The following is a 144,179-nucleotide window of genomic DNA, read 5'->3' as shown; positions in this document are numbered from 1 at the left end:
TTTAACATACCATGCTGCATTAGAAGGAATTAACAGCCCAAACTCAATAATCAGGAGATTTGTCATGAGTCAGTCCTCCTTCTATCCTCATCACCTTCTTTCTCTCAGACAGAGTTCAGAATCCTGTTCTGGAATTGCTCCATCTCATTCGCCGGCTCTGGACCTGAAGAGCTGCCTCCAACGTTAGGCATTTAGAAATATTTGTCAAATTAAAGAATACATAATTAGAAAGGAATGAATATCTCCCAGCTTGTTAATCTTGCAAGTCCCAAGCTAGGAATGGATGGCAAATGTCACAAACAGTAATTCGATACACTTACTAAAGAGATTGGAACTAGAACAAGGCAGGCTTACAGTACAAGAAGAAGCATCGCGGACTGCACAGTCTTGGGGGAACAATTTCAGGAAAATTAATCTTGAAACAACAACTTTCTGGGAGCCTCTGAAATATATATATTCATGAATTTTCTGGCTGACCTATCACATGTAATTTTCCCATTGTTCACAACATAAGCGGTGTCTGTCTATTCAGGACAGCAGCAACTCCACACCAGATATTGTCCACAAAGCCAATCTAGATAGTTGAGCCAAAGGCACATGGTTACTGGGGAGTGGGAGACGAAGTTTAGGGCATTGTATTTTGTAGGTGGTGCTTGGCTGTCCTGTAACTGCACCCTTCCACCTTGCTTTGGCCAAGTCAACACAGCTTGGGTGTGGTTGCTCGTAAATATTCCCAAAGAGCAATGACGATTCTTTTGGATTCCTGAACACGCCATCTCCCTGTGGGAGAGCTCTGGGGTGTGTGGCCAGGACTCTCAATGAAGTTTTAATCAAAGCACTGCTTCCTCCCCGTTGTTGCTTTTGGAATGGCCTTGTTCTCTGAGTCCGAGTTTTGACAACAGCACCTCGCTAAATTTTTCCATAGCAGCTCTTGGATTTTTGCCCCATCTCCTCCCATCTGCACACCCCCATTTCCTCTCTTCTCTGTTTTGGCTCTGTGTGGTTCTTCTCGGTAACGTGGCTGAAGTGTAATGAACCCCAAATACCTAAGCAACAAATGAGTCACCACACTCAACAGCAGAGTTCTGAAGATCAGCGGGTGTGTTGGGAGCTAAATAGCAGAAGAGGTGGCTGCCCAGAGAGAGAGGGAGACGGAGAAAAACAGAAACAAAATGAACAATTTGGCTGAGGTGGCTGACAGCAGCTGAGTGGGTGGAGGGGGCAGGGAACTCGGTTGGCTTGCAAAGGTGAGATCGGCACCGTGGCTTGTCACACCCTGGCTGACTCAAGCTAAGTGCAGCCCCCTCTGGACCTGTTAACACTGGACTGTCTAGTAAAACCTGGCTGGACAAGTCAGCTGACCGCTGTCCTCTCTGGTTTACAAGTTCTGAGTCCTAGGGCTTGCAACTCTTTGTCCAGGTTGCTGCAAGTCTGCTTAATCAGGGACCCAGTGATATTGCTCCAGGGCCATTCCCTTTCTGGTCATACGTTATCTGGGTGACAAGAGTCAAGACATAATTTAAATTGCTTCTTTGTACTTTTCTGTTTGTTGGGGTTTTTTTAGAATGCATCATTTTCCCAAAATCTTATCTTGAAGCATAATAGTAGAGCTGGATGGCCAGCTCAAGGCCAAGGCTCCAGGCTGCACTGGGCGTGAACACTATGGGCAGCTAAGGCTGTGACTCTGCTGAGAGATCCGGGGACATTGCCCCATCAGGATCAGCTTGGCTTAGAATCCACAGGGCATGTGTCCTGGAAGCTTAGGACATGACTCTTACTTTTTCTACTTTTCTAAGTAAAAACGGGAATGGAGTAGACTGAGCCCTTGGAACATGTCTAGTGGTCTGATTTCATGGGGATCTGCCTGGCCAGCCCACAGTCCTTCCCAAAGACTTTTAAACTGTCACAAGGAGCCAGAAGGAAAAGGGACAAGGGCTAGGATGCAACTAGGACTGTTAATGTGTCATGGCTGCCAGGAGAATCTTTTGAAGAAAAAGTATATATAAAATGTTTCTTGAGATAGGCTGTCTCAGATCATGAGGATGACAGGGTTTGCTCACAAGCTGTTTGGAAGTTTGGGGACTACCTTAGAAAGAGAGGAAAACAACGTAAGCTGCTTTGGGTTTTTAAGTCTGCAGCCACTTTCCGCCCCACTTGACCCTGCACTGGGGGCTGGACTCAGCCTTTGGTTTTGTCTCCCGCAGACCCCGCCCCCACCCCACCCTGCAGAAGAGCACAAGCAGATGCCATGACTTGGGAAAAGCAAAGATTGATCTTGAGAGGAAGTAGAGGACTTAACGCTAACCAGGCTGGACAGCTAGAAAGAGAATTACAGCCCCTGCGAAGAAAGACCAGAACCCAAGGCCTGATCAAGGCAAACTTTCTGATCCCTATTAAGTTCCTGAAAAGGGCTGCCTCTGCTCAGTTCAACTCATCCTCAGCTGTGCCAACAGGTGAGTTACTGAAAATCTTCTTTGGAAATGATTTGTGAAAATCATCTCAGGGAAGTCCATATTCTTAGCCTCAGAAGTCTTCATTTCAAAATGAACAATATCATTTTCTTAAGATGACATAAGCAAGTAAGCTTGTTATAAAAATAAAAGTAGAAACAAACAAGCCAGCCATAGTTCCCACTCTCAGAATGTTAACTTTTTAGTGTGTTTCCTTCCAGTCCTTTCATAGGCATTGGTCTATTCTTTCACACAGTTGTTCTCATTCTGTATATAGAATTTTGTACACTACTCTTTGCTAAACATATCTTTTTCTGGTATCACATGGAAAATCTGTAACCATAATTATTAATGGTTGACATATAATCCATAGATTATGTTTTGGACATTATTGTGCTTCCAGTTTTTTAAAACTATGCCTGTATTTAATTAATGTACAAAATTTGGAGATTTTCACATTAGCGCCATCACTTAGCCATGTGGTAAATCATAATAATATCCCAGTTGGTAACCCGAGGGCTTTGGAAGGAATCTATAGGACAGCTAATCAGAGGGAGCTGCCAGTCAGTCTTCTTCAGGGATCTAGCCCCTCTTCAGCTGTAAGACTCATGGATTTCTGGTACAGGAGTCCTGAAGGACACAGAAATTGCTTAAGGCAATGTCACTGGCATCTAGCTGTGTATTTCCTGCCACATGTGGCCCACATTTCCATCTCCAGCCCCACATTTTCAAGCATCCTGAAGACAACAGATAATATTTTCAGTGAGTGAAAAGAACAGTAAAATGAAGGACAGAGGCTACACTCAGTGTGACAAGGCTGAGGCTCTCCTTTGAAAACATTTATAAAGCATCTTCTTCTTCTTCTGATTTCCTAGTGGAGCATTTTGATTTCTTGTGGGCTTCCCTGGTTGGGTCTCTTGCTGGAGAGAGATGTTTTGAGCTGCAGAACTAGGGCAGCGGAAGCAGAAAGAGCTGGCACTAGTCAGGACAGGTAGAGTCAGCTACGGGTATAATTTATCATTTACCAAATAGCTCATAGTTGTATGATTGTCTTTAAACATTGCATGAAAATGCTGTTTTCTTTCAAAGGCAAGTCCTGCATCATATAGAACACCATTCCTGAGCATAATGGAGGAGAATGTGCTTCATGCCAGGTACTTTTTAGTGATTATTTCATTTAAGAAACTCAACAATCCAGAGTCAAGTGCTCTTTTCCTAATTTCGTATATGAGGTCATTAGACCATAGAAAAGAAAAATAAGTCACCTAAGGGGACATGGCTAATAAATGTTTGAGTCAGGATTAGAACCCAGGGCTGATTTCAAAGCCTGTGGTCTTTGCCCTACGTCATGCTGCCTCCCTTGTTTAGCCTGGCTTATCTATTTTTTAAAACTATATTTATTTATTTTTTTATTTTTGGCTGCGTTGGGTCTTCGTTGCTGTGTGCAGGCTTTCTCCAGTTGTGGCGAGCGGGGGCCACTCTTCGTTGCATGCGTTTCTCATTGCGGTGGCTTCTCTTGTTGCGGAGCACGGGCTCTAGGCACGCGGGCTTCAGTAGTTGTGGCTCGCGGGCTCAGCAGTTGTGGCACGTGGGCTGTAGAGCACAGGCTCAGCAGTTGTGGCACATGGGCGTAGTTGCTCCCAGCATGTGGGATCCTCCCAGACCAAGGCTCGAACCCGTGTCCCCTGCCTTGGCAGGCAGGTTCTTAACCACTGGGCCACCAGGGAAGCCCAGCCTTGCTTATCTATTGGTAAACATGCTTGTAATTAAAAATGAGCTAATACTTATTGATTAAAGATGGGGCTTTCTCTGAGATCCAGAAGTCATTCACAGCATTCTCTTGAGAGACCCTAAGACTAGGGGTCCAACAGTGTATAAGGAGCTCTTTCATGGGGTGGTCTTAGAGACCCCATGGAGGTTCTGACAACAGAAGGCCACAGGGAGCTTCCACCTCCCATTTTCTCCAAGGCCAGTCCTTGGGACATATTACGGAATAGAAACTATTGATTTACTGTGCTCTTTAATACCTGTGTAATAGAATGACTTTATCATAAGAAAAGTGTCTGTGTTCCCACTAGACTTGAATTTTGTGAAGTAGGGGACTATACTTATTTTCTTCATTGCTATATTCCCACCCTTAATGCAGTGTTTAGTCAATAATAGATGCTCAATAAAATTTGTTGAATGAATGAATGAAAATAATATCTAATCAAGTGTGGGCCAAAGGTGTAGGCTGGAGTTAAGGATGGCTCATGATCAACTCCCCGGATATAGATGTGTTTCTCAGGATGTGTAGTCTAAACTGAGGTGGCCCAAATCAGGATTGGTCAGGAAGCCTGGGCAATCTGTTTCCATTTTTTAATATCCTTAATAAACTCTTGGTCACAAGCATGAGGCCATTTGACATGGGAAATGAAGTGTTTCCTTTTCTCCCCTGCCCTTCCATCGTGGACTGAAGATAAACTTTTTTTCCTTGTCTCCTTGATTCCTCAATCAAGTTGGATTTATGCTAGGCTTACAAAGAGAATCCCCCCCACAGAGAGTGCTTACAGCATCAGGCTTGTTCCCCAAAGGGAAAAGTCAGGGGGAAAGTGTACATTAAGCCCACTTAATTAAGTGTGCATTAATATCAAGCAATTAATATTGTGTTCAAGAAACAAAAAGCAAGAGCATTACAAGTGGTTTTTGTCATAATCCTGTATCTCCCAAATGTGTAAACTCCAGGAAAGTCCAGATCCCCAGTAGGAACCCATCTGCTATATTTCTAGTCTGATACTCTTCTGTTTATATTTGCTCATTTCTCTCACAGAGCGCCAGGAGAGAAAAAGTGATATTTAAAAAATTCATCTGCTAGTATTTATGCAAACACAATCCTCTCCAAGTGTGGGTTGAGCAATATGAGGAAAGCAGATGCAAATGCCTCCAGCCGACCTCAGTGAAACTGTAATAAAGAGAAGGGAGAAATACGTATATCTACCTTATAAGATCTGAAAAGCAGAAGAAAGAAACTGTCCTCTGACCAGCTGCATTTGACAGGGAGAAGTTCTGGGTCTTGAGCTCCAGATTTGGAGGCTTATTTTCGTCTGTCAGTGAATCTGTTGGGCTTCTCCTGTGTACTAGCCAGTTAGGGAATTATAAAAGCTTAAGATTCCTGGTTAAGGATACAGCAGTAAACAATTATAAAAGAGCATGTTACTGACCTAAGGAGAAAAGGGAAGAAACATTGGTTGAGCCTCAACTATCCACTTAACTTTTTGCTGAGTGTTTCACGCACAGTATTTCAGTATTTAATTCTGACAGCTCTCCTATGATACTGTCATCCTCGTCCTTCAGACCCAGCCTCACAGTAGCCGTATAACTTGTGCAACATCACATAAGTTAGGCTGTCTATTTCAAAAATCCATGCTTTCCCCCCTATATCATACACAAGGAGCTTCTAAGGCTTAAAATCCAATGTTATATGTGTTCGGAATCTAAATAGCTAACATCAGGGAGTTCCCTGGCAGTCTAGTGGTTAGGACTCGGTGCTTTCGCTGCTGGGCCTGGGTTCAATCCCTGGTCGGGGAACTAAGATCCCACAAATCGAGTGTCGTGGCAAAATAATAAAAAAATAAAATAAACAAATAGCTAACATTGGTTGAGTGTTTATGAGATAGGCCAAAGTTTAAGTTCTTTATATATGTTAACAGATTTAAACTTTGTAATCACTCTAGGAGGTGGATACTACCCTTATCCCATTTTAAGGATGGAGAAATTGAGTTTACGTATAAATGAAGTTGTCCAAATCACAAGGAAAGAGCAGAGCCCAGTCTGGATCCCGAAGCCATGCTTCTAAGCACTGCACCACACTGCCTCTCCTCTGAGGAGCGCTTTTAAACGCATTCCAGAATCCCGCCTCCCCTTCAGCCACCCCAAGCCTACGTCGATTTAACGGGGACAATATTCAGTAAACACAGTACAGTAAGTCCTCCGTATCTGCAGGTTCCACATTCAGGCATACAACCAACCGTGGATGGAAAATATTCAGGAAGAACCAAACAAACAGAAAGTTCCAAAAAGCAGAAACAAGTTTGCAGCCCTGGCAACTGTTTACATAGCATTTACATTGTACTAGGTATTAAGAAATCTAGAGATGATTTAAAGTATACAGGAGGAGGTGCATAGGTTTTACGCAAATATGACACCATTTTATATATGGGACTTGAGCATCCCTGGAGTTTGGTATCCGTAGGGGGTCCTGGAACCAATCCCCTGTTGTTATTGAGGAAAGACTGTATTTCAATTCCTCTCAAAATCTCTCTTCTTGCAGCCCACATCTCAGGGTCCTAGCCTGGAGGTGTAATGCCTCAGGCAGGTCAGGACAGTCACTTGCAACAAGCTTGGAAAAACGAATTGGATATGTACTCTTTAGAAGCTCAAGAACCAAGCAGTTTAGAGTTTCCCCCTTAGTATAAAGAAAATACTCTTCTACTTGCGATAAAGGTTAGCGGGCCTCCCCGTGCAGCCTGATGCTAGAAGGAGACGGAGTGGATGGCCGCACGCCAGGCCCGGGTCCCCCTGTCCCCTCCTCTCCCACCTCTCCAGGTCTCTGCCTGAAGAGAATGAAATAAATTAAAAGAACATCCAGGGCAGGAGAGCTGTTTCCCTTTCCTGTAAATGCCTTTGTTAAGGCACCATGTTTAAGAAGGCATAGCAATGTGGGGAGGGAGTCAGGGGCCTGGTCTCAGAAGCATGAGTAGTACCATTTACAGAGAAGCAAGCAGAAGAGAAGAATCTGAAAGACAGAGCCTTAACCCAAAGACACAGAGTTAAGCCTAAAGAAAGTGTTTCAATAATTGAATGACGAAATTTTAAAACTTATGGAACTGAAGTTCGTTTTTTCCCTCTTCCTACCCAGCAAGTGGAGGCTCACAGGGATAGCAGAGTGACTTAGAGAAAAAAGAAACTGTGTTTTCTTTACACATCTGAGTGGAGTGAGTAATTTTACAATCCTGGTTTACACGGGAAAGGGGAGGCAGGTATGAGTTTCAGTAGTCAGAATCAGAGCTGAGGCCGCTGCAGTCCCCCTCACTCCCTCTCCACAGCAGCAGGGGTGGGATCCCCAAGACCTTTCTTTGAAGACCTGTTCTCTCCCCAGTGAGGTCCACGTGCCTATATTTAGACAACATGAGGACATGTTCATGAGCCTCACCCACAATGTTCAGTGCGGGTAAACTGCCGATCTCTCTCTGCTGAGGCCCACGATGACGGTGGGATCCTTCATGTCCAAGGAGTGGGATGTCGGCCACTTTTTACTGCCTGTGGGTGTCCAGGACAATGACCACACCAGAGGGTGGTAACCCACAGCTGAGAAAGAAGATCCTCGTCTGCAGTCGCCCCTCACTCCCATCACATCGGGAAGATGCTGAAGACCAGCTGAGGAGAAGAAAAATAGGAGCCAAGCTCTGCAATGAAAGGTGAGGAGCTGAACTCAGCAGGCTTCTCCAGCAGGTTAACATGAATGTGGGTAGAGGGACCTAGAACTTCATGTGGCAGAAGGTTCCTTTTCCTCTAGAAACAGAAAATAAGAAAAGACTCTTTGCCAAGTACAGAACCGACCCTTATCTATGTACAATCTTCCCTGATGACAAGCAGCAAAAAGTGTACTTGATAGGTGCCCAGGTTTGGAAGTTCAAATCCCAGCTGTGCCACTGCTTTCCTGTGTAACCTTGGGCACGTTACTTAACCTCTCTGTGCCTTTCATCTGTCAAATGGAGAAAATAATAATACCTTCCTCAAAGGATTGTTGGAGGATTAAATAACATATATAAAGCCTAAAGAACAGTTCCCAGTACATAATAAGCCCTCAATAAATTTGGCTATAATTACTTTTATGACAAGGGTAAGAGCAGTATGATTTTGGAGATCTTTCTAGTTTAAGGTATCCTTAAATTTACTGACAAATGATTAAGGGTAAACTCTAACTGAATTTTTCAACAAAGTCATAGAGTCTCTCCCTCCACAGGTCAATCACCTTTTGCAAGGAACTGTACCCCACACCCTGGAAAGAAAGATATTCATTCAGTGAATCAGCCTTCAGCCAAATAGGATTTTGAAACAAAACTGACATCCTGACACTTCCTATCATTAAGGATGTTCTGATAACCATGTTATATAAGAAGACAGTACCCAACTACTGTCCTTTTCCTCCCATAGGCTGAGTTCAGGATCAAATCAGCCTTCATTCAAACTGGGCACTTCAGGGCTTCCCTGGTGGCGCAGTGGTTGAGAGTCCGCCTGCCGATGCAGGGGACACGGGTTCGTGCCCCGGTTCGGGAAGATACCACATGCTGAGGAGCGGCTAGGCCCATGAGCCATGGCCACTGAGCCTGCGTGTCCGGAGCCTGGGCTCCGCAACGGGAGAGGCCACAACAGTGAGAGGCCCGCGTACCACAAAAAAAAACAAAAACAAAAAAAAATGGGCACTTCAGCATTAAAACAATACTCATGGAAAGAATGTGGAGTTAGGAAGTCCTGGGTTTTCCATTTTGGCCTCCTAGCTTCCTAACTGTGAGAGCCTAAGAGAGTCGTTTCTAAAAATGAAGATAATACCTATAGCGTAGGGTCTTGTGAGGGAGGATTAAATTAAATTAAAGTGACCAGTATAAAGAAGGCACTCAAATGTCAGTTCCTGCTTCCTCTTTCCTCCTTTCTTGCTGAGATACAGAGTTGGGCTATTCTGTGGGAAGGGGGCATTCATCAAATGATGTGTCAGTTTATTGTTCTCCCACTTTTTTGAGGCAAGGGATCACGAAGATGGGAAGAAACAATCACCCATCAAGAAAAGATTGGTCTAATCTTTTCTACCCAGGGGAAATTGCCCATTTTTCTCCTCTAGCACTTTAGAACAATGATCAAAGTCCAGCTGATACTGAACGATCTAGCTACTCTAAGACTGCCTCGGTCAACCAAGGAGTAAGTGTCCTGTTGATCACTATTGAAGGTGGAAACAAATAAGGCCTCAAGCAAATCCATCCCAATATGGCCCCTTTCCAGAGTTTACAGGATGTATGCAACACCCAAGGGGGCAGGACAAGTGGCCACAGCATTGAGATGCTTCATTATAAATAGAGGAGGTAGTACAAGTCCTGCCAGCTTCTTATCGGAGTTCTAAGGACAAAGCTGAGTGTCCAGTCCAATCCCCTCCAGTTATACCAATTCATAGTCACAGAGCCCTTCTCTTCCCTGCTAACATCCATTCAAGCACCCAACCATCAAACTCACCAAGGCCTCGCTGTAATTCCCCACCCACTCTGTTTTCTTCAACTGCCAGAGAACTTTTCTAAGCTGAAGCAGAGGCCAAGAATCTGGGGCCCCTTGGACAGGAGTCATCTTAGCTGCTGACACACACAAGTGTTGACATTGGAAAGTACCACTGCTGAATCAAAAAGCCACTTCCTAGAGATGGCGGAAGTCCTCAAGGCTTGGTTCCTGGAACACCACTGATGTGGTCCAGAAACTTGAAGCCTTCCATGCCTCAGTTTTCCAGCATGTGGGAAGGGTAATGACAACAAAGGAAAATTGCTACCTACTGCCCAAGTTGTCATCACTATAAGTTTGAATGACTCAACAGACTTCAGAATGCTGTGAAAAGTAATTAGTATTTACTGTGTTTTCTGAGATGAAAGGTGCCAGAATTAGGCAGAGCTGAGTCAAGCAGTAGGGTGTCAGCTGGGATGCAGTGAAGCTTTGACAGCATGTTCCCTTGGCTTGTAGACTGAACTTTAATTTTTGCCGTGGTAGAAATTTTTCGGTAAGAATAATTTTATTTTTTCCTTTGTAAAATACTTTTACATTTCTCCTTCCAAGTCTGAGGCATGAAGAGTTGTGTTGGAGGGGCTTCCCTGGTGGCGCAGTGGTTGAGAGTCCGCCTGCCGATGCAGGGGACGTGGGTTCGTGCCCCTGTCCGGGAGGATCCCACGTGCCGTGGAGCGGCTGGGCCCGTGAGCCATGGCCGCTGAGCCTGCGCGTCCGGAGCCTGTTGCTCCGCAACGGGAGAGGCCACAACAGTTAGAAGCCCGCGTACAGCAAAAAAAAAAAAAAAAAAAAAAAAAGAGCTGTGTTGGAATACAAAACCACTCCTCCCAGTTGAACTGCTCAGGACTGCAATTTAAAAAATAGTTGAACATCTTTTAGATTCTTCTTCATACCATGCCATGCAAAGGGGCTAGTATCTAGCTTTTTGGTTTTTTCTTTTTTCTCTTTCCAACAAAACAAGTAAAATTTCTAAGATTGAGAGTCTATGAGATCCTGTTCAGCTTCTGCCCTGACAGCTGTCTTTGCCTCCCCCTACATTTTCTGATGAGCTTCATTTCAGACTCATTTTGGAAATGTAGACATTTATTTGCTCCTAGGCCACTTACTCTTTGCCTCTCTGTTCAAATGTCAAGGGCACAAAAGGAAAAGATTGCAATGATCATGTGCAACTTGCCATCCCAAACCTCTGATGTAAGAGATGCAAAGCAGGCTAGAGTGGGCCTTGGCTTCTCTGACAGAAGAGCAGCCAGAAGAGGAGGAAGTGGGAAGAGGCCCCGGGGCTGCGGTGGAGACTCTATCAGCAAAGTCAGCACCTACAGGCTGACAGAGGTAGCAAACAGGTCTGTGCCTGGTGCCCCACCATGCAACTGCCCTATCGGGCCACATCAGGGGCTGTCGAGCCGAGTTTCTGCACACCGTCTGCACTCCTACATTGCTGTCGGTAACACAGGCACCCTGTGGAGTCGACAGTTCCTTGTGGAGCTGAACCCTCTGCCTCATTCTCATCTCCTACATGTGCCCCCTTCACCACCACGCTTTGATCCAAATTCTTCTCAGGGTCCCTATTACATGCTGGTTCTACTTGAAATCAATCCCTGGTGGCCAGGATGTCCACAGTTTAGCTTATAGTCTTCAAAACAAAAGTGAAAAAAATAATCATCACTAAAATAAATAAAAACGAATCTCCACTTTCTGACAATTTTGATTTTTTGATTTGTTTACCATGTGACAATTTCTACCTACTTCCCATCTTGCATCATCATTTGCCTTTTTTGGTGCCCTTTTCCTTCTTCCTCCCTTTGGGCCAACCCATTGACAACCATCCCACAAAATGGCTGGACGGTGAATTGCCTGTCTTACAAATTCATCCTCAAAACAATTGCTCAGTTAAAATACTCTTGGGTCCTCCATCAGAAAAGATCAGCAATGTTCTTTGAAACGTCTAAGCCCGTCTCATGTCTGAACATACCCCAGGGCCATGTTTCTCTCCATTTCTATGACTCATCAACCTCTCTGACTCTCCGGTTTCCATACTATTAGATTGCTTTGGGGTTAGTCGTGAGGTGAAGACTTACTGCAAAATTCAAGTTGGTAGTCATAATACTACGCTGAGCCTCAGACAGAAGATTGACATGGTTTCTGACCTGCCAGGAATAAGCAACCCCAGGACTGAAGTGATTTTCAAGATTCAGGATTTGCCGAGTGGTCCTAATTGCTAACAGCCAACAGAGGGAGGGGATGTCCAAACCCAGCCAGCCTACCCTGTGAGCTGTTGGGCACAGTCATTCCACTAAGAATGGTGGTTTGCCCATCTTTGTGTTTTGCCATTATTTTGGCAGGATGCAAACCCCCAAGGGCTAATTTACCCCACTGACCGCCACTTAACAGTTAAAAAACACAAAACAAAAAAACAAACAACAAAACTTAGCTTTGTTTATCGAGAAGAAAACCAAAGCTTTGGCGAGAAGACAGGGATAATGTCTTTGGATCCCCAGGGCCTAATGGTCTCAAAAGATATTTACTGAGGTCATTTGATTCCTGTGAGGGTTAATCATACATAATTTTCCAATCATTCCAGTCTTGAAACTACCCTTGGAAGGTAAATCTTTGTCTTAGAGTACAATCAGGTAATGGATTGTGGCCAGACTAATTTCTTAATTTTTATAAAACGTGGTAAAGAGGAGAGGAGCTGCAGCCTGAGCCTCCCAAATGCTTAGAATTAATTGATTGGTCATTGATGATCTGTTAAAGATGTTTCTCTCTAAAACTTGGTCGGGGGAAGAAGGAGGGTCCAACGTGGTCACCAAGGTGGCCAGAAATCCAAATGCTGTGACAGGCAAAATTCTTGGCATAAGAGAAAAGAAAATTGGGCAATAGGATTAGACTGTGTGTTTCTGAGGTCACGTGAGCAGTCTCCTGGGCCACGGCTTTTGCTTGCTCACAAGGCAGTTTGCTCAAGCAGTGCAGCTGCGGGCAGCAGGGCTTTGGATACAAAGCCCCGGTGAGAGAAAATCAAAATAATCCCCATTAAGTTCCTATTATCTTAAAACTTAGAAACCCTAATGAGAGGCTTCCAGAGTGAGCAGTGCAGCAGGAGGGCACGTCTGATGCATGCTGTCTTCTGTGAGGATGTCACTGTCGCCGTGGGCAAGCTGAGTGCCCACGTGCATCAGAGCAGTTTCCCTGGAAGCAGCCAAGACTGATGGGGCACCCCAGGACTCAGAAGCCACAAGGAAGAGACAGAGAAGCAGCCCGGAAGTGACACTGGTGTCCTGAAGGAGACCCTGGGCCTGAGGGGTGACTATCTTTAACCCCGCATTTTGTTAGTTGCTCCTCAGAAACTCTGAGCAGATTTCACTTTCAAGGACCCAGACTCTTTTAAGTGTGGTGCTGCCTAAAGGCAGGTCAAATGCCTCGTGCAGGACTCCCTCACCTCTACAATTCTCAAACTGTGTTCTCATTACACTTCAGGTAAAGGAATCTCTTATGGGAAGAAGGAGAATGCTTATTCCCCCAGCAATGAGCAATTGTGGAAGCACTCCTCTCTAGACCCGGCAGATGGATTTCAGTGTTTTCTGTCCAAACACTGCGTCCCCTCACCAGGTCTGCATTACATCTTGGCACTGCGCGGCCCACTAGTACCACATCATCTCTTGACACTGAGCCAAGAGTGTGCCCAGCAGCGCTTAGCACCATACAGGGAGTCTATGGGGGCCCTCCAAGCTCCCTCCACCGCACTCCTACTGGAGCAGGGGAGGAGATTATCAGGCAGCGAGTCACAGTGTTGTTAGGTATTGTTATTATTACCCTGATGTGTAATAAATCTGCATGGTGCAATAAATTAAGGCAAGGATCTGTTCTCACTTTACACACTGCCAATAGTTTTATTGTAACAGCTTGAAGATATGCGTTTTCCTTTTTAGGCAGAGCAGAGGAAGCTGTGAAATTTGAAGAGAGAACAAAAGGATACTTGAATGTAGTTTGCAAGACAGGTATTGGACAAAAGGCAGCTCATCAGGACAGGGAGCATCTAACATTTCTGTGTTTAATGGTGTTGGGGAACTTTGACGCCTCACAATGCTGCAATAATTCATTTGAATTCATTTTCCTATCGGTAGATCTGCATTCTGCAAAGCTGATCTCTCTAACGAGACTTACAGCGCTTTCTTTCAGTGATAAACCTGAGCTGATTGTAAGATCACACAAATTGGTTCTGGAACTCATTAAAGTCAGCAAATGAGCATTAGTGAGATAGTTGCATAGGCTGAAATTGTGATAATCTGTCCATTTCGGCAATTATGGCTCAAAGGGTGAAGAGAGGGGAGGTGAGAAACCCTACGGCTCCCAGCAGGAAGATTATGATGCATTTCAGGTGCCTGTCCAGTGATGCACATGCCCTGGCTTTTCTTCCTTTACACCATGCACCTCGGTTCTGCAAGAGACAAGGGAAGGGCTTGAGAAATCCTTCCCCTCTATCCTTTGCCAAGTTCAAAGCCCAGGCCGAGGCCTTTAATCATGTCCCCAGCATGTCTTACCCTTAATGAATCTTTTTTTGTCAAGAGTGCTCCTCTTTGGTAGGAAATCTATTTCTATTCTTTGTTTTAGAATCTAGCCTTTACTTTTGAAATTCAAATTGTTAGTCATTCAAGATTTCTTAACCCTCTGGTTCCAGGGCCTTCCATTTATCTTTTTCTTCTGTTTCCCTAGGCTCATAGGCTACTTTCCCCTAAACTAGGCATACTGGGCGCTCTGCTTTCTGTGCCATTGGATCCCCTGAATGTTTATTAAGCTCTTGAGTACATAGTTGATACTTAGTATATAAATGGTAATTAACTGATTTTCAAAAGAGTCATATATGGCTCATTCTACAACTACCAGCTCTGTTTCCCTAGTTTACCATCATCTCTGTGTTACCCTGCACAACTATGCATTCCCCATGACCTTCCAGCCCAAAACAACTGACGCCCTTGGTAATCCCCTTGGCAAAACCCTAAACCTCACCCCTTCAGTCCTCCTTAGAAAATACTACACTCCTTTGCTCGAATCTCATTTATTAGCAGCAAGCACTAAGACAGGAAATTTCATTCTATGAGTTTGAGTAATCTCATGAATTCTATTTTTTTCTCCTATGTTTTCCCCCTAATACAGTCTACCTCTGGTTAATCTGTAACAAGTCTAATCAGTATAAACTCTGGAAAAGCTGAGGTCATAATTTCTGAATCTGGTTTGAATTTGGGATTTGCTCCCTCAACTCAAAATTAATATTTTAAATGTACTAGAAGTGTTTTCCACTTTCTGGCCTCAAAGTTATGTTTTTTACACACACAGTTTAGGATCTGGCTCAACTAATTATGAAAATGGAAAGGAAATTTCCAACTCCTTTTCTGGCCTCTCTTCTATCTCACCACTGCCTGCCACCAACATACACACACACATACACACACACACACAGACATACAAGTCACTGGAGATGGGAAAGATGGAGTCCTTTCTTGAATTCCCCTTAGGTTGTATCACTGTTTGGAAATGATTGGTTCTCATCCAGAAGCAGACAGGGACAGAGTAAGGAGTTACTGTTTTAGCTTAGCCATATAAAGTAGCACGTACCCCAGGCTTTAATCTTTCTGTGAGGCTGCTCTGGGATATGGTCTTCTTTCTAGTGAATAAGCAGATTCATGTTAACAAATATTTACCAAGTACTTATTTTGTTCCCAGTACTGTATTGTTCATTATACTAGCTCATTTAACTTAATTCTTGCCCTTTAATGATATTTTCATTTCATAAATGAGGAAGCAAATGTTTAAAAATATAAGGTGGCTTTTGCTGAATGGTAGAACCAGAATTTTGGATTCCAGATCTACTGTTCTTCACATTTCACCATGTTTTCTCTTGTCTGATTTTTTAACTTTGTGCTAATAAAATCCTATGTGTAAGAAGTGGAACTCTCTGTATAAGGTAGTTGCTCTTAAGTAACATACAGAGCATGGACATGTATGTTACTTAAGAGTACGTACCATTCTGATGAAACCCCATTCTAGAGCTGGCATTGGCTTCTGGGTAAATACCCATCTAGTAAATACTCAAGTAATACTTTATAAAGATTTACATAAATTTCTCACTGGAAATTTGGAGCTTAGGACATCTCCAAGATTGGGTCCAAGCGTTATGCATCAAGGGAAGGAACAGAAACCCTGATGATACTGTAAGATGCTGGTTGTGTGTTCCTTTATGCCATAGATAATGGGTCTAAAAGTTGTATTAATTTGTTGTAAACAAAATTGAAAGTAGGATGAAAATAGGGGGAAAAAAATCTCTGCCTAAATTTTTTTTTTAAAAAAGGCACTTGAGGACTTCCCTGGTGGAGCAGTGGTTAGGAATCCCCCTGCCAATGCAGGGGACGTGGGTTCGAGCCCTGGTCCGGGAAAATCCCACATGCCACAGAGCAAAAAAGCCTGTGCGCCACAACTACTGAGCCCGCAAGCCACAACTACTGAAGCCTGCACACCTAGAGCCTATGCTCCACAACAAGAGAAGCCACCACAATGAGACGCCCGTGCACCGCAACGAAGAGTAGCTCCGCTAGCCGCAACTAGAGAAAGCAACAAAGACCCAGCACAGCTATAAATAAATAAATAAATATTTTAAAAGGTACTTGAAATCATAATGCCAGGTTTTTGAAGATGTTTGGTTATCAAATAACCATTTACCTTTCCTATACAGACAACTAGTATTTTTTCAGCATTCACTATATGTTAGTTACCATTATAAATTTTATGTATTATTCAATCTTCACAACAACTCTATGAGGTAAATGCTGTCCTCATTTTACATATACAGAAACTGAGGCTCCAACAGGTTAACTAATATGTCTAAGGTCCCACAGTGGCAGGGTCAGAATTTGAAGTCACACTGTGTGACTCCAGAGCCTACATGTTTAATCACACTTAGGGTTGCCAGATAAAATACAGGATGCCAAGTTAAGTCTGAATTTCAGATAAACGAACCCCAAGTATTGTGTGGAACATATTTATACTAAAAATATATTCATTGTTTATCTGAAATTCAGATTTAACTGGACATCTTGTATTTTTATTTGCTAAACCTAGCAACCCTAACCACATTATTTTGCCTTCTAAAAATGCATACATATGTCTGTATCTACACGGGTTGCTTAATTTGTGGTTTACATATGCTTGAGTTTTGTTACAGAATAGGAAATGATGTTAACTCATATCCACAAAGTTAGAGCAAGCCCTCTTGGATTCCTTTACCCTCCATTTATTGAAGGCTGGTCTGGTCTGGGGCCAGTCTTATCCTTGATACGGCAGTTAAGTGCAAGCTTTTCTCTTTTGATAAGAGAAGACTTTGCTTACTGTTGGCACATTCTGGCCTCCTGCCTATATTGAGCTCTCTCTTCAGTGGCCAGAAGTTTTCTGCCTGGTACTCATCCTTATCCAACTTCCTTGCTGCAGAAATCTTTGATTCTTTCTTGGAGTTTCAGAGCTGCATGGTTGAGTAGCTGCTTCCTCCCAAATGACAATGTTCACAGAAAGAAATGGAAAAGAATGAGCTGGCTTAGCAGAAAGGGACCTTGCATATAAAGTCTGCTGTATAAAACATATAAATAGGCAATCCACACACCACCAAACAAACACTCACGTTTATCAGTGTGTGTACTCTCCACTCTAATGTATATCATGCAGGGACTTCCCTGGTGGTCCAGTGGTTAAGACTCCAGGCTTCCACTGCAGGGGGCACAGGTTTGATCCCTGGTCAGGGAACTAAGATCCCACATGCTGTGCAGCCAAAAAAAAAGTTCTCCTTGGAAATAGAAACTGTTTTTAATGGCCACTTAGAAGACAAATATATTGTCCCTAGATCACACAATGCATTAAAAAAAAATAAAGGACTTTTGAATTAGCTTATCTTTATTATCTTTCAATAATGTGGATAATTGAAAAGTGACCATCCATTTACAGGCTTGGATGATTACAGAGTTACCTCTATAGTCAAGATTTTTTTAAATCTTTTAAACAGCATGGATTTTTATGAACTTAAAATAAAATAATAATGATAGATAATATTTATGATAACATAAAACCAACATTTTGCCAGTATGTGCCAGGTTCTAAAAACAGTATTTTTTCTTTTTGCAGTACTCGGGCCTCTACTGTTGTGCCTCTCCCGTTGGCGGAGCACAGGCTCCGGACGCGCAGGCTCAGCGGCCATGGCTCACGGGCCCAGCCGCTCTGCGGCATGTGGGATCTTCCCGGACCGGGGCACGAACCCGTGTCCCCTGCATCGGCAGGCGGACTCTCAACCACTGTGCCACCAGGGAAGCCCTGAAAACAGTATTTTATATGCCTGATTGCTAAAATTTTTACCCAAACCCTATGATATTTTGTACTTTTAGTAGTACGATATCACAAAAAAGAACACTGAGGCTGAAAGGGGTTAAGTAGTTTGCCCAAGGTGGCACAGTTGGTAAGTGGCTAAACCTGCATTTAAACCTATATAGGACTTCCCTGGTGACGCAGTGGTTAAGAATCCACCTGCCAGCGCAGGAGACATGGGTTCGAACCCTGGTCCGGGAAGATCCCACATGCCGCGGAGCAACTAAGCCCGTGTGCCACAACTACTGAGCATGCACTCTAGGTCCCGCGAGCCACAACTACTGAGCCCACGTGCCACAACTACTGAAGCCCGCATGCCTAGAGCCCGTGCTCCGCAACAAGAGAAGCCAACGCAATGAGAAGACCGTGCACTGCAACAAAGAGTAGCCCCCACTCGCCGCAACTAGAGAATGCCCGCGCACAGCAACAGACCCAACACAGCCAGAAAAATAAAAAGTAAAAAAGTAAGTTAGGCATTAAAAACTAATAATAATAAAAAATTTTAAAATAAACCTACATAGTCTCACTCCAAAGACCATATGCTTAATTACTGAGCAATAATGCCTCCACAGCATAAGATCGGTATATACAGCTTCTGTGGTGAAAAAGAAGTTTTTAAAAAATTTCCAATCTGTTGCTGACCCTTTCACTCCAAAGGCATGAAGTGCTTTCCTTCTGAAAAAGTAAGGAATATCCAGGCGGAAAAGAAGGTGGGTGGCAAATAGCCAAAGTGGTTAGTATTAATTTAGATGATTAAATTCCTAGAAACGCAACCTACCAAGACTGAATCATGAAGAAACAGAAAATCTGAACAGACCAATTACCAGTAATGAAATCAAATCAGTAATCAAAAGCCTCCAACAAACAAAAGTCCAGGACCAGATGGCTTCACTGGTGAATTCTACCAAACATTCGAAGCAGAACCAATCCTTCAACAAAATAAAAAGGGAACCCATTGAATGGAAGAAAATATTTGCAAATTATATATCTGGTAAGGGGTTAGTATCTAAAATATATAAAGAACTCAAACAACTTAATAGCAAAAAACCAACAACCTGAATAAAAAATGGGCGGAAGATCTGAATAGACATTTTCCCAAAGATATACAGATGGCCAACACAAACATGAAAAGGTGTTCAACAACAGTAATTAAGCAAATCAAAACTACAATGAGCTATCACCTCACACCTGTTAGAATAGCTATTAAAGACAACAAATAACAAGTGTTGTGGAGAAAAGGGAACCCTCGTGCACAGTTGGTAGGGTTATAAATTGGTGAAGCCACTATGGAAAATGGTATGGAGGTTCCTCAAAAAATTAAAAATAGAACTACCATATGATCCAGCAATTCCACTTCTTGATATTTATCTGAAGAAAATGAAAAACTAACTTGAAAAGATTTAGGCACCCCCATGTTTGTTGCAGCATTATTTACAATAGCCAAGACATGGAAGCATCCTAAGTGTCCACCGATGGATGAATCAATAAAGAAAATCTGGTGTATGTCTATAAAATGGAACATTATTCAGCTATAAAAAGGAAATCTTGCCATTTGTGACATGTGGATGGACCTTGAGGGCATTATGCTATGTGAGATATGTGAGGGAAAGGCAAATACTGTATGATCTCTCTTATAGTTGGAATCTAAAAAAACAAACAAGCTCATAGATATCTAGAACAGATTGGTGATTGCCAGATGTGGGAGATGGAGGGGGTGAGAGAAATGGGTGAAGGGGGTCAAAAGGTTAAAAAGAATTAGATGTTGTCTGACTACTATACAGCTTATACCTCATGTGACTCACTACACAAGCTGGGCAACACCTGCACTGGTCTATACCCTGCTCAAGTAGACAGGTCTACTGACCACTCACTTGTATGTCACAGCAATATAAGTAGCCACAAAAGATTCTAAATTCTTACTGTCATTTTCTGTACTTATCTTAAGGTCAACTGGGGCTATAGTCTGAATGTTTGTGTCCACCCCCGCATTCATATGTTGAAATCCTAACTCCCGAAGATGACGGTATTAGGAGGTGGGCACCTGGGAGGTACTTATGTCATGAGGATAGAGCCCTCATGAATGGGATTAGTGCCCTTATAAAACACATGCCAGAGAGATCCCTAGCCCCTCTCACCAGGTGAGGACACAGCAAGAAGGTGCTGCTATGAATCAGAAAGAAGGCCCTAACCAGAACATGAGCATGCTGGCATTGTGATCTCAGTTTCAGCCTCCAGAACTGTGAGAAATATATTTCTGTTGTTTATAAGCTACCCAGTCTGTGATATTTTGTTACAGCAGCCCCAACGAACTACAACAATTGGTATGAAACAATTCTATGGACCAGAACCAGTCTGTGGACCACACTTTGAACAGCACTAATATAGAAAAGATCAGCTTAGCACATAACTAAAATATAAAAATATGCTAATGATTTAGATGGTTGGCTATACTCTCTCTCCCTCCCTCACCCACTGCCCCCCCTCACTCTCTCTCAACAACACACACGCACGCACACACAGTCACACACACACACACACACACACACACACACACACACACTCCTGAAATATTTATTGAGAACATACTGTATGCCTGGTAATTTTCTAGGCTCTGGGAATACAGCAATGAACAAAACAGATCAAGTGCCTGTCCTCAGGGGACTTATGTTCTAATCCAACCAATGTTTTGACACCAAAAGTTCTGGGTTCCAGCTCAAGATCTTGCCAGTTAACAGCTCTGTGCTTCTGTACAATTCATGTAATCCCCCTGAACAAGTTTTCCCTAGTGCAAAATAAGCCTGATACCTACCTTAATGACATTGTTGGTAGGATTAAATTAGGTACTGTGGAAACATTTTGAAAACTTTAAAGTTATATACCAATGTCAGGTCAGTTTTACCACGTGTCCTTCTTGAAGCCAAGGACCATATCTTTCCTGTCTTTGTATCCCGGGCAACAAGCATAACTGCTTGGCAAGTAACAAGCATCGGTTAAGGTTTGCTGAATAAATAGATGTTAAGGTCCTATACATCTGAGTTATGTTTTTTGTGTAAAATGTTATAACTGCTCTTCAAATCCTTAAAACCATGCACCAACAGGAAAAGTATATTTGGCACTGCAGAGCATGGCACATGTAATTCTATTCTTGGGTTACAGGTTTCTAAGAGTCCGAGGCCTAAAAATATATATTCTGAACACTTATTAGATGGAAACCTCTTTTTATGGATTTGTATCACCATCTGAACGCTTCTTAAAGGTCTTTTCCATAAATTGACCCTAGGAGTAGCTATGCTGGTCCTGCCAGTTCTAAGCATGCCCTTGCTCTCTAGGGTTATGAGCTAGAACTGAGTTGTAAAAGTACCCTGCAAAAGTTGGGAAGCATTTGGAAGAAACTCTCAGCAAATGGTGACATGAAAAGAAATATAGTCAGGTTGCTTCTTTTCAAAAATTGGAATCTCATATTAGTTTTGTTTTTGTTTTTAATTTTAAGGTCAGCTTATTAAGTTCAATGATGAAAGCTATCAGAAGAATATTTTCCTGAAAATGATTTTTTCTTAGAAAAAGAGAAAGGAAAATTACCACCCTCTCAGCATAGCCACAGATGCTGTGGCAGTCAGACCTCTCTGTGGATGGGGGCAGCCCATCAGTTGGTCAAGTCACCCTCGGGGTCAGCAGGATTGCAGTCTGGATCATCCTCACTCTCCTCCAGATCCTGGAACAAAGAATCATCTACCTCCACATTGTTTCTAGCATCCTCCAAGAACTGGATATCAGATGTGTCAAAATTATGCTCTGTTTCAAATGGCTGTTTCCCACTTTACTTTTTCCTGCTTGTTCTTCCTCTTTCATTCATTTCTTTTTAATTTCCAAGAATTCTGCATCAAACTTGGCCTTCCAACTTAAGAAATTCTCAAGTGTAACAGGAGTACTTCTTGGCTTCTTCTGCTTCTTTTTCTTTTTGTTTCTCCCAGGGTATACAGACATTCTCTTTCAGGGTTAGAGATATTACTCTTGGAGGCAGAGAGAGGCACAAATGCTCTTGTAGAACTCAATGCAGTGGCTAGTTGAGGAGTACCTCATACATATAAGGTGCAAGACTGACACTGAAGGGGCACTAACACAATTAGAGTGATCTGCAAGGAGGAATATTTTGTAACGGAAATGCCATGAATACATAAAATACATAACAAGGCAACATATAAGTGCCACAGGTAATGTAAAAACAGAAACTGTAGGGAATTCCCTGGCGGTCCAGTGGTTAAGACTCGGTGCTTTCACTGCTGGGGTCCAGGTTCAATCCCTGGTCAGGGAACTAGGATCTCCACAAGCCGTGCAGCGCAGCCAAAAAAAACCAAACCAAAACAAGCAAAAAACCCCACAGAAACTGTATTTCAGAGGAGATGAAAAATCAGAAAAGTTTCCAGGGGGGATTCCCTGTCGGTCCAGTGGTTAAGACTCCACGCTTCCACTGCAGGGGACGCAGGTGTGACCCCTGGTCCGGGAACCAAGATCCCACATGCCACATGCGGCACCCACCCCCATCCTGCCAAAAAAGAAAAGTTTCCAGATATAAACTGCTATGCAAGACAGGCCTTCGAGAATTTCAACAAATTTGGGGCCTAGAGGCAATTGTCTCTGTTCCAAGCAAAGACAATTTAGGCAAACGCGTTGACTGCTTTGTAAAAAGTTGGTAGAAATTATGGCAAGCAGTTCAATTTTGCTTGAGAACCAACTCTATATTATGTAAAGGGGCAGTGCAGGGTAAGGCTGGAAAAGGGGAATGGAGACATATAACTGGACAAATGCCAGATTAAGCAGTTTTACCTAATTTGACAGGGAAAATAATTTTTAAAATAGGGTTGGAGCTGTGATCTGGTCACTGCTTTAGGGAGATGGCTCTAGAAAGAACACAAAATGTATTGAAGGGAAAGCAACTAAGCAGGAGACCAAATAGGAAACTACAACAAAAGTCTAGAGAAGAGGTAATCAGTACCTGACCTAGGGCAGTGGCAATGGTGATAGAGAGGAGGGGGCAGATGGAAGAGACATTGGGTAGGAAAGGTCTATACGTGTCTGTCCAATATGGTAGCCCCCAGACACATGTGGCTATTTAAATCTAATTTAAATACCCTAAAGTTAAATAAAATTTAAAATCTAGTTCTTCAATCAATGCTTGATAGCCACATGTGACTATTGTATTAAATATACAGCTAAAGAACATTACCATCACAGCAGAATGTTCTGTTGGACGGTGCTGATCGATATACTTTGAGGACCAATTGGGTACAGGAATGGGGAAGATGGATTAAAGGTGGCTGAGCTTTGGTGGATGAGTAACTGAGAAAGACAGTGCCAAGAGCAGGAAAGGGGAAGTGAGGAAGAAAGATGTCGTTTAGTTTCTGTCAAACACCAGGCAGGACAAAGCATCTACACAAATGCTCAGGTGAGTAGAGCAGGGCATGAGTGGGCTCTCCCAAGCCTTGTCAAGCCACATGATTCCCCGTCCTCCAACTTCCCCTTCCCTGCAGTATTGAGTTGGCTTATCCCCTATTGGGCTCAGTTTCTCCCCAGCTAGGGCGGCTCCCTCAACCTCCCCCAGATCAGCGGCTCACAAGAACTGTGACAAGGCAGGAGCCCGAGAGCCTACTGTTTCCTCCGCTCCGAGGCGCCTGCCTGGATCCTCATTTCTCACAGATACCTTCGCTTCCTCTCTCCCAACTGCCTCACTCAGCCTTCCCTATGCTCAATCCTTGGAAAGTCCCCTTGATCCCACTTATTTGACTGCTTCCTCTTGAACTCTTCTCTCCTACAAGAACCACGACACCATTGACCACACCGCTTTTTTACTTGCCCTCTCTTCCCTCTCAGCTTAGATTCTAAGGTTTATCACTATAACCACTCCCTGGCTTGTACCCCTCCCCCCTCTAATGACTTTCATCAGCAAAACCCAGCCCTGGCCAAATCCACCTCTCCTTCAACCCCGCAAGCAAAGGAATGTGGCTGGATAAAAACCACACAGCCTTGCTGAGTGGTCTCACTTTAGATACAGGACCACTGACTCAAGAGGGCCCTCAGCCTTGTCCATACTACACTTCTCCAGTAACTCTTCCACTCTGAGGGAATTCCTTCTCACCTTCTTCTATCTCCTTAAATAGCCAACAGCCCCACCCCACTCACAGCTTTATATTGCTTAGAATAAAAGAAAGCTCACAGCCCTAATCTACCTCATCAAACCCACTGAGGCAACCGCACAACAAAGAATATTCGGTGCAAACTGGGAAAAGGTGCACACAGACTGTGTGTGCGCGCGCACATGTGTGTGTGTGTGTGTGTGTGTGTGTGTGTGTGTGTGATGTGGAGGATTTGCTAAAAGGCACCACCTCTGCAGTTGGAGCAATTAGAAAAGGTGCCCCTTCCTGCAGGTTGATTTGGCCTCAAACTTGGTTGGCAGAACAGGGGCTGGATTTCAGCTCCCACCTGCCTCCTGCACGTCAGTGGCCTGAACAGGCTACCAAATGTACTACCTGACCTACCTGCATTTGCACCCACGGACTTTGCCTCCTCTCCAAAAAGAGTGTGTGAACATACTGTCCTTGCTCCTATCCAAGGCCAACTCCTCCACTTCTACACTAGGTCTCATTGTTTCTCACCTACTGGAGGACAAGCTTTCTCCAGCTGTCTCCTCTTCTGCGTCATCACCTTCACCTCTCTAAAGGTTCATTCCAGAATACCAACATAAGGAAACATCCCCCATCTTTAAAATACCTTCCCTTAATCCCAAGTACTCCTCTCTCTCCCTCGTTCTTTACAGCAAAGCTCCTCAAGAGCTGTTTAGACTTGCTATAAACACTTTCTCTTCCTCACCTCCCATCTCTTGTTCACACTACTCAGACTTTCTGCCCAATGACTCTGTTGAAACTGCTTTCGTCAAGGACATCAGCGACCTTCATCAGGTCAAATGCAGTGTTCAAACTCTCCGTCCTCATCTTACTTATTTCAACGGTATTTGATAAGACTGATCACTCCCACCTTCCTGAAACAATTCTCGTATCTTCCAACACTCCACCCGCTCCTGGTGTTCCTCCTACCTGGTAGCTCCTTCTCCTCTTCTACAGACTTTCCAAAGGTTGAAGTTTATCTTCCTCCTCCCCTCTAGCTACTCTCCCTCCTAAGTGATTTTACGTAGACCTAAGGCTTTAAAAAGCATCTATGTGCCGATGACTCCCAAATTCATATGTTCAGACTCATATATCCATCCAACTGTTTTGCATCTCTACTTGGATGTAGAACAAGCACCTTATGCAACATGTGCAAAACAGAATTCCTGATTTCCCCCACCTCAGATTTTTTTCCTTTTTAAATCTTCCCCATCTCATTAAATAGTATCACCATTAACCTATCCTTTACGCCCTGAACCTAAGTATCATTCATGATTTTTTGTTCCTTCACACACTCTCTGCCAAATCCATTCCAAATCTAAATGTATCTGAATACATCCCGAAACATCCCTTCTCACCCCTTTTCTGCTGCCATCCTAGTCCAAGCTACCATAAACAGCTTTCTTACTGGTCTCCCTGAGGACATTTGTGCTTCCCTGTTGTGTATTTTACACACATTAGCAAGAGTAGCTTTTTCAAATGTGAATCAGATGCGGTCACTCCTCTGCTCACCCTCCCATGGCTTTCTGTTGCTCTTATTAACAGCCCATAAGGCTCCATAGGATCTGACCTCTTCCCTACCTCTCTCAGCCTAACTACTACTGCTCTCTGGCTAACTGACTACACTCAGCCATACTGGCCTTTCGTTGGTCCTGCAACATGCCAAGCTATTCCCACTTCTGAGTTTATGGCTGATGTTCTTTCAGCTTGGAAAGACCCCCCTACCCCTCTCCTCCCGAGGTATTTGCTAGGCTCACCCCTTCATATCATACATGTATGTGCTCAAAGGTCTCCTCTGAGGGGCAATACCTGGCCATCTATAAAGTCATCCCATTCCTGGCTTTATATTTCTTCACACAATATCACTTCCCGAAATTTTTGTTTACTTGTTTGTTGTGTCTCCTCTCTCCCCCTAGAATGCAAGCTCCACGGGGCCTTTGCTTGCCAAAGGCATTATTCCCTGCACCTAGGACAGTGCCTAGCACCTACTAGATGCTCAATTAGTACTTATCAAATGGTTGCATTCCCTCCAAAATTCTATTCTCCTGAATCTTCAGACCCTTCCTCATTTCCTTTCCAGCCTCCCACACCACCACCCCGCGCAAGGCAAAGCTGCAACTCCCCGCTCTTTCCTCTGCGTTCTTAGCTCTTCCACCGCCTTCCAGCGCGGCCCCTTTAAGCGGACTCCGGAAAGCCGCGGGGAAGGGGGGGCCGAAACCTCGCCGACGCTGACTCGAAGGGGCGGGGCGGAACTAGGGGGCGGGGCCTGCGTGCTGCGTGCGTGCGCGTTCTGGAGGCGCCGCCGCCGCCGCTCTCGAGGCCGCCGCCGCCGTCGCCGCGCAGAGCCGGAGCAGGAGCCACGGCCGAGAGGAGGGAGGAGGAGGAGGAGGAGGTGGAGGAGGCGCCGGACCGTGGGGGTGAGTGAGGGGCGGGGAGCCGGAGCCGGCCCCAGAGGGAGCAGGGGGCGCGGGTCGGCCGAGCCCGGGCTGAGGCGGCTCCTGTCGCCGGTCAGTCCCCTGGCTCCCCCTTCTTTCTCCGCGTTCCCTCGGTGTCCGGGGCGGCGGCCCGGGGGCCTGGCCGGCGGGAGGGGCCAGGGCTCGGGGAGGCCCGGCCGCTGCCGCCCGGGGCCAGAGCCAACCACGCCCGCGGACCGAGCCGGTCGACTGTGGTTGGGCCTGCGGGAGAGGGACGGGAGGGGCCCGGGCCGGGTGTGGGAGAGAAAGAGGACATTGTGTCCCCCACCCTCCAACTCCCTGAGGTGTCATGGCACAAGCCCATTTCCCTCGCCATCTCCCCGGACATAGTGCCCTCGCCCCTCGCTGCCTGAGAGAGGTAGAAGATTAGACATCGCTGCATTTTTTTTCTTCTTGCTTGTCCCCAGACTAGGGTCAGATCTTCTTTCAAACGCAGCTCACCCTTTGGGGGGCACGCGTAGAAGGGGGTTGCAGGGTTGGGTGAATTTTCTGTCCTCCCTCGGCTCCTTGGAGAGGTGCGGGTAGACGGGAGCGGTGTCCTTTCTCTGTTCCCTTGTTAGGGTTCGGGGTCTCCCGTTCCTTCCTTCATTCCCCCAGTGCACAGGGCTGACATCTCTACACCCCACTCCACCTCTCAGCTCCTTTCCCGCCCTCTCTCCCCCACGTCTTCCGTAGCATGCCATGTGTTCGCTTTTTGAGCGTTGCCTTTCTTGGATCTCTGCTTTTTCCCTGAATTTTGTTAGGGAAGAGGTCACTGTGTGATTCTTCTTGTCTTCCTTCAAACGGGGACTGGTAGGAGTGTCTTTTGCCCCCTCGTTCAGGAAGTTAAGGACAGTGTCTTCGGATAAATTGTGTAATTTACTGCTATAGGGGAAAGATGAGGGGAAGACATCAACTCACAGGGCTAAGAACCAGTTTAGGGGACCTTTTGACCTCTTGGAAAAAGAACTAGCGTTGAGGAGTTAATGTATTCCGTTTGGGGAGGGAAGATCGTTTTGTCACTGCTTTGAAGGGAGGTGGCTATAAGAAGGAAGGGAATAACAGGGCAGGAGGTTATTGGGTCACAGTCGTACAGGTGGCCACTGTTTTCTGCTTCCTGGGTGTGAGATGATGATTTTTCCTGTTTTTAATCACAGTAAAAATGAAGGATCAGCTCTTAGTTTTAACGTGGGGCTCCTACCTTCAAAAGCATGCTGAAAGGGCAGTCTCAGAAGGGATGCTGCTGGAAACAGGATTTGGAAACTTTATTTTGGTTTCCTGTCAGAGTGTGTGGGGGTGGGCACACGTGTGTGTAGTTTTTCTTTTCCTTTGATGTAACTGATACCTGCGATATTTTGCCATAATAAGCACTAAATCAGGCCCTGAGCCCCTGTCTGTCTTTATTATGATTTCCTATAACACTTTCTGTTTGAAATTATATTTGTGTTGGTTGAAATTCTTTTTAGTCTGGTGTTTCAGTGAATCTTGTTTACTCCGCATTTTGAATTATGTACTACAAAATATACTTAGGTGTAAGGTACTGAGGATCACACCGTGCCCACCGGCACATGGTAGGCACTTGGTATTTCTTGAATGAATTGTTTGATTACAAAGATGTGTCTAAGTTTTACATATCATCTATCTTTTTGAGAGGTAGCTCAAATTAGTAGATTGCATTTCACTTCCAATATACAAAATACTAATTATTAACCTTTTCTGGGCCACTGACACCTTTGAGAATATAGTGAAATATACGTATAGACTCTCTCCTCAAGAAAGAAGTAATAGACATTTATGCACAAAATTTCACATTCAGTTTCAGGGACCCTCTGAAACCAACCATGGGTGCTTGTCTTAAATGTAAACTGGAATCCTGAGTATTATTCAGTTCCATATTAAAACTGTTCAAATACCTTTGTTCACCTTCTGTGTGACCTCAGGAATGACAGTGTCTGCCCTTACAGACTAAACTTTGGGTCTTTGGGAACAAGATTTAAGAGTGATTGTTATTACAATTTTATGTGGAAAAGTTCTCATTAATGACTTTTACCAATAATTTTGAACTAGTAATTTTAAATTTTTTTTTTTTTTTGCGGTACGCGGGCCTCTCACTGCTGTGGCCTCTCCCGTTGCGGAGCACAGGCTCCGGACGCGCAGGCTCAGCGGCCATGGCTCACGGGCCCAGCCCCTCCGCGGCATGTGGGATGTGGGATCTTCCCGGACCGGGGCACGAACCCGTGTCCCCTGCATCAGCAGGCGGACTCTCAACCACTGCGCCACCAGGGAAGCCCCTGAACTAGTAATTTTAAACAAACGGCTTTGAAGGAAATAAGATTGTTACAGTCACTTTTGACAGCTTAAAATCATAATCACGACTGACTTATGATTTTTATTGTGCAAACTCCTTAGCAATATGATCAGCACTTGAAAATGTTCATAGATCATTTTTCCTGTTCTCTTCCAAGCTTGTTTATATGCATGGTTTTTCATGTAGTTAATAATTATTGTACAATTATCAACATCCAGTATTAATCTAACAAGTGCTTTTTAAATACCTATTAAAACAAAGTCCTTGCTGTCATAGAGCTTATATACTAATCAGGAGAGGTGGGCCATAACCAGATAAATATAGAATAAGTCAGATGATAAGAGGTATGCAGAAGAGTAAAGTAGGGTAAGAGGATAAAGAGAAACAGTAGCAAGGAAGGGTAGTCAGGGAAGACATGAGTGAGGGATATATGCTCTCTTGGGGAAGAAGGTTACATGCAGAGAGGACTGTTAAGTGCAAAGACTGCTGAGTCTTTGCCTTGGCCTTTTGGAGAAGGCCAGTAAGCAAGAGGGAAAGTGAGAGAGCTTGAGGTTAAAGAAGTACCCGAGGCCACTATAAAGCCTTTTAGGCAATGGTCAGAACTTTGGATTTTACTTTGAATGAGATGGGAAAACCACTGGAGGGTTTCGAGTAGAAGAGAGACCTGTTCTGACTTACGTTTGTGGGAAATGTTCTGACTGCTGTGTGGAAATCAACTTGGAGAGGGGGGTGGGAGTAGAAGCAGGAAGACCTTAGGAGGTTAATCTTCATTTTAAACCTTTTTCCATGGTTGCAAAATAGTCCATCTACCTGCTCTTGGGCGTATAGGTAGTTTCCTTTTCCCCCTATTGAAAATAACAATGAAATGAACACTTTTGTGTATGCAACATTTTCTTTCTTTTCGAATATTTCCTTGGAATTGATTTCCAGAAGTACTGCTGAATCAAAGTATATAAATATACTTGTCTTCTTGGTGTGTCTATTAATTCCTTCAGAGAGTAGATTGTACTAGTTAAAAGTAACAGTTGTTGGTCTTAAGTTTCATGCAGTGTCACTTGCATTGAATATTATTATTTAATACTTTAAAAAATAATTTGAGTTATAAAAAAGAGACCTTTTAGATTGTTAGATTGAATTTTCCAGTAGCTCACGTGAGTTCATTAGTTAGCTCACCTCTCTCTTTAACATTTGACAGCAGCGTGCTAACTGTTGGTGCTAACTGTTGGGGATACATAGTTGAATTAGAAAGGATCTCTGCCCTCAGGGAGTTTTACATAATGTGATAGTTAAATAACTTCAGATCTTGCCAGTGTTTACTGATACTCAAGAACTTTGTTAGTATATGGTTGATGATCTTTTATATAGAATGGACATTCCAATCAAGCACCTAATTTTTCATATTGATAATTCTTTTTTTTTTTTTTCAAAGGGATTTTTAAATGGCATCTGCAATTTGTTTAATTTCTGTTTTGTATGTCTTTAGAATCATACATCTCTGATAGCCCCATGTTTTGTTCTTTGCAGTAAATTACTCAGCTAGTACTTGGTTGAGGACTTTCACAGTTGAATTTTTAAATTGTTGTAATTCTTTATAAGTTATTCAAAACACAGAGACTGTTGTTTCTGTTAAATAAGGCCAGCACTGCATCTTTGAAATTTTATTTAGATTATAAAGGAGGATGATACCAGTCTGTTTTGATAGAGTCATACCACTGGGCGTCTACATGGCTTGATTTGGCATGAGCGGAAACTCCAATATCTATGAATTGAGTGGGTTGAACTAATAGAGTTACCTGCAAGCACCTAGCACTGTGTCTGACACAAGCTAGGGACTCAGTAAATGTTCATTGAACCTCAGATAACCTCTAAGCTCCCAGTTCTAAAATTCTCTTATTTTAGAAGGTCAATAAAAATATCTTGTATAAATATATCTTAATGTTGTGGTGAGTTTAAAATTGTGAACATAAACTTACTTCCTCCTAATGTTCCTTTCAGATTGAACTCATCAGTTTTAAAAAGAGTTATGGCATATTGCCAAGTATTTTCTGCTCGTTCCCATGTCATATACTGCTGCATGACTTAATGCCAAATTCATATCTTATGGAAATGATTAATGTTAAAAATAAAGATATTTAAGCTTTCTTATGTTACTGAGACAGATGAAACATCCATTTTTTCCCCTTTTTTCTGTGTGTGAAATTTGAACCTATAAACTTACCATGATGTTCTGATCAGTTAGGCAGTTCAACAGAGAACTATGCCATTCTGTCATTTTTGCTTGAAAATAGGCCTTTTAGAGGTAGAAGGTACAGGTATGCACCAATAGAAAAAGGAAATTGTGTATGATGATTAAGGTGGAATTGAAATAAGAAATAGTATACTTTTATAAGTGGAATGTCTCAGGATTAAATATGTTCTATGAAATTAATTTCAATCATTAGACTAATGGCTTTTTTTTTAAGTTCAGATGACTTACTTAGGCTATATAAATTTAGGTTAGATAAATCTGGAAAAGATTTCTTCACATATCCAGTTTTCCCAGAGATAGAGATAAGTTTCCTATCTTCAGCATATTTATTTAGTTCACATTGATAGAGAGTGGTTCGAAGTGTAGAATGGTAAAACTAACCAAATTTGGAATTAAATATGTAATTCTGTGTTTGGTTTCAGAATATATTTATATTAGGCCATATCTCATAAGGATAGGAATGTACTAAACACATAACTGATAAAAGACACTGTTGGATTAATTAAAACTTAAGTTGATTTACTTCAAATTCACAAGTATACATACATGTATACCTATAACACGCATGGTTGTTTGCAATGCTGTGTTATACTCACTCATTTTGGTTGTAAGAAATAACTTTGCTTAGGCTAGAACTGTGGCTTAGTTATCAGTGACAAAAGTGTAAAGTTGGAGAGACACAAAGAACTGGGTACAACTGTTTCTTTGGACAAAGCCCAAATGCCGCTTGTAAGATTCTAAGTTAGTAGTAGTAAGAATTCTCTCTTATTGCAGACTGAACATTTCAGATCTGTCAGATGTGTGATCTGGAGAGTAAATTCATTCACTCTGTTTTCAGTGATATTTTTAAATTCATTTATAAATAGGATCATTCTGTTCTAGACATGTTGGCTGTTTTATAGGACATTAAGCAATCAACCATAACTTAATTATTTTAGCAGCTGACATTTAACACTAATCTTTGGGTTTTATGTAGTTTTCAGTATCTATTCCAAATCATTGATGTCTTTTGAACTACCTTATTTATTCATTTATTTGGCTGAACCGGGTCTTAGTTGCGGCATGTGGGCTCTTTTAGTTGCAGTATGCAGGCTCTTAGTTGCGTCATGCGGGATCTAGTTCCCTGACCAGGGATTGAAGCCGGACCCCCTGCATTGGGAGCTCACAGTCTTAACTACTGGACCACCAGGGAAGTTCCTGCACTACCTTTTTTTAAATTTATTTTTTAAATTTATTTATTTTTGGCTGCATTGGGTCTTTGTTGCTGTGTGCAGGCTTTCTCTAGTTGTGGCGAGCGGGGGCTGCTCTTCGTTGCGGTGCGCGGGCTTCTCATTGCGGTGGCTTCTCTTGTTGCGGAGCACAGGCTCTAGACGCGGGGGCTTCAGTAGCTGTGGCACGTGGGCTCAGTAGTTGTGGCTCGTGGACTCTAGAGCGCAGGCTCAGTAGTTGTGGCGCACGGGCTTAGTTGCTCCGTGGCATGTGGGATCTTCCCGGACCAGGGCTCGAACCTGTGTCCCCTGCATTGGCAGGTGGATTCTTAACCTCTGAGCCACCAGGGAAGTCCCTGAACTACCTTTTATTTATCTATTTATTTATGTTTAATGCATTTATTTATTTTATTTATTTAATTTTGGCTGCGTCAGGTCTTCGTTGCTATGGACGAGATTTTTCTAGTTGCGGCGAGCGGGGGCTGCTCTTCGTTGCAGTGCGTGGTCTTCTCATTGCGGGTGGCTTCTCTTGTTGTGGAGCACAGGCTCTAGGTGCCTGGGCTTCAGTACTTGTGGCATGCGGGCTCAGCAGTTGTGGCTCGCGGCCTCTAGAGCGCAGGCTCAGTAGTTGTGGCGCATGGGCTTAGTTGCTCCGCGGCATGTGGGATCTTCCCGGACAAGGGCTCGAACCCGTGTCCCCTGCATTGGCAGGCGGATTCTTAACCACTGTGCCACCAGGGAAGCCCCCTGAACTATCTTTCAAACTCTAGCTGTGAAAATATTGCATAACTTGATTATTAGATTTCAGATTCAGTCATTGAACAGAAGTTTGGGTGACCCAGTATTTGGCAGTTTGACAGAAACTGAGATGTGAGCCTGTAGTTTCTACTCTAAGTATATAGTCTACATATATAGCCTAGTAATTTATTTTGTTTCCCAGAACCTGACATATGTCTTTTAAATAAATGTTGTATTTTCATGGTTGAGTAAAAATAGAATGATACTCATTTTCTAAGTAAAATCTATGCGATATTTTAATTCTCTCTTAGTTGCTGAACAACTATTTCTGTGGTCTTATTTTCTAACAGCTTTTTAGTAGAAATTATCTCTGGGTGATAGGTTTATGGGTAATCTTCAACTTCTTCTTTACATTTATGTTCTTTTCAAAATTTGCCACAATGGAACATGAATTAGTTTAAACAAGAAAAAAATGTTTTAAACAAGAAAAAAATTAGAGCAAACCAGTTTCCCATTGGTTAAAGTGCAGTAAAATAAGAATTGCTTGCTCAACCGCCTATTTTACTTCCGTCAAAGGTCTTTTCTTTCCTTTTTTTTTTTTTTTCCAAATTGCTTTTCCGCATATATGCCACATTGTAGGGAAGTTTTTTCCTGGTTCAGCTAACAGTTTTAATTCTATGTTTAATGTGAGAAGTTTTGGATTTTTTTTTCTTTTGAAGAAAAGCTTAATATTTTTTCTACACTGATTAAAATCAACCTGTGCCACTAAAGTTAACTGTCCAATAGAACAGAAATGTGCATATAGAGAAAATGCATTTGTGTGCGTTTTTAGTGAATGTTGTTGGTAGCTTGCCAGCTTTATTTTCAAGTTCCTCCCAGACCTGTGATGTGCTTATAAGGCAACAATGGTATATTTAGTTAATTTGCAAAATGAGAATACTTTTTCTGGTTTTTCCATTTTGCATGTTTTGAGTTAGGATTAATTGGACATTTATTATTCTCAACAGGCATACGGTAAAACAGTTCGTTTAACTGTGGTGCTTTCTGTTGGAGCGTTGGCTGACTTTTAGATAGTGAGCCTTGTGCAGTTTCATGAGTACTACTGAGTTTTGGATGACATTCTTTACACAATCTGAAAGTACCCCTGAGCCTAATAGAAGCTGGAAACAAAACAAGTTTCATGTTTTCTTTGCAGTAGGAAGTGTAGTTTCTAGTACAAGAAATATGCCCTTGTTAGGTTCAGGACCATTTTCAGGGGTTGTAACTGTTTGAACATTTTTTTCTCGTTTAAACTAATTCATGCTGCATTGTGGCAAATTTTGAAAAGAACATAAATGTAAAGAAGAAATTGAAGATTACCTATAAACCTATCACCCAGAGATAATTTCTACTAACATTTTAATGTACATTTTTCTAGTTCTTTCCTCACATGTACAGATTCTTTTAATTAAAAAAAAATTGGAATTATATTTCTATACATACAGTTTCGCTCCTACTTTTTTCTCTGAACAGGGTATTGTTCTCCTAGTGTGGGACTCTTAGGTTGATCTTTATAATACTACTATTTTAGATAACACTGGGGCAAACATTTTTGTACATTTATCTTTGATTGCATCTCTGTTTTTTTTTTCTTCCTTTAGGGTAGATTCCCAGAAGTGGGATAACTGGATCAGAGGGTGGTTACCCTGTGTATAAGAGTGTGTGTCTCACTGCACCTTCAATGGCATTGAGTAGGTCAGTTTTTACAATCTTTGCCAATTTGATAGATATCTGTTACAATTCTTGGGTGGTAATCACAAAATCCTCATATTACTAATAATCTGTAAAACCATCAGCGTGTATGATTATTAATTTGCAGTCGTCTTTGAAAAAGTTGGTTGGAATGATTTTCTTTGAAAATATTTTAGGTAAAAGTAATCTTTGTAACAAAAAAGATATTCCTTGACATTGCAAGTTGAGTATTGTTCTTATATTGGAAAGAAATAGCATTTTAGTCTTCTCTCTTTACTAAAATAACAAACATGAGAAAGCTTATTTTATAGTATGCAATAAGTAGAGCTATAATGTAAAACTAAATTGTTTCAGATAGATGAGAGGGATAGTCACATGATTCAGACTTAAACAAAAAAAAAACACCACACAACTTAGTGTTTAGAGCAATGGCTGTAGAGTTAAGCAGCCTGTGTTCAAATCCTTGCTTTCCCACTTACTAAGTATATCATTTGAGGCAACTTACTGAGTGTACAATTTAAGGTAACCTACTAAATATATAATTTGATGTTTCTGAGCTTTGGGTTTCTCATCTTTAAAAGGAGAATAAATAATAATACCTACTTTATAGGATTGTTGAGAGGATTAGAAATACTGTTTAAGACTGCTGAGCACATAGTAGGCATTTAATAAAAGCTGGCAGTTGTTGGGTTTGGAAGTTTTGGGCCAGTTTTGTAGGGTGGGGCAGGACATACCTTTCGTGTGTCCTTATTTACATAAATAAATGCAGAGATGCAAAGGGGCCTTGAGCAGTGGCAGCTGGAAGGGAGTGGTAGGCATTCTTTGTGGTAGGAGTGGCATGAGCCAAGATAGAAAGTTCAGGACAAGTTGGAGGATAGGAGATTGATTTGACAGAAGCCTAGGCTTGTATAATTAGAAAATAATGGCAATAAGGGCATAGAGATTGATTGGGACTAGACTTCGGAAGTCGTTGAATGCTAGGTTGAGAAGTATAGGCTTTATGTGGGAGCACAAGAAGTTTTGATATGAGGAAAATGATCCGATCAGAGCATTCATCTTTTGGAAGATGAATCTAGGTACAGAGTACAGAATGAATTGAGGAAGAAAGAGACTGAAGATAAGGAGACTGGTTTAAACACATAGGTAAGGCAAGATCTGAGGGTTTAACGGAAAACAAGAGGGAAGGTTTTGGGGAGAGTTGCTAGGAGTCACTGTTGTGAAGATCTCTGGATCTTCAAATATACCCAGTTTGGAGATGAAGTTCAAAAGAAAGAGTCTGCGTCTATTGAATAGGTTACATGGAATTAGGTAACCTCTGAGAGAAGATAAGACTCAGTGTGTACACTTTGGTTGTTGCTACCTTTTTTAAAAAAATTGAAGGGTAAAAGATTCCTGTTTTTCATCAATAAAAATCATATGTTTATGCTATTTCTTTGACAAATGTATAGTCTCCTGTAGAAATTTACTTATCTAACATTTTGAGTTCTTAGCTAACAGGGAATCTCACTTTTATACATTGTATTTCTGAAGGTATTATCTTAAAATACTTCACTATAAGGTGAAATTCTTCTCTGTGTGGTTTTTCCAGCTTTTGTGAATGCAACTGGACTTTAGAAACATCAGCTTTGTGAGCAGAAGTGATGAAAAGTGCAGTTTAGACTTCTTGTTAAGCAGCTTAGCATGTTGAAGGCAGTAAAATATGGAGCAATAAAAAATAGGAAACTGAGGATGTGCTCTTTAGAAAAAATATCACTTTCAGTACTTCTTTCTTAATTTCTTAAGTTAAAAAAAAATGAGTTAGCAAATGCCATTCTTAGTCATTCTGGTACCTGGTTCTAGCTCCACGCTAATTGTACTTTCCACTTGGCTGAATAATATGTAAGCAAGTTAGCCTAAAGATTTATATTAATATTTCTTTTTGACTGATAAGTAAACTCACATGAGCTGTGAATTATCTGCTTGCTGTCTTCCTTTTATGTTACCAGTTGAAAAAAGAAGCAACCCCTAATTTTTAAAAAATAAATACAGCTTTGTGACACATGTAAGGTGTTTGCATTTTTTAAACCATTGAGTTTTATACCTTTCTTAATGTTTCTTTTAGGTTTCAAATATTTTCTAAACTCAGAAATAAAGTCTTTATTATTATTTTTATTCACATCCCTCCCCTTTAAGAGTATCCTTGAAAATATTTTTAAATTAATAAGCAAATGTAGCACATAGTATTGAGGATTGTATATGTGTTATTTTTTTTACAAACACTGTTTTTTTAATGTGAAACTGCAAAAACCCAGATCTGGTCAACTGAGTGTTATTTCATTTACTAGAGACCTCAGATATTCAAAACAGGGATTTAATGTCTCAAACTATGAGATTCCAGTTGAGTCTATTTGAATTGATTTGAAGATATTCCTGTTGATCAACAGAAATCAGAACTACAGTTCATTCCCTAGGACTGATGACTCTTACCCTTCCCTCCTTCTCCCCAAGCATAGCTGAGAACAGAATCTTCCCTGATTTGGGCCACGCTGGCACTGTCACTATGATGTCAGATATAGCCTTCCCAGTCTGTACTTCTTACATTCTTCGAAGCCTACTTGCTTCTTGGCAGCAAAAATAAGTTATTAGATTGAGTGGCTAGCAGCTCATGGTATACTATTATAAGAAAATTCACAATTTTAAATGTCAGTTAGACCTCAATAAAGCTAAAATTAAAAAAAGAAAATTTATTCAATTTTTACATGAGGCGACATATGAGGTATGTGAAACATGAGTAGACTTTCATATTTTTCTATCCCAAAAGATTGAAATAAAAGAAAATAAAGCCCACTGGTTGAATAGATTATTGTGTACATTTTTCTTACTCTTTTTTCATTGAAAGAACATTTTTTCTTACTCCTTTTGAATAAGCAATTTTGAATGCTAAATGTAAGTTCTTGACTAAGAAATCAGAGTCCTTCCCCAAAATAATCTTAAGCAGTTTGGCTAGTTAGCCAACAAATATTTATTGAGTGATTATTGGGTACCTGGTGCTATTTTAGGAACTGAAGATAGGGCAGTGAATAGACTGCTCTCTGGAGTTCTTTATACCTGTGGGGTTTGGTGATTGTGGAGAGAAACAGTAAACAAACAAATAAGGGAACAGATAATTTCAGAGGTCACAAATGCTATGAAGAAGCTGTAACAGGAAGAAATGATAGTGATGGAAGGGTTTAGAATGAGTGTTGAGGAAAAATTCCCTGATGATATTAATCTGACACCTGAATGACAAAAAGCCAGACATGTGACGATCTGCAAGAAGAGTGAACCAGACAAGAGGGCCAGTTGGTGCAAAAGCCCTAAACTGGGAAGCAGCTAGTCATGATTGAGAAGGCCGTTGTGGTAAGCCGAGGGGAGACTGGTAGATGAAGTTAGCAAGGGACAGATCACAGAAGTCTATGGTGAAGGGTTTGGATTTTGTTCTTATAAATACAAAGGGAAGACGCAGGATATCACTACCTACCTTTATGGATAAATATGTGTAACTTTTGAATTTGAAGATGGTGTCACTAATGATACTGGCTTAAAACAAATCTGTAGGGTAACCAGTAGTTTTTCCAGACATAGAAAATCACCAATTTATGGTACATAAATTATGTTTTTCCAGGGGTCTGCAGAAATAAGAGTGAATTCTTTTTAGTATTGCAAAGAGCCTAATGAAAATTGTGTGTTTGCTCTCAATAGATTTATACAGGTGAAATATTATGTATATTTGCTTTGACCAATAATTATATTGACTCAAATCTTTGAGGCTAATTACCACATTATCATTATCCTACATTGTGGTGATTTGCAGGCTGTTAATGAAATAAAACATTGTGCTTACCCCTCAGAAATCCAGCATTGAGTTTCATTAGTTTTTATGTCTGACAGTTTGAGAGTTCTAATTAGCCATTATAACTGATTAATAAAACGTGAGTGCATTTGATACACAAAAGTCTTTAAAGACATGGAATCTGTGGAGAATAAAGGGTTTTTCATAGTTAGGTTGAGAACCACAGATAAATGTCCCAATCTCTAGAGGAACTTACAGGGAAAAAGGAACCAGTATTTTGGGGGGAAGGGAGACCCTTACATCACACTCATCTGCGCAGCAAATCTGTGAAATGGGTATAGTTCATTTTCTGCGGATGATGAAACCCAAGGTGATTATATAATTTATGAAAATTCACAAACTTTTTTTTTTTTAAGTCTTTTTTCCTTTTATTTTTGGCTGTGCTGGGTCTTCGTTGCTGCTCATGGGCTTTCTCTCGTTGTGACGAGCAGGAGCTACTCTTCGTTGTGGTGTGCGGGCTTCTCATTGCAGTGGCTTCTCTTGTTGCAGAGCATGGGCTCTAGGTGCTCGGGCTTCGGTAGTTGCAACACACAGGCTCAGTAGTAGTGGCACGCAGGCCCTAGAGTGCACGGGCTTCAGTAGTTGTGGTGCGCGGGTTCGGTAGTTGTGGCGCACGGGCTTAGTTGCTCTGCGGCGTGTGGGATCTTCCGGGCGAGGGCCTGAACCCGTGTCCCCCGCGTTGGCAGGCGGATTCTTAACCACTGCGCCACCAGGGAAGTCCACAGACTCTTAATTGTAGAGGTTAATGCTGACTGCAAACTTTTAGAGGAAAGGACTGCTGCAGTACAAAGCACAAAATAAATGATCAGTAAATATTTGTGTTTTGCTTGCATGCAAACATGAATGAATGAATGAGTGAATGAATGAATGAGTAGGTGAATGACGGAAGACTGCCTCTATCCCTCTAATCTTTTCTTCAGTGCAGCACACCCTTTTTCTTCTATTAGATGAGTCTCAAAAACTCTTCAGAAATAATTGACTTCACCTATCTTTTTTCTCTGCAAAATTCCTCCCCCCATGTAGCTTAAATTACTTAAAATAAATCACACAGTAAAAATTCTAAGGAGGGAAATAAAGACCAGAAACTCAGAAAGTATAATTTTCACTAAGATTTTAACTACCTGAGTAGTCCCTAATGTTTTCAGCTTTAAAAGAAATCTGCTTTAGACCCTTGCATTCACATTCAAGATATCATCTTATTTTGGTTCTGCTTCTATCTCTTAAATTGTTTATAATTGTTTAAAATTTTACTGTAGTTTTTTGAAGTGAGGTGGCGGAACAACAGTAATCAAAATGTTTATGCAGCCAACATTAGTTGTCCACGTAATCTCTAACTGTTTCAGTGTGGGGGGATGTTTATTTCTGTCTTCTATTAGTACATCATAGTGTGTGATTTATTGTTCAGAAATATGAACTGATAATTCCGGGGCATTTAATGGTTAGTAGGGTTAAAAACATACATAATGGGGATTTTTTTTCCTTGACTGATGTTAATACTCAGGCAGAATAGCAGTATGAGATCTCTCTAAACTTCATATTTATAGTTTCTAATCCTTCAAATGAATTAATAACTTTTTTAATATAAATTTATTTATTAATTTTTTTTTTTTGTCTGAGTTGGGTCTTTGTTGCTGCACGCAGGGTTTCTCTAGTTGTGGTGAGCGGGGGCTACTCTTCATTGCAGTGCGCAGGCTTCTCATTGCGGTGGCTTCTCTTGTTGCGGAGCACGGGCTCTAGGCACACGGGCTTCAGTAGTTGTGGCGCGAGGGCTTCAGTAGTTGTGGCTTGCAGGCTCTAGAGCACAGGCTCAGTAGTTGTGGTGCGCGGGCTTAGTTGCTCTGCGGCATGTGGGATCTTCCCTGACCAGGGCTCGAACCAGTGTTACCTGCATTGGCAGGCAGATTCTTAACCACTGCACCACTAGGGAAGGCCCCAAATGAATTAATATCTTAATAAATTAAGTTTAGAGTACTTTTAAATGAATACTTAATATGAATGGATACCTAAGAGATGAAAATAGATGCAGATAATCGAGAGATTGAAAGAAACTATTTTAGTGGAAGGTTGCAAAAGGGAAGGGATTATAATACAGGATTTACCATAAGGAAATGGATAACACGTGGAAGTTGCTATGCTAGACTGTGAAAAGAAATTTATCTTCACCAAAAGAGAAATGAAATTGATAAAATGAGGGCTAAAAGGAGATAAATAACATTGAAGGGTAGAAAGAACACTTTAGGTTAGATATGGTGGCCTACAGGGACCTTCTGACAGGATATGATGAATCTCATCATTTGTGGCAGTATCACTACTTCATGAAGGATGGGATCTGTCTTGTTGATTTGTGTTCAAAGTACAGTAAACCTAGACAGAATGAAGAGCGTTGTTTTTGTGAAGAAGGAACATATTTTTAAATTTGTCTCTAGCTGTCTGAGACTAAGGTTATAATATGACGGGTCTATAAAAGATAACTTCAGGTGATATTTGGTTCTTGGTATCCTCAAAGTGCTTTTTTTGTTTTTTGGGGTTTTGGGGGCTAGATTTCTGTGTGACAGCTTTCAACTGCTCACCTGTTGTATGCTGCTGCGCTTTGTTCTAATCATATAATCAGTTTAGTAATGACATATGTAACCCCCTGGCATGAGATTTTCACGCTTCAGAAAATTGTTTTGCATATAAAGTACAAGTATCAATTTGCCCTGTTGATGTGTATATCTAAAAGTTGATGTGACACTTTTATAAATTTAATTATTTAAGAATATTAGATTAATTTAAGAAAAACCATGGGCAAGTCAGTTGGAAGGTGAATCTTATGTCTTCAGACCCACCTTTATTTGCTTAGATCTTCAGATATTAGGTTATTTTGATGTTGTGTCTTTTACATCCAGATGATAAGTCTGGAACTTAAAAAAAAGTTCCTGTGCCTTTTGAATATTGAGTTTCACACTTGGGACAAACTCCATTGTAAGACATTCTTTTGAATTTTAAATAAATGTTTGGTAACTTCTCACTAGTAGTCAAATGTCATAATTTTTACTTTAAAATATGACAGCATTATAACTCAAGTACAGTTGAAACTATGGGTAGGAGGGTTTTAGGTGATGTAGTCATTCTCTTATTTCCATTATGCTTTAGACTTGTACTACTGTCATCAGTAGAACAAGCTTGAGATTGTGTCACCACTCAGTGCCATCTGCTTGTGTGTGTATGTAAGCAGTAGGCCTTAATACTGGGCATAAAGAATCATTGCTTTGTGGTGTTCCAAACTGGCTCTGCTTAGGTTCAACGGTACTGGGTTGAGCTTGTGTCTATAGTGAATTGTCACATTTTTGATCTTTTGCAGCTATAACATTTCCATAACCACGTATTTAATGTCTTCTGTGTGTTGATGTGCTGAAGATGGACATGTGAAGTTTTTTAGTAGTACAAAGAGAATGCCTATTTAATCAGTAAAATTTTTCAATGATTTTTTTTTTAAAGCATTCAAATACTTGCAAAAGAGAGATGGCTCTATATGAAGGACCAACCATCCTCTCTCCACCTTGTGGTTAATTTTCACAGTATAAGAAACTATTTTTTTTAGTCCTATAAGCCAAAGTGTTTTGTAGAAAATCAATCATGTAATTGCTTTTGTCTGCACCATTTAAAGAAATGCTCTATTGTTAAGAGAGAAAAAGTTGATTAACAATGTTTATATAGTATGATTTCAATTCTTACTTTTTACAAGTTTCTATTCATATGTAGAATATAGGCAAAAAGGAAACATCAGTAGGATCAAAGTTGTTATCGTGAAGTTGGGATTACAGGTGATTTTTATTTTCCTTTTTAAATTTAAACTTTTTTCTGAATTTTATACACTGTTCATATATATATTTTATAATTAGAAAATGAAGGTTCTAAGGTGAGTTCATTATAGAATATGAAATTAAATTTAATAAAGCTTTTACAGATGAAGATTCTTTGGGGATAAAATGAGTTAAAGGCTTTACAGATGAATTAAACAAATGCATTCCTGAGATGGAATTATATATAATGACAAAATCTGTACTTTAAAACAAAAACAAGCAAAATTAAGTTCGTTTTCTTGGTGTAGCAAGTGAGAGAAATGGGAAAAGTGTACTATTGATATGATGACTTGGAAAACTTTTGATTCTTCTAACTCAGGTTTGCCTCAGTTACATTCATTTGTATACTGTTTTATAGATAATTGTTTAATTACAAGATATAAATGTATTTATATAAATGATATTCCAAATCTCACATTGAATATTTGGTTATTTGATACTGTATTTGTGGTCAGCAGGCAAAACACTATGAAAGTTTGTATATAGTATCTACCAGCTGTTACTTCACCTCTTTATTTCCCAGTTGTTTTCATCTGTAAAATGGAAAAAGACATGTTTGAGGATTGAATAAGTATGCCTGGCATACAAAAAGCACTTAAATATCATTGCTGCCGCTATTATTACTACCACCAAAAGTTGGCATCGATGTCTATAAGAAACTGGAGAAGATCACTAGGAACTGAAGCACCGTCTTAATCCTTTGTATCCATTTTGACTAACCCAGTGTATTCCCTTTTAGTTAAGTGGGACTACTACCTGTACACTTAGGTAGATTCATTATTTATGTACACAGTAAATCTTGGCATTTGTGGTTTAACATTTTAAACCCAGAGTCTTTAACATGGGAGGTTTGTAATTTGGGGTAGGCAGAATTTTGAATCTTGCATATTTCAAGGCTGACATGCCAAACACGTTTATTAACTAGCAAATTGAATGTAGCTGACAGCATCCCAGTTATTACTACCTAACAGTGACTTTTGTTCCCTACTTGTTTAATTTTCATCATGGGATTAAAAACTTGTGTTTCTTTGTGAATGATGCCCTGAGAAGGCCAGTAGTTAATACTGGATTTTGCAGATATAACTGAAGTGAGTTTATTTTAGTGGCAAAATTTATGAATTTTGCTTATTTCTTTTATATTCTTCACAGTGCCTTGTACCCAGTAGAAATAATGGATAATAGGGTGTGTTTGATAGTTTGTGAAGAAATTTGAATCTCCAGGTTCCTTAAAGGAAAGGGAGGAAGTTAGCAGGAATTCCTAGATTTCCGGGCTTTTAGGTTATTTTTATTTTTATCACTTAAGTACATAATTTAAAAAATTTCTTAGACCAGATTAAAATATATATCTGTCTGGATTTCATATTTCCATGGAGTGGTATGATGATATAAGTGTGCCTCATTTAATAAAAGCTACTAGTCCCATCCATAGATATGTTGATTTTATTATCTGCAGTAGGGCCAAGGAATCTGTAGTTAACTCTGCCAGTGGATCCCAGATAATTCTGATGCAGTACTTTTTCAATTTCTTACTCTATGTTTTCATTTTAGTATTATTGTTTTTTAAATCTGTATTGTATTTTTAAAGCCTTAGGACTATAGGAATAAACTTTATATTTAATAATGAAAATTAATGTTATGTCTTAACTTTAAGTAGTTCAATGTGCATGTATTACTTATTCAGACCCAAGTAATACCAAGTTCATTGTAGAAAAAATGAGAGTACCAATGAGGCAGTGTTTCTCAGCCTTTTTATTATTATCACTTGCTCCTCTCACTCCAGTCTTTATATATATATTTTTCTAATCGTCCCCCTAATGAAATTTTAATACCACAGGTATTATCCTGTATATTTGTTTATTTATTGTACATTAATCTGTGCTTTGTACACTAAAAGAGTTAAGATTTTTTTACCTCCTTAGGAGCAATATTGCCCCTGTTGAGAATGAATACAATAAGCTAAAAGAAAAATCACTCTTAGTTTTACCTCCCAGTCTGTTAACATTTTGGTATACTTCTTGCCCAGTGGTTTTCAGTGCATATCTATTTTCCTTCAGAAAATGAGATTGGATGCATAATAGTTCATGCTCCCTTTAAAAAAATATTGTGAATTTTTTGTGAAAATGAATATATTTTATATTATATCTAATGGATAAATAATATCAATAGGTGTATCTGTTATGTGAATTTGCAGTCATTTTTAAAAATTATTCCGTATAGTTTTCAATTTTTTTTTTTTTTTTTTTGTTGCACCAGGTCTTAGTTGCGACAGGTGGGCTCCTTAGTTAAGGCTCGAGGGCTCCTTAGTTGTGGCACATGGGCTCCTTAGTTGTGGCATGTGGGATCTAGTTCCCTGGCCAGGGATCGAACCTGGGCCCCCTGCATCTGGAGCGCAGTCTTAACCACTGTGCCACCAGGGAAGTCCCTCAATTTTTTATTATAAAAGCTCTGCTATGAATATCATTGTAGTTGAATTTTTCCAGGCATTCTAAATTATTTCCTTAGGATGAATTCCAAGAAGCAGAATTATTTTATTCTGTATATCTTAGTATTTCGATATGTATAAATTATCGAAAGTCCCTTTCCCCAAGGACAACCACTATTAATGTGAATATTTGTCCAGCGTTTTCCTGTGTATATTCTAACGTAAGTAGTTTTATAAACCTGTATCTATCTTTTTTTTAAATTTATTTTATTTTTAAAAATGTATTTATTTTTGGCTGCACCACACCACGATTGGGATCCTGGTTCCCCCACCAGGGATTGAACCTGCGCCCCCTGCATTGGAAGCACAGAGTCCCAACCACTAGACCACCAGGGAAGTCCCTATCTTTCTTTTAAAAAAGAATAATAGACTGAACTTGAACTATGGCAAATTGCTTTTTTGCCCGAGGCGTTTTGGTCGTCTTTTCATATCACTATATGTAATTTAACCCATTTCTTTTTAGCAGTGTTCTACTGAACTGATGTACATTTATCCATTCTTTTATTGGAGGGCCTTTTGTTTCCTGGGTTTTTTTTCTTTTTGTTTTTGGCATACATCTTTGTTTGCTTGTGTTTTTCTGTATCATAAATTCCCATTTATGGTGGAATTGCCAGGTCATTTAAGAATTGGAGTTGCATTATATGCTTGAGTCTCTTTTTAGGCTTTCACTTCTTTTTCATTCCTTTACATGCCTACTCTGATGTTGGTACTAGATTTTCATTACTGTACTTTATAGTGTTGTACTTTTATATCTGGAAATATAAAAAGTTCTGTTAAGTAGGCAGATGTGCTTTTGTATATTTTTCAGATTACAAGTTACAGTTTAAGTTTGGCTAGATTTTGTTTCTTTGTTTTTTTAAGACACAAGTATTGATATATGTATTTTAACTAGATTGGAATAATACAAATTTTTGAGGATTGACATTTTTAGGCTTGAGAACTTTAAGTGCCTGGCAGTAACTCAGAACTCTAAAAGTACCTCTGAGTTGCAAAGTAGACAAGTTGTTGAGCTGTGAGTTCTATGGAAATACTTGGAACCGCAACATTTCTGTCCAGTATGCCTTTTAATCTTTGGTTTTTTGATTGAAGTATCTTGAATATATATTCTTTGCTATCTAACTTTTATTCCTTTTAAAAGGAGATGTATTCTCTCTCTCTTTGTACATTTTTGGTAATGTATTTATTTTAGATATCTCATAATATGCTTTTTCTGCTTATTTTTACAGAGTTCCTTTATATTATTGTCTTCAGAGTTATTCATACATTTTTCTGAGGTTTAGAGTTCATAAAGTTCAAAATATATGAGAATAGATCTATTAAACGTTGCAGAAGAATTATGCTTTGGTTTTCTTTGTTTTTAATAAATTTATTTTATTTATTTATTTTTGGCTGTGTTGGGTCTTTGTTGATGCACGCGGGATTTCTTTAGTTGCGGCAAGTGGGGGCTACTCTTCCTTGTGGCGCGTGGGCTTCTCATTGCGATGGCTTCTCTTGTTGTGGAGCATGGGCTCTAGGCATGCAGGCTTCAGTAGTTGTGGCACGCGGGCTCAGTAGTTGTGGTGCACGGGCTTAGTTGCTCCGCAGCATGTGAGATCTTTCCGGACCAGGGCTTGAACCCGTGTCCCCTGCATTGGCAGGCAGATTCTTAACCACTGCGCCACCAGGGAAGCCCCTATGCTTTGGTTTTCAAAGTAGAAGTGTTTTTAGGCTTTTTTTTTTTTTTTTTTTGTGGTACGCGGGCCTCTCACTGCTGTGGCCTCTCCCGTTGCGGAGCACAGGCTCCGGATGTGCAGGTTCAGCGGCCATAGCTCACAGGTCCAGCCACTCCGCGACATGTGGGATCCTCCTGGACCGGGGCGCGAACCCATGTCCCCTGCATCGGCAGGCGGACTCTCAACCACTGCGCCACCAGGGAAGCCCCTAGGCTTTTTTTTTAAGGCACTAATTTTTTTCTGAGACAGTTTCTCCTTTAAATTTAAACTTAACTGCTCACACCATTACTAAAATCTTTAAATGTTGATTCTGACCCTACTTACTATGATTCTATCTATGACCTAACTTTTTTCTTAAGACACTTTTGTTTTTTAATTTTATTTATGTATTTATTTATTTGTTTTTGGCTGTACTGCATGGCTTGTGAGATCTTAGTTCCTGGACCAGGGATTGAACCTGTGCCCTTGGCAGTGAAAGCATGGGGTCTAACCACTGGATCGCCAGGGAACTCCCTAAGACACACTTTTGAGTGAGACTTTCAAATGCTCTTAGTGTTCTGGAAGACTTAGTTTACCTTTGTAATGAAAAATCTCTCCTGAGAATACTATGTTCACCCAGGTTAAAAACTAATCATAATAAATAGAATAAATGATATTCAGTACCTAGGCAATTCGGACAGGACTGTTTTCTAAGAGTAGACTCTCTTGGAGTTGAGTTGTTACCACAGCTAGCTTAGGCTCATTACAGAGGCTCACATTGCTTTGGGTCATGGTTCTTCATCTAGCCAAGTGAAAAACCAACCATCTTCCCTTGTGGTATGGTCTTTCTTGCGAGTTATGTTTAAAAAATTGACATCTCAAATGTGATTTTTGTCTCTTGAGGCTTACCGTTTAACCAGGTTTGAGATTTTATTCTTTGGTGCAAACTTTAACTTAAACACTTTGTTAATGTACACGAAGCTGAATCTTTTACTCAGACTCACAGTAGCAAGCAAATGACAAGCCATGCTTGAGCATTAACTCACTATGACTTACACATTTGCCTGAGCCTGTGTGATTGCTTGGATACTATCTTAACCACCCCCATTGCCTACTTTCTTTTCTGAAGCCTGAAGCCATATTAAAAACTTCAGATTCATTTAAATGAATTGTCCATATAAGGAGGATATTTGATTTTAGCTAAACATAATGTGAGATCATTATAAATGATTATAAAAACTAGAATGTATAATAGACATTTGTGTTTGTAAAACTTCGAAATATTTCCATTTTATTTTTTATTATTTAAAATATTTCCCCTCATGTTTAAGTATTTTGATTAGTACCAGTAAAACTTCAGTTAGTAATAGTCATCTGGTAGAAAAGGTTCTTTAATAGATTTGTTAGAATATACATCTCTGCTGCACATAAAGGTTGGGGAGATTTTATGTCTTGCGCTCTGACAAAAAGTAAACTGCTTTCTAGGAAGGTATCAAGTAATTTTTACTAGCTCTTTACGTAATTATTTTGGTATTCAAAGTATAATTAAAGTAATCCTTGAACATCCTTTTAGCCATACTGTTTTTAAAAAATTAATTATTTTTAATTAAACAAGTAATACATTATAAAAAGAAATACATGTGACAAAAATACAGATTGAGTAAAAAATACAGATAAGGCAAAAATAATAGTTATCAGTTCGCTATGTATCTTACAGAAATTTCTTGTGTAAACATATATACCTGTATATGTAAACATATTTAGTTTTGTTTTTATACCTGCCTTTTTTTTTTTTAAGTTTTTAGATGTAGAGTTGAGACATGAAGACTAGAAATGCACTTTACTAGCATGCTGTGGTACTAAATGAAAATTCCATTCTTGGAAGATAAGTTTGTCAAATTTCCCCATCTCTACCTTTGCCTCTCCCCTCACCTGTATTCTTTTCTTTTGATCACACTCTCCTTGAAAGGAGAGAAATATACTGTGGTAGGTCTCAACCCAGGATTGGCTGTATATTAGAATTAACTGAGGAGTTTTAAGAAATATCCACATCACAGCTCCACCATCCAGATTCTTATTTAATTGATCATGATGAGGCAAGACATGTGGAAGGAGAACATGCTTTATCTTAGCCTTCACATTGAAGCTTGCCTGAGCTTCTGAGTTCAAGTGTGGTTTGGGGGAGGCACTGATTGAATCCAGTGGGGCATCTTCCTGAGTTTTCTGTCTTCAAGCAGGAAGATAGGCATAGGTCTTTGTCATCCCTCAAGTTCTCTGAGGAATACACTGCCACAAACTTCTTCATTTATTCCATTGTTGGTTCATCTACAAAGTTTGTAATACTTTAAGGAAAACCAACATCATTAATGCTGTGCAGATTAGATAGACAAGAAGACGAGTGATAAAGCAGTATAATGTTGCGGTTAACCACACAGATGCTAGAGGCAAACAGTCTAGGCAAACAGCCTGGGTTGTAATCCTGGTTCTGTAATTTATGTCTGTTGCACTTGGGCAGGTTTGTTTTAGCCTCTCTGCCTCATCTATAAAATCAAGATAATGGTCTCCACCTCATAAGAATGTTGTAAGGATTATAAATATTAATATGTGTAAAGTGCTCCAAACAGTGTTTTGTACATACATGGTGAGGATTCAAAGAATAATAGCTACAATTAATTTATTCCTTTTCTTGTATCCTCCTTTCTAACATTTCCTCCCTTCTGTTACCCATTCCTCCTGAAGATAGGTTAATGCTTTTCTTTGATAAACTAGATTGGGGTCAGCAAACTTTTCTCTAAAGAGACAGATGATAAATATTTTAGGTTTTTAGGGTCATGTTGTCTGTGTTGCAATATTCAGTTCTACTGTTGTAGGGCAAAAGCAGCCATAGACCATATGTAAACAGATGTGCATGGCTGTGTCCACTTTATTTATGAACACTGAAATTTGAATTTCAGAATTTTCACATATCACAAAGTACTGTTTTTCTTTTGATTTAAAAAAAATTATTTAAGAATTTGAAAAACATTCTTAGTTTATAGGCCACACAAAAACAGGCAGTGGACTGGATTTGGCCTATGGGTCATAGTTTCCTGATCCCTGAACTAGAGTAAAGGAACCTGAACATTCTGACAGCTGTTTTAGACACCCTTTCTTTCTTAAGGATGCCATCATTCTTTAATTTCCCTGTACTTTGGAGGAATCTAGAAAATTAGTTTTATTGCCAGTAGGTTTAGAATTTAAAAATTCTACTCACAGCTTTGATCTTAAACTATTAGCGCATGTGTCAAACAGTGAAATCTTTGTGGACTCTCTTTCTCAAACAGTGACATATATAACTGTACTGGGCTTTCTTTGGTTGCAAGCAACAGAAACAGACTTTGTCTTGTTCTCAGCACCAGTATACAGCAGATGTTTGTATTAGTCAGGTTTCTCCAGAGAAACAGACCAGTAGGATTACAACGTGTGCGTGCGCACACACGCATTATACATATACACATACATTTTGTGTGTGTGTGTAAAAATAAAGAGGTTTATTTCAAGGAACTGGCATCTATGGTTGTGGGGGCTGGCAAGTCCAAATCTATAGGGCAGACCAGCTGGAAGCTTTAGCAGAAATTCTCACGACGGAATTTCTTCTTTAGTGAAACCCCATTTTTGCCCTTACGGGCTTTCAGTTGGTTAAAGGAGTCCTCCTCACATTATTAGTAATCTCCTTTACTTGATGTTAACAACAGTTACATAATACCTTCACAGCAGCACCATACCTTCACAGCAGCACCTAGATTAGTGTTTGTTTGAATAACTGGCTACTATAGCCTAACCAGGTTGACACATACAGCTAACCATCACATAGTTCAATGAATACTTTTCCAATAAAAGGATGAACAAATGGCTGAAATGGTTAATTTAAGCAGAAAAAAAGATATTTATATGATGGATGTTGAATAACAGAATTTACGTAAGAAAAAAGTATGCAGGCCTCAGGAAACCCCAAGAAGAACCAGGACAGTTTGCAGGGATCAGGACCTAGGTAGCAGCAACGAACAACAGTGTCTTCAGTAGTGTACCACAGTCAGAATGAATCAGCTCTAACCATTTTCCATCTTCACATCATTGTGCTCGAGATTCAGCATCATAAGAAATTCAGCCTAATTGGCATCCCTCGACATCCCTTGGTACGAAATCTCCCTTGCCTAGTCGGGAGTGGAATACTTTGATTGACATTCCCACCAAAACTACTGTGCGGGAAACAGGTTTTTTCCCCACAGAGTGTCAGGATAACCAAAAAGAGGAGGAAGGGATACTAGACATGCAAAAATAACCTTAAATGTGAGGAGGGACAACTTTATCCACTGAGTGGGACTTGATAGTGACTGGACTTGGTAAGTTTATCAGTGAGGGGAGGGAATGAGAGAGGAAGTAGAGCAGAGATTGGTAAAAGGATTGATATGCGGTACTGAGGGCCCAGGTGAGATTTCATATCAGAAATTTGTAGTAGTGACATCACTTACATGATGGTATTTTCTCCAGCAATGAAGAGAGATTTTAAGATTCATTCATGGTTGATGTTACCGGCTGATTTGGGGGGAAAGAGGAATACATGACACAGAGGGTGCTGGGCAAAGAATAACTCAGACAAAAATGGTGATGATGGTAAAGAGCAAACACTTCTAGAGTCCTTACTCTGTGCTAGGCTCAGTTACAAGTTTGCTTTAAAGATGCTAACTCATTTACTCAGAATAACCCTGTGAAGTAGGCACTGTTTTCCCCGTGATGAAACTGAGGCACAGAGAGGTTAAGACATTACCTGATATGACAGTGTTCACAGGTTCAAAGTCTGTGCTTAGCTACTATTCCTGATATGACAGTGCAAGTGTCAGAGCTGGACTTCAAACCCAGGAACTTAGGTTCAAAGTCTGTGCTTAGCTGCTATTAAGTTACACTGATGATCACTCTTGGAATCCATGTTTAGGAGGGAAGGAAAGATGATAGTGTGTGAGATGACGAAGGGATCACAGTGTCAGAAGTTTCAGTGAAGTGGAAAAAATGCTGTGGGGGTTTCCTCAAAACACACACACACACACACACACACACGCACACGCACACGCACACGCACATATGATTATACCAGGCCAGGTATTGAAAAAAAGGATATTTATTTAGACAGTTACCAATAATTCTTAATGATGAGTAGCTTTTTTCATGAGTCATATTTGGACTGCACAATAGTTTTTGCTCCATTTTTGTGTGCTAATAGTAAGATATTCTTGTAAAAGTCAGCCTCTCTGTTTCCTTTTGTATGCTCCACCACCTAGTTTTGACAGAACCCTAGTAAATGACCAGATTTTTTCTACTCTTTCTCTTTCCTCTCATAACATTAACTTGGCAGACTTTTTCATTTTTGTCTGTTTGTATCCACTAGTATACTTCTGCCTACTTAGTAGGGGAGCTCTGCCAGTTAGAGCTAGAGGTGGTTTTTTCTAATTTGGAAAGACAGCATGTGTCTCTCTGTCTTTTAAGTTCTCCATGATATTTCCTTTTTTTTTTTTTTTTTTTAACTTGGTGCCTAATTTGTAAATAAATTTCAGCAAATGTAGACTTATAGAATTAAAAAATGAATGCATCCCTTAGAGTGGAGCATCTTCTCAACACAGAACCAGTTTGCTTTTTTGAAAAGTGTTTGGCTTTTTCCAACAGTTTTTGTTACCTACAGACTATATAATTGATAAGTTAATCAAGCCAACACTTTGAGAAATGGGATTATAGTATTTTTTTCTTGTTAAATTTGGGTAACTGGCTTTATCTTCCTTTATCTTTCATTGTCTCATTTTTAGCAGATAAACATAATAGGTATTTGTGGCATTAGCGACCATTGTAGTATTGTTTTTTTCTGTATCAATCTAGATAGTGAGGTAAGTTTGAGGTTTGCTCTGCTTGGTGTGCCTTACAGATTGATTCAGGCTAATATTTAAATTATTCGCTTCCAGCCAGTGAAAGGCATTGTTAGAAACAGGGCTCTAGATCTAAGATTGTAACTTCTGGAAAATTTAATTATAGATATTTAATTGTAGTGTCTCCCTTTGAACCCTGCCCCTCAAGGCTTTAGTAATACTTAAGGTGTCTCCGTATTCAGGTAGTTTTTGATTTGACGGTAAATACTTTCTCCCAGGTAACAAGCTTAGTCCAGAGATAGGCCTCAAAGTTAGCCCTTTATATGCTTGTAGAGAGAATTTTAATACTTATTTCTTATTGATTGATATCTTTTAACTAATATGAAGTTATTTAAATTGTTTTTTTTATTATACTATAACAACAAAAAATTGTAGTAATTCATTTTTGAAGACCCTTGAGAATCATGTGAGTCCCAAAGTATTAGACTCAAACACAGTGTTAGGAGTTGGTGATTTATTTGTATGTAGAATTTTTCAAATTTCACGACTTGTATATGTTCTGACACTTTCATATATGACAAAGGATTAAGGTAGGTCTAGATACTGAGAAATTTCTCCTTATCAATGTGAATGTGTACGGATGTTGTAGATAACATTATTAGTCTTTTAGTCTGTACTGTATTGAGAATTCTATTGTTCAGTGAAAATTGCTGGTATACTAGGTGTCTAGAACTAATTCTACATAGAAATTGCTGTATAATCATTATATTTTCAGGTATATATAGCAAAATCACTGTTCAGCTGTGATATAATTTCTCTTGTGGTATTTTGTGTGTGTGGTTGCTTAGAAATTTTATCATATATAATGGGAATATTTCTTTTTTTGACAATTTAAAGATTGTTCCCATACCCCTACATTTTGTTTTTGTAATTTTATTTTATTAAATGTTATTTCTTTGGCAACTCTTTTCATATCCTTAAATGTTTCCATGTTTGTGACCCTTCATCATTGCCCTTCAACATACTGATGTCAGATGCAAGATTTGGGTTTTTTTTTCCCCCCCATACTATGTTCTTTAGATAAAAGAAAAATAAAATTCATTCAGATATGACTTTAAAAAAATTGATCAGAATTAATAACTTAAAAAATTTTGATCAGAATTGCATTTTCAAGGAGACTCATAATATATTGGTTTCTGCAAACATGTAACCTCATTGTGTACCAGACCTTACATGATGTACATAGAAGTAAAAATGGGCTTAGGGAAAGTGGAGGTAAAGTTAGTTGGTTATGCTGATGGAAAGTGGGTGGACTTGGGTTACAAATATTTCCTGGTGATCATTTCTGCCAACAGAATTTCAAATATTTAATGTACTCCTCCTCTGTAGCAAGTAATCTAGTGCATTTTCAACCACAGTGACTACAGATTTAAAGTCATTGGAATGGGCTTTCTTAAAAGAATTCAGCCATTGTGAGGGACAAAACCTACTGAAACAAGGCTTAATTTTGAACTTAAAAAAATTAGAAGCCAATGTTAGAATGAGTATGTGTAGAATATGTTATCTCAACCCTTCACGCATCACCTTATTTTGTTATGTGGTCTTTTGGTCATTAACTACTTTTTATCAATTTTGAGTACTTGGATATGGAAAGAAAATGAGTTCAAGCACACATTTGGAAGTTTTGCCTTTTTCTTGGATTTCGTTTTTGGTTTGCTTTTGCTATAGAAAATGAAGTCTGTTAAACACAGTTTATCTTACTTTAGGTTAAGAATGTGGGCGCTAGAGTCAGGTTGTCTGAATTCTAATCCCTGCTATGCAGATTACTGTGAGCTTTGGTAAAATATTTTTCTTAGCCTCACTTTCTTTAGCTATAATATGAATAATAATAGTAGCCCTACTTTATGGTCATAAAAATCAAATGGTATGGTCTGTATAAAGTACTTAGCATGGAATATTATATATTATCATTGCTTTATTATTCCTTCTTTTCTGCTGATCAAAACTTTACTGCTGATTCTGGCTTCATCTTTGAGGTTACTGTTTGGTTCCCATTGAATTTTTAGCAGGCAGCTTGGTATTTAAAGGAATATTTAGTACACTATTCCTTTTAGCTAGAATAAGCTAAAGATGCAAAAGAATGAATGTTGTCTTAGATTCCTAAGACCTGGGGAACTGGTCTGAATGCTTTTACGCACTTGGTTAACCTTTGTGCCATTCAGATTGTAAGACCAGTTTGTGCTGATTTCCATTCTTCTTTTAGAAAGACTTAAAAAAAAGAATGACCATAGTATTCGTTGATGTCATTTGGACGATTAGGAAAAATACTTGTTATACCTCTAAAGACCCAGAGAACTCTTGTTTATGCTTATTTCAGTAGTGAAAGCTTGGTTTTGGCTTAGAATTCTTCTAACAGTATATGAGTCATATTATTTGTAGGGTGCTTTTTATAAAATTTTATAAACTTTGTCTCATTTGATCGTCACAATTCTGTGGAAAAGGTAGGACAGATGGAATCACTCCTACTTTTAAAGATGAGAAATCTGTACTTGGAAGAAGTTCAGTGACTTCCAGAGATAAATAGCTAGTTGTCTGCTCTCTGATACTTTAGTTTTCATTCTGTGTCTGAGAGTTTCTGTGTAGAATCAATTCCTTCTTTGAGATCAACTTATAATTTCCAGAATATAAAACTCAAATTGTTGAAATTACCGGATTTTCACATTTGCCAGAAGTATATACCTTTTGTTTTGTTTTGGTTTGTTTGCTCGTTTGTTTTTTGGCCAGTAATCAAGTTAGAGGAACAGATACCAAGTTCTGCCATAGTATATTAGTATAACTTTAATGTTATTTGTAGCTTTAGGATTTAGAGGTAGTTGAGTCAAAAGTATGCCCTTAAAATACATTTGGTGCTAGAAAGTTAATTGCCTCTAAATATAATTTTGATTCAAAGGGCATTTATAAAATTTTTTTCTCTGATTCTTAGGATATTCATAGTCAAGCTGCCCAATTTCAAAAGAAAAATTATGTTTTACTTTTAGTACTCATTTTAAAAACTAGCATGCTTTATTTATATTGTGTAAATACCTATGGGAAGATGCATATGTATTTTTTTAATTGGGGACATTCTTTGTGCAAGACGTTCAGTTCAAGTATTTTTAAAACCTCTGCTTTTGTATTTATGGGCTCTGTGCATATCACTGTGAAGGAACATAAAATAGTCCTTCCCTTGCTTTCAACGAAGTTGACATTGATAGGGAACGCCAGGCTAATTACGAAACAATCTGAGTAGAGGTTGCCAAACTATAGTCTGAGGCCCATTTTTGTTTGGCCCTCAAGCTAAGAATGGCTTTTGCTTTTGTTGTTTAAAAAACAAACAAAAACCAGAGGAGAATATGTAACATAGACCATCCCTGGCCCTCAAAGCATAAAACATTACTGTCTGGCCCTTTACAGAAAAAGCTTGGTGACGATGAATTAGAGGAATATGTCACATAAAATAAAATATAACCAGAGACATTAGGGGATGCAAATCAAAACCACAGTGAGATACCATTTCACACCCACTAGGATAGCTGTAATCAAAAAACGGGCGATAGCAACTGTTGACAAGGATGTGGTGAGAATGTAAAATGGTACAGCCACTGTAGAAAACAGTTTGGCAGTTCCTCAGTAAGTTAAACATAGAGTTACCATATGACCCAAGCAATTCCCTTCTAGGTATACACCCAAGAGAATTGTAAACAGGTTCACAATTAAAACTTGTGCAGTATGTTCATAACATTATTGGTCATAATAGCCAAAAAGTGAAAACAAGTCAAATATCCATTGAATGGATAAACAAAATGTGGTATAGCCATATAGTGTAATATTCAGCCTTAAAAAGAAATGGAGTACTGGTACATGCTACAACATGGATGAACCTTGAAAAACATTATAAGTGAAAGAAGCCAGACACAAAAGGTCACATATTCTGTTACTTCATTTATAGATATAACTAGAATAGTCAAATCTATAGAGACAGAAAGTAGATTAGTGGTTGCCCAAAGGCTAGGGGGAGGGGGAAATGGGAAAGTGACTGCTAATGGATATAGGGGTTTCTTTTTAGAGTGGTAAAAATGTTCTGGAATTAGATAGTGGTGATTGTTGTACAACCTTGTGAATGTAATTTAAACCACTGAATTATATACTTTAAAATAGTAAATTTTATGGTATGTGAATTATATCTCAACAAAAGAAAATGTAACCAGAGACTAAGTAGTTTTTATAAAAGAAGTAATGAGAGGTCAGGTAAAGAAGGCTACAGGCATGAGTTAATGGATATAACTTTGAAGTTGGGGATTGAAATGCACCCTGAAGAGCTTGGAGGATTTGGATAGAAAAAGAGGAAGTGGGTATGGCATAACACCGTAAGGGGTATAAACCAAGATATTTGTGTTACACAGAAGAGGAAGAAGTGGCTAGACTAAGAGGGAAAAAGACAAACTGAGTCTCCTGTTTTCATGGGGCTTCTAAACGTGCATATTTAACTGATTTGGGATCATTCTTTGTGCTGTCATTTTCATGGAATAAATTGTATATTCTTCTAGCCTGAGACAGACTTTTTTTTTTCCAGCCAGAAAGCAAAAGCCTAAGGGCTGTCTCCATGGTACTTTTAACAGGTTACTGTAAGGATTTTAGTTCCCAGTATATATGTTGAAGAATTTGCCATCATCTCTTTTGTTTTATTAAGTCATACAAAGTATCTATCTGATTTTTTTGTTGATATTCAGAACAAAAATCTTTGATAATAACTGTTCCTTATGCTTGCCACTTTACACTATAAAATTCATTCATGTGTATTGCCTCATTTAATCCTCTTACCACACCTGTGAGATAAATGGTATCATTCCCATTTTAAATATGAAAGAGGCCATATAATAGAGTGATTAGGAGCGGGGATGGAGGCACTGGAGTCAGAAAGCCTAGATTCAAATCCTGGTTCTGCCGTTTACTAATTGTGTTTGAATTTTGATGAGTTATTTAACCTCTCTAGGTTATATGTTTTCTCTTGTGTAAAGTGGTAATTATAATATCATAGAGTTGTATTTAAATAAGTGACAAAAGTAAAATTCCTAGAGTCATGCTTGGCACATAGTAAGCCCTCAAAAATACTGTTATTTATAGATCATGAGAGTTGAATGAGGTTAAGAAGTCCAAAGTCTTGTAGCTGATAAGTGGTAGAGCCAGCACCTAATTACAGGTGTTCTAGATTCAAGTACCATTTTTCTAGTTGCTTTTACCAGATTTTATTATATACTTACTTATGTATTGCTCATACATTTATAAACCTTCATTTAAATGGTGACTAGATAGTAAACCGGATATTAATAGCGCAAGAAACTTTCTAACTTCCTTACAACAGAACTTTAATTCCTAAACCAAGTCTTTTGCTTCAATCTGCTGATAGCCACTCCTTAGTAGTTATAAACCAAATTATGAAAAGGGAAAATGACAAAGGAAAATACAGATTTAACATAATTAACAAAAATTCACTTGAATATGATAAAATAAACAATTAAAAGTAAGTAACACCTGCAGGGAAAACTTGCAGTAATCACAAGGGTGACTGTCCTTAATTAATAAACATACTAGACTGATAGATAGGAAAAATAACTTTTTTCAAAACAAATGAGAACAGAATAGGCAGTTCACAAAAGAAAGAAGATGTGACTGACAAGTATTTGGAAAACAGTTTAACCTCATCAGTTAATCAAAGAAATTTAAACTAAAGCAGGGTAATACACCTCTGATGACATGATTAACAAAATAAGAACATTTAAATTGTAATAAGCAAATTTAAGTTGAAACTCTTTTATTAGGGATGTGGTAAAATGGGACCCAACATATTCTTTTTTTTTTTTTTTTTTTTTTTTTTTGTTGCGGTACGCGGGCCTCTCACTGTTGTGGCCTCTCCCGTTGCGGAGCACAAGCTCCAGACGTGCAGGCTCAGCAGCCATGGCTCACGGGCCCAGCCGCTCCACGGCATGTGGGATCTTCCCAGACCGGGGCACGAACCCGTGTCCGTTGCATCGGCAGGCGGACTCTCAACCACTGCGCCACCAGGGACGCCCCTCTTTTTTTCTTTTTTCGACCATGTGGGATCTTAGTTCCCCGACCAGGGATTGAACCCATCCATACCCCCTGCAGTGGAAGCTCCGAGTCCTAACCACTGGACCACCAGGGAATTCCCGAGACCCACATATTCTTGATATGGGAATGTAAATTGATAAAACTATTAATCTCCATGAAGAACCTTCAAAAAGTTCCTAACCTTAAACCTAGTAATGATCCATCTGAAAATGTAACCCAAAGAAAAAATAATAATTCTGGATTAAAATGTATGCACAGATTCATTGCAGGGTTATCTATTATAACAGAATGTTTGGACATATCCAACAAAAAGATAGTTAAATTATTGTACACTTATTGCAATACTATTTGATAAAGAGTTATTAAAAATTTCAATGACCTTGGAAAAAGATGATGAGATAACGAATGTTTGGGAGGTGGAGGGAAGAAGGATTCAAAATTGCAGCCCTGTGCCCTCTAGTGTCAAGCAGTAAACCTAGTCTTGAGAATAGTTCATTGTGGACAAAGATTTACTAAGTAGCTCTTGAATGTTTGATGTACTGAACTTCTACCTGCTATGGAAATAGTATAAAGAAAACCCCTTTTGAACCCAAATCCTCTTTGCCTTGTCTTAGTGACCACCCCATTTTTCTATTCTTTTAAGTAAACTCCTCAGAAAAAATCGTCTAATGCTATTTCCAGTTTGTCATCTCTCAGTCTTTCTTGAACCCGCTCAGTCTTTTGGATCTAGGTTATTCCACTGAAATGAATTCATCAAGTCTCCAGTGACCTCCAGTGGTCAGTTCTCAGTCTTTATCTTACTTGACTTGTCAGCAGCGTTAACAGTTAATCACTTCCTTTTCTTTGAATTGTCTTCTTCTCTTTGTTCCAAGAAACCACATATTTGGTTTTACCCTTACCTAACTGGCTGCTGCGTCTGGTCTTCCTTTGCTGGCACCTCTGCCTATGATTTACTTTAAGTTAGTATGGTGAATTACATTATTTTAAAACTTGTGATAAAATACACATAAAACTTACCATTGTAACCATTTTTAAGTGTACAGTTTAGTGGCATTAAGTACATTTACATTTTTGTGAAACTGTTAACACCATCCATCTCCAGAATTTTTTTTCATCTTCCCAAACTGAAACTCCATACCTGTTAAACACTAACTCCCAATCTCCCCGCCCCTGGCAACCACCATTCTACTTTCTGTCTATGAATTTAATTATTAACTACTGTAGGTACTTCATGAATGTGGAATCATACAGTATTTGTCCTTTTGTGACTGGCTTATTTCACTTATTATGTCCTCGAAGTTGATGCTTGTTGTAGCAGGTATCGCAGTTTCCATTTAAAGCTGAATAATATTCCATTGTATGTACATACTTACACTTTGTTTACCCATTCATCTGTTGATGGACACTTGGGTTGCTTCCACTTTTGGCCTATTGTGAATAATGCTGCTGTGAACATGGATGTACTACAAATATGTGGTTGAATCCCTGCTTTCAGCTCTCTTGGGTATATGCCCAGAAGTGGAATTGCTAGATTATATGGTAATCGTATTTTTAATTTTTTTGAGGAATTGCCGTACGTTTTTCCACATTCCCACCAGCAGTGCACAAAGGTTCTAATTTTTCCACGTCCTCACCAACACTTGTTACTTCTGGTTTCTAAATTTGTTTTGTTTTGTTTTCTTTTGTTAATAGCCATCCTAATGGATGTAAAGTGGTATTTCATTGTGGTTTTGATTTACATTTCCCTAATGATTAGTGATGTCGAGTATCTTTTCATGTGCTTATTGGCCATTCGTGTATCTTCTTTGGAGAAGTGTCTATTCAAGTCCTTTGCTCATTTTGTTTGGGGTTTTTTTGTTGTTGTTGTTGAGGTTTAACAGTTCTTTATTCTGAATATTAACCCCTTATCAGATATATGATTTACAAATATTTTCTCACATTCCATCTGTTGCCATTTTACACCATTGGTTGTGTCCTTTGATGCACAGAAGTTTTAAATTTTGATGTAGTCCAGTTCATCTATTTTTGCTTTTGTTGCCTGTACTTTTTATGTAATATCCAAGAAATCATTGCCAAATCCAATGTCACGAAACTTTTCCCTATGTTTTCTTCTAAGAGTTCTATAGTTTTGCTCTTACGTTTATGTCTTTGATCCATTTTGAATTAATTTTTGTATATAGCGTAAGGTCAGGGTCCAGCTTAATTCTTTTGCATGTGAATATCCAGTTTTCCCAATAACATATGTTGAAAAGACTGCCCTTTCCTCATTGAATGGTGTTAATACCCTTGTCAGAAATCATTTTACCATTTATGAAAAGGTTTATTTCTGGGCTCTTATTCTACAAATTTTGATATGGTGTGTTTATTTTCATTCTATTGAAAATAGTAACTCCCCTTTTGATTTTTTTCCTTGAATCAAGGATTATTTAGAGGTATGTTATTATAGTTTCCAGATACTTGGGGATTTTCTTGATGTCCTTCTATTATTGATTCCAGCGTGATCAGAAAACATACTCGTATGATTTAAATTTCTTTAAATTTACTGAGACTTATTTATAGTCCAGATTATGGTCTATCTTTTTAAATGTTCCATATGCCCTTAAAAATAATATATATTTTGTTGTTATTCATGAAATATTGTAAAAGTATCAGTTAGGTCCAACTGATTGGTGGTATTCAGTTCAGCTATGTCCTTTCTGATTTTCTGCCTGCTGTATCTATCAATTACTGATAGAGGGGTGTTGGAGTCTCTGGGTATAATGGTAGATTCATCCGTTTTTCCTTGTTGTTCATCTGTTTTCTTGTTGTTCTAGAGCCGGGCTCTAGAGCGCAGGCTCAGTAATTGTGGCACATGGGCTTAGTTGCTCTGCGGCATGTGGGATCTTCCCAGACCAGGGATCGAACCCGTGTCCCCTGCGTTGGCAGGTGGATTCTTAACCACTGCGCCACCAGGGAAGTCCCCAAAGTGTGTTTCTTGATCCACTCTGACAGTCTCTTTCTTTTAATTGGTGTATTTAGAGTTGATTTTTGACTAGCGATTTTTAATGTAGTTGGATTAATAGCTCCCATAGGTGTTACTGTTTTCTGTTCATTGCCCTTGTTTCCTTTTTGTCTTCTACTCTTTTTCTGCTACCTTCTGGTTTTAACTGAGCATTTTATATTATTTCATTTTTTCTTTTCTCTTACCATATCAATTATACTTTTTTTTTTTAGTGGTTGCACTTGAATTTGAAATATACATTTACCACTAATCCAAGCCCAGTGTCATATAACACTATACCACTTCACAGATAATACAAGTACTTTATAACAGTTTCCAATTCCTAAAATCCCTTATAATGTGCTGTCATTCATTTTACTTATCCATGAACTATAATCATCTAATACATTATTGCTATTATTTAAAATTGTTGTCTGTTAGATCAATTAAGAATAAGAAAAATAAAAGATTTTATTTTACCTTCATATATTCATATTTAGGTCCAAGTTTCTGACTTAAATCATTTCCCTTCTTTTGAAGAACTTCTTCTAATATTTCTTGCAGAGCAGATCTATGGCAACAAATTCCACTGAATTTTTGTTTGAGAAAGTCTGTATTTCTCTGTCATCTGAAGGCTAACTTTGCTGGATTTGCAGAATTGTAGCGTGGTGGGGTTTTTTCTTTCAACAGTTAAATATTTCACTTCATTCTCTTATTTTTGTGTAATTTCTGAAGAGAAGTCTCAGGTAATTCTCATTCTTGCCCCTCTAGAAGTTGGGTGTTTTTTTTCCCCCTCCGGCTTCTTTCAATATTTGTCTTTGATTTTCTGCAGTTTGAATATATTCCTAGGTGTAGATTTTTTGGTATTTATCCTGCTCAGTGTTCTCTGTTTGGCGTCTGTCTTCTGTTTATTATTTAGTAGCCTTTTTTCTCCCAACTCTTCACTCCTTTTGGCCCTATCTTTAAATATATCTGGAAGATAACTAATTCTTACTACTTCCACTGCTACTGCTTTGGTCCATATTGCCATCTTTTGGGTTTCATTTGCCTTCAAATAGTTCTCCCTGCCTCTGCCCTTGACCTCCTCTTCCTTTCACCACACGACAGCTAGAGAGATCTGTCTAAAAGTTCAGTGGGAACTTGTCATCCTTTGATCAGAACCGTTCAGTGAGTTCCCATCTCATACCAAGTAAAAGCCAAAGTCCTTACTATGACCTAAAAGCCATCTTTAAGCTGTCTGTTTCATCACTTACCTTACCTCCTACTAATCATCTCACTACTTCCCTCCAATTAGGGTGCCATCCTTTCTCTTTATAGAAGTCACTAGACATCTCAAGGTTTTTCGATTTCCTTTAGATGTCTGCATGACTCTGTTCTCTTACTTACCATTGCCTTTAGGTCTTTACTTGAGTATCACTTTGTTTCAAACTACAAATCTTCCTGCCCTTTGAACTCCCTATACCCCCTTTCCTGCTTTATTTTTCTCCAGAACACTTTACCAACTGACCTGTGTCTGGCAGGAGAGAGTATGGCACAGTGGAGAAAATGGAATAAAGGCAGTTTGGCTGGAGCATTGAGAGCGAGAGGGAGAACATTGTGAAATGAAGCTAGAGTGGGAATTAGGGACCAAACTGTGCAGACTCTTGTAGGCCATGTTAACATTTTTTGGCTTTATCCTTAAGGGTAGTGGCAAATCACTGAAGTATCTTAACTGGAGGGATTTGGGAAGAGGGTCACTATCATGATTAAATAACTATTTTTATAAAGATCATTCTAGCTTCACTATGGGAAAAAGATTGGGGGGGTGAGGGGAATTAGATGTGAAGGGACCCAATGAGAGGCTATTGCAGTGATCTAGGTATAAACTTAGATAGCTTAGTCTACTGGGGGGGGGTTGATGTCCATCCAAAAAAGAATGTTTGGAACTGATTCTTATCAAGAAATCCATTTATAAACATATGTGGTCAGCAATTCATAACTCTTAATTGCTAAATTAAGATCTCCCATTTATAGAATCTCCATTTAGTTCCATTATGAGAAAATAAAAATCTCTCACCCAGTGTTACTCTTCTTGAAAATAAATCCTAGAAATTCTATAAATCAATAGTCACGTGTTTTTTTTGGTATATTTCTTAGCATTAGGCACAGAGTCCAAGATCCCTGATTAAGTTTAATTCTCATTTAATGGCCAATTTTTAGACCTGATCAAATTGATTTGTCTTATGAAAGCAAGCTTTAAATAATTTTCTTATTACGTTTTTCTGACCTCCTCTCATCTCAAATATTAAGAACTTGATTAGAACTAAGATTGTCCTGAACAGGATATTTTAAAGACAAAGGTGTCTATGCCTGTATTATTTCTTTCCACAAAGCCAGTAACCTCTGGCAACAGGAACCTTCAGAGTTTTTGAGAATCAGAAACTCATGACTATCTGGCCATGCTAAGATAGATTTGAAGTTCGTAAAGCAAACAGGTTAATAAACTAGGGTCCTAGCAGTAGTTTTCTAATGTGGCAGTGTTTTCATCAAACCAAAATATTGATCCTGTTTTCACTTTAGGAGGGGAAAGCATTTAACTTCTCCCATGTTTTAAGCATTTTATAGGTACCTAAAATATGTTATATTTAATTATCAGGAACCAGTGAGGTATCTTAATCCAGCTTTGTTTCGTTAATAAGGAAATTACATATTAACAAATAACTTGCTCAGGCTCACACAGGGATCCAGGTACGCCAGGGGTTCCTTTCGATCAGGGGTTGTTAGTTTGGGTTCCTCGGTCTCCACTTCTCCCTATGTGTTTACATTTTCAAAGAACTGATGACCCTTCAATTCAATAAGGTTCAGAATAAATAAATTTTATTATGCTGCCTCCTGATTTGGGGTTCCTAATCTGACAGTACTATCCACTCTTGTCTTACATTACCTTTCCACAATTCTTCTCAAAATATTGATACCAGTAACACTGTAGTTACAGTAGTAAAGCAGTGATAGTAGTAGTAGTTGTTTTTTATACAGGCACTGTGCTAAGAGCTGTGTATGCATTATCTCACTTGGTGTTCACAGCAAAGTTGCTGAACTATGTCCCTTACTTTAAGACTAACCCTCTCTATGTCTCAAGTCCCAAGCCCCATTCCTTGCCCTCCTAACTGGACTCCCTGCTCCAGTTTCTCATTCCCTTTGTTCCTACATCCACAGTTCTCATAAAAGTTTGTGGGTTTTTTTCTTTTTTTTCCCTCAAATTATCTATTCAAAAACCTTAGGTGACTTTCCTCCTCTGATAGGAAAGTTTCAAGTTCTTTGGCTGTCATACAGGGACTTTGGTAGCTTGCTAGCCTGCTTACTGTTTAAACCACATCTGTACTCATTCCTTTCCCTCTACCTTTCCCCCAAGCTTTCACTGTAAATGCTCAAGCCACCTAGACTTTTTCGTAATAGTTTTTTTTTAATTAGACTTTTCATTCTCTTGATTCTGTGCGTTTTTTCCATGGAATTCCATGTCTGTAATACTCCTACCCCACTCCCCTTCCTCTGCCTGACCTTCAAGAAATATATGTAAGGCATACGGTGAAAAATCTCCCTTCTTTCCTTGTCCCCTCATTCCTCAGTTTCCTTCCAAAGGTATTCTGTGTGTATTCAAGTTTCTATGCACATATATGAGTAGAGGCAAGTTAGCATGTTAGAGTGTGAACTCAGGAACCAGGCTGCCAAAGTTTGAATTGTGGATTCTCTTCCTAGATGTGTGGTTTGGGCAAATTGCTAGTACCTACCTCATAAGATTTTTGTGAGGATTTCTCACAGCAGTACCTGGCATGTGGTAAGCTCTCAGTAAATGTATGCTATTAATATTCTTTGTTATTGTTATGTAACAAAGCATAATACATTGAAAGAGAATGGCATTTAATATCAGGATAGGTTTGAGTATAGCTGCCTAGTTACTTTGCCCCTAAGTCATTTAACTCAAGTTAAACCTTGGATGGTTTCCTTATCTTTATAGTGGGGGAAATCATATACAGTTTTGACTTTGGTGAACTAAAAAATATAAAGGAAAGAGCTTTGTACATGATAAAATGCTATATAGAGGTTAGTTGCTATTGGTCACATCATTTTACTTTTCCTTCCAGGAAGGATCTCAGCATTTCAGTTGGTTATAAGAAGTGAAGTAGTCTTTAAGAATAAAGATTTCAGAAATTTGTGACAGGTATGCTGTTTTGCTTTAGAAATTATTTTAGATTCATACTTTTTCATTAGCTATGGCTTGCTTTAGTGTTAGTCTTAAATTTTAAAATTATGATTATATAATTTATGTGGCAGTGCCCTTAAGGGGATAAAGTTAAATACCTCTTTTTATGGAAATGTATCCATCAGGATTCTAGAATTGATATACTTTGCGTAAATTAGTAAACTTATTAATTTAGTAAGCCTTTTAAGGAAAAAAAATTTTTGTCAACATAGAAAGTATTAGTCACAGCCTATAAAATTTTCTTCATGGTTTACAAATGTTTTATTTGCCTGTGATGATAAAGATTGCTAAAGAATATTCATCTTACTAAGTAGATTGTACTACATATAAAAAGCAGTCTGCTTTGATGTAGTTTTTGATGATTTACTCTGTTGCTAAAAAAGAATACGTGCTTACTTTTTTTTTTTTTTTTTTTTTACAACTCGTGGAGCACATGTCCTGCTCAAAGGCACAGAGTAAGGAATACTTTTGGATAGTGTGATAGTCTCCCGTCTTCTATTTAATAGAGGCATTCCCAATATTCAGCATTTAGGAGGACAAGTTGTAGACAGAGGTTAGTAAGTGGTAGAGCAGGATTCTAGTCAGGCAGTATGGATCATAAGTTCAGGCTTTTAAACATTTCACTATAATGCTGTGAGAAACAGAATGAGATTATGAACAATTACCAATAGCTTTGACAAAATAATAAAAGAACTTCTGGAAATGAAAAATATAAATAAAAATTTTTTAATTCAATAGATAGGTTTAACAATAGATTAGAATTCATGAGCTGGAAGATGACCTGAAAAATTAATTAACCAAAATAAAGAGACACAGATGGATAACATGTAAGAGAAGAAATGAGAATTAGAAAATTGGGGCAGAAATTGCTAGATTTCCTTGATTTCTTTCTCCTTTTAAGCAATAACTGTATTAGTTGGATGCTTTGCTATCCAGCTACAGCTTCCATTTCACTGCCTTTCTGATAGTGAGATTTGACTCTGTGTCAAAGTTTCAGCAATTTGGATGCAAGTGGAAGTTATGTGTGCATAGGTTTTAAGCCTTACGGTTTATGCCTATAAGAGGAATGAGATACTCCATTTCCCACCTCCTTCTTCCTTCCCTTAGACTGGAATGTGGACACAGTGATGAACTATTTTTAGCTAGGTAGAAGAGGGCAATACTATAAGGATGACAGAGCAGCAAGAAGATGTAAGAGCTTAGCTCTCTCAGACTGCTAAGCTGCCAAACCAGCCCTGGACTGTCCCATTCTACTGTCGTGTGGGAGAGAAAAATACCTTGAATTTTGTTCAGGCAATTGTAGAGTCTCTTATTGCATCAGCCTAGTCTTGTATTAGTCTTAACTAATACAGGAAGAGCATGAGAAGATCTACCAGTTATCAAAGCAGAATATAGATATGAAGAAAAGTCAAGTAAAAATAATATTTGAGGAGTTTATAATTGAGAATTTCTAAAATTGCAAATGGCACAAATTCAAGAAGTCAAATCCTAAACAGGAGAGAAAAAACTAAACCTAAACACTTCATAGTTAAATTTGCATATAGTCAGGGACCTTAAAAATAGCCAGAGGGATGGGCTTCTGGTGGCGCAGTGGTTAAGAATCCGCCTGCCAATGCAGGGGACGTGGCCCCGAGCCCTGGTCAGGGAAGATCCCACATGCTGCGGAACAACTAAGCCCATGCGCCACAACTACTGAGCCTGCGCTCTAGAGCCCACAAGCCACAACTACTGAAGCCCGCACGCCTAGAGCCCGTGCTTCACAATAAGAGAAGCCACCGCAACGAGAACCCATGCACCGCAATGAGAAGCCCATGCACCGCAACAAAGAGAAGCCCCCGCTTGCTGCAACTAGAGAAAGCCTGCGCACAGCAACAAAGACCCAACACAGCCAAAAATTAAATGAATAAAATAAATAAATAAATAGCCAGAGGGAGAAGACGGATTACCTTCAAAATATCTACTATTAGACTGGTTTATTGAAAGGAAAAACTTGAAATCAGAAGAAAAGAATAACTACAGTGTGCTGAAAAGAAATAACTATTAAAGCTAAAATACCTTTCAAGAGTGTAGGTACATAATAAAGTTTTCAGAAAAATTAAAACAGATTTTTATCTCCAGTAGAATATCATTAAGACAAATTCAGAAAGATACACTTTAGGTAGAAGGAAAAAGATCTCTGATGGAGGCTCTGAGATATTTGTTGGAAAAGAAGAAAGGCTGAAAATTAACGAGCCAGGAATTCAATCTAAATTAGAAACAGGACAGAATAAAGAAAGGAAGGAAATAATAGACATAAAAGTAGAAATAAAGAAATATAAAACAAGTGAACAATGAAGGATCAACATAGCTGAAGCTGATTCTTAGAAAAAGACTAATAGAGTTAACAAATCTGGTAAGATTGATCAAAAGAGAGAGAAGCCATAATAAACAATAAGTATGAAAAAGGAGATGTAACTACAGATGCTACAGAGATTATTATAAAAGAAAAATATACTCACTAATACATTTTTTAAGGAATAATTTCAAATGGTAGGTTATTGCATGAGTTATCATAATAGTACAATAAGCCTTTCAAGACCACTTGTCAAATTTGCCAAAAATTTTTACTCCTGAAAAAGTAAGATGGTTGGATTAAATGTTTTAATCCTTTACCTGAATTCTTAGAGAATGTCAGGGGTACAATGAATGGGATAACTGCCTCAGTCATAATTTACTAAAGGTTTTAGTAAAAATTTGTTTGGGGATAATTGATGGGTCAATGTCTTCTAAAGCAGTAGAATTTGTGTTCCTTTTTTGATACATAAAGAAGAAGTAGGGAAGTGTCATTTAGTAAGGAAATGTAAGAACCTAAGAAATTGTGGAAACCTTGTGCTTTTAAAAGTTTTTTTTTTTCCACCAAAGATAATATTTGTTTTTATTATTATTCTGTGAAAGAAGTAGGGTAATCTGATAAATTGGGACTAAGTTAGGCTGGTAGGACAATCAAGGAAAAAATATCTTTAAGAGATGAGTGCCAAAGAATAGAAAGAATCATTTATGGACAATTTTTCTGGAAATAATATTTCCAAAACATGGGAAAAACAAATACAAAGGCCCTGAGGCAAGATGAAGCTTAACTACAATCAAGGAACAAAAAGAAGCTAAAAGTTTAGGTCAGGAGATAACCACACAAATTTACACCAGCTGGTCCCTAACTTCAAGTCTACATGGATATATTCTTTTTTTTTTTTTTAACATCTTTATTGGGGTATAATTGCTTTACAATGGTGTGTTAGTTTCTGCTTTATAACAAAGTGAATCAGTTATACATATACATATGTTCCCATATCTCTTCCCTCTTGCGTCTCCCTCCCTCCCACCCTCCCTATCCCACCCCTCCAGGCGGTCACAAAGCACCAAGCCGATATCCCTGTGCCATGCGGCTGCTTTCCACTAGCTAATACCTTATGTTTGTTAGTGTATATATGTCCATGCCTCTCTCTCGTCCTGTCACAGCTCACCCTTCCCCCTCCCCATATCCTCAAGTCCGTTCTCCAGTAGGTCTGTGTCTTTATTCCTGTCTTACCCCTTGGTTCTTCATGACATTTTTCTCCCCTTAAATTCCATATATATGTGTTAGCATACGGTATTTGTCTTTCTCTTTCTGACTTACTTCACTCTGTATGACAGACTCTAGGTCTATCCACCTCATTACAAATAGCTCAATTTCGTTTCTTTTTATGGCTGAGTAATATTCCATTGTATATATGTGCCACATCTTTATCCATTCATCCGATGATGGGCACTTAGGTTGTTTTCATCTCTGGGCTATTGTAAATAGAGCTGCAATGAACATTTTGGTACATGACTCTTTTTGAATTTTGGTTTTCTCAGAGTATATGCCCAGTAGTGGGATTGCTGGGTCATATGGTAGTTCTATTTGTAGTTTTTTAAGGAACCTCCATACTGTTCTCCATAGTGGCTGTACCAATTCACATTCCCACCAGCAGTGCAAGAGTGTTCCCTTCTCTCCACACCCTCTCCAGCATTTATTGTTTGTAGATTTTTTGATGATGGCCATTCTGACTGGTGTGAGATGATATCTCATTGTAGTTTTGATTTGCGTTTCTCTAATGATTAATGATGTTGAGCATTCTTTCATGTGTTTGTTGGCAGTCTGTATATCTTCTTTGGAGAAATGTCTATTTAGGTCTTCTGCCCATTTTTGGATTGGGTTGTTTGTTTTTTTGTTATTGAGCTGCATGAGCTGCTTGTAAATTTTGGAAATTAATCCTTTGTCATTTGCTTCATTTGCAAATATTTTCTCCCATTCTGAAGGTTGTCTTTTGGTCTTGTTTATGGTTTCCTTTGCTGTGCAAAAGCTTTGAAGTTTCATTAGGCCCCATTTGTTTATTTTTGTTTTTATTTCCATTTCTCTAGGAGGTGGGTCAAAAAGGAAATGTAAGAACCTAAGAAATTGTGGAAACCTTGTGCTTTTAAAAGTTTTTTTTTTTTAAAGTTTTAGATACTTGTACCAAAAAGTGATGCCACAATACTGAAAATGATCTATAATTTAGTGTTTTCTTTTCTTTCTTTCTCTTTTAAAAAAATATTGTCACCAGCCCAGTAGTTCATATTCACACTGTTCTATTGATTTAAACAGTGTGCTTAGAGAAGATGTTGACTTATGGGGACAAGTGCCTTATTTTCTGGAGGAGCAGTAGAAATAGTAGTGGTAACCTCTGTGGATAGGCACTCTGAAGCACACCAGTACATAAGAAAGTCCTAGGCTGACAGACATCTGTGGGCCTGGAGAGCAGCTGGTACAGATTACAGCAAGCTCCAGGAAGGATTTTTTTTTTGCGGGGTGGAGGGTGGGGAGAAGGGAATGAAATTCATAGATTATCTGGCAGGTTTGGGTGGAAAATATGTCGGTAGACAATTCCAGAATAAACAAAAGTTATATGAAAAAGGAAATGTAATCTTAATATATTACTTTGCTATGTGTTATTTAAGAGAGCTAAAATTCTCATCTACCATAAGAGCAATATGTAAAACTAAAAACCAAGAGATAGTAGTATAAATATCTTATTTAGAAGTATGGAGAGCACTCAAAGAAAGAGCTAGAAGTTTGAAGTAGGTTAAGGGGATATAGTTACTGCTCTTTTTTGTTATAAGCCTTTTTGTAATGCCTGCTAGTAGTACTAATTAGCATATATTACTTTTAGTTTAATAGAGTGTAAGACCTAAAGCTTTTGGGTAGGAGACAGAATGATTACAGAATTGGAAACTATCATCTGAAAAATGAAATAGGACTGCTTATTGAAAAAGAAGATATGGCAGGTGGAATAACTGTCTTCAAATATTTGAAGGAGCGTAGACTGGAAGAGGAATTCTCTTTTTTCTGTTTGGCATTAGAAACAGAGACCCAGTAAGTGGCCACTACAAAGAAACAGCAATGTAAAGAACGTTCTAACAATTAGGTTATCCAGAAATGGAATGGACTGTTTTGTGAGCATAGAATTCAAAGGGTTAGATGACCATATCTGGAGATGTTTTTAGAGTGAATTACCACAAAAGAAACACTTACTATGGTTCAGGCATTCTGTTGTTAAATACTGACTTCAGTATTTTAAACAAGAAAAGACAAAACCAGCTATTCATATAACATGTTATAGGATTTGCTACATGTAAACTAAATGTATTATTTTCTAAGTTTGTCATCATAGTCTTCATAGAATAAGCTTTTATCATTTGTGGTTTGCAAATGATACCTTTCTTTCCTGTTTATTTTTCATATTCTGACTCTGGTTGAGTTGGTCAAGTTTTCTTTGCTCGTTTTTCCTCTAGTGATTTTTAAGTTATATGATTTAGTTGTTGACATTACATTTTTCACATGTTTAGATTTATATTTTTTTAATGTATAGAAAAAGAGAGATTCAGTATCTTTATCCTTTTCCCAAGAAGAGAAAACCTTTAACATGCCTTTCTTCCTGTCTCCTTCCAAACAAAAAGGTTGAGATAATCAGTTTTATTTCCAGATTTTTATACATATTTTACAGTGATAATTAGATACCTAACTATAATTTTTCCTGATTTATTTGCTTGGCATATTTCTTGTTCTTACACCTTTCTGTTTCTTGAATCATTTTCCTTTTTTGTGTTGGAGTACCAACTCCAGTAATTTTTTTTTAACATCTTTATTGGAGTATAATTGCTTTACAATGGTGTGTTAGTTTCTGCTGTATAACAAAGTGAATCAGCTATCCGTATACATATATCCCCATATCCCCTCCGTCTTGCATCTCCCTCCCTCCCACCCTCCCTATCCCAACCCTCTAAGTGGTCACAAAGCACCGAGCTGATCTCCCTGTGCTATGCGGCTGCTTCCCACTAACTGTCTATTTTACATTTGGCAGTGTGTATATGTCCATGCCACTCTCTCACTTCATCCCAGCTTACCCTTCCCCCTCCCCATATCCTCAAGTCCATTCTCTACATCTGCATCTTTATTCCTGCCCTGCCCCTAGGTTCTTCAGAACCATTTTTTTTTTATTCCACATATATGTGTTAGCATATGGTATTTGTTTTTCTAGTAATTTTTGATATGTATTTTTATTATCATTTAGTTCTAATTATTTACTTTCCATCTTGATTTCTTCTTTGACCCATGTATTATTTGGAATTATGTTGTTTAACTTACATTTTGAGATTATGTATATTTTTGTATTGGTTCCTAGTTTAATTGTATTGTAGTTAGAATGTACGCTTTGTATGATTTCAGTCCTTTGAAATTTGTTGAGACCTGATTTATGGCCCAGCATTGTCTGTTCTAGTAAATAATCCGTGTGCAATTTAGAAAAATGTGTAATTTGCAGTTGTTGGGTGTGGTGTTCTATATATGTCTACTGGAGTAAGTTGATTTGTTATTTGGTCAAATCTTTTACATATCCGTACTGATTTTTATCTTCCTTTTCTATCAGATACTGTTATGTTAAAATCTAATCATGATTATGTATTTGACTAGTTTTTCCTTTAGTTCTGTCAACTTCTGCTGTATGTATTTTGTCTTGTATTTTAATTTTAATTTTTCCTATTGAACATTTACTCGCGTAATTAGTGATATTTGGATTGTCCATTATTTTCAATTTGTCCATCTCTTCTTTGTTCCTTCCTTTTTTTCCTTTATTCCTTCTGTTTTTAGTTATCAAACCATTCAAAATGTAGTGACTTAAAACAACCCGTTGTTTCTTGAGTATGGAATTAGGGAGTGGCTCAGCTAGGTAGATCTGGCCTAAGGTCTCTCCTCTGGGTGTTGCAGTCAAATGGTGGCTGTCTGGGATCATCTTCTACACTCACAGGTCTGGGAGGACTCACAGCTGGGGTTCCTCCAGCAAATTTGTCCCATCTCTGTGGTCTCTCCAAAGTGGCAGCTTCAGGGCAGCCTTACAGCCTGGGCCCAAAGGCATGGCTGCAAAGAGAAAGATCCAGGAGGAAATTCTGGCACCCTTTCTAGCTTCAGAAGTCAGACAACACCACTTTTGCTGTATTTTATTAAATCTGCCCATATTCAAGGGGAGAGGAATATGTTTTTCTCTAGAAGTTTTTTAGGGTGAGATTTATCCTTCTTACCTCTTTCACACTTTCCATCTCCCCATCCTTTTGTTCTTCTCTGTTTGGGTGGGTTCAGTATATTGGTTCACTAACCTGCTTTTTTCAGCTATATCCATTTTTCTCTTCAGCCCATCTACTGAACTTTTTTTTGATGCTCATATTTTTATTTTCTAGGTTTCCAAAGTGTCTTTTACATAGATTTAATAACTTCACAGGTTTCTTTAAGGATATTACATTTATTTTATAGCATTTTATAGGCCCTCTTAACTCTGTTTTCTTTGGTTTTTGTTCTGTTTGTTGAATTTATTGCCTCTGTCAGGGTGTTTTCCTCAAATCTGTGATTAATTGTCTGCTCTTTTTGAGAATCCCTACTGGCCTCTTCTATTTACAGGAGCTTACCTTCTTTCATTTGGGAAGGGGTAGGAAGTGCTATTGGGCTGAGTATACCTGGTTTTAGAGTGTGAAGACTAATTTATAAACTTCATTTATAAGTACATTATGTCTGATCACTTTATCCCTATGTACATCCTCTCCCCAAAATACTAATCTTGAGAAGAATAAGAGGAAAAGGTATCAAGGAAGATATTCTCTCAATGAGATAATGTGATTTTATGTTACAAAAACAGTTGATGTTGCATTATGATGTACTATGAGGAACGTTGTTCTTTATTTTAGAAACTTAAGTCTTACCATCATTTCCATATTTATTCACCACCATCCCCACCCATCCCCAACATGTTGTGGTCAGTTGTCACATTTAAAATATTCACAGCTTCTGTAAATATTTAAATATAACCAACAGTATAACTGCTTGTTAAGCTTCAGTGTTCCTTAATGTAAAAAATTTTTTCTCCAAAATTTCTTGTCACAACTAAATTTCCTTTAATGAATTTTGTTTCATAGGTTCAGTTGTGCAGGAGAAACTATTTCATCTTTTAATTAGTTTAAATATTTAAAAACAGAAACAACAAAGTTGGGGTCTATTTGCATCACAAAGAAATCAAGTTGTTACTTTATGAAATTTAGAAGTAGTTTTGCTGAAGTTCGAAGAGTGAAAAAATGTTATAACTTAGACCATAGTGTTAGGGATTCAAGATTGACTTAAAATGTAAACATAGTGTAATGTTTATTCTTGTCCTCCTTATTTGTCAGGGAATCTTAACCAGAGTGAGAAATTTTCTGGTGCTGTGTTGGGAGTGCACGGCACAAGAGATTTCCATAAAAAGGCATGGGATTTGCTTGGAAGAACATAGTAGTTTTCTAACTTGGCAGTAATGAGTTAGAACTAACCCCCTTTAAAAAGAAAATATTAATCTACATTATTCCTCATTGGGTATTTGTATGTGTTTTCTTATCTGAGCTATATTATTCTTGTATCTGCATTTGTGCATATGTATATACATTTATAATCCGTGGTACTTGTTAGGTGTAAAGAAAATAATTTTCTATGCATACAGTATGTATGAAAAATGATTTTGGAAGTCGACTCTCTTACCCCTCGAGTTGAGTAACAGGGGACAAATATCTTGTTCTTACAGGGTACCCAAAATAATTTGGCAATCTCTGAGTGCTTTTCCCCAAATTCTATTGCCCTAGGAGGCAATTTGGGGAGCATAAATAAGCCTTACTATATTAGGATTCCCTCTCTAAAGGTACACATTTTTGGATGAGAGAGGTGATGAATTCATATCTTGTTAAAATGACAGCAATCCTCAGACTAAGAATCACTGGGGGCCTCGAAAGGGGGTTAAGGATATGGGGATCTGTCTGGTTGAAAGAACCTTGAACGTTATACTTCCAGTTCCCTTCCCTTTCTTGTGCTATTATTGTGATATATTTTACTTCTATGTATGTTGTAAACCCTGTGGTACATTGTTATTTTTGCTTTAAGAGGCCAAAAAAGTCTTGTAGATTTACTCTCACCATTTCTGGTACTTTTTATTTCTTTAGTAATGTCATTTCTTTTTCTTTTTCTTTTTTTAAATTAATTATTTATTTATTTATTTTTGGCTGCATTGGGTGTTTGTTGCTGCGCACGGGCTTTCTCTAGTTGTGGCATGCGGGGGCTACTCTTTGTTGTATACTGACTTCTCATTGTGGTGGCTTCTCTTGTGTGGAGCACAGGCTCTAGGCACGCGGGCTTCAGTAGTTGTGGCACACAGGCTCAGTAGTTGTGGTGCACGGGCTTAGTTGCTCCGCGGCATGTGGGGTCTTCCCGGACCAGAGCTCGAACCCATGTCCCCTGCATAGGCAGGTGGATTCTTAACCGCTGTGCCACCAGGGAAGCCCCAATTGTCATTTCTTTATGTAGATCCACATTTCCATCTGTTATCATTTTCTTCCACCTGAAGAATTTTTTTTGCTTTTTTTTAAGTGCAGGTTGGTGAACTTATTTCTTCTCCCAGCTTTTCTTTCTTTTTTTGGATCTGAAAAAAAAAATTATTTCACTTTCATTTTTGAAGGATACATTCATTGTATTTAGCATTCTAGGTTGACCATATTTTTCTTTAAGCATTTGGAAGATGTATTTTCTTCTGTCTTGCATAGCTTCTCGAGAAAGTCTATATATTTTCTTAACTTTGTTCCTCTGTGGCTAAACTTTTTCCTTTAGCTTCTTGTAAGATTTTCTCTCTTTGACAGTTTTTCAGGAATTTGATTATTGTGCCTTGTGCTTTTCTTTGTATTTATACTAAGGAGAGGGCTCATTGAGTTTCTTGGATCTGTGGATTTATAGTTTTTATCAAATTTTGAAAGTATTTTATTATTCAACCCCACCCCCACCCCATTCCAGTTACACACATATACTTGATAGCTGTGGTTTTCCTCTTTCTTCTTTTATTTTTCTTCTTCCTTTTCTTTTCTCTCTCCCTCTCCTTCCATCTCCCCACTCTTTACCCTCCTCATCAACTTTTTTCTATCTTCATCTCAGTTCCTCTGAAATTTCCTTCTGCAGTATTTAATATAATGTTAATCTCATCTGGTTATATTTCCATTTCAGATACTGTTATTGAACACTAGAAGTTCATTTTGGTTCTTTTATGTCTACCGTTTCTCTCCTCATATTTTCATTAAATCCTTGAGCATATTTATCATAGCAGTTTTAGAGTCCTCATTGGCTAATTCCATTATCTCACTTCTGGGTCTGTTTCAGTTGACTCATTCCACCCTAGTTTCAGGTCATATTTTCTTTCTTTCTTATGTGTCTATTAATTTTTATTGGATGCTGTGGACATTGAAAATTTTATATTGTTGAATGGTGGAATTTTTTTTTCTTTAAAAAAATCTTGGACTTGTTCTGACAGGCAGTTGTTATCTATGGATTGACTCAATCCTTTTGAGGCTTATTTTTAGGCCTTTTTAGGAAGTATGTAGAGTATTTTTTACTCTAGGGTTTGTTTACTCCTGTACTAAGTATGAATATTCTGGGGTTTCAAGTGAATTGCCTATTTTTCAACAAAGAAGACTCTTCTGGTCAGAATGTCAATATTTCCCAGCACTCTGGGAATTGCTCAGCTTACAGATTCCTATTTATTCTTTGCCTTACCTCATGGAGTTTCATCCTGCATGCCTGGCTTAGTGTTTGGCCGCAGACTCAGGTGGACCCCTGTGCAGATTTCTGGAGTTTTCTGTGCATAACTCCCACTTCTCTGGTAACTTCTCTGCTTGAGTTTTTTCTCCCTGCATCACAATCTGAAAAGTACCTCTAGGCAGAAAGCCAGGGCAGGTGTAGGTCTCGCTTCATTTCCTTCCCACCTCTCAGAGATCACAGTGCTATACTGCTTATTGTCCAACCATGTCTTGCAAACAGTTGTTTCATATATTTTGTTTGGTGTTTTAGCTGTTTATTGTGGGATGGAAAGTTCATTCCTATTTACACCATCATGGTCATTGGCAATTCTTTTGTATCTTTTTAAGATAATCATGGAGATAAAAAATAAAGTTTATATTTATTCCCCCCCCCCCCGTCCCAGCAATTTGGGCCTTATGAAATAAACCAGCAGTACCTACCTACAGAGTTTCAAAAATTTCATCTACATTTTCCCATTTGTATCATAATAATATTTGAGGTAACAGTTTATGTGGTTCACCAATAATACAATAATGAACAAAACAGTATAGAATTACATATGATATTTTAAGCAAATAAAATAGCATTTTCATTATATTCAGGCTCATGAGTGAACTTTTCAAAAAAGTATGTAAGTTTAAGTGATAGCTTCGTAAAGAGTTGGGCTCGTGATTGTAGCTATAACTACTAGTTTTAATCATCTTATTTTCTGACCAAATACGAAGTAACATGAACAGGCTAATGATTGATGACTAGTCAAAGATAATCTGTAATGAACTAAAATGCCTGGCAGTGGTCCTATAAATTTATATTAAAATATTCATGGTTTTGTTGTATAGCCTCTGTCTTCCTCTTGATAGTTTTAAGGGAAAAAACAAACAAAAAACAAAATGTCATGTTATTTCATGTAACAGTTGTACATTCTTAGGCTATTCTTAGCATGTTTATTAATCTTTGATTTTTTTTTTTCCCCTCAGATTGTCAGTATTTAAAAAGACCACATCATGCGTGAGTACAAGCTAGTGGTCCTTGGTTCAGGAGGCGTGGGGAAGTCTGCTCTGGTAAGTTAGCCACCTAACTATAATTAATTAATATAATACAAGAAGAACGGTGATATTTTCTTGCTTTACAACTTCTAGTCGCTCAAGAGAAAAGGTGGCAGTATGTTTTATATGCCTAATATCTGGCCTACCAGGGTACAAGGACTCATTCAGTAACCATGGATGTGTAGTTTTGTAATGGTGACTCATTCATTCTTTCATTTATCAAATATTTATTGGCTACCTATTTTATGTTAAGCACTAGTGTTTGTGATTCAAAGAGGAATAAAAATTGTTTTCATTGTTAAGGAACTTACATTCTAGTGTGGGAGACTGATTATTACAAGTACCAGTGGAGTAAATCCTACCCTACCCCCATCCCAGACTTAAGTGGAATAAAGGTCATTGTTTTGTACACATGCTGTATTTATTTAGGAAGTGTTCGTTGAGCTTCTATAACGTCAGACTCTAAAGTTACAACAGTGAACAAAAACAGTCACAGTCTCCCTCACAGAGCTTACATTATAGTGGAGGAGATGTAATAGATACACAATTAATCAAAGAACTACTTGATTATAATTGTGAGAGAGATACTTTTAAAGAAAAGTATATATTGTTAAGAGACCTCTATGACAAGGGAACCTAAATTAGCATTTGAACAACTGAGAAGGGTCACAGTTGCTGGGATAGGAGTGAACCGGGAAGAAAGTAGAGGGAAATGAGGTGAGAGATAAGCAGGGGCCAGATCATGACTTGAAGACCATGTAAGAACTTGGAATTTATTCCTAATGACAATGAGAAGCTGTTGAAGGTAGGGTTTTTGGAGGGTGGTGGTGGTGACAGAATTGGATATATGTTTTAAAGAGAGCACTTTGTTCTATCAAGAGTAATTTAGAAGACAGGCAGAGAAGATGTGGGAAAAAAGTTGGGAGTTAATGCAATACACCACATTGTTGTTTGTGGAAGCTTATATTAGCAGTGAAGAAGAGAAAAGTAGATGTTTTGAGAGTTAAATAGGAGGTAGAATTGACAATTAACTTAGTGCTAGATTGATATGGGGACTAGGAGAGAAGGAGCTGTCGAGGGTGACTCCCAAATTTCACAGTCAAGCTACTGATTTTATGAATGGACCATTAAAGAAGTAGAAGGAAAGCACTGGAGAATGAGCAGATTTGAGAGTGAAAATCAAGAGTCATATCAAATGTCATGTGCTTGTGAGATGTTCAAGTAAATACATCAAATAAACATCACATCCTCAAGACAATAGCTTAAAAGAGAGACTTGTGGTATGATTTGGGTTGCCATGAATATATCTATGGTATTTATTTTATGGGAATTATGTTACTGTTAGGAGTGTAATTTAGTACCTCTGTGGTGAATGTTTGCGAGTATCTGTTATTTTATTATTTTTTTAATTTTTTAAAATTTTTTACATCTTTATTAAAGTATAATTGCTTTACAATGGTGTGTCAGTTTCTGCTTTATAACAAAGTGAATCAGTTATACATATACATATGTCCCCATATCTCCTCCCTCTTGGTATCCGTTATTTTAAATGCATGTAACTTTCAATTCAGCAAGTCCCTTTCTGGAAATGTATCCCACACATAAGTTCACATATACAAAATGACATGGTCAAGGATGTCTATTACAACATTCTTTACAGTGGCAAGAGTTTGGAAACAACCTAAATGTCTACCAGTAGGGGCTAAATAAGTTTTTAATATGTATTTTGAGTAGAATCCTATAAACCATTAAAAAGAATGCAGCAGCTCTGTATATACTGATAATTAATGATATCTAAGCTGTATTACTTAGGAGGAAAAAGATACTAAGCAGTGTAGAGTACCATATGTGTTTTATAAGAAAGGAAGAATGAGGGGGGAGATATTATAAAAGAACAGAGGCTATTTTTGCAAGGTTCAATAAGCTGCAGATAACATATCAATTACTTCCTTGGGAGTGGAATTGGAAAAGATGGTAAATAGAATTAGTTACCATTACATATGTTTTTGTGTCTTTTGCATTTTGTCCTACGTCCATGAATTACCTTTTTAAAATAAATAAATTAATTTAAAATCCATAGGAATTAATGAGGTTGTCTAGGGAGAGACTAGAGAGAGAAGAGTACTCAGGACTGGGCTCTGAGTACCTCTCAGCATTTAAAGAGTAGGTAGGATTGGAGGATCCAGCATAGAAGAATGTATCTTGTACTTGAATGTAAATAATGTACCTTTACTTGACTGCTCAGAAGTCATAGCATAGTAGCTGGATGTGATAAAAGCAGCTACAGTAAGGTGATGATGCCATAACCATCCTGGGGTGGGTTGAAGAGTAAATGAGAGCTGAGGAAATGGAACCACCATTATAGATAGCTGAAGAAGTTTACTATATTCAAATTAATCTATTTAATTCAAGCTAAAATAGTGTATAAAATATTCCTCTGGCTAATTGAAGTGTGAATGACCTCAGTCCACATTCTTACCCTTGCTTTTAGGCAGTGATGTACCAGACCCTGTTCTAAAGCTATCTAGGAAATATTTCACAACCATCTTCTGTACTTCTTTTCATTTACTGAATGGTAAAATACCTAGTTTCCCATCTTTGCTTATAGAAATTTTAGAGATAAAAGTAGATAATCTGAAAAAGATGAGTAGGTAATGTTTTCCTATGCAAAGAGTAAGGCTTTGGAATCAGGAAGGCATATGTTTGAATCTCAGCTGGCAAATCAGAAAAATAACTACTTCTGGGGTGAATATGAAATTTGAATGTGATTATAAATTTAATAAACTCAATAAATTTTAATTCCCTCTTCTGTTTTCCCCCACAATTAGAAAGACTGTTCAAGACTTTTTAAAATTTACAACCTTTTGTCTCTCTCCTTTGAGGGTATGAGATAAAACTTGCTATAGATACATAGAGGGGTAATAGGAGTTTAAATACTGATAAATTTTCACGTTTTAGTAAATTAGAATCCATGTCCTTATTTGTATCCTGGTAGTATTTTAAAACTTAATATAGTAATTATTTAACAGTGTAATGTCAGCAGCAGCACTGATGACAGTTTTTAACATGACCACCTCCTTTCATAAGTGTACTCTTAATTATGAATGTATCCTTATATTGAAAAATAATGACACTTCACATTTGCATGTTTACACAGAGTTTTCATATAATTACATTTAACCTTTACCACTTTGCGAAGTTAAGTAACATTTAAGAGGGGCTGATTTTTCTTTTAAGTCCTTAACTTTTGTCTGCTTTTTTTAAATTTCTAGACAGTTCAATTTGTTCAGGGAATTTTTGTTGAAAAATATGACCCAACGATAGAAGATTCCTACAGAAAGGTAAAATATGAAACTTGTATACACATGCTTACAAGTAGTTTCTTATGACGTTAAAACTTGATCCATGGAATTGCTTTTTTGAAAATAGTTTTGAGAAATGATACAGATGTTCTGTATTTGTTTTTAAAAGTTTCACCAAGACAAAATACTTTTCGTGGAACACTGCTTATTAGCTATAGAGAGCTCCATGTTCTGTTACTGATCAGTAATCTGTTCTTTAATGTACACATTTTCCTGGTGGGAATTCTTTTAATGTAGAAAAATTGCATATAAATAGGTATATTTTTGATTACTCTTTTTGTGAACTAAAATTAAGAACACTTTATGCTTGAAGTTATACAGTAACTGAAAGTTATTTTTGTTTAGTTGTATAATAACTTAAAAAATATTTCTCCTTTAAACTGTAAAAAGTTAAAGAGTTGGATTCTGTAACACCAGAACACCAAGAGTAAAATTGCTAACTGTGGACTTTGCATGATAATGGTGTGTTGATACAGGAAGGTTCATTGATTCTCACAAGTGTACCGCTCTGATGCAGGATGCTGATAGTGGGGGAAGCTAGCAGGGAGCAGGAAAAGGGTGTATGGGAACTCTGTACTTTCTGCTCAGTGTTGCTGTGAACCAAAAGCTGCTTTCTAAAAAATAAAGCTTATTTAAAAGGAAAAAAAATTTTAATAGTTGGTCTTGACAAAAAATACTATTTTATTTAACTATAAGACTAGCTAGAATTGTGGAGAATTTTCATGATTTTATTTCCCAAGTATGTTATGGGGGGGAAGAGACAGTGTTGTAAGAAAGCCTAGTAACCAACGATATACCCCACTGCCCCCCAAAAAGATTAACTTGCCTTTCAACAAATAAGAAAGGGTTGCTTTGGTAGATGTTTTAGAATTTACCTTTAAATAGTGCTATAACTTTTGCTGAATTAAGTTCATCAAGCCTACTGGCAGAGCAGTTTCATTATCTGTAAATTGGAAACAAAATTGTGATATATATTGAGAAACTACAGACCTGACTCATTGTTCATTGAACATGCCCATTCACAGATTGTGCAGGTTGTTATCATATTTGTCCCGTAAGTGGTAGATAGTGAGTTTGTAGATCCACCTGTGGTGCTCCTCATCAATTCCTGATCTGACAGAGAAGCAGAGTTTAAAATAGTCCTTAGGTTAATACGTTTATTTTTAGAAGACCATGTTGCATTACTGAAATTTCCCCCAAATAAGTTGCTGGTTAAAGCTTTAACTACAAACGGAGATCTGTACCTTGAATGCTGAAGCACTTTTCTTAATCCCTTCTTTATTAAACATTTTCCTCACAGCTAATAGTTGATACTTTCTTTAGGACAACCTTCTCTTCTATAAAGCCCTGGGAAAGTAGAATTCAGTATATGAAATTTCACCTTATACACACAGCTTTTCCAAAGAAGTACCTTTTTTTAAAGTCTTGAGAACTCTATAGGTTCAGTGTTATTGTGTTCCCTTTATCTCTTAAGAATTTCCTTTGTATTAAATTTGGGCATATTTTAGTAAAACTTTGACAACTTGAATCTGGTAAGTTGGCAAAGTTTTCTTTACCCCCCAGATATTGGCTGTTTTGAGCTGCTTTTGTGCTTTGTTTTGAAGATAATATAAATATACATACTTTATACATTTTTTTTCCCTGTTAGAACTATACCTGTTTGTTGCAGCTTTTCCTTAAGTTGCAGAATATGACCATTGGCTTCTAATAATAACAGCAATCATTACTCAGAGTTTATAGTGGTCAGAAAAATATCCAAACTCAGGATTAGCAGTCCTAGCTTCTGTATTATTAATAGAATGTGTTTGAGACCTCCTGTTCTTTACTGTAGTACCAACTTGGTCTCCACCAATACAGCAAACTGCTAGAGAAAGGCTTTGTAGTTGTTAATAGGGACTTTGAGTGAAGAGGTGGGAGGAAAACAGACTGACATTTTGATGTTACTTTTTCATCCCCCTCCACCCCCCACCCCCCTGCCCTGACCCTAACAGCAAGTTGAAGTAGACTGCCAACAGTGTATGCTCGAAATCCTGGATACAGCAGGAACAGTAAGGATGTTTTCTCTTTTTTTTTGGTGGGGGTGGGGTGGGTGGACAGATTTTCATTTGTGAACAGTGTATGGTCACCTGAATGATTTCTGTGAGTAAAAGCATTTGTTCTGATTAAGAACGTTAAGTCTCTAAACGTAGGGCTTCCTAAATTTTCTTATGTGTGTGAAACTATCTATGATGTACTTAATGCCCACATATCACTATTAAATTGTATGTTGCGCTCACCTACAGAATCTGTGTGTTGAGTTTCTTTTCCCTGTATTGAGGTAAGGATTATGCTCTTAGTGCTTTAAACGAACAAACAAAAGGAAAGTATTTTAAATACAGAATTTTAGTTAAAATAGGTATTTCTCTGGGTTTAAATAAGACTGACTCTTGACACCATGGTCATTCATTTATTTAAAAAACTTTTTTTGCTTTTTATTAGCATTTTAACATCTCAAGGGACTGGTGACAGATACGTGTGTTCTGACAAAAATCCTTAGGATTATTTTGAGCCTCATTTTTCACATGCTTAAATGAGTATAATGACGTTTAGTACATTATAGGGTGCTTATAATGATCAAATGAGATAGTGATTATAAATCACTTGGCACAAAATGTCTTTTATATAGTATGAGCTCTGTGTATTTGCTTTTATTTTCATTGTCTTCATTTGTCCTCACCTTTTTAATTGTTTAATTAATTAATGATGGTTTTATTCTGCCACAATTATACTACCACAAAAAATGCACACATTAAATGATTTTCTTTTCTTTTTTTTTCTCCATATACGTAGACTTTACCTATTAGGCAATTCCTAGCTTTAAAATGGATGGTATTCTTAAATGTTTTAAGTTGTTTTAAAATTCAGCACAAATATTCCCACTATAATTTTATAAATGGTAAGAAAGCTTCAGATCAAAAAAAAACTTAAGCAGACTGGAGCAATTAGAGTACAAATTATACCATATTTTTCTATTCTTTTGTGGGAAAATGGATCTTGATTCCAACAGGAAGCTTTGGATCACTGGAACGCCTTCTTTCTTATATCAGCTGAATTGAGACCTCCCCCTCTTGCCACTTCGTCCAACCCCCAAATTTTGTAGCTTCTGAATCAGCAATAATTCTCCTTTGTTCCCAAAGACCCCAACAGTTAAAAAAAAAAAAAACTTTCTATTTCTTCCTTTCACAGCCTCCACAAGTGTGAGGGCATTGTTTCTTCCTCCTCTTGTCCAAATTAAAATTTTCCCCTTCTGCAGAGATCTTCGGCTTGTGCTCTCAAATATCTTGTATTTCTACCATCCTAGCACTCAGCATGCTGTGTTGTAATTTTCTGTTTACTTCTCTGTCCCCAGTGCCTTGCATAACGTCTGGAAAGTAGTTGATGCTCTTTGATCTTGTTCTAGATCACTCCTTACTCCTTGAGGATTTTTGCTTACTTTCTCCAACACTGCTTTAGTCCGAATTCTTGGTGATTTTAGTATCCAAATAGAATCTTTACGGGTAATATAGATGATCCAGTAGCTTGGCCTCTCAGTTCCTTGACCTCCACCCTGCTTCAGTCATTCATGCCCGTGTTCTTTACCCTAGACTATATGATTACCAGTAACACAATACCATCTTAAATCTCATTTTCAAGTGCCCTACTCTCTACTAACCATCTCTTGTTTCTCCATCTCACTTCCTTTCATACCTTTCAACCTGACTGTAATCTGCAGTCTGTTAAATCTAACATCTTTGATTATCTATCATATCCTCAACCCCCTCTTTATACAGCTTCAAGTCCATGGTCTGTCATTCATAATCAATCCCTCGGATATATCCTCAACCTTCTTGACTTTTCAGCAACCTTTGACTCAGTAGATCATTATCCTTATCTGTAAAAATTTTATTCATTTGACTTCTAGGAAACAACACTTGCTTGCTTTTCCCCCTGTATGATTCGTTACTCCTAAGTCTCCTTTCCTGATTTGTCTTCATTTCCCCAACCTCTTAATGTTGGAGGGCCTCAGGGTTCAGTACTTGGACTTCTCTTTTCCAAAAACCACTACCTTGGACATCATCTTTTGTAGCACCAAAATAATTAAAATCTGTATATAAAAAGGAACTATATGCAGTTTTTCTAAATCACACAGAAACAAATTAAAGTGGTTAAGATTTCCGTTCTAATTCTGTAGTTGTTTCTAGTCATGTACGTAGGGGACAGGAACATTCATGTCAAATTTTCCAGAAACCGTGTATCACGTCTTATGTTTCCTGTCATGATAACATGTAATAAAGAATTCAGGGCTTCCCTGGTGGCGCAGTGGTTACGAATCTGCCTGCCAGTGCAGGGGACACAGGTTTGAGCCCTGGTCCAGGAAGATCCCACATGCCGCGGAGCAACTAAGCCAGTGCACTACAACCACTGAGCCTGCTTTCTGGAGCCCGCGAGCCACAACTACTGAGCCTGCGTACTGCAGCTACTGAAGCCCGTGTGCCTAGAGCCCGTGCTCCGCAACAAGAGAAGCCACCGCAATAAGAAGCCCACGCACCACAACAAAGAGTAGCCCCCGCTCACCGCAACAAGAGAAAGCCCGCGTGCAGCAACGAAGACCCAATGCAGCCAAAAAATATTTATATATACATACATACATACATTAAAAAAAAAATTCAGTAGCTCACTTGTGATTATTCTGATTTAAATTGTTTCAATATACATTTAAGAAGTCATATTTATAATTGCATATTTTTTATTATAGGAGCAATTTACAGCGATGAGAGATTTGTATATGAAGAATGGCCAAGGGTTTGCACTAGTATATTCTATTACAGCTCAGTCCACATTTAATGACTTACAAGACCTGAGGGAACAGATTTTACGGGTTAAGGACACAGAAGATGTAAGTATTTCTCTCTATATATAGCATACTGCCATCTCTCTGTGGCCAAATAATAAGTGTCCATTTTCTCTATCAGTAGAGGATTTAGAGGGTATTTACCATGCGCCTAAGAGCCCTGGTGACCAAAAACGTTTTTAAGCTTTCTAAATTTACCTACAGATAATACGCTGAGATGATTAGAAAAGAAGGACACGTATGTAAAGTTCTTCTTTCTCTACTGCACTTATGACCTACATGGTGCTATGTGGGTCATAAGTGGAGTGGAGAAAGAAGAATCAAAGAGTACTTGGTAGAAGAAGGGGGACTCCAGTTGGGCTTGGAAAGTTGGTAGTTATGTCAGAAACAGTGTTCAGAGAACATTATTAAGAACCGTAATGCTGTGTTCCTATCTCTAAAATTCTGTTGGTACAGTTTTTACTTAGTTATTTCCTTTTAATTATGTTAAAGATCTTAATTAACTTACATTTTTATATATTTTTTTGTTTTTGTTTTAGAATTCTTATTTTAATGTTAATTTTTTATTGAAAATATACTGTTTTAGAATTCTTGTCTTATTTGATGAATAGCATCCTTGTTGTTTTGCCTTTTTGCAAAGATTAAATGTATATTTTACGTTTGTCTCAGTTTTGAGCTACAGAAAGTTCCTTTTTCAAAAGTTGTATAAATTAGGATATAAAATTTCATTTGTACCTTCTTTTCTGTTTTTGTGTGTTCTCTCTCATTATTAATGGGAACATAGGCACCTGCTTAAGACCTCAACTTTGGGTAATACTGTAGGCGGGAGGAATTTGCACCATATGACTCATGACCAACCATAACCTAATGAATAGTTCTCTTTCTTCCCATGACTAATTCATCTAAGAGAGTTCTCTTTTCATAGGCAATTACATGCAAATCACTGAATTCTGGTAATGTTAATCTCTTTATCCCATGTAATAAACTAAAGATTGAGTTGTAGATGAAGACATAGCTACTCAGTGGCTGTATTTCTATTCTTTTCCTTAATATCTCACCTAAGCTAGTCTTCAGATCTAGATGTCAGTTGTAGAAGTAAAACTTATTAACGTGTTGGTCTTGCCGCTGCTATTGGCATTTTTTGGTCCTGTGAAATGAGGCACTTAAAACACACCAAGACAATGAGTATTGCAGGAGGTTCCTTTTCCTTCAGATTTTTCTACTTGGAATTCAGCCATTAGCATTAGTCCACCTGAGCATTTTGGGATTATAGTCTTAAAATAAGTTAGCAGATCAGTGTTGTAGAATCTTGTCCATATTTTTTCTGTCTCTTCCCCCTCCATTTTCCCCCCAATGCACGTACGTACACCTTTTTTTAAGCACTTGATGAAGATTATACTCCTAACTAAGACATTTCAGTTGGTGGCTGGTAGTTGCTTACTTATAAAAGGCTGAGTAACAAGTATGTTAGGGCTTATTATATGATTTTTTCCTTCTCGCAGGTTCCAATGATTTTGGTTGGTAATAAATGTGACCTGGAAGATGAGCGAGTAGTTGGCAAAGAACAGGGTCAGAATTTAGCAAGACAGTGGTGTAACTGTGCCTTTTTAGAATCTTCTGCAAAGTCGAAGATCAACGTTAATGAGGTAAACTACAGCTGCTAGGCAGCACAAATAAGTGCCTTTTTAGTTTCCTTTCTTTCAAGTTAACAGCCAAAAACATTTTTTTAAAAAGAAAAAGTGGTGTTCTTTTAAGTAGTCTTTTTATCTATCAATTTATGGAAAACACTAAGTAATTCCTAGAAACCATATTCCTTCTCTTATATGAAATCACTTTGTTGGCTGTGATGAGGACACTTATATTTACCTTGTTGGCAAAGAGGTGGTTTAAGTTAAAGAATATGTTTTTTAAAGTCCTGCTAAGCCTCTAAATGATAAGCCAGAAAGTGGTGTGTGAAAATTGTCACATCACCCTTGTATTATAACAATTACCTATACAGATGTGTGTAAAAAGGTTGTAAAGTCAAGTAGAAAAATAAAAAAATAGAAGTAGTTACTGTAATGAACTTATATTGTACAGAAAGATATCATGGAATTTGGTGTTTTGAGTCCTGCTTCCCTTTGGTGCATGACTCAAAGGGAAGAATCTGTGTGAGTGTGGATGGATACAGAACTATAATTCACTCGGTCTTTTAGGCCTGATACAGCAGGTTGCACAAGGCTTTTTTTGTCCGTGACTTAACTACTCCACTATCCTGAGAACATAGCTGGGGACAGGAATGCTTAACAAGTAAGCTTGCCTGCCTGGATGTAAAGGGCCAATAGTTTACCGGATCCCTAAAAGATTAGTGCAATCCCCAACTGCGACCACTACATCCAAACAAAATCTTAAGAGTTTCCTTTGCTTTTTGTTAATTTTAACATAAGCCTTTTTTTTTTTTTCTTAAAAAAAAAAAAAAAGCAGAATAGGCTTCTTTCCTTTCCCAGTAGTACAAAAGTCTTCATTTGCCAGTGTGCTTGCCATTTGTAGCATCACAGGTAATCAGTCAGAGTTCAGCACACTTACAACATAGATGAGAGTTAAGACTGGTTTAGGTTATCAGAGTCCTCTGGTGTGTTTTTGCTTATAATTCCTCTCTGGCCTTTGGTTCTTTTGGTCACTTTTCCTTCACTGATATTATGGTTGTAGACTATTATTTGACTTTTTAAATGACCAAATTACTTTAAACGTGTGGCACGAAGAAAATTTAAGGTTGTGGGACTTCACTGGTGGCGAGGTGGTTAAGAATCCGCCGGCCAATGCAGGGGACACGGGTTCGAGCCCCAGTCCGGGAAGATCCCACATGCCGCGGAGCAGCTGAGCCCACGCGCCCACGCCCTAGAGCCCGTGCTCCACAGCAAAGAGAAGCCACCGCAATGAGAAGCCCGCGCACCACAATGAAGACCCAACGCAGCCATAAATAAATAAATAAGTTTTACAAATAATAAGTCAAAGCTTGTCTTTCAGGTAAAACCAGTTTTAATAAATACATAAAAATAAGAAATTCATAAATTTTATTTATTCAGCAAATATTCATTGTGTTCTTATGTTCCACTGTGTTAGGCACCAGGGTAACAGTCATTTAGACAGACACTATTCTTGCCCTCAAGAAGTTTACATCCTAATGGGGAACAAGTCCTGCTGAGATCTTCAACAACAGTTATTTGTAATTCACTGCCAAGTAAATGAAAGGAAGTATGAAATGCTTCCAGTTTCAACTTTCTCTGTTGTGGAATTACAGTTTCATAGATGTTATCCTGAAAAACACGGCTGATCATAAAATGTTGATTTTTGGTTTAGTCTCCCCCACACCACCACCAAAAAAGAAAAGAGAGAGAACTTTAAGGTAAAACACATAAACACATGAGGTAAAACGATGAGCTTGGCTAGGGGAGTAGTAGTGCACGGTCACCATCTGCAGGATGATTGGCCTTAGAGATATAGTTCCTGCTGTCCTGTGATCACCCTCACTGGTACCCGACCACCAAGTTCATAGGGCTCGGCTGAGGTTGAGTTGGGCCAGGGTCCAGTGAGCACAGTGGACCGGAGGTATTCCTTACCTTTCACGCATTACCTGTTTGTGGGAACTTACATGCTACTAGATCTCCCTCCTCTGGGTTTCAGTTTCCCATGCAGCAGAGGTACTTTTTCACAGTAGCCTCGTTGAAATCAACCATTGACATGAAGGTTTATAAAACAAAAATAGAAAAAAAATACAACAAAATGAAATACATTAGCTACTTAAGGTTCTTTACTCTTTTGGAAAAGATACAAACTTTATGCTAGAAATTCTTGAGAGTGTAATAATTTCTTTCTTTTAATATTTCTCTCTTGATAGCCTAATAATCCAACTATGGAGTTTTGGGGGTAGTTAATAGTTCCTCAGACAGCTAATGCCTTGAAAATATGTGTGTGATTTCTGAGTGCCTGAAGATAGAGAGATCATACTTTCACATGATTGAACTCTTGGACTCAAGTTTGAAATCATACAGGGACATCCTGCTTAACTAAATTGCCCTCTAATTCTCTACTATCTATATCAGAGAATATATAATTTTTTTAAAAAAACTCTTGGGACTTCGCTGGAGGTCCAGTGGGTAAGACTCCATTCTCCCAATGCAGGGGGCCCAGGTTTGATTCCTGGTCGGGGAACTAGATCCCGCATGCACGCCGCAAGTAAGAAGTCCGCATGCCTCAACTTAAAAAAAAGGTCCCACATGCTGCAACGAAGATCCCACGTGCCATAGCTAAGACACGGCACAGCCAAAATAAATAAGTAAAAATAAATATTTTTTTAAAAAACTCATCATTTTTGTTGTGTTTTGAAAGTAGTACATAGTTGTATCAGAATCACATCAGTCTTAATCAAGAATTAATTGTTCTTTGCTGATGCTGGAATAATAATTGGAATCAAAACATCCCAATTAAGGAATGATAGAGGGATTGAGAAATTATTCTGTGTTCCCTTTAGATTTTTCTGTAGTTCAGAAGGATGAGGAAGAACCTAGACCGAGGGCTTTCACCATATCTAACCCAATAACTATAGTTCGAACTTGCCCTCATCACTGCTGCTGTGAGGTAGGCACCGTTTGCCAAGGAAATCCTTAAGGGTAATACCACAAAACCAGTTACCATTTTGTTTAGTACCAGAAACCCATGGCTACCATGAAGAAACATGCTGTTTTGATTAATTTACTATTTTAGTTTATCCTTTTGTTATTTTTCACTTATAGATTATGCACTGAGGCTGGGGAACTAATGAGATTTTGTTTATGGCTTATGAACATTAAGTTCTTGAAGGGCTTTGGAGCTGTGAAACAGAAACTACCATTTTGTTCATAAACTCTTATGTTTTCAACTTTCTTCAAAATAAGATAATAGAATTAAATGGTTGAAAGAAAATGGGAGAGTGTGTAGGATGGACCAGAAAGAAAAGAATATAAATGAATCAATAGCTTTGGGATAAATCTGTTTATCCCAAAGGGGGGTAAATGAAGGGGTCCCCCCTTCAACAGTTAATTTAGGCTTGTAATCTTAGGACCATTATTTTTTAAATTGAAGTATAGTTTGCTGTACAATGTTATATGTTATAGGTGTACAGTGTAGTGATTCATAATTTTTAAAGGTTTTAACTCCATTTATAGTTATTATAAAATATTGGCTATATTCCCCATGTTGTACAATATATCGTTGTAGCTTATTTTATACCTAATAGTTTGTACCTCTTAACCCCTACCCCTATATTGCCCCTCCCCTCTTCCTCTCCCCACTGGTAACCACTAGTTTGTTCTCTGTATCTGTGAGTCTGCTTCTTTTTTATTATATTCACTAGTTTGTTGTATTTTTTAGATTGCACATATAAATGATATCACACAGTATTTGTCTTTGACTTATTTCACTTAGCATAATGCCTTCTAAGTCCATCCATGTTGCTGCAAATGGCAAAATTTCTTTCTTTATAGCAGAGTAGTATTCCATTGTATATATACACCACATCTTCTTTATTCATTCATCTGTTGATGGACAGTTCCATATCTTGGCAGTTGCAAATAATGCTGCTATGAACATTGGGGTGCATGTATCTTTTTAAAAAATATTTATTTATTTACTTCTTTACTTACTTACTTTGGCTGCGCCAGGTCTTAGTTATGGCACTAGGGATCTTTTTTTTTAGTTGCGTCATGCGGACCTCTTAGTTGCAGCATGCATGTGGGATCTAGTTCCTGACTAGGGATCGAACTCGGGCCCCCTGAATTGGGAGCATGGAGTGTTACCCACTGGACCACCAGGGAAGTCCCATGGGGTGCATGTATCTTTTCAAATTAGTGTTTTTGGGTTTTTTTGGATATATACCCAGGAGTGGAATTGCTGGGTCATATGGTAGCTCTATTTTTCGTTTTCTTGAGAAACCTCCATACTGTTTCCCACAGTGGCTGCACCAATTTACATTCCCACCAACAGTGTAGGAGGGTTCCCTTTTCTTCACATCTTCATCAACATTTGTTATTTGTGTTCTTTTTGATAATTGCCATTCTAACAGGTGTGAGGTGATACCTCATTGTGGTTTTGATTTGCATTTCCCTGATGATGAGCGATGTTGAGCATCTTTTTATGTGCCTGTTGGCCATCTGCATTTCTTCTTTGGAAAAATGTACATTTGGCAAAATATTACTAACTGGTGAATATGGGTGAAGAAAATACATAAGTTCTTGGTACCTGCAACTTTTCTGTAAGTTTGAACTTTTTAAAAAATAAAGCAAGTATAAAGATATAAGTGAAGCATTAACTATTCTCTTAATAATTAGGTTTTTGAAGCATCAAAGATTCCACTTCACTATCTTGTTTTTTTAACTACTAATTCTTTTTACTAATTTGTTATTGAATATCTCTAAAAGCAAGTGTATTTCCCTCATTGTAAGTACGTAAGTTGTGCTTTACCCTGACTGAAAATCAACTGAGGCTTCTTAGAAACCTGCTGTTAAAACAAAGCAGCAAAATAGAGATCCAAGAGCAGAATAGTATTTCACAGAATCAAGATTGTTTTGTGGAACAAGGTCTCAAATATTGGTTAAATAAGTACTTTTTCTTGTTTTTATTTAGATATTTTATGACCTGGTCAGACAGATAAATAGAAAAACACCAGTGGAAAAGAAGAAGCCTAAAAAGAAATCATGTCTGCTGCTTTAGACCCACAATAAGCAGCAGCTCTGAGCCAGGTAAGATGCTAAAAGCAGAGCAGATACCTTTCTCATCCTCTTATTTGGGGCTTTCCCCAACATTAACCACTTCCCATTTCACCTCTTAGGGTATTTCCAGGCTTCTGTAATTTGTAAATGTTTTATATAATTTATAGATATGTTCATCTACTGGATAATTTGTCTTTTTCTCCATGAGATTCTAAGCTGTCTGAGGGAGGGCAAGGATCATGTCTTGTTTTACTCACCAGTACATCCCCAGTACCTGGTACAGAATGGGTGTTCAAACAATAGTGGTTCAATGAATAGAAAGCCTTCCAAGGTCACACCGAAGTTCAAGCTGAATTGAAGTGGAACAGTGGTTTATCTGAAAATAAATTTTTTTTTTGATGAAATATTTCAAAGTGAGCACACATATATATCAGTAATAGTCATTCCTCCTCAGATGTAATCCCAGCCCTGATTCCTGACACAATGGATTAGTTTTGCCTCTCTTTGAACTTAACAGAAACAAAAACACTTAATGTGTTATTTTATGTGTGGCTTCTTTCACTCAGAAATGTTTTTGAGAATAATCCTTGTTGCATACAGCAGTAGTTTATTTTTATTGTATGACTATACTAGCAATATATTTATGTATTCTGCTGTTGATGGACATTTGGGTTCTTTCCAGGAACAAGTATGGTGCCTGTGCACTTTTTATTTTTTCTTTTTTTTTGAGATGGTCATATGGTTTTTATTCTTCAATTTGTTAATATGGTGTATCACATTGATTTATTTGCATATATTGAAGAATCCTTGCATCCCTGGGATAAATCCCACTTGATCCTGGTGTATGATCCTTTTAATGTGCTGTTGGATTCTGTTTGCTAGTATTTTGTTGAGGATTTTTGCATCTATATTCATCAGTGATATTGGTCTGTAATTTTCTCTTTTTGTAGTATCTTTGTCTGGTTTTGGTATCAGGGTGATGGTGGCCTCATAGAATGAGTTTGGGAGTGTGCCTTCCTCTGCAATGTTTTGGGAGAGTTTGAGAAGGATGGGTGTTAGCTCTTCTTTAAATGTTTGATAGAATTCACCTGTGAAGCCACCTGGTCCTGAGCTTTTGTTTGTTGGATTTTTTTTTTTTTTTTTTTTTTGCACGGTTCGCGGGCCTCTTACTGTTGTGGCTTCTCCCATTGCGGAACACAGGCTCCGGATGCGCAGGCTCAGCAGCCATGGCTCACGGGCCTAGCCGCTCCATGGCATGTGGGATCTTCCCGGACCGGGGCACGAACCCGTGTCCCCTGCATCGGCAGGCGGACTCTCAACCACTGCGCCACCAGGGAAGCCCTTGTTGGAATATTTTTAATCACAGTTTCAATTTCACTACTTGTGATTGGTCTGTTCATATTTTCTATTGCTTTCTAAGAATTTGTCCATTTCTTCCAGGTTGTCCATTTTATTGGCATAGAGTTGCTTGTAGTAAGTAGTCCCTTAAGATGCTTTGTATTTCTGTGGTGTCTGTTGTAACTTCTTTTTCATTTCTAATTTTATTGACTTGAGTCCTCTCCCTCTTTTTCTTGATGAGTCTGGCTAATGGCTTATCAATTTTGTTTATCTTCTCAGAGAACCAGCTTTTAGTTTTATTGATCTTTGCTATTTTTTTCTTTGTTTCTATTTCATTTATTTCTGCTCTGAATCTTTATGATTTCTTTCCTTCTGCTAACTTTGGGTTCTGTTTGTTCTTGTTTCTCTAGTTCCTTTAGATGTAAGGTTAGATAGGTGTAAGGTAAGATTGTTTATTTGAGACTCCTCTTGTTTCTTGAGGTAGGCTTGTATAGCTATAAACTTCCCTCTTAGAATTGCTTTTGCTGCATCCCATAGGTTTTGGATCGTCGTATTTTCATTATCATTTGTTTCTAGGTATTTTTTGATTTCCTCTTTGATTTCTTCAGTGAACTCTTGGTTATTTAGTAATGTATTGTTTAGCCTCCGTGTGTTTGTATTTTTTACGTTTTTTTCCCTGTAATTGATTTCTAACCTCATAGTGTTGTGGTCAGAAAAGATGCTTGATATGATTTCAGTTTTCTTAAATTTACTGAGGCTTGATTTTGTGAGCCAAGATGTGATCTACCCTGGAGAATGTTCCATGCACACTTGAGAAGAAAGTGTAATCTGCTGTTTTGGGATGGAATGTCCTATAAATATCAATTAAATCTCTATGGTCTGTTGTGTCATTTAAAGCTTCTGTTTCCTTATTAATTTTCTGTTTGAATGATCTGTCCATTGGTGTAAGTGAGGTGTTAAAGTCCCCCACTATTATTGTGTTACTGTCAATTTCCTCTTTTATAGCTGTTAGCAGTTGCCTTATGTATTGAGGTGCTCTATGTTGGGTGCATATATATTTATAATTGTTATAGATTCTTCTTAGACTGATCCCTTGATCATTATGTAGTGTCCTTCCTTGTCTCTTGGAACATTCTTTATTTTAAAGTCTATTTTATCTGATAATGAGTGTTGCTACTCCAGCTTTCTTTTGATTTCCATTTGCATGGAATATCTTTTTCCATCCCCTCACTTTCAGTCCCTAGGTCTGAAGTGGGTCTCTTGTAGACAGCATATATATGGGTCTTGTTTTTGTATCTATTCAGCAAGCTTGTGTCTTTTGGCTGGAGCGTTTAATCCATTCACATTTAAGGTAATTATCAATATGTATGTTCCTATGACCATTTTCTTAATTGTTTTGGGTTTGTTTTTGTAGGTCCTTTTCTTCTCTTGTGTTTCCCACTTACAGAAGTTCCTTTAGCATTTGTTGTAGAGCTGGTTTGGTGGTGCTGAATTCTCTTAGCTTTTGCTTGTCTGTAAAGCTTTTGATTTCTCTGTCGAATTTGAATGAGATCCTTGCCGGGTAGAGTAATCTTGGTTGTAGGTTCTTCCCTTTCATCACTTTAAGTATATCATGCCACTCCCTTCTGGCTTGTAGAGTTTCTGCTGAGAAATCAGCTGTGAACTTTATGGGAGTTCCCTTGTATGTTATTTGTCATTTTTCCCCTGCTGCTTTCAATAATTTTTCTTTGTCTTTAATTTTTGACAATTTGATTACTGTGTGTCTCGGCATGTTTCTCCTTGGGTTTATCCTGTATGGGAGTCGCTGTGCTTTCTGGACTTGGTTGGCTATTTCCTTTCCCATGTTAGGGAAGTTTTTGACTATTATCTCTTCAAATATTTTCTCGGGTCTTTTCTCTCTCTCTTCTCTTTCTGGGACCCCTCCCTATAAAGCGAATGTTGTTGCGTTTAATGTTGTCCCAGAGGCCTCTTAGGCTGTCTTCATTTCTTTTCATTCTTTTTTCTTTATTCTGTTCCACAGCAGTGAATTCCACCATTCTGTCTTCCAGGCACTTACCGTTCTTCTGCCTCAGTTATTGATTCCTTCTAGTGTAGTTTTCATTTCAGTTATTGTATTGTTCGTCTCTGTTTGTTTGTTCTTTAATCCTTCTAGGTCTTTGTTAAACATTTCTTGCATCTTCTCGATCTTTGCCTCCATTCTTTTGCCGAGGTCCTGGATCATCTTCACTATCATTATTCTGAATTCTTTTTCTGGAAGGTTGCCTATCTCCACTTCATTTAGTTGTTTTTCTGGGGTTTTATCTTGTTCCTTCATCCGGTACATAGCCCTCTGCCTATTCATCCTGTCTACCTTTCTGTGAATGTGGTTTTTGTTCCACAGGCTTCAGGGTTGTAGTTCTTCTTGCTTCTGCTGTCTGCCCTGTGGTAGATGAAGCTGTCCTGTGCACTTTCTTGTACAAGTCTTTATGTACATGTGCATGCATTTCTGTTTGGTGTGTGTGTGTGTGTGTGTGTGTGTGTGTGTGTGTGTGTGTATGAATGAAATGGCCAGACTCTACACTATATATGTGGTAGCTTTGGTGGATACTGCTAAGAAATTTTTCCAAGTAGTTGTACCAGTTTACACACCTACTAGCAGTTTACGAGTTCCACATCCTCCCCAAATTTGGTATTGTCAGTCTTTGTAACTTGAGACATTCTGCTGGATGTGTGTTGGTATGTCAGTGTAGTTTTAGAAGTCATTTCCTCCCAGGTGTGGGTTGACTTCTTTCAAATGTTTCTTCTGTAGGTCTGTAGGTAGTAGTCAACTTTAAGTACCACTTAAGTTTTCATTAAGTGAACCCATTGGAGAGAAATTAGTGGCTGCATTGAAGCTGCCTATCACGTAAGCAGCCAGGCCATGTAGGACCATTTGTTTTCCTTTAATTATATATTTAAATCCCCTGAACAGTTTTTACTTATGTTCATCAACTCTGTAAACATTACCATAAAAGAATACTTTCATGGAGTGGATTTATGATGTAATTTGATGCTAATTATGGGACTGTTACTAAACTGGGTCCGCTTAGAGGAAAGTTGGTTGTGCTAAAACTCTTGTAAGTCTCTTGGGTCTGTTTAGTAGATTACATCTTCTGGAGCATCAAATTAACTAATATGTGCTTCCTTAGAGATATGAATGAAACTCTCTTAGGGGAAACAACTGAGTAATTGTACCCCTTTTTGAAATGAAGTAGAGGGAAAATAGAAAGGAGTAAAGGTCACAGATTGCCTCTGGATAGTGAGATTTTGGAAAAACAGCTTCTGGCCAAATGCTTGCTTAGGCTTTTAGTGAAATCTTGAGTCAGTAACTATAAATCATCAGCTCCTTGAAGGTGATTATTGTTAAAGTTGATAGTATTTGTGTTTCTTTAGGTAAGGGTACAAAGGTAGAAAAAAATGAGAACTCCAGTTCCTGTTCTGAAATGTATTTAACTCTTCTACAGTTAGTTGTCTGGCTTTTTTTTTTTTTTTTTTTTTTTTTTTTTTGGCTGGTTTTGTTTTTTTTTTCTGTGCATGGGCTTTCTCTACTTGCGGCGAGTGGGGGCTACTCTTCATTGCGGTGTGTGGGCTTCTCATTGTGGTGGCTTCTCTTGTTGTGGAGCATGGGCTCTAGGCGTGTGGGCTTCAGTAGTTGTGGCACATGGGCTCAGTAGTTGTGGCTTGCAGGCTCTAGAGTGCGGGGCTCAGTAGTTGTGGCACACAGGCTTCGTTGCTCCATGGCATGTAGGATCTTCCCGGACCAGGGCTTGAACCCGTGTCCCCTGCATTGGCAGGCGGATTCTTAACCACTGCACTACCAGGGAAGCCCCTGACTGGCTCATTTTTATCATTATCTTAGCTGACCCTCGTTTAATGTCCAGTTCTCAGAAAATGTCCTTTTAGCTTATGTCTAAAGGAAGAGGTGCCATCTCCTGGCCTGTTGGGAAAATTCATTCACGTACACCCTACAGTGTCCTACTATGAGTTTTACCTTAGAGGAAAGAAATCTTGACCTAAATCTAGAAATAAGACTTTCATCCTGGTTGCATAAATTCTTAGGCTCTGATAGGTAATTCAGCTTACAATATATTTAATGTTACCTGAGATCTCTGTGCATATTTTTGATAATACCAAATAATAGATCACTTAGTAATCAGAATACTTTGCAGAGCATTTTGCTGTGATTATAGACTTGAAGTGCCATGTTGATCCCATTTAAGAAGTACTGAGATACGGAATAAATTTAAATAGCCACTATAAATGTTTTTAGTAAGAGTATGTGAACCTTAAGGGCAGCTTACCTAGCCCTAGCCATTAGGCAAAATCATACTGAAGCGTGTTAGTCTCTTTCTAATATGTCCTACTTTTGAAAACTGAGGAAAGAAATTCATCTTCAGGAAATTATTCCTTTAACCTAATTCTTTTCTGCTGAGCAGTAAACCTAACTTTGAGTCTTCTGCCCTTGAAAATGGGCATCAGCTCTTTCTGTATCATTTCTTCTTGTCCTAGCCTGAATTGGAATAGGTAACCCTAATATAAATAATCATAAAATGGTTGAATAAAGAATTTCCATTGGGAATTTGATGCAGGCATGAGTTGTTTCCTTAGTGGAAAAGGAACCTTTAAAAATAAGATGATAATGGGGTAGAAATGAAATAATCACTGTTTTCCTCTTTACAGACAGGACTGCCAGATATATTGTGAAACACTAAGTACAATAAAACTATTTTTTAAACATTTTTAAAGGGAGTTTAAAATAGCCTTGTTACTATATATGTTTAATATAATTTAGTTATCTAATAATGATCAGCCAAAATCATTATTTCTCTCTGTATTATTAGATATCTACTTATTTACTATCATCTTCTGACATCAAGGTTAACCATATATATCAGTATATATATATCTGTATCTGTTCAATGTTCTAGATTACAGGAATGAAGAACTGTTGCCTAATTGGAAAGTGCCAGCATTCCAGACTTCAAAAAATAAATCTGAAGAGGCTTCTCCTGTTTTATATATTATGTGAAGAATTTAGATCTTATATTGGTTTGCACAAGTTCCCTGGAGAAAAGAATTGCTCTGTGTATATCTCTTGGAAAATAAGACAATAGTATTTCTCCTTTGCAATAGCAGTTATAACAGATGTGAAAATAAATATACTTGACTCTAATATGATTATACAAAAGAGCATGGATGCATTTCAAATGTTAGATATTGCTACTATAATCAAATGATTTCATATTGACCTTTTTATCATGTTTCCTCCCTGTCAAGCACTAAAAAGTTGAACCATTATACTTTATATCTGTAATGATATAGATTATGAAAATTTCCCCTCAGACTCATTGCAGCAGATAACTTTTTTGAGTCATTGACTTCATTTTATATTTAAAAAATTATGAAATATCATTCTGTCATTATATTCTAATTAAAATTGTTTGTGCATAATGCTTTGGAAAAATGGGTCTTTTATAGAGAAAAAAACTGGGATAACTGATTTCTATGGCTTTCAAAGCTAAAATATATAATATACTAAACCACCTCTAATATTGCTTCTTGTGTTTTACTGTCAGATTAAATTACAGCTTTTATGGATGATTAAATTTTAGTACATTTTCATTTGGTTTGTGTGTTTTTGTTATTGTTTATAGATTTAAGGCCTTTATTTTATAATGATCACATTGTTTTAAATGCAGCAGTAGCTCCTTCCTGGCTGGTACCTGCAGAACACTTGGCTTTAAACCCCTAAGTAAATGGTGATTTCTCTACAAACAGACCTCGCACTTTCTGTTCTATATATATTTATTCCTATTATACAGTAAAATACATCAGACTACATACAATAGTTTTGTATATTCTCTCTTGATCTTAAAGATTGTATCTTATTGAATAAAATATCCCACTGTGTATTATTTTTATATGTAAAAAGATAAGTTTAATACTGTATCAGGGTTTAACTTTTACTACTTCAAATCTTCCACAGGTTGTAATTTCAAGGGAATCATTTTGCCATTGTTAATTTGTTGAGTATAAGTCCACCAATGAAATGTTACGTAAATATTTTCAAGTTTGCTTTATAATAGATCGAAGAATCTAAGAGAAGTGGGTAAAAGTGAAAAAGCATATAAAGGATGTGTCAGTTGCTTTTTCTTCAACTGTATATGAAGTAGTATAGTGGTAGTCATATGGAAAAGATTGCTAAGTTAAATTTTTAGCTGGCTATATAGTGGTGCTTTTCCTTTCCTTCCCAGTTTTTTTTTCTGTTTTTTACGAAAAGTGGGGCTTAAGTAGGACATGGACCTAGGGTGATATGACTTATGTACACCATAGAGGTAGAGCAAAACAGCTTGTTAGCCACTTAAGTGCTAGAGAAGGAAATAAACAAGCTTAGGAAACCCTGTGCCTTGTCCCTGAATGTTGAGGAGGAAACCAGTCCTAGAAAGTCTAAATCATTGCTCAGGGATCTAGATGCTGTCTCGTGGCAACTAGGTGTGAAGTAGTGTTCATGCCTTGTTGAGACTTCCTAGGAGTGTGGTCAGCCCCATCAGTTACTAAGTTGAAATTTAAAGATCAGATTTCAAATGTAATCTCTGACCAACCTGAGAAAATGTTAAAATATTGTAAACAGAAAATTTGGAAATTGTATTCTTTTAAGTTTCTAATAAACTTAGTTACCTAATACTTACCTTCTGCTGATTCAGTTATACATATGTCTGGGACCGAGGGGCCAAAAATCTCATAAATGCAATAAATTAAAAAAAAAAAATAAGTGAAGCATTAGGGCCAGTCTGTCCAGGTCAGTGTAGCATATTTTAAGGTCCTCTAAAGTCATTCTGCTTTGAAAGTCACCTCTCAAACATTCCTTTGGACTTAAAATCATAGATAAACATCTCATAAGCGAGCAAACATTTCTAAATATTACCTGTTACATAGATTGTGTCGTTATTTGCCAGATTAAGTAGGAAATATTTTAAGTAAGAATAACTCCCAAGTTAAAGTCTGCTTGACTAGGAGCATAACTCGATGTCCTCTGTTTTAGGACATGGTAGGAAAAGACGACAGGTACTGGATTTCTTTGTTACATCTTACACAGTCTACTTGGGATAAAGGTAGAACTGTGAAGAAAAATGCCCTTGTGGCACACAGTGTGCAGAGCAGGACCAGCTGAATTCAGAGACATGCATTGTTATCTCAAAGAAGTCTGCCATTGCTGAGCAAGATGGAAAGGTATCCTGTCAGAAAGTGAGATAGGTGTGCTTTTATATTGTCCCTATGTGAAGTCCTTAGTCTTGGTTCCAGAGGGGAGGGTGCCTGAAAATACGATATATTTTTATAGCAGAAAAATCAAAAAGTCCTCAAGGATATTATATGAATCTCATATGGTGAATATTCAAGAACTGACACCATATCAGTATTTATGGCTATTTAAAATGTATTAACTTTGGTTATATGAGTAATATCTAATTTAAAGGAGGCTTGATGTCACAGTCGGTAGTTTGCTTTTTTCCACTAGAATACGAACAACTTTAATGGCTTCATAGTGTCCCCAAACAATCTTAGTTTTAGAAACTAAGTTAATACATAATCTATAATTTTACCCTCCACCAGGGGGAGCTTCAGTATCAGTTAACACTTCTACCTTTGAATTAAAAGTAGATATTCAAGCCATCTACTCTATAAATACTGTGTGCCTCACAAAGAGGTGTGAAGGCCCTCCCTCAAGAGTTTGCAATTTAATTGGGCAGAGAAGATATAAGAAATTCGCCAGAGATATGAATAGCATTGTAATTCATTGAACTGTGGCCACAGGGCAAATTCTCTTAGGAATGTTTAGAGAGAGATGGATATTGGTGTGTTTTTCTCTTCCCCTACAACTTTGAACGAACCTGTATTTGGCAGCTTGGTTTGCCATCATAGCTGGCTGCCTTTTACTCCTTGGTGAAACCGTGTGCGTCTTTGGAGTTAGAATGTACTTGGAAAAAGTCAATCCTTGGGAAGATACTGATCTTTATTACCAACTTTATGAACATAGGTTACTTGGTCTGAGGCTGTTTTTCTCCACATATGAACATTCTGCATTTTCTGGACCTGCCCAATTTCAAATAGTTTGCCTCATTATCCTCATAGGTACACATATATTTGTCAGTTCACGTATCCGATTTTTGTTTTCAGGACTGAGGGACAGAAAGATACAAAGATTACCTCAGTATTTTCCTTTGTAAGCAATCATAGTAGAATGTTAGAGGGCGTAAAATACACTCATAAATATGTGTGTAGTGAAACCAAAGTGTGAAGAAATTGTCAGGTATTCGGAGGAGGAAAATAACTTGTAAAATAACCTTTTGTTTGTTTGGGTCTTGTACTTATTTAAGGTGCTACTTAAATGTGTGTTAAAATAGCCCCTCTTGACTCAGCTCCAAACTTAAAAGGGCAGAGTGGTTTGGGTGCTTGTCCGGGATCTGGAAGGAGCCCATCTTGCCGGGGAGGAAATGAATGTGAGCTTTGAGGCAGTCTAACCACCCAGCTTTTAGCATTTCTATTCCCCAAAAATGTAAAAACATGCAAGTTATTCTTGAAAATGTAGCATAGACATTGCATTGAACATGGATTTTTCTTACTATAACTTCATCTTGGGTTTGTTGAATGTGTTGAATGTGTAGTGCACTTATTTAATGCCATACCTTGCTTAAATATTCTTGTTGAGAACAGCTGGAGACTTTGAACTGGGTGCCTAGTTCTGTTTTCTGGGAGGCAACATGGATTCTGTTTTGCAGACATCAACAAGAGCTTTAAAAGTGAATTGGGGATGCAAGTTCTTTGGCTTGTTAAGAAGCTTCCTGTGGTTCTGGGCCCAAGGTGTGACATACATTTCCTGCTAATCGCTTCTCTTAAGAAGCATGGGCTTGGCTGTTCGTTTGGAGGAAAAACCTTAATAAACCTTCCCATTTTAAGCAGTGATGTGACTCTTATTTTGAGCTGTTGTTTTCAGTGCATTTTTTTAAACTTAACCAAATGCAAGTTCTTGTGCCTACTTTTAACCATGTAAAAGTTCTTGTAAGGCTTACAGAGCAGAACAAGGCATGATCCTTATAGGCCTACCAGCAAATAGTTAATTGTGCCTCTACTGTATGCCAGGTGCTGGTCTGCGTGTTGGGGCTACACCGGGGAATAATACAAACCAAAATCTGTGTGTGTGTGTGTGTGTGTGTGTGTGTGTGTGTGAGATGAGTACTATGCAGAAGAGTTAAGCAGTGTAAAGGGGCAGGAGTGCTGGGCAGAAGGAATGTGGTGGTAGTGGGTCACAGGTTTAGGTTTCACTGAAGTTGCTCTTGCATAAATATTGGAAATATGTAGCCCATACACCTGCCTGGGGGAAAGCACAGCCTTCCATGCAGTGGGAAGGGTCTGCAGATGCCATAAGGTGGACATATGCCTGGTGTGTTGAAGGACCAGCAAGGAGGCCAGTGTGTCTGGAGCAGAGGGATCAAGGAGGAGAGTAATAGGAGGTAACAGAGAGGTAGTGGGATGGGGGAAGACACTTCCTTCCGCATTTACTAAGTGGAATCCACAGAAGAGCTTTTGGCAGAGGATAAAACATGGTCTGACTCGGCCTACCATAAGGAATACTATTTGAGAATAGCCTACAGAGGGCCCAGGATGGAAGCAGAGGGGCCAGTTAGGGTACTGAATAATCAAGTAGGAAAGTGGAGCCAACAGGAAATGCTGACACATGGAGAGAGAGAGAGAGAGTGAGTGTGTGTGTGTGAGAGAGAGAGAGAGAGTCAAAGATGAGTCCAAGATTTTTGGCCAGTAAGGTAGTGAAGATTATGACAGGAGCGGGTTTGGAAGGGGCAGAGGGAGGGGGCCAGGAGTTCGATTTTGAACATACTAAGTGTGAAAAGTGTGTCACATTCTAGAGTTGTACGATAGGTGGTTGGATATGAGTCTGGAATTCAGAGGAAGAGGTCTGGACAGGAGGCTTACATTTAATATTTAAGAACATGAAGCTGAATAGGATCACCAGGGTTGAGTATAGACAGAAGCGATCCAAGGATTCTGTCATGAGGTTGGGAGATGAAGAATTAGCAAAGGAGAACGCGGAGGTCACTGGTGACCTTGACGGGCTGTCAGTGGAGTGGTAGGGGACAGTGTCTGGAGTAGGTGTAGGAGAAAACGGAAAGAAAGACAGTGGAGATGTCAGGCATGGATTACTGTTGAGCTGGATGAAACAGTGCAGGTTTGTGTGCTAATAGGAGTGGTCCACTGAGGAGGCATGTAAGGGAAGAAGCTGACCCAGATAGGAGCATGGGCGGCTACAGTGGCAGAAGGCAAACAGAATGTGGGATAGAAACTGGTAGGTTACAAAGAACTAATAAAAGGTACCATGAAGAAGTTTTAAGCAAAGTAGCATGAGACAGAAGAGACAGATGCTTTCTGTTCTGGGAGATCTGAAATGCTTCCAGAGAGGGGAGTTGAACCAGGCTTTAAAGGGTGGAATTTTCAACAGGTGTTACAGGCAGATTGCAGGAAAAAGCAAGCGCAGGAAACAGGAACCAGGAGTGATCTGGTTTCAGTTGGTGTTAATGTGGAGAGAAGAGGCTGGAGCCCTATCATGACAGGCCTTGAAACAGCAACTAGTAGGTTGAGCTAAGCAAACAACAAGCGCATAGCATCATCTGGGTGACTTGGAGAGGACAGGGATGGGGGGATTTCAGAAGTGAAGAGGATTGGCAATTACGAGGTTATGAGGCCTACTCCCCACGGATTCTAGTGGTCTTCCCAGGCTTCGTATCGCACTTCATTTTTCCCTCTTTCTCTAATGACGATGATCTCTGAGACTTATAGTTGTGATCATTCCCAAACAAAAGCTCCGTTTAGAAGGGAACCCGCATTAACACTTTGGCACTCAAAGATGTCAGGGAGGATTGAAGAGAAAAGTCATTTTTTGGCTCTGTATTCCTCTGCTTCACTTGACATAATTCTCCCCTCAGACCCTTTGGTACCTACAGGGTGGGTAATTAGTTCCCACCTTCACACCCTCCCAAGTTTTCCTTTCTTTACTGTTACTTCACAGCAGGAGACAGCAGCCCCTCTGGCCCTTCAGACCCTTCCTTTCCCTGGGGATCTACCATTTTGATTAAGAAGGCTCTTTTCCTTAATCCACTCCTATTGGGTAGGTGCCAACTTTCCCACCAAGACCCTATCATTCAGGCCTTCCCTTGCGGGTGAAAGCAAAGCCACAAGCCGCACTTCTGTAGCCCCCGTCTCCCTTGCCCTTTGCATCACTAGTATCTCTCTAGTTGGGTGGGTTGGGGAGTTTGAAGGAGCCACCGGCATTAAGTGATGCTAAGCATGCAGTCTTCCCATTATGGAGAGTAGGATTTGGAATTGTGGGACTAGGCACTGGGCCCTGCCTGCCTTCCCTGGGAGGGGATACATTTAATGGAGAAGTTTAAAGAAGATATTTGATCCCTATGTTCCCTGTAGGGTCCCGAAGCCAAGACCAGGAGCTTTGGAACTCTTCGGGCCTTTGAAATCACTGATACAGTCCCCTAACCCCTTATTTTCTAGAATATAAATTGACTTATTTGAACAGATGCTTGGAACCTCAGATCGGGGATTCTAACACCTGCTTGAGTCAGTCTGCCCGGTGCTCCCTGTGATGAGGAGGAAGCTCCCTAGGCCTGTCCCTAAGCAGTGCACGTAGGAGGCTTTGAGTGACTACTTGGTGGCCGTCCGGGATGAAGTCACCAGCCTTGGCACCTCTGCCTGAGGAGCAGAGTCTATGCAGGGATTTCAGTTGCTGTACTTGAACACCATTTGGAGGAACCTCCAAATGTTGCTACTTCTTGCTTTTAGAAAACTTTTTATGCCTGATACCCTCCCCTTTCCCACCACTTCTACACAAACGACTGATATGCATGCTGCCTTGCTGGGAGACAATGTCTGGAGTGTGGCCAGTAGTGGGGCTGGAGGGAGGGAAGGCGCTGAGCACCCAGCTCTCAACTTCCTTCCCCCTTGCCCCACCCTGACCCTCCACAATTACAATGGGGCAAGCAAAATCTAGCAGACTCGATGTCCCCAGCAGGGGCGGGGATCCCTGGCAAAGCAGGTTAAGAAAAACTACGGTAGGGTAAGTCTGGGGCCAGATGTTGTTGCCAGAAAGGACAAGGAGATGAGCCAGGTCAGGACGACCTGTTGAGAGGGAGCAAGTAGAAGGGGATAAAACTTGGAGGCTGGGGTAAAAGCGATGTCCTCCAGGATGGAAAGAGGGAGCCACTGGGATTGAGCAGGCATGGAAGAGAAGTGGCTGCGGTCATCTGCAGGACCTGAGCTCTGGGCGGCTGGATGACAGCATGCCAGGGGCAGGGAGCTGGGTGGGAGGGGGAGGGGGAGGGCCAGGGCTCCTCAGACAGCCCGTGTTACGGTAGAATTGGCCTGGAAAGCTAGGGTGGAGACGCCAAAGCAACGGGCCAGGGACAGAGGGCACCACACAACAGTTTGGGGAGGGGGCTCAGGATGGGGAGTTTACTCTCTTGAAAGTGATGTTGGCCCCAGCTCCCCTCTCCTGGGGAGTGGAGTGAGAAGTGGGCCTGGGGAGGCAGCTGAGGGGCCTTGACTGCTGGTCTTGCCTAAAGCAGGAGATGCAGGAGCCGGGCTCAGCAGAGGGTTCACTCTGAGGAGTGGAGGTCACGTCGAGAGCCCTGTGCTCCACGGTGCTGGAGGTACAGGAGTGGTGGGAGAGGAGTTGCTAGGGTGACTTACAAAGTAAGTCCTGTGGTTGGGTACAGGCTCAGATAAAGCCCCTGGGGAGGGCTTCGCAGAGGAGATGCCCTCTAAACCGCAGACTGAAAGGTACGTTAACAGGTCAGCCGGTCAGAGGCAGTGGGGAAACAGCAATGCAAAGACCTAGAGGCATAAAAACCCCAAGCTTGGAGCAAAGTGCTCACCTCCCTGGAGCGTCAAGTTGGGGGGTGGGATGTGCCCAGAAGTAAGGCTGAGAAAGTCCATTGGGGTCTGTTGGGAAGGACTGGGCCTCCAGACACCCACGGAAGACAGGCCCAATGAGGATGAAGTCACAGGATCTTGAAGACACTTCCTTCACCTCCTCTGTCCTCCCAGAGCCCAGGCAGCATTTCCTTGCAGCTGCGGGCTCCAGCCTCCGGTCGGCAGGGGGAGGTGAGGAAGGGGCCTGAGGGGGAGGCACAGGAGGAAAGGGAAAGCAGCCAGGGGAGTAACATGTGCAGAGCGGGGGAAACAGGGAAACAAAACCTGATTCTTCCCTTGGATGGGGGCACCTCCCCCAAAAACCAGGTGGCATCTGCTGTGCCTGAACCTGCCCCCCGCCCCCCCCAACCCCCGCCAGTGGGAAGAACTAGGGGGCAGGGCGGAGAGCCCAGAGCTGGGTCGTGGTGGGCTTCTGCCGGAGGTGCAGAGCACACAGGAGGGCATTTTTGGCAGTGATTCCTATGCCCCCGGAACAGGGCGGCTGTCTTGAGGGATGGGTCCAGAGGGGCGTAAAGGGAATGGATTCAGTGGAGTGGAAGCCAGGGAGCGGAAGCGCGGCAGCTGTGGCCTGAGACCTGGTGGAGAGTCAGAGACCCTGCTCCCTCCCCGACCCAGGGCCCAGCCTGGCCAAGATGCAGGGAGAAGGCGGAGTGTGAGGTGCAGTCATGGCTCCCTGCCAGATTATTTTTGCCCCAAGTGTTGTGTTGAGGATTAGGTGCCCGAGAAGGGCTCCCTCCCTCTTTGTTCCTTGGAGGCCTCTCTCTGACCAGTAACACAAAGACGCTTTCAGAGAGCGATGTGGGTGAGAGTGTGGGGTGGCGACACTGACTCCTCAAAACCATCAGAACTTGGCTCGTCCACCTCTCTAGTCCTTGCCAGGAATGCGCGGGCCCTGAGGGTTTACTGTGAGGGAGCGGGCGGGGGTGGGGGTCCTCCCTAGAGCACATCCTCAGGCAGTGGGGGGTCTTCAAGCACCATTCCTGAGCTCAGCCTATGCTGCTGCCCCTCCGTACCCAGCCCCCTACACACGTGCACACACATATCCTTCCACGGAAAAGTGTAAATTGTTTGCCGTTTGGCAAATAGCCCATCCGGGTAATATTTTTACAATGTACAAAAACATGTTCACACTTATTGTCTTCTCTGATCCTTGTTACAGTTCTGTGAGGTAATAGGGCCAGAAGAGGAGACCAAGGCTCTGAGAAAGCTGTTCTTGATCTTTCAGTGTTTTTTGCCCTGGGTCACTTGGTCCGCGCCTGAAGTGACGGTTGCTCATCTGATACATACTGAGCTTCTGCTGGGTTCTAGAGCCCGAGGTGCCTCACGTCCTTCACATCTCACAGCAGCCCTGTGTTTTCGCCATTTCACACCAAGAACAGTGAGGCTCAGGGAGGTTAAGCCACCCACTCAAGCTTACACAGTGACGGGCAAGTGGGTCTCCTATCCTGTTTGACTCCGGAATCCAGTGCCCATGCCCGGGTACCGGCAGAAGTGCCGTGACTGCCCTGGCTGGGGAAGGCACCTGGTGGGCACTGAAAGCCAGATACCCACCGAGAGACAGGCTGTGCTCCCGCTTTATGGAGGCCCTGTAGGAAGTGTTGCTGTGACTCGGGAAAGATGGGGGCGCCCCGCTTGCCACAGCGCTCTGCGGAACAGGGCCACGTGGCGGGGACAGAGCTGAGTCAGGTCTCTGGTCCTCGGGGCAAGTTTGAGTTCGGCTCTCCACCTGAGGGGTGGTGCAGCGGAAGTGCTTGAGGAAGAGGGACCCTCTGGGAAAGAGGGGTCCCAGGGCTGAAGGGATGGGAAGAGAAAGGGACTAGGCAGGCCCTCCAGCCACAGGGACTCTTCTAGGTCCTGCTTGAGGCCAGGGATCATCTACAGACACACTCTGCTCTCAGGGCCACAGAGAAGCAGGTGGGGTCCTGAGCAGATGCCTGAGCCAATCAGGGGACCCCGGTACCTGCCAGGGAAGTGGGCCAGGTGTGAGGCAGACCCCATGCCAGGGAGGGTATCAAATGAACTTCCAGCTTATTTGCATGTCCTAATTAACCATAAAATGAGCCCCAAGGGCAGCATTAAGCTGTCAATTTCTCTCAGCTTCCTTCCACTACTTCCCCTCACACATGGCTCCCCCCACCCACATTCCTGTATCACTTAGGCCACACGCATTCCCATTCACCTCTCCCCTCAGCGGCAGTAAAATAGTCTCCATCATTTTCCAGGCAGGAGCCCAAAAGGGGACGGAGAAGGAAAAATAATGGGGGTGGGGGGACACACATGAATCGGCCCTAATCTTTCATCGTCAAAGCACGGGACTGGGCACTACATCAGCCCTGTCAAGACCCGGTCAAAATTCCGCCACTGGCAGCCAGCATTCCATTTATTCTCCATGCGTGGATAATGCGGGGAGGATGGGTTTTGTTGTTGTTCCTCTTGACTTGGCTTTGGAGTAAATATGGACAGTTTGTGGGGCGGTGTGAAAAGCGCAAGCCTGCAAGTCAGCTGGAACTATTTCAATCCCAGCTCTGGCACTGGGACCCTCTGCAAGTTGCTAAACTTCTCTGAGCCTCTCCATGTGAAATAGGAGTAACAGCAGCTATTTCCAGAATGTGGTAAGGAAATAAGAGCACGAAGCAGGCAGTGCCCAACACCTGCGGATTTTGTGGCAGCATGTGTCACTCATTGTTTAGTTCTGGCCCACGTTACAGTGAGTTTTCATTCCCTTGGATCCCTTCTGGCTAACCTTTGGGTTAAGAGTTTCTTCTTTCTTCCTACTGGACCCCTTGAGTCAGGAACTGGGTCCTTGTCATTGCTCTGTTCTTAGTTCCTATCACAATGCCTGGCACTGGGAAGTGTTCAGAAAGTTTTGTTCAGTTGGTCTGAATCGCAATGACTGTCCACAAAACTGATGCGTCACAGATGAATGGCCAAGAGGTGACCTGGTTTCCTGTAGGATCATTCCTGACTCGGAGCTGGTGCCTTCTTTAATAACTGCTGGATAACTTCTCCCCCATCCAGCAGCCCATGGCTCCCTCCTCTCCGGACTCAGCGATTCAGTAGGTGGAATCTTCACACACACACATTCTACACGTGTGCACACACACACACACACACACACACATCACTCCACCACCCAAGGCAGCCACAGCCAATGGGCCTTCACCCAGGATGGATTTCAGATTTCTGTGGGGAGACAGGAAGGATGGGCAGGGGCTTCCTCCTCCAGAAAGGGCTAGCTCGGTTGGTAAACTCCAGGGAGACACGAGGAAAGAACAGGCTTTGGAGCCAGACATCCCTCTGTTTCAGATCCTGGTTCTTTCATTTGCTAGTAACCTCATATGGGCAGCTTACAGGACCCCTAAGAGCCTCCACTGAATTACCAGGTATTAACAATACCTTCTAGGGTCATTTTGAAGTTTGAAAGACGCGTGCACACTGCCTGGCCAATAGCCATTGCGCGCGCACACACACACACAAAAATTAATAAGCACCTTTCCTCTCGTAGCTTCTGCCACCGAAAACTACACATCTACCATTTGATTGCGTGGGAATTTGAGGGTGACCCTAATCACTTCCCAACTAGAGCTGTGGGGCTGTTCGCTCTAAGCCCCCTCCCTCCATCTCTGCCCCCAGGGGTCCAGGATTCAGGAAGAGCCTCTCTTGTTATTTTTTCCTCTACAATTTGGTATTAAATGCTCTGAGAGCGGGAAGGCGGCTTGCCTCTAATTGCAGCTGTCACTCCCCATCAGGCAGAGGGGAGTTCAGCCAGGAAGAGGTGAGGGAGGAGAAACGGATTGCCCTGCTGGTCAGGCTCGGCCCAAACAGGGACCCACATTGTCTTTTCCCAGCCAGTGGGCGTTCCCTGCCAGGGTGGGAGGGACAGGCAGGCGGGCCCTGGATCTGGCAGCATTGCTCTCCGGACCACGTGCCCAGCACGGCTTTAGGTGTAGCCACGGGTGCCGGAGCTGAGATGCTGCCCCTCCACCCTGGGTTATCCTGGACAAGGTGGGAAGATGAGGCCAAAGGCATTTTAAAATGAGTGCGTATTTCTTCTTGGCTCACCTTGCCTCACTGGTGAATTCACATGTTCTTGTGCCCTGGGTGGAGGTTCTGAGCTGGAGACAGGGTGTTGGGGAAGGAGTGTGTGTGATTCCAGGGCCCGGCGTCTGTTCTTCAGTCAGCCCCTGCCTGCGGCCTGTACTTGGACAGGTAGCACATCCAGGCTTACTTCCTCATCTGGAAAATGGGGATAATACCTGCCTTTCTCGCCCATTTACGAAGGAGATAATGGATATGAAAAGGCTTTCAGACATTTAACGTGCTATACAAATAGTAGCTTTCCTTTCCTGTGCTTCCGGAAAGGCTTGGGGCTTCCCCAAGCACTCCTTATACACACTCCTTAGTCAGCCGTTTCTCAGGGTCCAGGGATGGGCTGAAATCTCGAGGGCAACAGAAGGGGGTGGGAATTTGCCTCTCTGCTCCCACTCCCAGGAGGGCCAGGCTTTACTACCTGTGCCTGGAGCAGCGCTTTGCCAAGGAAGCGAACAGTTATGAGGCTGGGGACACGAGAAACAAGGTCTTTATTGGCGATGTCTCTGGGGAACCTGTGGCCCCAGTGCCCGATCCATGCAGAATGTTACACTGAGGCCTTTGGGGGCAGTGAAGGAACGTCAGAAGGATTTCCTGGTCTTCTCCCCCTGCCCCTCTCCTGCTGTCACCTCCAGCCCCAAAGCAACATACACACACATTCTCTCTCTCTCTCTCTCTCTCTGTCCAGGGACTCTTGCCTCCCCCACCAGCCAGCCCCTAGCACAGCCTCGCCCAACTACAGGCCTGTCAGCTCTGCTCCAGACCTTCTGCTTCTTCTCCCTCCCTTCTCGGCGGAAGGGACTTGGAGTTAGGCTTTTGAAAGCCATACCACCTGGCCTCTTTCCCAGGGGCCCAGCACTGGGAACTGGCCCTTTTGGGTCAGTCAAATTTCTACCTCTAGGATTCAGACCCAAACTGCTGTGTTAACATCAAAGCCAGAGGGTGAGGATTCCAGGGCCTTGGGGCAGCTGGTGGAAGGATTCTCCCCTCGTCTGGGCTCCGAGGTACCTGGGAAGGGGCAATGTCCAGAGCCCTTGGAATGGCCCCGCTTCTTGCCCTTCTGCAAGCGTCCGGCTCTGGGCTCAGAGGCCGTGGGTGTCACCCAGCCTGGTTTCTCCTTCAGCAGCCGGTCACGGTCAGGCCGCACACTACGCAAGAACTTCCTAAAGATGTTTGCTGTTAGGGCAAACCTGCGGCCCAGCTCCCGCGGCGGGCCCCTACCTCCTTTGGGGGCTCCTGCCTCCCGGGTCTCACCCTTCTCCCCACCCTTCTCCAGTTCCGGCAAGTCCAGCCAGTTGCCCACCAGGTCCGCAAAAACGTTGTCACCTAACACCAGAGGCTGTCGATTCCGGCCCCGGGACATCAACGTGGAGGTCCAGTCATCCGGTTCCACCAGCTCTGGCCCCCGCTGGGCACAGCTTTGGTGCTCTGGCAGCCGTGTCCTGGGCGGGGGAGCCAGATCCCTCCCACACACACTCCTAGGAGATGGAAGCTTGGCGCTGCTGCCCAGAGCGGGTTGGCTGGAGGGGGAGCAGCCCGCAGGCCTGGCAGGACCGCTGCCACCCTCCCACTGAGGGGGCTCGAGCTGCGTCCGGGGGCTTTCAGGGCAGCCTGGGGCAGGACCCCCTCCAGAGATCTCCAGCTGCTCCAGTGCTGTCTGCACCTGCAGGAGCTTCAGTTCTTGCAGCGCCCCCATCATGCAGTTCATCTGATCCTGCAAGCCATCGCCCACTTCCTTCATGGACATCTGCAGGGGAGAGAGCACAGGGCCTGTGAGCCAGGGGGAAGGGCTGTTCCCCAAACACACACCTCCAGGGTCATTCCAGCCTGCCACTGACCCCATCTCTGTACAGCCTAGTACACTGCAGATCAGGGCTGGGAGGGGAGGAATTTTGACACGGATATGGCTGGATAAAGGAAATACTATTAATGGCAGCTGGCTTGCTAAGACAAGCACCGTCCTGAGCTACATATATGTATACATATATGCATATGTATAACTAATCTATATTTAATCTCCCCAACTACTCTGTGAGGTAGTATTATTGTTCCTATTTTACAGATGAGGAAACTGAGGCACATAAGTAACTAGCTCAAGATTACATAGAAGGTAAGAGGTGGCACTGAGATCAGTTTGACGGTACAGAAAGTTCCAGTGGCCACCTGTGTCCTTTGTGTCTGTGCCCTCTCCTCCTGAGCCTCCCTGAGATGAGGATGATGAAGACAACAACGATTTGTGAGCAGTTACCATGTAACAGGAGTTGAGCTAAGTATTCTGTGCACATCATCTCATTGCATCTTTATATAAACCCTAGGAGGTTGGTATTATAATTCTCATGTTAACATATGAGTTAACCACGGTGAGGGTGAAGTAACTTGCCTAAGGTCACATGGCTCACGCTGCTGGGACTCAAACACAGGACGTCTCACTCCAAATGCTAGAGTCCTAACCACCAAGCACTGCCTCAGGATGGCTGGGCAGTGGAGGAGGGCTGAGAGGGACGCTAGGGAAGAGGAGGGGCTCAGATTCCCTAAGAGAAAGGGAGGGTAGGCCTGGGGTTTCCTTTCACTGCTGTTCACATCTGGCAGGTCAGGAGACAGATAAGGAGCCATGAAGCTCCTGTTTGCTGAGACCCCTGCCCAGCTCTGCCCAGCCCTTCTCTCCCTTCCCAACACCTGTCCCCTCTCAGCTGCTCTCAAACTTGGCTCCAGTGCTCTTCCTGCCTTCTTGGCCCAATTGGCTCTGCTGTCCTAGCCAAGAGTGGGGACACTGGGGGCCAGTTCCCCAGCCCCTCTGTGGGTGTCTAAGGCCCGAGTCCCAGGTGCCAGCTGGAAGGGGCTAAGAGATTGACTTGGGTGAGGGCCGAGTTTGGAGGCTGGGCAGGGGATGCTTTGTCTGATAACATTCACGAGGTTCCCGTCCCCGGGCCCAAGCTGCCTTGGTTCCGCCAGCTCCCTCCCCAGATCTGCTCATGTTACAACGGCAAACCTCAGGCAAGGGGACCATCTGTTTCTTAAGCCCCCCAGAGACCCACCGGGATCATCTTACCTCCCAGCCTTGTCCTAACGCACAGAGCTAAGCCCACAGCGTGGAGGGGTGCAGGGCCTGGGAGGGCAGGCGCAGAGGCTCTGCAGCGCTGTGCTGGCAGCTGACCCTCTCAGGCTTTAGGGTCACACCCTCCCCTGCCAACTCGGGCTTTGGTAGGGGTTAGGGGCCAGCCCAGGCTCTCCTGAGCCAGCAGTGCTAACAGACAGTGGAGGACTGACTGTCGCTGAGGGCAAGGAAGCCGTTGCTGAGTGTAGGATTGCCCCCACTCTGCAAGAAGTGGTGGTTCGGGGCCTCACGGCCTGGGGTTTGCCAGGCTGCTGGGCAAGCATGCTCCATTTGAGTGGCAGCAGCAGCAGCAGGAGACACAGCCTGTGGCGTGGCCACGCTTGCTGACGGCCCCCTGCTCTGGCCTCTTTGGCTTCTACCTTCCTGACCCCTTCCTTCTGGAGGCAGCTCAGCCACAACTGGAAGACCCAGAGCAGAGTCAGGAGACTCTGAGCCCCAAACCAAACTCCTCAAGGTCCCTTCCCGGCAAACTGCTGCACCGACTCTCCTATTTCTGCCCCCTGCCTCATACCACTCACCCCAACCTGGAACCTCAGGGTCATATTTGGCTTTCCCACCCCACTGGCCGTTCTTGTCCCCAGATGCTGCACATCTGCCCTTCTACCCCCTGCAATGCTGCAGAAGCCTCCTTGCAGGCCACCAAATCAGGCTTCCCGACACACACCTCCGACCCTGTCACTCGCCACTCAGAAGCATAATCTACTCCCGTATACACCCCACACTCCCATCAGAACCTCTTCTGTGATACTTAAAACGCTCTTCCCTGTCGTCCTGCTACTCACAGCTCCTCTGTGCATTTAAGTGCTGGGTCACTGATGAAACATTCATTGAGCATCTACCTCTTGGGGGCAGGGACTGAGATCTACACATCATTGTGTTGCCCCAGAACCCAGCTAGCACCTCTGCACTTACTACATATCCATAAAACATACACTGAGTACCACTGAGCACCCCAAATTGCTTGCTGCCCTCAGTAAGTCACTACCCAGGGAGGAAGGGTCAGGAACCTTTCTCAAGGTTTCATTTCACCAAGAGGCACAGAGTCGGAGCGTGCCAGCTTCCTTCCAGAAGGCTAAACACAGTCCAGGTCAGAAGCGGTGGGAGGAATGAAATGACCCCATTCAATCCCTTCCAGTATGGAAAAATCCTTAAGAAATAATGCTGACATTTTCTACCTTTTTAAAGTGAGAATGAATGTGTGGGTATGTATGAATTCAGGGATGCCCATAAAACAGAGGCCCCATTTAAGTAAATAAGAGCTGAAGTTGCAGCCCTATGGAAAATGATAGTGCATTGGTTAAGATCTTGGGTTCTGGAGACAAACGGAACAGGGTTCAAATCCCAGCTCTGCCATGTAATAGCTGTGTGATCTGAGCAAGCTATTTAAATTGTCTTTTAATTTCTCCATTCTTGCTTTTTTTGGCCGCCCTGCACGGCTTGCGGGATCTTAGTTCCCCCACCAGGGATTGAATCTGGGCCACTTCAGTGAACGTGCTGCCTCCTACGAACCACTAGACCGCCAGGGAACTCCAATTTCTCCATTCTTTAAAATGGGAATAAGAGTTCCTGCCTGGTCCAACTTTGGACAGACGAGATGAGGTAATGTGTGTTTATGCGTGGCCTACAGGTGGATTTTGGCTGTTATCTTAAGACTTCCTGAGAACTTCCAGAACATTTCTTCCTCAGTGAACCTGAACACGCAGTAGTGATAGGATTGCGTTCACCTGTCTGGTCTGATTGAGGAGAAACGTCTCGTCTGGTCCCTTTTCCCACCCTGGCACCACACAGAGGAAGGAAAAGGGAAGCCTCGCATCCTCCTGCCCACAGTCCAGCCAGATTCGGTCAGCCGGCCACAGAGCGCTGACCTTGGAGTGCAAGAGGCAGCCGTGAGGGGGCTGAGGATGGAAGAAGGAAGCCCAAGTGTGGGAAACGGGGAGGCCAGGGAGTGGGGAGGCAGGAGCATCGGCTGGGGCGCCTGATGGAGAAGGGAGCTGCCTTTCCCAGCCCCGGGGGAGTGATGTCACCCAAGGAGAAAGAGCCAGAGGGCAGGCTGCTGTCTTCCCCAGAGCGTGGGACCCGCTCAGATCCCAAGGTTTCTCTGGCCGAGAGGGAGAAGAGAGAGCAACGTGGGGTGGGCGTAAAGGAGAGGCGCCAAACCTGAGAAAGTCCCGAGCTACAAACGAACACTAAATCCCATGCTGTAGGTGATGAGTTCCTCTCTGGCCTCCCAGTGCCTCAGGATGGTGCCAAGTCATACCCAACTTGCCCTCAGGGCTCAGGTGGAAAAGTCACAAGAAGGCCTAATTAGTTCTGATTCGTTTGAGTGGGAATGGCTCTAACAGGCACTACCGTCTTTCTCCACCCCAGCTCACACACACTCACACATGCTTGTACACACACGTGTGCACACAGGCACAGAGCTAGCCTGCTCCACCGCCAAGCACAACACCCGTGATAAGCGTATCCTAGAGACGGCTGTGCGAACCCTTTCTGAGAAAGGTCTCACCACCCTCCTTGCATCCACCCCACCCCACAGCCCATCTCCCACCCCCAGCATCTTCTGGGCCTCCAAATGTCTCATTCTAAACATTTTCTTCCTGTCAAACTTTAATCCTCCCACTGCAATCTAAACCAGCCCCTGGCTTCCTCCCTGTGGTGGAGCTGGATGCCCCCCGGGCACCCTCCTACGGTTTGTAAAGAGCCCCGTGCTGTCCTGTGGAGACCTGGCCCACTCCAGCTGACTAACTCGGCCACTCCACATGGGGCAGATTCACCAACCTTTTGTGCGTCGGATTCTGACTGTGAAATGATAACCCCTCACACGTGTGTAGCACTTGCTCTGTCTTCTACATGACCTCGTCTGATCCCCACAATTGCTCCGGGAGTCTGACGAGGCAGTTGGAGTTATCCCCACTTAATGGATTAGGAAGCTAGGGAGCTGAGAGGTTCGTTTTCTCCCCCAGTGTTTCCTAAACACGCTTCCCTAGACTTTCCTTCATGATTTCACCATATCTATATATGACCTAGTCTCCTACTTAATACTTAAATCTGTTTATATAAATTAATGGATTTATATGGAAACTTATATGAAATGTGTATCACTTGCCATAAACAGATGGTAACGCTTCCTATCTATCCATCTATCCATCTATCCATCGAAACTAAGCTTTTCGTCTATCACCTGATGTCATCTTGTGCACCTCCAGTGGAAACACAGATCTATTGCCTGAGGTTCCGAGGTGGATTGGTGGCAGGACTGGGACCCCATGCCTGGCCCTCTGACTCCAGGCCCGTGAGCTTTCCATGTCATCATAATCCCTGACTCTTCAGCCTCGTGGGATTGTTGTGAGAAGAAACCAGGATAGTCAGTGGGACGTGCGAGGGCAATTATCATCACATGGGGAGGAAGAACATGAAGTTGTGGAGGGACTCCAAGACCCAATTCGGTTCACTTCCACTGAAGGTGTTTCTTCACTGACTCATCTGAAGGGGGAAGATGCTGCTGGGAAGCCAAACCCCACCATCCTGGCCCTCCAGCCCTGAGCCCTCCGCGGGGTGGTGAGGGCTCAGCTGCCCATGGACAGCTCCCCTCCATGGCACTCGCTGGGCCCTTTGTGGTTTGGGAGGAGTAAGGATGGGAAAATGTGACACCAGCATCCTGGGCAACCTTCCCAAGCCCTCTCCTAGGCCCCTGACTGATCCCACAGCTGTGCCCTCCATCCATCCATCTCACGCCCTCTCCCAGTTCAGCCAGAATCCTTTGACACAGGCTCCAGCTTTGCCCATGGACCTGGCAGTGTGCCCTGCCTCGCTCCCCCCACCCCCATTACTCACAAGATCCCCACACAGTTCCTTTCATCCCCTCTGGAAGCTAGAAGGAGGTTCAGGGCCGGAAATGGGAAAAGCCCAGCTTTTGCCAAGTGGCCCATTCTCCAGCTCCGTGAATAGGGACCTTCACAGCCCCCTGCTCTTGGCTGGAACTCTCAACAGGAAGGTAAGGTAGAAACTGTGCCAAGAGCCGGAGGAGGGAGGAGGGTAAAGAAAGGAGGAAGTGTGAAATGGATGAGCCCACTCTCCCAACTGAACAATCTACTGGGGGCCATGTGCTTGGGCAAGAGGCAGACAGACGGAGAGAGGGGCCCAGTCTCACTCCTGCAGGGAGCTTGCCTCTCAGCCTCACCTCTCCCCTGTCCAGCTTTAGCCCCTCTCCAAGGCAGCCAGTGAACCAAGTTCCTTGGGCATCCAAGGGACCTCAAAGAGTTACCTTCTTTTTCTCCTTTCTGATTCAGGCCTTCATACTCTCCTGTGTGGACTCTTCTAATAACCTTCTAACTCATCTTCCCACCTCAATTTCCTCCCTCCCCCCATCCCCACCCCAACCACCTCCTAGATCCCAGGGCACGTCTCTAACCATGCTGCTCGGCAATGCATGTGGAAAAGGTCAGACTCTTTAGCATGGCATTCAACCCCGCCCCCCCTTCTGCTCTCAACAGCTCTTTCAGCCCTGTTGCCCACTCTTTTTCTGCATATACCCTATGTTCTAGCCATAATCCAGTGAGTCTTCAAATGTCCCCTCTAGACAGTCTTCAAACACCCCCATTACTTCCATCTCTGCACGTTTTGGTCGTGTCGTTTCACCATCTGCCTGAAATGCTTTTTCTCCTGTTCCCATCCCTATTTATCCCTCGAGGTGTGGTTCAAATGCTACCACTTCCGTGAAGCCTTCCCTGATCCCCTAGCTGGAGGTAATTCCTCCCTCTCAGAGCACTGAATGTGTGCCTCTCATCTAGTATGTATCCTCCGTTTCTATACAAGACATTTGCATGCATATACTGGCTAAGAGTGTGAGATCTGCAGTCAGACTGGCTGGGTTTGAATCGTAGTTCTGCCACTTATCAGCTCTATACCTTGGCCAAGCCACTTAACCTCCCCATGTCCCATTTATAAAATGGGAATAATGGAAGTGCAACTTCCTAGTGTTGCTTTGGCAACTGACATAGTACCTGAGATATCTGGCATATCAATAACTGTTAACATCAATGTATGTTGTTATTATTATCACTCCCATTAAACTCTAAGTTTCCTGAAGGCAGGATCAGTGTCTGTTTATATTTGTAACCAAAGTACTAGTGCCTGGCAAAGTGCTTTAAACATAGTACGAACTCAGTAAGTGTGTTCTGTGAACGAATGATGCATGCACACCAGTCTGATCAGCTCATCACTGTGAGTTTACCAAGTGCTTACAACACATCAGGTACTGTGTTATGTGCTAGGGACATACAGCTGGGGAGGCACTTGACATAATCTTCACAGTAGCTGTATAAAGTAGGTACTTTTAAAAGCCCATTTTACAGATGAGAGCTAAGGATGAGCTAAGGAACAGAGACGTCAAATAATCTGCCAGGGTCACACAGAGCCAGGTTTTGAGTTCAGGTTGGCCTGACCCCAAATCCTGTGCTCCATGCTCTTCCCACTGACTACAGCACACCCCAGCAAAGTCCTCTTCACTCTAGCTCTAAACATCAAGGGAGACCACATTATGAGATCCTTTGCAGAAGTTTTTTCTGCCTCAGGAAACTTGCTCTTTTGCCCCAAGAGCTGAAGGCTGTTCCTAATGTACCTCCTCTATCACCTTCTTATTTCCTCCTTATTTTGCCTTTATGCTCTGGTCCTCCTCCATGTACCAGAATCTCCTGAACTTGTGGCCACTAGTGGCTAGATAATTGCCTTCTAGGAACACCAAGTTGTTCTAGAAGGACCTTCCCCAGCCTGAGAGAAGTCTCTCTGCTGCTTCACCAGGCCTCAGCTAGGATCGACATTAAAGGAGCTGGTTCCATCAACCTCCTCCTCCTCCAAGAAGCCTTCCCACCCTGGCTGTACTTTACTCAGCCTTTATGCACTCTGTTTGCTCTACACTGATCTGAACTCACGAGCAGCACCCTGTGAGCATCTTACATCTGCTTCCTCTGTGTGCCTATGTCTACCCCATTTGTTGGAAGCCCTCAAGGGAGCAGTGTATAAGGAACAGCTGGTCCCAAGGCCTGTGTTCAGGCAGGGCCCCTCTTTGGCTGCTGGAGCGGGGAGAGATATATTCCCTACTGAGTAGTTGCAGCCCTGACCCCCTCATCCTTAGGAAGAAGTGTGTCAGCTGCTGCTACTCTCCTGCTACATTTCAGCCCTGAAACCAGATCCCTGTCCTTTTCCAAACAGGGGAGAAGGGCCAGTTCTCCAGACATCAACCTAATTGAGCCAGGATCCCCAAATTCTCAGCGTCCTTCCAGTGCTCACTTGTTACAATGCAAATTTTCTGCTTCAGGAAATTGGGAAATTCTGCTACTTTGGTTTTCAAGATCAGGCTCTTCTTGTCTAGATTTTCTGGGCCAAGGGCAGGACCAGGAGGCAGGAGAGGAGTGCACAACACCCTCGACAAAGAAAATTTCACAACTCCTTGATGTTTCTTTTTCCAGCAGCCTTAACCCACAGTGTCTGTAGGACGTATGCTTCTTGAAGGGAATTTAACGGCATAAATGAATGTAGAGCTTGACTAGTATTACATGAGTGCCATTCCTGGGCACACACTAACTTAGGGCAAAGCCAAGCATCACACAGTCCTCCTGGGTGGCAGGGAAGATTCTGCCTGGGATGAACACACACACACACACACACACACACACACTTCAAGCTCATGACACATACTGACTATAAGCCTTTCCCACCCCATTGCAGACCCAGGGGATAAACAAGCCAACACCTTCCTAACCCAGGCACAACCAAGCTGCGGTGAATTCAAACCCCAAAGTCCTTAGAGGAGCCAAAAGGCTGAGCCTGAGCAACTCAGCTCCACCTTCTCCTTCACTCCATTGGGAAAACAGAGTCACTGAGATCTGGCTCTGCCTAAGCCCTGGGCTGAGGCGTCAGGGAGTGAACAAGACTCTAATAGCTCTGCCTGTCACTCTGCTCTGTCTCCTTTCTGGGCAGACTGGCACTGGGGAGGGGGCGGAACACCATGGGTGGAGGGAGGGTACAGAGCTCTCCCATCTGAGTGTCATTCTGGGCCCCAGGCCAGGCATTTGGCTTCCTCTCCAAGAGAGTCAAAGGCTGAAGCTGTTCAGACAAAGGGCCAAATGAAAGCTAATGGGGAGCTGGGTGACTTCAGCCTCTCCCCTTCCTCCTTCCGGGGACTGGGGCTCAAGTCCTTGGCAGGAGAGCGTGCAAATCAAGACCTGGAGCTCAGCTCTGTGCAGATTCCTATTGCCTTTTTTATTCTCCCGGCGTCCACAGACGGTCTTCGCCCCCCCTCACCACCTCCCACCTAAGGTGCTGTAAAAAATGCAAATCAGTAGGATTTTAAAATTCAAGCCCGTGCCAGGAACACCCACAAACCCTCTATTAAGGCAGATCCTGAGGTGGGTGGTGTGGTCCCAGATTCCAAGCAAAAAAAAGAGGATTCTGTTAGATTCTTTTCTCAACATGGCCCTTGGACTTCAGACATTATCTGTGGCAACCTTGACCTTTCCTTCTGGTATTGGACAAGTGAATGGGACAAGTCAGAATTATGTGTGGGCTGGGGCCAGCCATCCCAAACTGACATGGAAAGCATGAGAAAATGAGTATGGGAAAGGACATGATGGAGACTCTTCTGTCCCTCATCTAAGAAGCATTCCTCTGGGTAATGTTCCCATCTGAGTGTCACCACCAAAAGGGCTTGGGAAGGAAGTCCCAGAGAAGTGACCATTGACCTGAAAAGCCAGGCCCCGGAGTGGGACAGACAGAAAGAGTGCCTGGGCCACTTGACCAGGAAGCATCAATGAGAACACCTGCTGCTACAAGCTCCCCCTCCCCCACAAGCCGGCCCCTGTTAAAGCTGCCAAGCTCCCTCCCCAGCGGGAAGAGTGGACAGTTTGCAGGCAGGAGTGGGAGAGGCTGTCATGGAATCTGGAGAGCCACGGGCTGGCACTTTTTGGATCCAGGTCTGCTGTTGTCAGCCTGGGTGCCCCTGGCCCTGAAAAGCAAGAAGAAAGAGGGGAGAAAAGTGAGACCGAAAAGAGGTCGACTCCAAGAGAAACAAACTAAAAGGGACAAAAGGAGGCGGAGGCAAAGCCCCAGGAGAGCCTGGTTGACAGAGACGGCTGTGGCGGCCCAGGTGGGGGACGTACATAATATCTGTCTGAATTCTGGTGGTGGGCAGAACAAGAGAGGTGGCAGGTGGGAGGGGGAGGGATATTAAGTCAGTAAGAAGCAATGCGCCTCCCACAACAGAGTTTCGGCAGGCGCCGCCCTCCCCACTTGGGCGATTTCCACGCCCCGCCGCCCACCCCCCGACCCCGAGACTGTGCCACTTCTCCCGGCCCCCGCACCCCGGCCTCTGCACGTTCCCTCCTCGTTCCCCCAGCCCAGACCCCTGACATCTGGCTGGGCCTCCGCACTCCCGCTCGCGAGCTGCCAGGCGGCGCCCGTCCTCCCGCGCCGGGCCCGCCCCCGCCGGTCCAGCTGCCAGCCCCCTCCCCGCTGGCAGGCAAGTCCGGGCAGACAGCCGGCAGGGCCTGCCCCTGCAGCCGCGCCAGCCCTGCCAAGCCCGGCCGCCACAGCTGGGGGGGGGTGCCCGGAGGTGCCAGCTCCCCTCGAGCGAGCAGTCCCTGGCCGACCTCCTGCCCCGCGCAGGGCTGGGGCCACGCACCCTCCTCCCGGCGCCCCGCGCAGCCCCAGCTGCCCGGCAGCCGCGTTCCGCTCTTTCCGTGCGGGCGCCCGGGTCCCACCGCGTCTCGGGTGAGCCCTCTTTGCTCCCTCGGGTCTCTGGGCACATTTCGGTCTGGACTTGCTTGGCTCCCTCCGTCTCTCTCACTCGTTCGTGCCTGCCTCCCTCTCACACAAGTCTCTGCTCCAAGTTTCCACGGGGCCCCTTTCCCTCAGGACAGGCCCTGTCCTCCGCCTGCTCGCCGTGTGCCCTCCTCTCCTCTCTGGGCCTCGGCCCCGCGCGCGTCGCGGTCCCGGGGTCCTGGCGGAGGCCAGGTACCCGTCGTGGCGGAGCAGCCCTCCCAGCCCCCGGCTCCCGCTCCGCTCTTACCAGCTCCTGTTTGAGGCGGCGCAAATAGCAGTCCATTTCCCTGCTCTTCTTCCTCATGCGCCTATTGGCCGGGCTCGGCTCCACGAGAGAGTCCCAGGTTGGGAACACCGGTCCCACCGAAACCGCGCTCGGCCGGCTCGCGGCCCCCCGCGCCTCTCGCAGCGCCGAGCCGAGCCTCTGCTCCCAGGTCCGGACTTGGAGCCGCTTCCCGGCTACTCGCGGCGCGCAGTCCGTGCTGGGGGCGGAGGGAAAAGTGGGACAGCCTATGAGAATGCAGGAGGGATGCCTTCAGCCAATGAGAAGAACGCACGGGGGGCGCGGGCTGGGCTGCAGTGGATGGGCCCTGGAGCGGGTGGGTGCACCAGGCGAGGGCCTCCGCTCCTGGGGGGCTGACATGGGGGACACCTACCTGGTCCTGGCCGGTGCGGCGGGGGATATTGTGACGCCAGACTGTACCGACGTCCCCCAACAAAGCACGTGACCCCCAGAGAGAGCCCGTCTTACGGGATGGGAACTGGGTAGCGGTCTCGGAAGAAGCTGAGTACCTCAGTGTCAACACTGTTTCCCAAACTCCGATCAGAAAAGGAACACCCTCCACCCCAAATGCCACTCGGCAGCTCTTTTGAATTCTGAAGTGTTCAAAAAAGTGGACTCCGGAAGTGTGGGTCTACCTCACCTTCCAGTCTACTCCTCACCCCTGGAGCGGAGGAGCCGCCGCTCGGTCCGTTCACGTATTTATCACGAAGCAATGGAGGCTCTACTGTACTCCCTGCAGGGTTATAGGTCTGCCGTTACTGAACAAGACAGGCTAGGTCTCTGGTCTCAAGAACGTACAAGGGGCGGCGGAAGGGAAGGGTTGATAAGACAGACAGGTAAAAAAATAAAAATTAGACACCATTATTTCAGGTAATGACTCTTCATGAAAACATAAAATAGGGTAATGCGATGGGGGCTGCCTTCAGTAGGGTGGGCAGGGGTGGAGGGGCAGGCCTTTCTCTCCCGCAGTACTGCGGCGGCGTCAGTTATCCTAATTCTTGCTCTGGCCACTTGCGAAGCTCTCTGTAAGGTCGGGGGAGGGAGAGAGGACTCAAAGATGTTAACATTCTATTCAGCAGACGCGGCCCATGCGCCGGAGGTGTGCGAGCTCCAGCCAGGTCCTGGGCGATGGACCCGAGAGGGGCCGCAGGCCTGCCCGGGCGTTCCTCCCAGCCGAACCCAGGACCCGCAACGCCGGCCTCCGCGTGAGTCGGGGCTGAGGTTCCCACCCGGTGCCCGGGCTCCCTGCAATACGGCCTGGCCCGCGGGGGGGCGGTGTTGCAGGGCCCGAGAATAATTAGCGCAATTAGCGACTTGTTGTTTCAAGATAATTAATGGGGGAAAGTTTGCCCCAGGCAGAATTTAGGGATCTCCGAAAGAGTCAACCTTGAAGACGCGAGAGAAGGGGCAAAGCAAGGAGGCAGAAACTTCGGCCATTCCGATCCGCGTCAGCAAAGAGCGCCACCTCTGTTTACCATGCAGAGGTGAGAGCAAAGGAGGGAGGGAGGATAAAAATGAACGTCTTCAGAAATGAAGACTTTGCAGAGTCCAGTCGGATGGCCTCCACTTAGCCCCGGGTTCTCAATTATAGTGGACCTTGCCTAGGGCTCTCGGCCTAGCCCTGACTGCCCCCTTTGGATGAAGCTGGGCAGCGGAAGCCGCTGGATAGAGAAAAGGAAAAGGCACACAGGTGGGTCAGAACCCAGTCCGAAGCCTGTGTCTCGGTGGCCGCTCGCCAACTCAGGTGGCCTCGCTCCCTTCGAGATCGCGGCACAGGATCCCGCGTGGGTCAAAAAAGCCGACGGCCGCGGGATGGAGCTGAGAATCTGCCCCCGAGTTTCCAACGCCCGCTGGGAGAGCCCGAAAATGCATTTCTTGCTGCTCTCCCAGCCCGGCCACCACCAGTGGCGAGTCCGGCCCGCTGGTCCACTCAGCGTTGCAGAGCCCGGCCCCCGGCTTCCTGGCAGTTGTGAATCGAGATCCCCAAGGGGCCCCTTTGGGTAGGACACGAGGAGAGTTCAGAGTGGGAACCATTCCCAAGTATGGGGCTAAGGTCTCCAGCCCAGGTGGACCAGTTTTTGAGTTGAATCCTCTGGGACTGCCCGTTAACATATAGTTCACGGAGGAAGTTTTATGTGGAGAGAAACACCACAAAAGAGCTCCTCAAGCCGGAGGGCCGGTGCTTTGCTGTGCAGCACCCAGCAGCAGTGGCGGGTATAGGAGGCACTGAGTCTGCGGGTGTGTGGCTGAAATAGTATTGGGAGTCAAGTTTCAGGCCTAATTTTCTCCATGCCTTTGAGGTCAAGGACTGGAATCCTCTTGGAAGTTAGTGGGAGAGCAGCTATGGTTAAAACTCCCGGAGATGCAGGCTGATGTCTTCACAAGAATTTAGGACTGGGTGTTTAGGCCTTCTAGAGTATTGACAACACAGTATGACCTTGCACAGATGCTTTCCTTTTACTGGCCTCAGTTTCCTTGCTATGTGAATCTTAACACTTTTATATGCCTTACAAAACTCTATTTTGACAATGATCTGTGAAGTAGTCAGGACAAGGGGAATCCATCTTGGAGATGAAGAATATATTGTTAGCAAAGCCGAAGATTGCATTCTACCCACTTTTTTTTTTTTTTTTTTTTTTTTTTTTTTTTTTTGCGGGGCTCGGCCCTTTCTCTGTTTTGGTCTCTCCCGTTGCGAAGCACAGGCTCCGGACACACAGGCCCAGTGGCCATGGCTCACAGGCCCAGCTGCTCCGCGGCATGTGGGATCTTCCCAGACCGGGGCACGAACCGTGTCCCCTGCATCGGCAGGCGGACTCCCAACCACTGTGCCACCAGGGGAGCCCTCTACCCACTTTTAAGGTCAAGGATATGGCAAGAAAAAAAACTGATGACCATAAACTCAGTGCAGTGCTCAAAAGAGACAGGTCCCAGCCAAGTCAGAAGTGCTATTACCGTGTGGTTCCCCCAGAACTTTGGAGGACAATTACTGTCAAACTCTGGGGTGCTTTTATGATGCTGGGCCACTACAACTTTCTTGCTCCCCTGCCTCTGAGAAGGTCAACATTACACCAGGGTGTGTGGAGCCCTCTCTCTTACCTGGTTTCTGAAGAGGTAGCTCTGTCTTCCACCTTTTCTTTTTCTTTTTCTTAAGTGGTAGAGAATAAAGCCTATTGCCATGGTTGTATAAACAGGGATAAATATTCTTGGGCTGAGGATGGGGGTGGGGGTTAGAGGATGATTCATTTTTGCTGAAGAGGAATCAAATGGTTCAGCCTCCTCCCTCCTGCCCCCCACCCCGGCAACACTCAGCCTGGGGGGAAGATGAGATTACCTCATTTGAAAATAAAGAATAAATCAAAGGTCTTGAGATTGGATGTGAACTTACTTTCTCAAAGCCGTCCAGAGCTGGAGTGGAACCCTCAGAAGCATCTCAGCTTTGCCCCTTGCTGGTGGGGGTAAGTGTATTGTGGGTACTTTTCTTGAGGTGCAGCTCCTGGAAACGGTGCCTAAAGGTGTCAGACTCTTGTGGTTTGCCCAGCCTAGTCAGGGAAGGTGGTCCCCTCTGCTCTACTGCCAGAGCCTGAAGGTCCTGGCACCGATGACTGAGCTCAAAGGGAGAGGCAGAACCAGGTGTATCCCAACGGAACTCAGATCCTAAACTAAACAATGGAAACACTGCCATTCTCCTAGCTCCAGATCCTATGGTTCTCACCTGGACGTCCCAACCCACCAAGTCTTAGCCTGCCCTGGATGAGGCACCCCTGGCTAAGGCAATGGCCATCTCATCTCCACTGGCAACAGAAGAGCTGAGGAGCTCATCCTGATAACCTGATGTGAGGAAAGAGATATGTGGCCACACACAGTCTGGAAACCTCATCATAACATCACCCTCCCAAGGGTGGGTCCATGTCCCCATTGCCCTCATGCCTCCCCCCCTTGTGGCTGCCAACAGCCCTTATCCCAATCCCCGTCCCCGCTCCCCCCACACCTCCTGAGCATCAACAGGAAAGGCTGACCCTAGAGATAAACACGTGCTGTTGGAATGTGTTCAGATATCACTGCAGAACTGTTTCTCTCCAGGCAGAGGACCTCTCCTGGCAGGCAGGCCCATAGGTGCTGAGCAGAGACTGCGTGGCTGGTGTGAAACACTGGGATGGTGGGGGAGGAATTGGACAGAAGCCTAACTCTTCTTAGAATAACCTAACTCTCAGTTTTCATGATATCTTCCTCTGTCCACCTTAGACAGAGGCCTGGGCTCCTCTGCTTCTTACAATCCCAACACCAGGAGAGACAGCAGAGAGACGAAGTGGTCTACATGTTGGGAGCCCTCTCGGTTCCAAAAGAAAGATTCACTTTGGTGTTTAAGGGAAAACTCTTCTGACTGGGTGGTGGAATCAAAGACTCAGTCATAGGAAGCTTGTTAGCTTTTGGTGTCCTCAAACTAGAGTATCATTCTCCTCACTTTCAGATAGAGCAACTGAGGTCCAAAGAGATGGGTCTGAAAGGTGATATAATAAAGTCTCCCTGTTTCCAAGGTAACCTCTTTCTACTGCCCTCCTCTGCGGAATACTTCCCCATCCGCAGAATGGCCATCACTCTTGCATACTGTGTTAACTTAGACGCCACAGTCACAGTCGTCACTTCTTTACAAAGTTCCTGGGCTGCAAGACCAGTTATGCAGGTGCTAAAACTTTTAGAAGAGGGACAGAAGGAAGGTGTTAGAGGAAGCAGTAGCAGGATAGTCGTCTGAGAAAACTTCATGAATGAATGGATTATTTCACCTGAACAATTCAGAGGAATTGTAAGTGCAAAATTAGACTAGTCTGAAGAATGAACAGTTAAGTCTATGGGCTGCTACCAACCCCTATTTGGAATTATTTGCAGCTATGGGCCTGTGCTTATGGTGCCTAAGCGATGGTCTCATTGCTACTGGGAAGTAAACATTTCCATTTTGCAAACATTTGCTGGAAAAGCAAGTATTTTTCAACTGCAAAGAACACCTGAAGAATGTCAGGGCACAGCTAGGGGATATACTTATGGAATTTGTGCAGATTGATGCTGGTAACAGCACTGAGAAGGAAAGAGACTTGCTCCCTGCACTCTCCTGGGGATATCCTGCCACATCTGGCTCCCTGGAGGCCCAGCGCTGACTTGCCTGTAACATCACCGTGGCCTGCAACTCAGGGCAAAAGCTGATTTTATTACACACTATTTGGTCATCTCCACCAGCTCCTGGTAGCTGTAAACAAGTACCAGGCCTTGGCAGCCTGCCAGGGGGAGAGTTGTCAGCAAGAGAGAAAGAAGGCGACCTGCTTCTCCCACTGAGGCCATGGGGTAAGTAGAAAAAGAGGTCAGTTTCAGGTTTGGCTTACTGTGCATATTTGCTTCCACCAGGCTGGCTCCTAAGCCTGGTCTTTTGCAGGTGGCAGAGAACTGTCCTTACCTTGATCAGACACTGGCCCTGGGGTACAGTTGAGGTTTCAGCCTGGAGACCCTGAGGGGAGCCAATGCTTGAGGGTGACAGCTGCTTCTGTGAGGGCTTCTGCTTGACCAGAGTCCTGGGGTTTTGTGGGGTGTGAGTGGGGTGGGCAGTGACTCACAGCAGCAGCAGCAGTCTGTACCAAGAGACAGCCTCCGGTTCCCAGAGCGGAAAGGCAATGAGGCCAAGAAACACTGCCATCATTTAACAAATGAAGATGCACATTGCAGAACAGGAGCTGAACACGCAAAGGAGTTTGGGTTTTTTACTGCCCTCCCTCCTCTCTGCATTTGGACAGGTTTCCCTGCTGTGATTATTCCTCATGAATCGTCATCCATAGAAAGCGACTGAGGCAATGGAGAGTGAATAATGAATCCCCCAAATGGTCTTTTGTGTCTCTGCCTGGAGGGTTTCCGAAATAACTTGCATTTTCATCTCTCTGACTTAGAATCATAGAATTTGGGAACTGTAAAGGACCTTATAGATAATCAGGGAATTGTGACCTCATGGAGAGACTAGAAGTCAAGCTCTGTGGGTCTGAACCTCCAGTCTGTCACTGAAAATAGAGCTAGCTAACATTTATTGAGGGCTTTCCTTGTGTCAGGCACGCATCTGTTCTTCCCAGACCCTCGGAGGCAGGGCTCCTATTGCCTCTGTTCTGCTGGTGAGGAAGGGATGAGGAACCAGAACTCCCCTCGGTTCACCCAGAGGCTCTGGCTTCAGAACCCATGCCTTCTGTCACTCCAAGGCCTCACCATGTGGACTTGAACACGTAATTTAACCTCGTTGTGTCTCAGTTTTCTCCTCTGTGATCTCTAAGTCTGACAGTCTGCATTTCACACCCAAGCATATGACTTTACAAGTTACGAGAGTGCAGCCCAGAAATGTTAAGTGATTTGCCCTAAGTCACCCAGGTCACTAATGGCAGAATCAGCAAAGGAACTCAGATCCAGTGATCTTCCCTCCCCTGTCCCTCCCACCCTCCCCCTACTCCCCGCCGAGACCTCTTTCCCCTCCATCACACTTTGGTAGGTGTTTCTAGAGGAATCCAACTCCTTGCCTTAGAGATCTCTTCTATGATTTCAGATCGATAGGTTGGACGTGTTGGGTTTGCGTGCGGCCAGTCAAAACACCAACGGTGAGTTCAGGAAGCTGGTGATATTTGTCCAAGTACCTTTGACCTATCTGCCTGCCTGCTCTTTGCTATCTTTTTCAGGTCAAGAGTGGTGACGAAAACCATGAGGGAAGAGCACGGCAATGCCATGTCTGGTGTGGCCCATACATACTTTCCCCTGGTGCGTGCTGTTTCCAGCTGTTTGTCCTCATCAGGCAAATGTTACCACCCGGTGCCGGCTCTCTCTCCCAGCTTCCTTCCTGGTGGCAGTGGTTGAAAGTCTGCTCCTCTCTCCCCTTCCCTCTGTCCTTTGTTCTCCCTGTCCCAGGTTCTGATCATTAATTGGTGTGTGATGAGTGTGCCTTGGAGGAGGTAGGGGTCAACAGGGTCTCCAGTAATCACTATGCACTGTCTTTGCCAGCCTCCCCATCCCAGTGTCTTCCCTACGGAAAACAGATTGGAAAAGGGTGGAGGTGTCAATAAACAAATCATTGGAGTGCATGGAAAGTGAGAACAAGGGAATCCTGGGGAGGCATTACTCTATTCACAGTGGCACTGGGTACCCATGCATGTGTGTGAGTGCGTGTGTGGCTCACACACTCTGAAATGAGCTCTCACCCGCTGGTGAGTGGAAAATTAGCTTTGGCAGGTGAGGAACTGGGTGACAGGTGAGGAAGCCAGCAGGGTATCGGTGTTATCTGTCTCCTACTGCTGTGTGCTGGTGTTGCTAACAATATCTCGCCCACCCCCTTCCCCTCGCCTAACTTGTAATTAGGTGGAGTGGAAATCACTCGGGAGGGCTTGGGCAGGTGGGAGAGTGATATGAGTACCTTAGAATGGCCTCGTGACCTTTGGAAGCCAACCGTGTGCTTTGCAGGTGGGCTGCCCCAAGCCAGGTGGGAACTGGCATTTTCCTGATGGCCCACGAAGCAAGCTGTGTGGTTTACATTTCTCTGGTGGGTGGGAGAAGAGATGGCAGTCCAGGGACTAAGTCCTGGGAAGTTCCGCCAAATGACATAAGCTGGAGGTGAAGTGAGCCAGGACGGGCAGGTGGGAGACCTGGGGGTCTTAGACTGGCTCTGCTGCCCATCTCTGCCTGCTAGTTGGCCCTGTAATCCACCCCCATGCCTCAATTTCTCTGACTGTAAAGTGAGGAAAATAATCTCACTGCTACCTGCCTGCTGTGAAGGTAAAGTGCAAAGGCCCTTTGCAATGTCAAGAACACTGTCATTGGACAGTGCCAAGGGAATTTGCAGAGCCTGCTGAGCAGTGGCAGTCTGCCTCTGCGTCACTTTCACAGCCTGTGCTCAGACAGGTACTTAGGCATCTCACATCCATAAATCTCATCTCCTATCTATAGTCAGCAAATAAGGGAAAGGGCAGGCCGCTGCTCTGCTACCATCTGATCTTCCTGGGAGGGAGGCCCCAGCTCCCAGCCTCCCCTGCCTCCACCGCAGGTGATGAGCCCTCTGCGCTCCCTCATCTGCTCCCGGCCTGTCAGTTTAATTTAACAAGGTTGAGGGAGAGGTTTGATTTAATCAAACCAGTTGCTGTATCCATTCTGCTCAGAGGTCCCTCAGTGTCACCACTGAGGCTCAGATTAGACAGTGACAATTACTTCTTCTTCCCTGACTTTGCCTCCCCCTCCCTTTCTCTCCCTGGAGGGAACACGGAGGCAGATCAGTCTCCTGGGACCTAAGAATAGATGTGGGAGGATCACAGGAGGGAAGCAGACTGGCCTCAGAAAGCCCCTCTCGTGCCTTGTTTAAGTCTGAGCAACCGCCTAAGGGATGAGGGGAGCAGCAAATTTGAGCAGAGCCGCCTGGAAAGGCTCAGGGCTGCCTGAGGACAGAGCTGTGCCATCATCAGTGCCATCGTGGATGGCCTCAGAGATAAAACCAAGCTCCCTTGCTGTCAGGAGGCTGGGTGGAGGGCGGGCGAGGAGGTAAGGTGCGGTATGCTCTGCACGCTCCAGACAAGAATTTATTTCCAGTTTCTCAGCCTGGATTCTGGGGTCTCCAGAGCCGGGAGGCAACAATAGAAAAAAGGTGAGGCTCCATCCATCTGAGTCTCTGTGGCTCTGTTCTCGGCATGAAAGCAGCAGTGACGGGAGGAGGCTGTGTGGATGTGGGTAACTATGGTGTTGGGGGGAGGCAGGTAACGGTGGTGTGTGTGGGGGTGTGATGTGTATGTGAGTGTCTGTGGCTGGGGAGCCAGGCAGGGGGGTCTCTGGTGCAGATAGGTCAGGCTTAGGGAGTTTCGAATTCCAGAACAAATCTCTCTTGCCACTTAACTCTTTCCTTTCCCTCCTTCTCCAGGAAGTGGGTGCTCGGCACCTCTTGTTCTCTTGAGCAGCTCACAGGAGAGAAACAAAGTCCTCTTGAAGGGGAGCCCTCTCTTGGCGTGATGGAAATCTTTCCTTTTGCTCATTTGTGTCACATTCTTCCACCAGGCCGGGCAACTGACAGGTGCACCCTTCCCCGGGCCCCTTTCAGAGTCCCCTCCCTGCCATTTGTGTCTCACCCAAATAACCAGCAGACGCCACCATCCACAGGAGCTGCGCTCGATTAGCAGAAACCCTTCCTGACAGCTCCAAAGAGAAGCCCTCAAATGCCTATTCTATGGAGTGCATCTCATTGTTGCTGACAGCCGCTTTATCAATTAAATTCCACATTCCCCGTCTTCGGAGACGCCACAAACCTCCCTACCTAATAAATCACAGGCCCCCAGTTATTGTTAAATGTCCCATCAGTCTCTAATAAACTCCCTGCCAACAGGGGCAGGTTATTTATTATGCTGACTGGACAAGAATGAATTGGGCCCCATTCTCAGCAGAAGAGCAAACGTGACGCCTTCCTCCCTAAAGACTGAGGCTGTGGTATTAAATGGGGCAATTAATCAACGTGGGCCTTGGGCAGAGGGGAGTCTGGTCTAGAGAGAGGGAGGATGGCCTGGGGTCCTTTACTGAAAGCCAGCTAAGCAAGTCCCCATGGTGAGAGGCGGCCGCGCGGAGTATAGGAACCTGGGCCTTTCCTGCTTCTTCCCCTCTCCTCATTCCTGTTTGAAAAGGTACTGAAGACATAGTCACCCCATAGGCCAAGGGGCACATATGAAAATAGTTATTCTCCATGTTGAAAGGTAGCTGCATAGGACTGAGCAGGGTCATGAAAAATTCTGTCCAGAAGGCCAGATATTGTTACTTAATAAACTTGATGTAACTTAAGTTTATTGATGGTGCTATAGTCCACTGAGCAGATGAACTGAAGAATATAGGAGGGAATGTTCCCCTTGCCTGGGAGAGAGAACTAGGAAACATGTGCTCAGTCGCTGTTTGCTGGCTGAGCAGCACATAGGTTACGCACTGACACTCAGAAAGCAGTGGACAACACCCAAAAGACCCAGGGGTTGTTAGGTGTGAGAAACAGCGTTATAAAGTGGGCCTTGCGGTTAGTTACTACCTCATATTAGATCCCAAACTGAGATGATGCTCGATGCTCTGCAAGTTACAATCCAAACTCCTCAGCTTTGTCACTGATCAAGCCTTAGTCTATACTTCCAATTGTATTTCTCTCTATTGCTACATAACACTATCCTCCTTTGGGCGAGCATAACACATTAATTTTATGTTCCTTATGGTGGCAGACAAGGTCCTCCATACTGTGGGACCAGTATATCTCTGCAACCTTGTTTCCTGGTCAGCGCTGCCATACTTGCCTCCGTTCATGCTAAAGCTCATACCTTACCGTATCTACTATGGTTTCTCATGCTTCCACGCCTTTGCACAGACTGTTCCTTTTGCCCAGAATATCTTTCTAACTTGTCTGCCTGGTGAGCTTTCCTTCCACCCCCACTGCCTGATGAACTCCACATCTATCCTTCAGGATCAGTTCAGAAAATCACCCCCCCACCCCAGTGCTTCAAGGGACTTGAGCATTGTCTCCTGGTGCAGCTATCTTGGCAGAAGTGCTAGACTCCAGGGATTAGGAAAAGAGTGACCCGGGCATGGAGGCTTTCTTATAGTTCCATGCATGCTTTAAACCACTCTGATTTGGGATGGGGAGAGAAGAGCATAGAGAAGAAAGCTATTGGTCTCTGAATACCAAAAGCTGTTTTTCTCAATTTTTCAGATGTTCTCACACTCTCCCACATGACAGCCACACTTTGAGCAGCTAAGGCCCTGAAAAATGTCAGTACTGCATGTACTTTTACACCACCTTGTGCTATTTGAATATTTCCTCCTTGGCCAGAGCTATCCGTCTGCATGTATCTTTCTTCTTGAGGGCAAGTGCTCTGCTTATTTTGTCCCAGTTTTGCATCTCCAGCATCTGGCTGATTCGTATTAGGCGTTTAGAAGATTTCTGCTGAAAGAATGAATGAAGAGATGTTTGCAGATTGAATGCAAATAATAAGGTTGCCTACCCTTTGTTGCTTTGAGGATCAAATGAGAAAAAGTGGCTATAAAAATCTTAGTGCCTTCCCTTCTTTCCACATAGTCCCACGGATCCTCACATTCGAGGGGGGACACCTTATGTCTATGTTTTTGTTTACATTATTTTCCTTTCCTCTGGGTGCAGAAACTTCCATTGTGAAATCATTGCCTGGGACCATTTGAACCTGAAAATCCATTCCGAGTCTACCTTTTACTCCCACTTCTTCAATTCACAGGAATCCTTCCCCCCTCTACCTTCCAGGTACATAAGGTGAGGAAAGATTTTCCAAGTAGACAGAACAGCATACAAAGAGGCTGGGGTCCCATTGTGATTTTATCCTGAAGGAGGCCAGCAGGCAGACAACAGTCCAACTGGTTTCTGTGTATGTTACTCTCATACCTTACCTGGTTATTAAATGATCTCTTACCTTTATGTTTTATTTTTATGGCACTAAAAATTACGACCAACAGCATTATTACAGTTTTTAACTACTGAGGAAAAAAATTGTATTGATTTGTTTTTAGCTATAGCAATATAATTTATGACTAGTAACATAACTGCAATATTTGGGCAGGGGAGCCATTCAGGAGGTTCTTGTGATAGCTAGGACCTAAAAGGTCCTAAAATAGGACCCTTAAAAGGGACCTAAAATAGGACAGATGCTATGGAGACTGAAGAAGAAATATGGATGCGATATTTGGAAGCAAAATTACTTGCCCTCAAGTAATTGTTAGAAAGGGGAGGGATTTCCCTGGCGGTCCAGTGGTTAGGACTCAGTGCTTTCACTGTCTGCCATGGCCCCGGGTTCAATCCCTGGTCAATCCAAATCTCTCCCCCCAAAAAAAAGAAAGGGGAGAGGGATAATGGAAGGTGGAGTCAAGAATAATTAATTCCCAGGTTTGGGATTTAGGGATTAAGTGGATGAAAGAGGTGGGGTAGGTACTAAGAGGAAGTCTGGAACCTTTACTGACCACTCCCAACAGGCCCCCTTCTTTCATATGAACAGTTGACATTTTCTCAATGTTTTGTAAATTTATAAGAAAAATGCATCTGAGAATACCTTTCCAGTGGGATTACCTTGCCAAAGTCCTCCTACCTCCTTTGGAATCTGCATCATCACTGTGTGTGTGTGTGTGTGTGTGTGTGTGTGTAGGGAAGTGTGAGGCTGGTGAGATAATGACCAGAATTATGATATAATCTTTAGATTTGTAATTGTGAATATTAGGTTCCAAAAATACTTAATTTGGAGTTATGACTCAGACTTTGCTATAGGAGCTCATTTATTCAATAAATATTGAGCACTTACTCTGTGTCAGATTGTTTTTTCCGATTAGGCATACTGCAGAGAACAAAAGAGAATAGGTCCCTGTCCTCATAGAGTGGGGGAGACAGACAATAAACATATGATTTCATCTAGTGATAAGCAGAAAAATAAAGCAGAACAAGGGAATAGAGAGTGATGGGAAAGTGCTGGGGAGCTGCCAGGATGGGGGAGCTATCTCAGAGTGTTCAGGAAAGTCCTCTTTGAAAAGGTGGTATTTGAGCAGAGACCTAAAATAAAGTGGTAAAGACTGCTGTCATCCATGAGATGGTGGTGGGGAGGGATAGGAGCAACACATAGAAAATGTTAAATTTGAGCTATTAGACATAAAGTGGAGGTGTTGAGAAGGGAGATGGATGTACAAGTCTGGAGTTCAGAGGAAGGTCGGAGGTGTAGATACTAATGTGGGAGTTGTCAGTTCAGTTGCTGGTTCCAATTCGATTTGCTTTTATCAGAGCTCAGCGTGTGCCAGGTACTGTGCTAGGGGCTGGGAACGCAGAGATGAAAGCACACAGATATATACCGGGCAACGTGGTCAATCCTAAATCTCGCTGTACTTCGGGCGCTCTCTGCGAGCACAGGAGGAGGCAGCGAGTTGGGGCGGGACACGGTGGGGAGCCGGAGGAGTTGACCGCCGAGCCGAAGCCCGGAGGCTGGGAGCGTGACGCACTGGGCTCTTCACAAAGGCAGCATTGTGAGGTCAGCAACGCGGGCGCAGGGCGGGGCAGTGCTCCCACCGTGAGCGCGCGGCGCCCTCTGTAGGCCGCAGGCGGCGACACACCGGTAGCCTCAGCTTTCCTCCCCTCCCTTTTCCCGCCTTCCTCAGGCCACGTTTTTTTGTTGTTATAGCTGTTTCCGAGTCTTTCTAAGCCTCCGACTTCCGTCCCTTACCCCTCCTCTTCGAGGCCGGGAGTGTCAGTGTCTTCGCAGGAAGACTGCCAATAAAGTTTTTCCTCTTCTTGTTCTCAGGCTCCACGCCTCGCCCCAAGTACCGCGAGATCCGGCGGCGCGGCTAACATGGCGGCGGCTTTTGAAGCCTCGGCGGCCTTAGAGACCGTGGAGCGCGCTATGCCGGCGGAGCGCGTGGCTGCGAAGTTCGCGGCCCCGGAGCCAGCCCCCCGGCCAGTGCGGAGTCTACGGACGGCTCACGACATCAACGGTCCGCGGACCCGCACCGGGGATGTGCTGCTGGCGGAGCCGGGGGACTTCGAGTCGCTGCTGCTGTCGCGGCCGGTGCTGGAGGGACTGCGGGCGGTTGGCTTCGAGCGGCCGTCGCCCGTGCAGCTCAAGGCCATACCGCTGGGGCGGTGCGGACTTGGTGAGGGCTGGGGCCCTGGAGGGGCCGCGAGGGCCGCAGGAGGGGGCGGCGGCGGCCAAGCCCGTGGCGAGGGCCGGGAAGGGCCCAGAGCGGCCGTCTTGCAGGGCTCGGCCCGGGGCAAGACGCCGTACGCACGCGAGCCTCAGTTTCCTCCTCTGTCAAACGGAGGCGCAGTATTGAATTTGGAGATAGTTGAGGTCCATTCCACGCTGTCAAGTGGTTCTACGTTTGGGAATATAAACGGCAGGAAAGATCTCAGATGAGATCAGCCTGGATTAGGGTAGGCCCTAAATCCAGTGACAAGAGTCCTTATAAGAGCAGGGAGAAAGGCAGAGAAGAAAGCCATGTGAAAATGGAGGCAGAGATTGGAATTACACAACTCCAAGCCAAGAAATGTTTCAGCCGTCAGAAGCTGGAAGAGACAGGAAGGATTGTACCATAGAGCCTTAGGAGGGAATGTGGCCCGGCTGATACCTTGATTTCATATTTCTGGCCTCCAAAACTTTGAGAAAATAAATTTCTGCTTTCTAAGCCAAAAAAAGAAGAGAAACGGTGGAGGTTCAGGGAGGAGGCCTGTTTCTGGATATGGCCACATGCTTGTTTTAGAGTTAACTTAAAAACGAAGGTGGTTAAGGATGTGATCTCTGGAGGCCTGTCTAGTTCTGGAATTTCATGTTGGTACCTAAGCTTCTTCAGTCAGTCCTGGCTAATGATAATTTTTTTTTTTTCCTCCTCAGATTTAATTGTTCAAGCTAAGTCTGGCACTGGGAAAACCTGTGTATTTTCCACCATTGCTTTGGACTCTCTTGTTCTTGAAAACCTAAGTACCCAGGTGAGTTTAGCTCAGAGGACCCAAGGACGGTATGTTATGTGGATTTACTACAGGTCAGATGAAATACCAGTAGCTCCTCAGAGGTAGAAGTGAATGATTGTGTTAAGACATATGAAAAGTATACAAGAAAAGTAGATACTTAGGCTGGTGAGCGGTGTTGGTGTGGTTAGTGACCAAATACACATTATTAGTGTTAGAAGTTTAGAGATTTCTGTTATTACTGCGTGTTAAATAAAATAAGTCTGCCATGTGTGTCGATTTTGTCATTACTTGAGAATACAGATAGGGACTCTTTATTCTTTTATTTGCTCACTAGATTGTGGTGAGGTTTAGCATTTGACCTGATTCGTGGTAATGAGGTGTTTGGCTATTGTAGGTAACTGCATGTGGTTCTTACAGTGAATGTGTTATACTGATCCCCCACCTTCTGGGTTCTCTCAGAGTAGGGTCTAAGAGGGCCTTACCCAAATTAACAGGAGATTTGGGTTTGGAGATAATTTCTTCAGCAAAGATTTGTTGAGCCCATGTTATGTTTAAACAGTATGCCAGGCATTGGGGATATAAAGATGAATCAGGTATGACCCTCATAGTCTTACTTTGTGGTTTAGTAGTTACAGCAGGCTGTATTTCAAGTTCTCAGTCATGTATATCTGATGATGACTCTTCAACAGTGTTTTTTAACCCAGATACTCATATCTGGGTTAAAAAACACTGTAAAGCTTTTTGAGTCCTGCCTTATGTATTTATTCTACCGACTTGTTAAAGGTATATTTTTTGTTTTTTTTAGATTTTGATCTTGGCTCCTACAAGAGAAATTGCTGTACAGATACATTCTGTTATCACAGCCATTGGAATAAAAATGGAAGGCTTAGAGTGTCATGTGTTTATCGGAGGGACTCCATTATCACAAGACAAAACCAGACTTAAAAAGTGTCATATTGCTGTTGGTTCTCCTGGTAAGATATCAATGCTTGTTAATAACTGGGGCTTTTAAGTAACTGAACACTTCTATATAGCAATAAGAATATGGCAATCTTTGATAATTATGGTAATTATTTTGAGGATTAAAAATGAAGAGCATTAGATTAGTGACATATAAACACATGACTGGATTACCAACAGGATTTATGAAATTTCTGTTTCTAAGGATGTTTAAGAACAAGTATGGGATAGGCTTCTGAGCAGAAGAGGAATGAGATGATTTCAGAAAGCCCTTCTAAGCCATGGGTTGGGATTATTCTTTGCTTCAGTATTAGTCCTTCGGTCATGAGTCACTCAGAATCATAATCTAGCATTCAGTGCCTTACAAGTCTTTTGACAGGAAGTGTTTATTTTCCATACGTATTGGTGATGAAATGTGAGGGAAAAAATAATGGATTTAGGGAAGATCAGAACTCAGGATTTCTAATTTATGGTTTAGTGTGTAAAGAATAATGAGGGTTGGGTCAGGAAAGTTAGCAATTCAACCAGTAAGTAGAATAACAACATTGGCTGAAATTTGCATGGATTTGGTGCATATGAATATTTGAATATTTTTTTTCTGGACTTTAGGCAGAATTAAACAACTGATAGAACTTGACTACTTGAATCCAGGCAGTATACGTCTCTTTATTCTTGATGAAGCAGATAAGCTTTTAGAAGAAGGCAGCTTCCAGGAGCAAATAAAGTAAGAAAAATAACTAACTTGACTATTAAAATGGTGCTCCAAAGTATCTATCTTTTGCTTTTCTAGGTGGTGATTATCATCTGAATAGTTTCCATGGTGTGTGTGTTTTTCTTTTATTTTGCAGTTGGATTTATTCTTCCTTGCCTGCCAGTAAGCAGATGTTGGCAGTGTCAGCTACTTACCCTGAATTTTTGGCTAATGCTTTGACAAAGTACATGAGAGAGCCCACTTTTGTAAGACTAAATTCCAGTGATCCGAGTCTCATAGGTGTGTACAGATATTGGATATTTAGTGATATTCTGGAGCTTTCCTTTGCTAAGTTGGCTTTTGCTTTCATATTTGCTATAGAAAATATGTTCATTTTAACAGAAGACTCTTCTTTGTAGGTTTGAAGCAGTACTACAAAGTTGTCAGTTCATACCCTTTGGCCCATAAGATTTTTGAGGAAAAGACTCAGCATTTACAAGAATTGTTCAGCAAAATTCCATTTAATCAAGCCTTAGTCTTTTCTAATTTACACAGCAGGTAATGTACCTTAAAAAGTCATCTGGGGGGCTTCCCTGGTGGCGCAGTGGTTGGGAGTCCGCCTGCCGATGCAGGGGACACGGGTTCGTGCCCCGATCCGGGAAGATCCCACATGCCGCGGAGCAGCTAGGCCCGTGAGCCACGGCCGCTGAGCCTGCGCGTCCGGAGCCTGTGCTTCGCAATGGGAGAGGCCCGCGTACCGCAAAAAAAAAAAAAAAAAAAAGTCATCTGGGGAACTTGTGAAATAAAAGGATAGGTGTGGGGCAGTATTTGTAAAATTATAACCCTCTGTGTTATTTTTCATAGAGCACAACACTTGGCTGATATCCTTTCTTCTAAAGGCTTTCCTGCAGAGTGCATTTCAGGTAAGTTCATCTCTTAACTTTAATCTTTGTTTAGTATCCTGACTTGAAGCTTCTCCAAAGTCAGGAGGAAGAGATACCACTTCCTGAGTTGTCTTGTGAGTGTGAGGTTACACTGAGTCTTCAGAGTAAAAGGAATTTGAGGTTTATTTTTCACTGGGATTTGTCTCTTTAAGAAGTAACATGGTATGTACTAAAAAACTAGAAAACTGGAGTTATATCCACAAAGAACTTAATAACTTTACAGAATAGAGTCTGTCTTTGTTATCTTAAGATAAACATTGTAAAAAATGCAAAGAATTGCTAACTAAATTGACTTTTACAGTCTTGTGGAAGGCAAAACTGATTCATTTTTGACACAAAGCTAAATTATTACTGTTGACCTAGGAATGAAAGATTTAAAGGAATTTTTGATAAGTGAGATCCTTTTTAGAGTTTTGATTGCTATCTCAGCTTAGTTTTTAACCTGTTAGCATAAGCTCATTTAGTCGTGGTATATTATGAGATACTGGGGAGACTGTTTTCTGATGGACCAGTATTTGGATGATAGATCACACTTCAACACCAAATTGGTAAACAGCTGGTTAAATCAATATTATTTTCCTAAGAATTGTTAAACCTCATATGGCACTTTGTAGATATAATGTTATATCTGCAGGCATAGCCTAGTCACCATTTAAAATTGAATTTCTAGTTGATTGCCTAACCATATTTTAGAAGATTCTGACTTTAGGTTTTTGTTTGTGACGTTAGTTCTTAACCTAGATTTGCATATAAGGACAGAATTAACTTTGGTTGTTAAAGTGTTAAGACTGGCAATTATGATTTCTGATTTTTGTGGATTTGATAAATGTATGTTCACTTGTTTTGGGTTTTTTTGCGGTACACGGGCCTCTTACTGTTGTGGCCTCTCCCATCGCGGAGCACAGGCTCTGGACACGCAGGCTCAGCGGCCGTGGCTCACGGGCCCAGCCGCTCCGCGGCATGTGGGATCCTCCCGGACCGAGGCACGAACCCGTGTCCTCTGCATCGGCAGGCGGACTCTCAACCACTGCGCCACCAGGGAAGCCCTGTTCATTTGTTTTTATATGACTTTCTTTCTGGGTCTTTTTAGGCAACATGAATCAGAATCAGCGTCTTGATGCTATGGCTAAACTGAAGCAGTTTCATTGCAGAGTCCTCGTTTCCACAGATTTGGTAAATTTCCTGTTCAGTTTGGGTGACTAATCCATCTGGACATATGTTCTGTTATCAAATGTACAGATTTCATCTATTATTTTAGGTGGGTGTATCTGACAAGAATACCAGAAGATAATTGTCTTTCCAGTGCTGGGGAATATGATTTCTTCCTAAAAATGTCTTCTGTATTTTTATCTTTATTGTTGAAATTAGTCATTAGAAATGAATTTTCTTTTCCTTTGCTCCTAAATATCCTCCTTGCTCTTAAATATCCTCCTATTCTTAATTTGGCTCTTGGTCATACTGAATAATATAGTGTGCCATGCAATGGCTAATGTACACAAACAACTGTTCTCTTCTTCAATTCAAGACTTCCCGTGGAATTGATGCTGAGAACGTGAATCTGGTTGTAAACCTGGATGTTCCATTGGATTGGGAGACATATATGCATCGGATTGGCAGAGCTGGCCGTTTTGGTAAAAAAAAAGGAAAGAAAAAAGTTTGGGTGCTTTCTTTAAGGGGAGGAAGCTATAATGTGACAGGTGGACTTGAAGTGTCATTTATGTGAAAATGATTTACTACTTAACATTCCTTCTGTGCTTTAGGTACTTTGGGACTGACAGTGACCTACTGCTGTAGGGGAGAAGAAGAAAATATGATGATGAAAATTGCCCAGAAATGTAAGATCAATCTTCAGCCTTTACCAGGTATATTTTGTCTGTTTCATTTTGCTGTCAAAATAATAATGATAGGCCTAATAAAAATAATAGCTAACATAGAGTACTTATGATGTGTTGGATACTGTTCTAAGTATATATGTTAACTCATTTAATTCACACCACAACTACGTGAGGTATGTGCTATTATTATCTACCTTTTGTAGATGAGGATATTGAGGCATAGAGAGGTTAAATATTTGTCTAAGGTCTTACAGCTAATAAGTAACAGGGAGAAGATTGCAAGCTAACTAATGACACATGAAAAATGAAAAATATTTTCCTACTGCATTAACTCCATATTTTACTTTGTAGACCTGCAATTTGATTTTATTCTTTTATTTCAAGGGATGTATTTTACCTCTTATGTTGCTATGAAGGTAATTCTTGGCCATACTCCCCTTTGTCACCATGGAGAAGGAATAGTATCTTTAATTTGGACTCTGTTCTGAAAATGTTGAAGTGTTTTCTTTTGATTTTAATGAATCATTTATCAAGCTGCTTTTTTTTTTTTAATTAATTTATTTTTGGCTGTGTTGGGTCTTTGTTGGGTCTTCGTTGCTGCGTGCGGGCTTTCTCTAGTTGCGGCGAGCTGGGACTACTCTTCGTTGTGGTGCGCAGGCCTCTCATTGCAGTGGCTTCTCTTGTTACGGAACACGGGCTCTAGGCACGCGGGCTTCGGTAGTTGTGACACGTGGGCTCAGTAGTTGTGCCTCCTGGAAGTCCCCACCCAGTTTTTTAGGGTTTCTAAAAAAGTTTTCAAGAGATCATTAATAGTTTCAAACATGCATTGTTTCCAAGACAGCAGTTTTAAAAAGCAGCTTGGGGCTTCCCTGGTGGCGCACTGGTTAGGAATCCACCTGCCTGTGCAGGGGACACGGGTTCGATCCCTGGTCCGGGAAGATCCCACGTGCTGCAGAGCAACTAAGCCCATGCACCACAACTAATGAGCCTGCGCTCTAGAGCCCATGAGCAATGCAGTCAATCGATAGAGCCCAATGCAATCAGTCAATCGATCAATCAGTACACAAACAAACAAACTTATTAAAAAAAAAACCAAACTCCTGGGTGGAAATATGGTTTATTTGCTATACAACTGACCCTTGAACGACAATGGGGGTGGTTAGAGGCGCTGAGCCTCCATGCAGCATAAATCCCTGTATAGCTTATAGTCAGCCCTCCATATCTGCCTTTCCACATCCACTGATGCAGCCAACAGCAGATTGTGTAGTACTATTGTACGTATTGGAAAAAAATCTGCGTATAAGTGGACCTGCGCAGTTCATACC

General features: G+C 41.8%; 3 protein-coding genes across 6 annotated transcripts in view; 2 read left to right on the top strand and 1 right to left on the bottom strand.

The window, feature by feature from the left end:
- Positions 1–26,576: 26,576 nt before the first annotated feature.
- RAP1A (RAP1A, member of RAS oncogene family) lies at positions 26,577–100,255 on the top strand. 4 transcript variants are annotated; one of them, XM_029227799.1, is made up of 8 exons: positions 26,577–26,715; positions 78,252–78,335; positions 81,593–81,661; positions 83,674–83,730; positions 86,457–86,597; positions 88,055–88,198; positions 93,192–93,307; positions 99,562–100,255. In XM_029227799.1, exons 2-7 carry the CDS (start codon positions 78,279–78,281, stop codon positions 93,276–93,278), a joined length of 555 nt encoding a protein of 184 aa, XP_029083632.1. In that variant the 5' UTR covers positions 26,577–26,715; positions 78,252–78,278; the 3' UTR covers positions 93,279–93,307; positions 99,562–100,255. The 4 variants fall into 4 exon arrangements, with proteins under 4 accessions (XP_029083632.1, XP_029083634.1, XP_029083633.1 ...); XM_029227801.1 differs by lacking the exon at positions 26,577–26,715 and adding an exon at positions 34,918–34,987; XM_029227800.1 differs by lacking the exon at positions 26,577–26,715 and adding an exon at positions 66,056–66,071.
- An 11,954-nt stretch (positions 100,256–112,209) lies between these two features.
- Positions 112,210–124,093, bottom strand: INKA2 (inka box actin regulator 2). The gene is made up of 2 exons (XM_029229801.1): positions 123,913–124,093; positions 112,210–113,480 (listed from the first exon to the last, which is right to left on the bottom strand). Exons 1-2 carry the CDS (start codon positions 123,967–123,969, stop codon positions 112,638–112,640), a joined length of 900 nt encoding a protein of 299 aa, XP_029085634.1. The 5' UTR covers positions 123,970–124,093; the 3' UTR covers positions 112,210–112,637.
- Positions 124,094–137,010: 12,917 nt separating this feature from the next.
- Positions 137,011–144,179, top strand: part of DDX20 (DEAD-box helicase 20) — a 10,465-nt gene continuing 3,296 nt past the window's right edge. Inside the window, exons 1-10 of the mRNA XM_029230368.1 lie at positions 137,011–137,610; positions 138,348–138,442; positions 139,230–139,398; positions 139,994–140,108; positions 140,233–140,375; positions 140,495–140,633; positions 140,940–140,998; positions 142,110–142,192; positions 142,545–142,650; positions 142,780–142,881. Of these exons, the coding sequence (XP_029086201.1) occupies positions 137,310–137,610; positions 138,348–138,442; positions 139,230–139,398; positions 139,994–140,108; positions 140,233–140,375; positions 140,495–140,633; positions 140,940–140,998; positions 142,110–142,192; positions 142,545–142,650; positions 142,780–142,881 (1,312 nt within the window). The 5' untranslated portion in view covers positions 137,011–137,309. The remainder of the gene's footprint in view (positions 137,611–138,347; positions 138,443–139,229; positions 139,399–139,993; positions 140,109–140,232; positions 140,376–140,494; positions 140,634–140,939; positions 140,999–142,109; positions 142,193–142,544; positions 142,651–142,779; positions 142,882–144,179) is intronic.

The sequence above is a fragment of the Monodon monoceros genome, unplaced genomic scaffold, assembly GCF_005190385.1.
Source record: "Monodon monoceros isolate NGI ecotype Baffin Bay Population unplaced genomic scaffold, NGI_Narwhal_1 Super_Scaffold_18, whole genome shotgun sequence".
NCBI lineage: Eukaryota > Metazoa > Chordata > Mammalia > Artiodactyla > Monodontidae > Monodon > Monodon monoceros.
Note: the sequence above shows the minus strand (reverse complement) of the source record. Positions and strands in the feature narration are given on the sequence as shown.

Bases quoted from the DNA above. Each gene is read 5' to 3' on its own strand.
- RAP1A (XM_029227799.1), top strand. From the start codon at position 78,279: ATGCGTGAGTACAAGCTAGTGGTCCTTGGTTCAGGAGGCGTGGGGAAG. The intron at 78,336-81,592 runs GTAAGTTAGCCA...TTAAATTTCTAG, and splicing joins GCGTGGGGAAGTCTGCTCTG to ACAGTTCAATTTGTTCAGGG. The intron at 88,199-93,191 runs GTAAACTACAGC...GTTTTTATTTAG, and splicing joins CGAAGATCAACGTTAATGAG to ATATTTTATGACCTGGTCAG.
- INKA2 (XM_029229801.1), bottom strand. From the start codon at position 123,969: ATGAGGAAGAAGAGCAGGGAAATGGACTGCTATTTGCGCCGCCTCAAA. The intron at 113,481-123,912 runs GTAAGAGCGGAG...TCTCCCCTGCAG, and splicing joins GCCGCCTCAAACAGGAGCTG to ATGTCCATGAAGGAAGTGGG.